The sequence below is a fragment of the Malaya genurostris genome, chromosome 3 (assembly GCF_030247185.1).
Source record: "Malaya genurostris strain Urasoe2022 chromosome 3, Malgen_1.1, whole genome shotgun sequence".
In the NCBI taxonomy this organism is placed as follows: Eukaryota; Metazoa; Arthropoda; class Insecta; order Diptera; family Culicidae; genus Malaya; species Malaya genurostris.
The window spans coordinates 48244513-48380525 of NC_080572.1; the positions used below are offsets into that span (position 1 = coordinate 48244513).

Sequence of the window (136013 nt, forward strand, 5' to 3'; positions counted from 1 at the left end):
GTCAACATTTCAATAGGGCCTAAGAATAATTGCGAGTTTCTCTTTGTTTACTTTCTCTTTCGACTATATCTGCGTTATTATACAAAAGTTCGCTACATATTTGGTACTGTTAGAAACATGGGCATATTGTTTTTCATTCTATTTGAATATTTTGAAGGAGGAGATTAAAAAGATATTAACAGAAGAGAAAGTAAACAAAGAGAAACTCTCATTTGTTAATGTGACCTTATGAAATGTTGACGTCGATATGAGTATTTTCGGAACGGATTGGATGAGTAGATGTCGGAAAATGATGTTTAAGGTTGTTCTGAGTTCCAAGATGGCGACTTCCGGTTTATTGGAATTCCTTAAAAACCTTTACAATTTGGGTATTTTTGGAACGGATAGATGTCGAAAAATGTTTTGAGGTGGCCTGAATTCCAAGATGATGACTTTCGATTCATTGATATTCGAAACGAACTCGAACATCTTTTATTGGTATCCAATCTGTTCTGAAAATACTCTTTTTTAAGAGCTTTCAAGGAATATCGATAAACCGAGGGTATATTTTGGAATTCAAAACGACGTCAAACATCTTTTTGTCTTTCTCATATAGAAAGGTTATGCAATCACTTGAAAAACTGGCTAGTGAAAATTGGCCCGGACGGCCTGGTGTCATATACCATTCGATTCAGTTCATCGAGCTGAGCAATGTCTGTGTGTGTGTGTGTGTATGTATGTGTGTGTGTATGTGTCAAATAATCTCACTAGGTTTTCTCGGAGATGGCTAAACCGATTTTGACAAACTAGGATTCAAATGAAAGGTCTCGTGGTCCCATACGGAATTCCTGAATTTCATCCGGATCCGACTTCCGGTTCCGGAATTATAGGGTAAAGTGTGTTCAATATTGTATACCGTCACTTAAACCGGCGAAACAAAACACGTAAAAATTTTTCTAAACTGGTCTCAGAACTACACAAATCGATAGTCATTATCAGTAGGCAACTAAACAAACCGATTCCGGCTATCCTGGTTCCCGGTATCCGGTTCCGGAAGTACCGGAAATAGTGGTCATATATACCAAAATGGATCTCACACACTTTTCTCAGCGATGGTTTGACCGATTTCCACAAACTTAGATTCAAATGAAAGGTCTTTCGGGCCCATATGGAATTCCTGAATTTCATCCGGATCCGACTTCCGGTTCCGGAATTATAGGGTAAAGTGTGTTCAATATTGTACACCGTCACTTAAACCAGCGAAGCAAAAAACGTGAAAATTTTTCTAAACTGGTCTCAAAACTACACAAATCGATAGTCATCATCAGTTGGCAACTAAACAAACTGATTCCGGCTATCCTGGTTTCCGGTATCCGGTTCCGGAAGTAACAGAAATAGTGGTCATATATACCAAAATGGATCTCACTCACTTTTCTCAGCGATGGTTTGACCGATTTCCACAAACTTAGATTCAAATGAAAGGCCTTCCGGTTCTATACGGAATTCCTGAACTTCATCAGGATCCGACTTCCGGTTCCGGAATTATAGGGTAAAGTGTGTTCAATATTGTACACCGTCACTTAAACCGGCGAAACAAAAAACGTGAAAATTTTTCTAAACTGGTCTCAAAACTACACAAATCGATAGTCATTATCAGTAGGCAACTAAACAAACCGATTCCGACTATCCTGGTTCCCGGTATCCGGTTCCGGAAGTACCAGAAATAGTGATCATATATACCAAAATGGATCTCACTCATTTTTCTCAGCGATGGTTTGACCGATTTCCACAAACTTAGATTCAAATGAAAGGTCTTCCGGTCCCATACGGAATTCCTGAATTTCATCCGGGTCCGACTTCCGAATCCAGAGTTATAGGGTGCGTACTAGAAGAGTTTGTGTGTCATGTTAGTTGGTGGCCGTACGAACCGACTTCGATTATACCGGTTCTCAAGTTCCGGTGCCGGAAGTGCACATAATAGTGAACCCATTTCGTTCTCTTAAGGATGGCTTACGCAATCAAAGCACTGTTTTATTATGTATGTTATGCATAAACAATCACTTGGTTTCTTTCAAAAATCGAAGAGAAAATTTTTGAATAGAATACCACAATGTTATGTACATGAGAAAGGCATCATCACACCACTAGGTGGATTAAAACAGGTTTTTCGACATCTGTTCTTCAAGCCCTTTCCGAAAATAACCATATTGTAAGGGTATTCACGAACTCATCATATCCTATGTTCTATTCATCATATCCGTTCCGTAAAGACCCATACCTGAGGAATATCACTAAACCGGAAGTCGCCATCTTGAATTTTGGAACAACCCTGAACATTGTTTTCCGCACCTATTTATCAAATCCGTTCCGAAAATACCCATATTGTAAAAGCTTTTCAAGGGATATCAATAAACCGGAAGTCGCCATTTTGGATTTTGGAACGACTCCAAACATTGTTTTCCTGCACCTTTTCAGGAAATCTGTTCCAAAAATACCCATGTTTTAAGGGTTTTCAATAATATCAATAAAAAGGAGGTCGCCATCTTGGATTTCGAAACAACCTCAAACATTGTTTATTGGTACCCTACATATCAAATCCATTCTGAAAATATTCATATTGTAATGGTTATCAAGGAATATCAATAAATCGTGAGTCGCCATCTTGGATTTCCAAAATACCTCAGGCAGTCTTTTCCAGAATCCACTATTTAAACCCTTTCCAAGAATATCCATATTGTAGTAGGAATATAGATGAGCCGGACATTGTTTTCATTGTATCCAAATGTATCATCTTTCCACGAAGTAGAACATCTTAAAAAAGTTTACGTTATTTGGGATTTGGTTCGCAAAAAAAAAGAATACGTTATTTGGAATTTGGTTCATAAAAGTTACGTAAAAAGAGGTACATAAAAAGTGTTAGTAAACGGAGGTTTAGGTATATACTAGCTTTTGTCACACAATCCCATGACTGATTCGATTTCTTACGTCCAAATATAAAGTGTACATCTATTATCTGTGATACAACAAACTAGGAGAAGTAAATGTAATTTCGCTCATATATTTGATTATGTATCCCTGTCGATTTGTAGATATCCAGTCAGACAATACCTTTTTCCGTTCCTTTTTCAATCACTGTAATTCCACTTAATTGACCAGAAATGATTACTACTATTATTATGGCTGACCCTCATTAAATTGCATCATCAGTAGGTCGGTGGCATTTGGTAAGCCCGAATCAACCCATCTGTCTTGACCACGGGCCAACGTAAAAACATTCATCAATCGATTCCAGCGCATACGAGCTATACAAACACACCAGGAAAACAAAAATAACCAAAAACCCTACAGTGTCCCGTCCCTTACAATCAGTGCCAGCCGTTGATACATTAATCATGAAATTAAATAATGATTAAATATTCATGTCACCATGAAAACATGAACCAGAATCTGACTGTACGTACATTTCACTCGAAGGGCGAACTCACTCTTCAACACTCAGTTAACAGATGTCCCTTTTTTCCACGCGTTTGATAATTAAAAAGCAAATTTGCCACCGATTCACAGTGTGACACTAAAACATCTTCTAAATCAGGAAATCCGACGAACCACCCCCTGGTAAGGACGACTTCCTAGTCAACGAACATGGAATTGGTATGATCTCTTCTTTCATTTGATTTAAAGCAGAACATTTCGAGCGTACAGTGACCAAAGAGTCTAACTGCAAACGAAAGTCTCCCTTCGAATACCTTCTCTTCCAGATATTAGTCATTATAGATATTTGCTTGAAATTTTCCGTCGACAGCTAGATGCAAAATTATTCTTTGAGTTTGAATTAATTTCGTAGTATAAAATAAATACATTCTAAAGAATATTGTGCGTTCAAACAAATTTCAGACACACTCTAATATTAATATTGAAAACGTAATAATAAACATTTAGGAGCTTTTCTTACCAACGTATCTGGTTTTGCTCAATGTAGGCACCGGGGTTTAAGATATCGCACCCACGTTCAAAGTGCATAAATATGAATACTTGTGAGCAACGCTAAATACGATTTTTTATACTGTTACATGCAATCGTTTCAAAATACCAAAAAGACTGTGTACAGTATCCTTTTTCATGACATTTTGCCTCGGACCGATTTTAGCACGGTTCGTTTTTTGGCTACATAATCGTTCGAATATGACATATATAAACCAGACGTCTCGGGTTGGCGGTTCAATGCACAGGACATTGGTCTTACAAACCAGTTGTGGTATGTTCGAACCCCGACCTGGAAGGATTCGTAGTGTCAGTAGAATCGTAGCACCAGCGATGCAATGGTTCTGTACACACTTAATCGGCTGCGAAGTCTGTTGGAACAGAAGGTCAGATTACACTACAGGAATGTAATACCAAGGCTTTGGCTTGATGAAAACAATTCCATAATTATATTGATTTAAACTACTGACAGTAATAAATGCAGAAAGAACATAACATATACCATTCGAATCAGTTCATCGAGATCAGCAAATGCGTGTGTGGAAAATAATTTCACTCAATTTTCTCGGAGATGACTCAACCATTTTCTACAAACTCAGATTCAGAAATATTTGAAACGAAATTAAAATAATGTAACTAATTTTTCTCGTAGATGGCTGAACCGATCTAAGATTCAAATAAAATCTAAGAACTATCTAAGATTCAAATGAAAGGTCTTAAGATTCTATAAAACATCTTACTTTTCAGTCAGATCCAACTTCCGGTTTCGGGGATACAGAGTGATTAGTACAAAAATGTCCATTTCAAAATAAATTAATCAAGTTTATCGGGTTTGTAGATTTGGATAGTCGATAACCAAATAAACATATTTCAGTTTCAGTGGTATTCAATTTTCGATTCGGAAGGTACCCACAAATTTAATTCGCACTACGATTTCTCAAGCCGATATATAAGATGACAATTCCAAAAAGCCTCAAAGTTGCACTTAAAACTATTGCAATTTCGTCGTATTTATTTTTTGGCCAAACGAACCGTTTTGGGTTATGCTGGTCCCTGAATACCGGCTCTGGAAGTACCGTAAATAACTGTAAACTCTAAACTGGAACTTACTTGGACATCTCATGGAATGTTCAACCGATTGTCACACGTTTTGACTCAAATTCAATCCGGTTTGCAGCTTCGACATTACAGAGTAATGAGTGATTAAAATGAAATGATAAAGAAGTTTCATGTAAGGAAGATCACGATGAGCAAGAATGTCGCGGACTGGGACATTGGATAGTCTACCTTGATTACGCAAGGAATTTATTTATTTACGATACTCCACGCATGTCCAAACGACATGATCAACATTGCGATAACCTTCGCCACAAGTACAATGATTAGTCTCGGATAGCCCAATTCGAAGGAGATGTGCGTCTAACGTGTCACATCCAGTCCCCTGAACCATGCCTTTGTCGATATTTTAGGAATAATTGAGTGCATCCATGGACCCAGATCATCTTCATCCCAAGAAGCTTGCCAGCCGGCAAGTGTTCATTGGCGGGACGCGCTATGGAATTCGTTGAAAGCAGTCGGTCTCTCATAAATTTCACCCTCAATAGCACCACGTTTGGCTAAACTATCGGCTCTTTCATTGCCTGTAATGAAGCAATGAGCCGTGACCCAGACTATAGTGACTTGATAATTATTATTCAAAATGTCGTTCAGGTATGTAGAATAATAACGTTAAGTCAGGAACATTTAGGAGGCTGACACGGATAGGAATATATCTTGAAGGGTTGATTTCCTGTGACATATGGTTAAAATATACTGTCATGAATTTTGTTTGAGATTGAAGATCGACTAGCCTTTCGAAGCTATTAATAACCAGGGGATTCAGTACCTCACATCTTATTAGCAGTCGCAATGAAAGCTCCCAAAAACGATCTTTCAATGGAAGAACTCCCACAAGAATGTCAAGACTCATTGTATGTGTCGAATGCATGCAGCCTAATGCGATTCGCAAACAAGGATACTAAATTCGCTCTAATTTAATGAGAGTTTTTCTTCGGAAGCTAAACTGAGTATCTGACTACAAACCGTTCGACTCGACCCAAGCGTCGAGATGTCGAAGAATAGTTTTTTTGACAACATTGCAATGGGTCTATATGAGTTGTGGTTGGAAGCTGGTTTCCCCGGCTTTTGAATGGCGATAACTTTCACTTGCCTCCAGTCAGGTGGAACAATATTTTGCCCAAGAAACTTGTTGAACAATTCCAACAAACGTCTTTTTGCGAGATCGGGCAGATTCTTCACCAAGTCGAATTTAATTCTGTCCAACCCAGGAGCGTTATTGTTACAAGACAAGAGTGCTATAGAAAATTCCATCATTGAAAAGGGGCTATCAAAGGAACCATTATTTGGGGTAGACTCCCGAAACAAAATCTTGGCAAACTTTCCCAGTAGACAAATATCCATCGGTTCGAGTATTCCTCTCATTTCCTACGTTACGATTCCTCATTCGTCTGGCCGTGTTCCAAAGAGTGCTCCTGGAGATTTCTCTTGACAAACCTTCGACAAAATGTCTCCAATAATTATATTTCTTGGCCCGAAGTATGCTCTTGTACTTGGTTTCTAAGACCAAGGAGCTCCTCCTCCTCGTTTTAAAAACGTCTTGAAAGTATTTTGTTTCGCGTGTTTAGTATCTGAGCACTCTTTGTCCCACCAAGGGTTTGGACGCCTTCTGTTAGACGATGGACCAAGAAATCGTTTGTTTTGTGCTTGTTCAGCGGCCACCAGAATCGATCAAACGAGGAAGTCATATTCTTTAAATGGGGGGAGCTCTTCCATTGAATTTAAGATACTTGCAATATTACTTTGGAATTTAATCCAGTCAATATTTTTTGTCAAATCACATGGAATAATAACTAAATTATCAATGCATTTATTACTGCCAATTCAGATGATGATTGGTAAATGATCGCTACCGTGTAAGTCAGGAAATACTTTCCAGGTGCAATCTAGTCGAATTGATGTCGTGCGAAGAGATAAATCTTATGCATTTGGACGTGCAGGAGGTCTTGGAATCCGTGTCAATTCAATACTGTTATGTTGAAATTGTCGCAAATATTGTATATTAAGGATGATTTGTTATCATTGTAAACGGAACCCTACATAATTCCGTGCGAATTGAAATCTCCCATAACCAATCGTGGAGCAGGAAGGGCTTCGACCATTTCATTAAGCTATCGTTGTCCAAGTTGAGCTCTTGGAGGAATATATACCGAAGCTATACAAATGTCTTTTTCTTTAAAGTTAATTTGACAAGCCACAACTTCTATACTAGAAGTTGAAGTAATGTTTAATCTATAAAAGGAATAACATTTCTTAATTCCTAAAAGCACTCCGCCATACGGAGAGTCTCTATCAAGACGTATAATGTTAAAAGTCATTAAAATTTAAGGCTATGTTTGATGTAAGCCATGTTTCGCATAAAGCTAATTCATCACATTTTTGACTATGCAATAAAAAATTAAATGAATCAAGTTTTGGCATGATGCTTCGGCAATTCCACTGCAGGACAGTGATTGCATCATTTGCGGCGGATGATAAATTATCCATCAAATGATACAAAACCTGAGAGAATTGGCCATTGAGCTGAACAAACCAGGAGGCACAGTTTTTACTTTTAAATTTGGCTTTTTAGATTTGGCACGGAGATCTTTTTTTGAAGGTGTAATTTTAGGTGTCTTTTTGGTAATTTGGAGGAGGACTTCTTCCTCTCAACAGAACCTTGAGGAGTGACCTCACTATTTTCATCAGAGTCAGATTCATCTGGCTCTAGATTTGAGAAACCATTTTCTGCTTCGAGTGGGGGGAGATCAATAATTGTTTTAATTATTTCTGCATATGTGCGCTTAGACCGCGCTGTTAAAGAAAGCCTTTTTTATCTTTACGCAACTTAAATTCAGCGCATACTGAGATATCATTAGGACTCTCCCCACAATAAACACATATTTCAATATCTTCATCGCAAAGATTATCCTTATGGGGCCCGTGACATTTGATACAATAATAATTTACAGGTTACAATATCGTTTGCCTGTTTCAAACAACCGTGAACAATAACTCGAGTTTTATATCTGTTAACTTTAGAGATTTCTACAACTTCAGAGCAATGTGATGTCAAATCCTTTGTAATTCGCATCAAGTTTAATGCCTTTTCTTTGCGTCGAAAATAGACTATCCATGGCCCAGTGGTACCCTCTGGATAATGTTTAGCCCTTGGAGTATTTAAGCTCTGACTAGTATCCAAAATCGGATTTGGATGATTTTCCATGAGATCATCCATTATATTAACTTTTTTTGTAAATTAATAATATCAAAATGAGAACTTATGTATAGTAAAATTTCAGTTATAAGAGAAATAAAAAAAATAAATTAAATAAATCCACCTTGTTGCTTTTTTTTTTTTTTTTATTCAAGAATATAATGTTTAAGGCACACTGCTTAAGCTCTAAGATGCCAAGGGCTTTTACTAATTTTAATTTACGACTAACTTAAAACTAGGGTTGTATCATTGAGTAATGTCATATTTGGGTCGCAATGGTTGACTTTGGCAGATCCAGCCTTCAGCTGGTGATCGGCAGTGGCCGGTGAATTGAATATTTCATGAGAGTCTTCCATATGGCGTTGGTGAATGTTCATGTTGGCCGCATTCTTCGGTCCGTGTGGGTCCGCGGGAAACACCCCCAGGTTACGAATACCCGGCGGGTGGCCCGCATGCTGTTGGTAAGTTTCCGTGGGCGATGATGGTGTTGTTACAGAAGAAAATGAGAAAAAAAAAATAGCGAAGTAAATATTGCGGAAAACGGAGTAAAAAGGGGATATGGGAATGAATTGACTAAAACGACAGAGATCTAATTAGTTGACATCGAGATGGTGAAGAGACGGGGAGGGGGAAAGCGAAAAGGTTAGTGACAGCACAAAGATCTTGTTAGTTCCGATGAAGATGGTGGACAGATGAGGAATCGGGATAATCGGCGGAAGTTAGTGTCGAACCTGCAGGTGAAGATTATTCTTAGCCACAGTTGAAACAACGTCGATAAATAGGAGGAACTTTCTAAGCCAGATGTAACAGATTACACTTGTATATTAATGTGTTTGAGAAACTCGTATATCAGAAGCATATATGAGCTATCCCGACTCGCCAACACATCCCGAACCGGAACTTCAGGCGGTCTACCTCGGGCCCTGAGGGATTCCAGTAGCTTCGACCTGGCGTCGCGATACTCTACGCACGACCACACGACATGCTCGATGTCCTGATAACCGTCGCCACAGGTGCAGAGCCCGTTCTCCACGATCCCGATACGCCGGAGATGTGCGTTGAATGTATAGTGATTTGACATGAGCCGTGACATAACGCGAATGAAATCACGACTCATGTTCATCCCCTTGAACCACGGTTTCGTTGATACCTTAGGAATAATGGAGTGTAGCCATCGTCCCAGTTCGTCATTCGTCCATGAAGTTTGCCAACTTTCGAGAGTTTTCTGACGAGAAATACTGAAAAAATCATTGAAGCAGATTGGTCTTTCATAAATATCACCTTCTAATGCGCCCATCTTAGCCAATGAGTCTGCCTTTTCATTTCCCGGAATGGAACAATGCGAAGGGACCCAGACTAACGATATTGAATAAGACCGTTCAGATAAAGTTCTCAAGTGTTCCCGTATTTTCCCCAGAAAATAAGGGGGGTACTTTCCTGGCTTCATTGCCCGGAGAGCTTCTATTGAGCTTAGACTGTCCGTGACAATGAAGTAATGGTCTTTGGGCGAGGTTTCAATGATCTCGAGGGTGTACTGAATAGCAGCTAATTCTGCGACGTAAACTGAAGCCGGATCACTGAGTTTGTACGAAGCGGTGATGTTTTGATTGAAGATACCGAAGCCTGTGGACTCGTTGATGTTTGATCCGTCAGTGTAAAACACCTTTTCACAGTTGACTGTTCTAAATTTATTATAAAAAATATTTGGGGCCACTTGAGGGCGCACGTGATCCGGAATTCCACGAATCTCTTCTCTCATGGAAGTATCGAAAAACACAGTAGAATCAGAAGTATCCAAGAAATGAGCACGGTTGGAAACAAACGAAGAAGGATTAATATTCTGAGCCATGTAATCAAAATACAAGGACATAAAACGGGTTTGAGAATTGAGCTCAACTAACCTTTCGAAGTTTTCAATCACCAGAGGATTCAAAATGTCGCATCGAATGAGTAAACGATATGAGAGATCCCAGAACCGGTTTTTCAATGGGAGAACGCCCGCCAGCACTTCGAGGCTCATCGTATGAGTCGATTGCATGCAACCCAAGGCAATACGCAAACAACGATACTGAATTCTTTCCAGCTTGACGAAATGAGTGTTCGCCGCGGATCGGAAGCAAAAGCATCCGTATTCCATCACGGACAATATCGTTGTTTGGTACAGCCTGATCAGGTCTCCTGGATGGGCACCCCACCACGATCCGGTTATTGTACGAAGAAAGTTGATTCTTTGTTGGCATTTTCGTTTCATATACCTAATGTGACATCCCCATGTGCCTTTGGAGTCGAACCAGACCCCGAGATATTTAAATGTGAAGACCTGAGCTATGTTTTCACCCCCTAGTTGAAGCTGTAGTTGTGCTGGTTCTCGCTTCCTTGAAAATACAACCAGCTCAGTTTTCTCCGTAGAGAACTCGATACCCATTTGAAGAGCCCATGTGGATAAGTTGGCAAGAGTATCTTGTAACGGCCCTTGCAGATCGCCAGCTTTGGGTCCTATAATAGACACAACGCTGTCATCGGCAAGTTGTCTTAGCGTGCAAGATGTGTTGATACATTTATCGATGTCGTTTACGTAAAAATTGTATAAAAGGGGGCTTAAGCATGAGCCCTGAGGAAGACCCATGTAACTGATTCGTATTGTCGACAAATCACCATGCGCGAAATACATATGTTTCTCAGACAATAGATTATGTAAAAAGTTGTTCAAAACTGGCGAAAGACCATGCTGATGCAGCTTCTCAGATAGGATGTTTATGGAAACTGAGTCAAAAGCCCCCTTGATGTCTAGGAAAACTGACGCCATTTGTTCCTTACGAGCAAATGCCATTTGAATTTCGGTTGAGAGCAACGCCAAACAATCGTTCGTTCCTTTGCCTCTGCGGAAACCAAATTGTGTATCTGAAAGTAAGCCATTAGTTTCGACCCAATTGTCTAGACGGCAGAGAATCATTTTTTCGAACAATTTCCGGATACAGGAAAGCATAGCAATCGGCCGATACGAATTGTGATCGGTGGCTGATTTTCCTGGTTTTTGAATGGCGATCACTTTCACTTGTCTCCAGTCATGTGGAACAATGTTGCCCTCAAGGAACTTATTGAATAAACTCAACAAGCGCCTTTTGGCGGGGTCAGGCAGATTTTTCAACAAGTTGAATTTTATTCTGTCTAATCCCGGGGCTTTATTGTTACATGACAAGAGTGCAAGTGAGAGCTCTACCATCGAAAACGGTGTTTCGTTTGTGTTTGGTGTCGCGGCGCGGGTGATCTTCTGTTCCGGTACAGAGTCTGGGCATACTTTTTTAGCGAAATCGAATATCCAGCGGTTGGAATATTCCTCGCTTTCATTCGTGGTGTTATGATTGCGCATTCGTCGGGCTGTGTTCCAAAGAGTGCTCATAGATGTTTCTTTCGTTAAGCCGTCTATAAACCGACGCCAGTAACCGCGTTTCTTGGCTCTAATCAAGTTCTTAGTTTTAACGTCTAACGCCGCGTAATTCCGGTAATTATCAGGTGTTCCATTTTTTCTGAATATTTTATACGCGGAGGCTCTCTCCGCGTTTAAATTTGTGCACTCTTTGTCCCACCACGGGTTGGGAGGACGGATGTTAGTTTTCGCGCCGGGTACACGTTTCGTCTGAGCTTGAGTCGCGGTGTCGAGAATCAAGCTAGCCAAAAACGTGTACTCTTCCTCCGGAGGAAGTTGTTGAGTTCTTTCAAGTTTCTCAGATATCGAGGTCGCATAGCTATTCCAATCAATATTTCGTGTGAGGTCGTACGAAACATTGATTGTCTTCGATGGTTTTGAGCCGCTGGTGATTGATATTACGATCGGTAGGTGATCGCTACCGTGGGGATCAGGAATTACCTCCCACGTGCAATCCAACCGTAGCGATGTCGAGCAAAGGGATAAATCCAGCGCACTTGGTCTTGCTGGTGGTGCAGGAATCCGTGTCATTTCTCCCGTATTCAATATTGTCATATTGAAGTTATCGCAGATATCATGGATCATAGCTGATCTGTTATCATCGTGAAGACAGCCCCATCCCGTACCGTGTGAGTTAAAGTCTCCCAAAACCAACGTCGGTGCGGGAAGGAGCTCAATGATATCACTGAGTCGCCGATGCCCAACCGAGGCTCTTGGGGGAATGTAGATGGAAGCAATACAAAGGTCCTTACCTTTGATTGTAACATGACATGCGACAACTTCAATACCTGGTATCGAGGGGAGGTTAATTCGATAAAAAGAATAGCACTTTTTGATCCCTAAAAGTACTCCTCCGTAGGGATCATCTCGATCCAGGCGAATAATGTTAAAATCGTGGGAGTTTAAGGGTATTTCAGAAGTTAACCAAGTTTCGCACAATGCAAATGCGTCACATTTCAGATTATTTACTAGAAATTTAAATGAATCTATTTTTGGGATAATACTTCTACAATTCCACTGTAAAACAGTGATTAGATCCGTGACCTCGGTGGATGATTTAGCCATCGAAAGATACAATCGCTGAAAGAAGGGGCCAATTTGCAGTCAACTGCTTCAAATATGTTTTTACTGTAGGCATGAAAGCAATTAAAATGCTTCTAAGAGGGTCTGAAATATTGAAAGTTGTAAAAATCCAGTCCACAACATCAGAAAACTTGATAAGTCCAGCACCTAGTTGGTTCTCTGGTGGATTTTTAGGGACGCTTGGGGATTTTGTAGTCCCTGGAAGTGGTGGGAATTCCATCTCGGAATTGAGTTTTCCGAGACCAGGAGCTTTTTGCTTCGGTGATTTTTCCCGATTCCCGTTAGCTGTAACTTTTCGAAGCCCTTCTGAAGACACCTTCGAACCCTTGCTAGGTAGCTTATGGGAAGATTTATTCATTCTTTTCCTACAGCTATGAGGGACCGCTGAAGATGGACCTTCCAAAGGGTCGTCAGAATCGCTCTCGTCAGTCGACAAGCAGGCATATGGATTCGTTGTCTGTTTAGGAGGGGTGGCACTTTTAAGCATCTCTGCGAAGGAACGCTTGGAGTGCTCCTTTAGGGAACGCTTCATTCGATCACCTCGCAGTTTGTAAGCGGGACAATCAGAGAGGTCATGTGGACCCTCCTTACAGTAGAGACACTTTTCAGCATCCTTACCGCAAGAGCCGTCCGCATGAGCTTCCCCACAGTTAGCACAACGTGGCTTATTGCTGCAATGGGTAGCTGTATGCCCCAGTTGTTTGCAATTAGTACAGTTCATTACTCGGGGTACGAATAGGCGAACAGGCAAACGAACCCGGTCCAAGAGGATGTAGTTGGGCAAAGCAGTGCCGGCGAAGGTCACACGATAAGAGTCTGATTGGGGATAAGACTTTGTTCCATCCCCTGCGATCGATACTGAATGCAATCGCTTGCAATCCAGTATCTTGACATTCTTAAGTGAGGGGTCTTTAAAACAACCCGCCCCGTACTTAAGAATATCCTCGCAAGTCAAACTCGCATCGGTGACCACACCGTCGATTTCTACTTCGCGAGCGGGCACGTAGACGCGGTACTCCTGCGTAAAGGGATCCTTTTGAACAAGCTCATTAGCCTGTTTAGAGCTGGTAAACAGGACCCTGAGCTTGTCTGGCCGTATTCTATCAATACTTTTTATAGTATTATATCGCGAAAACAGGTCTCGCGATATTTTTAAAATATTTAAATTTTTTTCTCTTGATTTGGTCCGGAAATAGACCGCGTAAGGCCCGGCCGGTAGTGCGAGCCCATCAGGATAGCTCTTTATGCGGGACATTTTACAGACAAGGGAAGTCTCCATTTGAACATCGGGAGCGGGGGGGCCAGGACTTAAATTAGACATGTCGCGGAACTACTTCCGCGCAGAAACAAGTAATTCGGGGGGAAATATAATGGTCAAAAACGAATAATCGAAGTAACGGTACTTAACTTAAGATCCAACGGGGGACACCAAGCTGGTCTTCGTCGGTCGGCGTATCGCCGCTTTGATGATGTGCAAAAAACCTCCGAGAGGAAAAAGCACACTTATTTATAATCCTCACACAATGGCCGCTTGTTTATAATCCGCACACTTGGCCTTGATCGCCGAAACAATAAGCGGCTAACGGTACCGTTTCGATCCACCGCTCACAATAAGGCACTGTTCTATTATATAATGCGAAAAAAACCTCTCAGAGGAAAAACCACTATTGTCTATCACACAATATCGTTTCGATCGTCCGACCACTTTATCACACACACACACAACTGGTTTTCAATGCTTTCGCAGTAAATCCAAATCACGTCCGTTCGCTCGGAAGGTTGAAACGGCAATGCACCTTGTTGCTGTTGTCTCTTTTCCTCTGTCGTAAAGAACGACGTGAAGCTCATCCAACGGTTTCCAATGATCAGTCTTTTGGTACCGTTTTCTTCTATTTCCGTTGCTCTGCCGTCGTTGTGGTCACCACTGAACTTGGTGTGCTGCCTGTACCTGACCCCAGGTACAGTGCTATTGCTCTTGGTGGCGATCACTTGTGATGCTTGCAGTGTAGCACCCCGTGATATGCATCGTCTCTTTCGATCCTACGCAGCGTACAAATTGTGGTAACTGGTAGATCAGCTCTGGATAGCCTTAGCACCTCTGTGCCTTCGCACTCCTTCGTCTTCGCACCTTTATGCGATGGCACCTCTGTGACTCGACACTTCTATGCGTTCGCACCTCTGTGTCTCTACACCTCTGTGCGTATGATCGGGATGGCCTTCGTTGGTAGCTTTCCAGTCGGGAAACGCCCCGAATATTGCCTTTGCGATTAGCACTAGCAGTTTAACTACCTGCAACTTAGAGTAGCAGCCATTAACTCACGAGCCAGTATAATCGAAACACAATCTCTTCGCTTGAATGGTTTTTACTGAATGAAAACAGTAGGGCTTGGTATAGGTTAAACATACACACTTCAAAAATCGACATCTAGTTATCAAATCCGTTTCAAAAATACCCATATTGTGAAACGAATAACGTAATACCGGACTTGGAACGGGAATAGCGTGTTGGGTTAGTCGATGCCTTTCACGTAGCCCACCTGGGTTCGATTCCCAACCCCCGCACATAGGGTCTGAAAGTTTTTCTGGCACGAAGAGGCGAATGACCTTAAGTTTGAAACCTCTATAATTGAAAGTCGCCATCTTAAATTTTGAAAAGACATTAATTAAACATCGCTTTCCGACATTCACTTATCAAACCCGTTCCAAAAGTATATCTAGTCGGTTCGTAGAAATGTATACATAATTTACTTCGTAAAAAGAATTACGTAAATGGAGGTAACGTAAAACAAAATTTATGCAAATGGAGGTTTTGATGTAAGGGAAACCGGGGCGAAAATGACCATTTCTCTTGCGCGAAAAATAGTGCGGAAAATAATAGTTTCACTCGGGATGTTATATACTGTTCGAAAGTCGACGTCTTGAATTCTAATAGTAATCTATTTATTTCAACACTAGAGTGGCACCAGCACTTGCTCAAAAGGGCACAAAAAACCTCCTCTGCTTTTTATATTGCAACATTTGAACAAAGACTCGAATTGATAAGTTAATAAAAGTATAAATGAATGGCTGCATGAAATGACGAATGAATAAATGAAATAATTAATGAATGAATAAATAAAAGAAGTGTATGAGTTAGGGAAGTAACGATTGATTTAATGAGTGTATGAATGAGTGAATTAATGAATGGATGAGTGAATGAATGAGTAGATGATGGAGAGAGCCTTTTTTCAACAGCCTATACTGTAAAATCTAACAAAGATACAAAAATTCGTACAAGACATGAAATGTGCGTCTTTTTCTTAGCTTTCAATTAAGTTATTCCATAAAACAACCTTTAAAGGTAATTTAATGAAAAAAGTAAAAATTAATAAACAAAAACAAAAATTCAAACTTGGGCCTAGTTTTAATTAAAAAAAGAAACCTTAGGGGTTTAACTCAATCTTGGCAAAGTTTCAGAGTGGAGCAGTGAATTTTTCAATCACGTGCCGCAGCGCAACTCGCTCGAATACAGGCTTAACTTGTCGACACATGTCGCGCCACTGATCGAATCTCAAATGATTTTTGAATTCATTTTTACACCGCGATCTTAACTGAAACGTTGCTAACAATAAACTGTCAAAGTTAGGATTCGATCAGTGACGCGACATGTGTCGACAAGTTTGACAAGTACGCTCTGCGCGTGCGAGTCGTGATTGAAAAATTCACTGCTCCGAAAGTGTTAATCTTTCCACTCTGAAACTTTGAGATTTGAAGATTGAATTAAACCCCTAAACTTTGAGATTTGAAGATTAAGTTAAACCCTAAGGCTTCTTTTTCAACAATAAAAAGGAAAAAATTAGGCCCAAGTTTGATTTTTTTTAACTTTTTTCATTAAATTAATTTTAAAGGTTGTTTTATAGGATCGCTTATTTGAAAGCTAAGGAAAAGTTTGATTTTTTTTAAATAACTATTTATTGGAATATGAGTTAAAATTAAATAATTAAGATTTAAATTGGGTGTTCAGCCACAAGTGGTGACTTTTCAGTCCTATTATATATATGATTTGGTTATTACCATGAGGACATTATTTGCTTCCGCAATTCTGAGATTTTTGTGTAGGGAAAATTCTAAACCTACTTGTATTGTGTAATGGGGAAAAGGAACTTATATACTAACTTACTAACTAATACAGAGAGCGAATCGATTCAATTGAAGATTGCATCGATTTTTGTCGGAATTTGCTTATAATATTATGTGACATTACATCTAATGGTTCTATTTTTGTGAGTCTGTGTAACTCATTTGTACTAAACCAGGGAGGACGCTTCAAAATCATTTTCAGAATTTTATTCTGAATCCTTTGAAGCGTTTTCTTGCTGGTGGAACAACAACTTGACCAAATTGGTACTGCATAAAGCATGGCTGGTCTGAAAATTTGTTTATAAATTAACAATTTGTTTTTTAGACAGAGCTTAGAATTTCTGTTTATAAGAGGATATAAACATTTAATATATTTATTGCACTTTGCCTGGATTTCTTCAATGTGATCCTTGAAAGTGAGTTTTTTGTCATACGTTAAACCTAAGTATTTAGCTTGATCAGACCATGTCAATTCCAAGCCATTCAATTTGAGAATGTGATTATTGTTTGGTTTAAGAAAAAAAGCTCTTGGCTTATGAGGAAAGATAATTAATTGCGTTTTTGCTGCATTTGGTTTAATTTTCCATTTTGACAGATAATCACTGAAAATATTTAAACTTCTTTGCGACTGCAGATCACTTTTAGATTTCTACCTGTGGCTAACAGACTTGTGTCGTCACAGAATAGCGATTTCTGACAACCAACGGGTAGATTTGGAAGATCAGAAGTGAAAATATTATACAAGATTGGAGCTACGCTCGAACCCTGCGGAACACCGGCTCGTACGGGTAGCAATTCAGATTTACAATTCTGATAGCTAACCTGAAGAGTACGATCAGTTAAATAATTTTGAATCATTTTGATCAAATAAATAGGAAACTGGAAATCAGACATTTTTGCTATTAAACCTTTGTGCCAAACACTATCGAATGCTTTTTCTATGTCTAGAAGAGCAACTCCAGTGGATAACCCAGAAGATTTATTTGCTTTTATGGAAAAGTTTGATTATTTTTTCTGTTTCCCTTCTCTCGATTAAAGTATTTATACATGTGTTGATGCTTTTCTGCGTTCCCATTGATCATCCAATTAAATGTCATCTTTAAAACTTTATTGGACAACGGACTGAAATTTACTAAAAAGATTTCAAACAAGTTTGATTTTTTCTGTTTCCCTTCTCTCGATTAAAATATTTATGTATGCGATAATGTTTTTTTGCATTCCCATCGAGCATCCAATTAAATGTCATCTTTAAAACTTCACTGGATAACGGACTAAAATTTACTAAAAAGGTTTCAACACTTCCGTTTCCATGAAACCAGATCCTAAATGATTCGAAAGCTTCAAAACAGACCGGCCGGTAAATCACTCAAAATACTGTTTAATTCTACCCACCACCAGCAGTGCTATTGTTGTTCTTTCTTTCGACACCTGCGTCTGTTATTTGGGGGTGTACCGTTACAGTGCAAACCTCCCTCGCCCGAACCAACCCGAATGCTGAATATTTCAGCTAGCAAAAAATCTCAAGGGATACCAATTTAGCCTCTGTAATCCTTCTTCTATGGTGTCCGCAAACAATCGCTGACTCGCTGCAGCTTAAAGGACTATTCACACATATCCGGTCCGGTTCAGTGCCGGCACGACACCGTGCACGGATACTGATATTATTTCATTCGTTTTCTATACCCGCATTCACACCTATCCGGCACAGTGCCGTTTCAGTGCAGCTCGCCGTCAGTGTCGCGTCCTACCGGCAAACTCAAATTCGTCGTCACCGATATTTTTCATTTTCACTGAAGTCGGTATGTCATTGCATTGGCTGTGCCGGAACGGAAACAGCACGGAAACGGAATGGAAGGGTACCGATAAAAAAGAACACTGACGGCGCACTGAAGGCACTTTCACTGAACCGTCACGGAACTGAAATGTGTGAATAGTCCTTAAGAACCAAAGGCTGTAGCAACTAAACCTACCGACCAGACAACACACGTGCCCTCGGCTTATGGCGGAAGCTGATAGAAGGACCCATTTACTCTCATTAGCAGCGTCATTGAACATAAGAAGCACACTTTTTGCCATCCCTTCTCTCATTTCACAAATACACTCAATTCTTTTATTTAGCACGAGACATTTTTGCTACACTACCTTTTTTTTTAATGTTTGAGCTCATGAAATCCACATTTGTCGCAAACAAATTTGTGCATAACAGACCCGTGAATATTTCGGATAACCCGAGTACGAAGCATTCGTACTCACTAAAAACGCAGAGTTACTTATGTTAAAGAAGCAGTTGATGTTACAATATTTTGTTTTTCTAAATAAAACGGCTTTTTATAGTGATTCTCAATCGTATTTTCCGTGTAAAAACAGCATTTGGTGTACATCAACGAAAGCATCAGGTTCGGTTCGAACCACAGTCGGAGAACCGTGCGGAATGACAGAAGCTTCTTCACGCCCACCGCAATACTTGATGACACCAGGATTTGGCGGCTGGAAAAATCTCCACCGACAAAAGGTGCTTGCGGGAATAAATATTCTTTCATTAAAACAAAACTGATGAAAAATGACGAGCTGTTTTTCTTTCTGCCCATTGCGGACTGTCGTCCGGTAAGTGTTAGATGGAGAGTCCTATTTCTGTTTTGCTGTATCTGTTGTGCGCTCCGAGGAAATTTACTGAATTAAACGTTTATTCATCCAGGAAATAAGTGAAAATTTTTCGTATTTTGTGCATTATTATTTTATGTGGAACACATCTTTGTTTTCCATTTAAGGGTGTACATTAAACATTCAATGACATACCCAAACCTACACATCAAATTCGCTTCGATAATATAAATATTGTGAGGGTTTTTAAGGAATATAAATAAACCAGAAGTCGCCATCTCGGATTTCGGAGCGACCCAAACAATGTTTTGCGGCGTCTGCTTTTCCAATCCATTCCGAAAATACCCATATCATAAGGATTATTATAAGGCATATCAATAAACCGGATGTCGCCATATTGGATTTCGGAATGACCATTTTTTTTATTTCGATTATATATGTTTGAATCTTAAGGTCATTCGCCTTTTCGGATCAGAAAAGCTTGGGAATCGAACCCAGGTGGGCTGAAAGGCATCGACAAACCCATCTCCCAACCGCAAACATTGTTTTCCGGCGCCTATTCACTTTTTTTACGAAGTAGATTCTAGAAAACATAATTTTTTTTTTCGAGTCAAATCCCAAATAATGTATTTTTGTTTAGGAAACTAATTCCAAACTACATAAAATTTTTTACGAACTACCTCGATTTTACAACACCCGTTTAGTTCTTAAATGGAGGTTTCGGTGTATGCCATACTGAAGATGTATGCAAAATTATTCCAAAATGGGTGACAGTCGAGTCCTGTTTTGTTACCATTTCTGCTGTTATTTTCTGGAATTGCCCTTCGATCGTTATTGACCCCCATAAAACTAGAAGTAATAATTATTGGATCTTATGCAGTAAACTTCAACAAAACAATGAAATACCTGAACGAAGCCCGTGTTTTCCTAATTCATTTGATAACTCATCTTCAGTTATACTATGTTCTATTTTCTAGAATATTCTAGACTCAGTTCATAATTTAAGATTCTTCTTAAACTTAGTTTTTCGTTTAATTATAGGAAATCGCAATAAGTAAACCCGATAAGCAGATCAAAATTTTAATTAAAAAAACACATTTCGCATTTTTCATCAACCACCGTTTTTCCTGAGATTGTGTATTGTACCTAATATTAATAATAATAATAATTATTATTATTATTATTATTTACTTTTTTCGGTTTTTAACGATATCAAACTAACTGGAGATTATAAGAGGAGAAAGAATATGAAATCATAGAGCCATAGTACTCAAGGAAGAGCAAGGATGTGAAGAATAAAGTGCGGAAAAGTGAGACGTGACAAGGGTCATTTAAGTAAGCAGAATGCTTCTCGTATCTAAACTTTTACCTTCTACCAGAGGAGTCGAACTTAGGCATCTTAGCGATACGAGTTATCCGAGTCTCTGATATGTCAGAAAGTAAAGGCAAAGGTCATTTGCCATTTACTGTCCGAACCGGCCTTTGCCTTTACTTTCTGACATATCAGAGACTCGGATAACTCGTATCGCTAAGATGCCTAAGTTCGACTCCTCTGGTAGAAGGTAAAAGTTTAGATACGAGAAGCCTTCTGCTTACTTTAATGACCCTTGTCACGTCTCACTTTTCCGCACTTTATTCTTCACATCCTTGCTCTTCCTTGAGTACTATGGCTCTATGATTTCATATTCTTTCTTCTCTTATAATCTCCAGTTAGTTTGATATCGTTAAAAAACCGAAAAAAGTAAAAAATTACTGGCTGACCAGAAGTCATAAATAAAAAAGTAAAAATTATTATTATTATTATTATTGTTATTATTATTATTATTATTATTATTATTATTATTATTATTATTATTATTATTATTATTATTATTATTATTATTATTATTATTATTATTATTATTATTATTATTATTATTATTATTATTATTATTATTATTATTATGATAATTATTATTATTATTATTATTATTATAAATATTAATAACATTAATAAATGCAAAAATTATATATGTTATTAATATTAATTGTTAACGAATCACCATATAAAAACCAAGCAGATAAGAGACGCGGACGAGTGGAGCCCGCGAGTGAAAATGTGAGTAGAATACAAAAGCTAGCGTGGAGAATGATAAATTGTTCATATTTTTGTACCATCTTCGTAGTCTATCAAACCGAAGCACATTGGAGATGTCCCGGCCGGATGACCCACTTTTATTGATGGTTTTCACCAATCGTATACCTAACAAACAACAAGGAAAACGTAGAAACTGACTCGATTGGGTGTAGTTTTTTATTCTGATATTCAAGCCATTTCAGCTACGAGATAGACCACATTCGAGGATGCGGACGTGCGTGAACGTACTCGCACGTGTCTAGGTTCCAAATGAAAACCATAAACACATTTATTTCATTGGTGTCCTTTATCCATCTACACGGCATATCCGCTAGCCAACTAGATGATGAGAGTAAAGATATCAAAGTATGTCTTATCTATGTCAATTTTTTCTGCAGTTGTCATATTTTTTTGGAGGTTTCTGTATGACTGAAGCAAGGATGACGTAAGTATCGCGTCTTATAGTGTATTTCTTTTCTATAACAATCATTCAATAGCAATTAATCGGGGTTTTAGATACCAGCAAAATTATTACATGATATTTATTTTTAATAAATTTTAAGCTGTCAAAGCAAAAATATTATAAAAAGCTACGTTTCATACTAAATTTTCACAGATTTGTTAAGTTTGCCCACCGACCAAAGGCATCAAATTGTATATCTTGACAAAAGACATCCTTCTTCAACCCCAATAAGGTTTTTTGTGGTAGTAAGAATGGTCCTTGACATACACCTGAGCAGGCTGTTCCACATACACTGGTTGTTTTACATAAACTGGATATGGTTTCTCCACGTGCACAGGGTAAGGCTTCGAAACTTCGACGACTTGTTTATGATAGACCGGCACGTTTACCTTGACGGGATAAGGCACAGGACGATCGACAGCTACATGAACCTTCTTTTCGACATAAACTGGAACATTTTTCTCTACTAAAACAGGTACCTGTCTTTCAACGTGCACCGGAACTGGTACTTTAACAGCAACCGGAACATGCTTCTCAACTTCAACTGGATATGGGACTGGGACGTTCTTCTGGACGGTCACGTGCTTGGTCACATGATGATCGGTCCAACCGTCGTGGTGGCTGTCATACTGGATCGGCTCTTCATAACCAAAGTTGTGCCCGATCTCGATGAGTCCTCGTTTTTCCTTTTTGTCCGATTCTTCTACTGGAGCCCCAGAGGCAAAAGCAATCGCGACAGATAGCAGAATGAAAAACTGACCAAAAACAAAAACAATTTAGAGAGGCTTCGAACCGAAAATCAGATGTGTTACCTTCATTGTTGATACGACTAGATTGGTTAGCTACTAAACGCTCCAACGGCTGCGAACAACTGATGCTTCTTCGTTTGAAAGATGCTACGTTTTATAGGTGCATAGTTCATGAACAATTCAACACCTTGTTACTGAATTTTTATTTTTTCCGCTTGAAAAGGCCAACCTAGTCGAACACTGGGAAATTCAACATCTATTTACGTGACATACAGCGTCATCAATTCCAAGCTATCGGAGTTTCAAGTTATTTTCATTTTCTACCAACTATCCAAGGTCACATTTGTGATTTATCGACTTCCTTGTTTACTAGTGTTATTTTTCAATAAAGTATCCTAGGTCAGCCTTAGACTTATGTCGCACAGTTTACGTTTACAAATGATTCATGGAATAACATTTGTATTTTCTTGTTCTCATAAAGCTTCGTACCGAGAAACTAAAATCCGGGTGGGTGTCCCCAACTTTGTTTTTACAGATAATCTTCAGAGTATTTTGAATATTCCATTCATTTAGGAAGTGATCGTTATTTCATTTTTCGTTAGCCGACGGTTCATTCCTATTTATCATGACAATTTTTATAATTTTGGCATCAGGATACACACTTAGAAAAACCTTTTTCAATCCACCTAGTAATGTAACGATGCCTTTCTCATATTACTTATATTTCCAAAAATATCAATAGAAGATTCTGTCAAGAATTTTTTTGCAATCTTCAATAAAATAAGAAACTTCCTTTGGATATGAACTAACATAACTTTTTCAATTTGTAAACAGTTATGCCAAGTTAGTAAGAGTTTTTCTTTACTTTGCATCGTCGCACTAAATGATTAAACACACTTTACCCTACGAACTAAACTCCTTCGGTATTTTTTTCATCTTTTGACGAGCTTAGAATAGCCGAACTACCGAACATTCTCATTCTACTGATATATTAGCAAATATAAACATTTGTTGAAAGCAATACCTTGAGGTACCGCTGTGATGAAATGTTGATTTTACTGAAAAAATCAGCCAACGAGGATGGAACAGCTGACATCGATAAACCAATTTAAGTGAAAAGACTGTCCCAGAAAGTATAGACGCACTTTGATTTCGCTGTAAATAATTCACCAGTGTTAGATATTCAAATTTTATTCGATATACTGATAATATTAGACTACAACAACAGAATGTTATTCTCAACATTTGCTACTTAGCCATTGTAGACTAGCTGGCGCACTTTCTTGCGAACGTTCCTCATTAAATTCCGTACAGACTTCTTGGCGACAAGTTTTGACACTTTTTTCCAATCTTTTTCGAACTGTTGAATGGTTTCAGCTGCCGAGACATGTTTCCTAAGATGTGCCTTCGTTAATGCCCAACATTCCTCAATTGGTCGAAGTTGTGGGCAATTTGGTGGATTCATGTCTTTTGGGACGAAAGTGACATTTTTGGTAGTATACCATTTCACCGTTGATTTCGAGTAGTGGCAAGAAGCAAGATCTAGCCAGAAGTCAACAGGATCCTTGTGGCTTCGAATCATAGGTAGAAGTCGTTTTTGTAAACATTCCTTGAAGTATATTTCGCTGTTCATTGAAGCAGTGGTGATGAAGGGATTCGAAATCTTTCCGCAGCAACAAATTGCTTACCAGACCATAGCTTTCTTACCAAATTTTTCGACTTCAATCGATGTCTCGGACTGGTCCTTCTCGCACCGTATAATATTGTGGTCCCGGCAAGGATTTGTAATCGAGTTTCACGTTGGTTTCGTCGTCCATGACTATGCAGTTCAAATTTCCAGCAAGAATCGTATTGTACAGCTTTCGAACCCTCGGCCTGATCGATGCTTCTTGTTTCGGACTACGTTTTGGTTCTTTCTGCTTCTTATAAACCTATAAGATTCAAACGTTTTTTAGCACGAAGAACATTTGACTTCGAAGTGCCCACTTTTTTGGCCACATCACGAACTGAAACCTCCTTCTTTTGCTCGAACGCCTTCAGTATACGTTTATTCAACTGAGGGTTAGCAGGACCTTTTATTCGACCCGTTTTCGGTTTATCCTCAAAGGTGTTATTCTCACCGAACTTCCTGATTGCATTTCGCACGGCTTTTTCATTTACTCCTTCCATTTTTGCTATCTTTCTTAGTGACAGTCTGCGTTCTGTGCACCATTTGTACACAGTTTTTCGACGTTGTTCTGCTGATAGTCCACGCATTTCGAGACAAACTAATGAAAACGAATAAACAACAGCACAAGTGGTTAGAGAAGAGTGTAAACAACAGGACGCAGCCATAAAAATTTACGGATTCTGAACCATTGCGAAATGGCAGCGGTTTTTGGTTGCGTCCATACTTTCTAGGACAGTCTTCATGTAGATCTGGAACCTTAAGTCGAACCCGGATGAAATTAAACAGCAACCTATGAGACTATAGGAACTTTTATTTGAGCCTATTTGTGTGGAAATCGATCAAATCATCGGAATCCGAGGACTTGTAGTCCCAAAGTAGTTTCATATATTCACTGATCTGCCAACTAGTTGAATTTAGCAGAAAGTTTTATAAAAATGTGCACCTCGTTTCACCTTTGCTTGTGAAAAAATAATCTTGTAATTGAAAATGTTCATACCGAAATCGGAAGAATTTTAAGACCTTTCATTTGCTTCTTAGTTTGAGAAAATTGGTTAAGAAATTTCCGAGAAAATTGAGTGCGCATTTTTTTCCTGAATTTGCACAAATTTTCTTGTTATTCCGAAACCAGAAGTCGGATCAAAATAAAATTCAGTAAAATTGGATGGAACCATATGACCTTCCATTTGAATCTAAGTTTGTAAAAATCAGCTTAGCCATCTCTGAGAAAATTAAGTGACATTTTTGACACATACACATACATTCACACACATACACACAAACATTTTGTGATCTCGACGCAAAGAGTAGAATGGTATATGACGGTTGTAAAGTCGGTTTTCACAGCGATTGCATAGCCTTTCTATATGAGAAAGGCAAAAATCGTATAAAATTACGTCTTTGTAGGTGCCCATAAAAAAAGTGTCGCAATTCACTTAAATTCACAATTCAAAGCATGATTAGATAAGTCATACCTTAAACTTCACAGTTAATTAAGCATCAACGAAGAAGATGCGGCATATTTTTTCTAAGAGTTAACACATTGCATTTGGCTGTGACAGTGATTGCAACATTGACTCCTTTTTAAAAGTAAAATTATTTGATTTAACAGCTTTTTCTAGGACCGTTCCATAATATGAAACGACCCAATCGCAAAGTTTTCTAGTCACGCTTATAGTAATAATAAATAAAAATCATTTGGTAAAGCTTCCAAGATTCTACGTCAAATCTTCCAAAGGGGAACGAGAAGGAAATCAACCCATTCGGAAATTTCGCCATATCGATAAATATTGTACCAAACTTGATAGCAATCCTTTGGAAAATTTCCAAGTGTTTGAGAATCTAATTTTAGAAAAAAAAAAGTGATTAAAACTGACGTAATAACTATTTCTTCCTATTACCCGCAGCCTGATGAGTAATGTCAAAGTTAAGGGGTATTCGAGTTTGATGAAATTTTTCAATGAAGTAATAATGTTGATTCATAACCATCGATAGCCCCCCTTTGATTTTTGGGAACAGCCGGAAGTCACTCGGAGGCGAATACGGTGGATACGGAATGAATGGTATTGTAGCCAGTCTCTATTGAACAATAATTCTGGCTTCTTCTTCACGAAAATGATGGGTAACGATTAAATAATATTCCTTGTTCACGCTGAAAAAAGAATTCTGAAAATAATCAAATTTGGATTCATGGCAAGCATTTATTTTACTAAAACAAAAGAAATTGTTTACTGACAAAAGAAATTCTGGTTTGATACAGTAAATACTATTGCAAGAAACAACAAAACAAGATACTTGTTCACATTGTCAGTGGAACAGATTTCACCCAGGTGTCAAGTGAAAATGTGATGGTGGTCAGTTGGCAGTCTACCAGTCATTTTTGCCGGAATTCTGCCAGAATTCGCGTCTTGGTTCTATTTTCCATTAAAAATACATACATCGCAGCCTAATGAACGTATGTCTATTCAATGTGTAACATTATTTTTTGGTGATAATGGAAAGATGGCGATTAATGCGCACCCAAGCTTTTTGAAGTATTACAAATAAAATATTACGTTTTTCAAGGTCGTGAACACATCCTACGGAAACTTAAAATTGTTCTTCACAATATCCTTGAATAAATGATTACAATTATTATGTTTCTGACGAACATGAACGCCACATAATGGTCGTGTTTTGTACCTAATAGTGCGCAAGGCTGAAGTAATAGTGGTTCACAATTATGCGCACAATGAGCACTCGAATACTCAAATTTTCCGCAATACTCGGAATACTCGATGATAACTTCGTTTCAGACGAAAAACTGTTTTGCTAAACGTGATTCCATTAGAAATAAATATGAAGCTTATTTTCTAATGACAGATTTCATATTTACGTCTGTCGTATTGATAAAAAAAGGAGAGTTAAATGTAGCCGAATGAAGTTAATAGGGCAAAATCTCAATGTTTATTGCTCGTAAATAGTGGTAAATATTAACAGGAGCTCACAATGAGATGCGCACTAATATTTACAGCGCACTATTATTAACCTTTCGCCGATTTCAAGCTTTTAGATCGTCAAAAGAAAAGCAAGTGCGAATAGTAATTGTGTGCGGTCGCAATGAAAATCCGGGTCTGTCGGAAGAAAACTTTCAAAATAAATTTGGTTTTCCTGCGTGCACTATCCATAACGGTCTTAAATCCGTCGATATACGTTTGACAACAGCCGCAGGAAGGGGGGGAGTGGACCAAAAACGGATCTCAGGAACCACCAGAAGGACGTGAAAGACGGACCGAAGGATGCGGCCAGCATAGATATTTACCAACGCCATCTGGAAGACTCATGCAAAATTCACTTCATCGACCACTGCCGATCGCCAGCTGAGAGCTGGATTTTCGAGAGGCCGAGATGATATAGTCTAATGATACTATTCTAGTTTTAAGTTAGTTGTTAATTAACACGTTGACTGCCAACCTACGAGATTACTCGTATATTCCGTTCGGAAACGAATGGTCGTGGCAGTCAACGTGTTAAGATTAGAAAATACCCTTGGCATCTTAGAGTTTAAGCAGTGTGCCCAAAATTATATTACATTATTGAATAAAAAAAAAAAGGGCGTGAAAGTGAAGCACATATTTCAGAAGAGACCAGATTTTTCGGTACGCACTGTGGCTGAGAAAAATGAAAATGTTTTCAACTGTCGTGCATATTTTTAAGCAACGGTAATGAACCGTAATGATAAACAAAATGTGACGGCTAAAACAAAGGCATGAACTGAGCTCTTGATCTGGATTCCGTTCCTGAATTTTGCTAACATTGCAACTAACTAAAAACAAACGAACTAGTGCTGGAATAAAATGTAACTTTCTAGCTTTGTGTATGTGTGTGTTTATGAGATGAGAGTTTCACTGAGAGCAAATTTTATTGTTTTGAAGTACATTTATGACACATTTGCTGTGGGTTATAGGATTTAACACATTTGAGGTTGAGTGATTTGCATTAAGGAAAATTTCATGGCCGCCATTTTGATGTTCTACCGCAGCATTATTAACGTCAACAAATTTGAAAATCTCGGTTAATTTTTCAAAAGGACGTATAAGCAAGTGACAGTTTCTCTTTGTTTACTTTCTCTTCTATTAATTACCAAGCGGTTTCCACGTTTATCACTCAACTCTTTGCATGAAATGATACCCGAAACTTTCGACTTTCAAACAGAATAGAAAAGTTACAAAGAAAATCTTTTTAATCACATCACAATAATCGAAAGAGAGAGTGATTCAAGAGAAACTGTCTTTTGCTTATACGCCATTTTGAAAAATTAACCAAGATTTTCAAATTTGTTGATGTTAATAATGCTGCGGTAGAACATCAAAATGGTGGCCATGAAATTTTCCTTCATGCAAATCACTCTTAACCTCAAATGTGTTAAATCATATAGCCCACAGCAAATGTGTCATAAATGTACTTCAAAACAATAAAAAACTCTCATCTCATAAACACATACATACACAAAGCTAGAAAGTTACATTTTATTCCAGCACTAGTTCGTTTATTTTTAGTTAGTTGCAATGCAATTGGAAAAACAATTGTTGGACCAAATGCTTGTTAGGTTGTTAGTCCGTTGAAAAGGTTTTATAGAAGTTTCAAATACACTCAGACAAAAAATATCATAAGGATATCCTATGGTTTTTAGCCACAAAAATATCGTATGCGGATCATAAGACCGCCTTATGAAATCACAAAAACTGGAATTCCAATAAAAAGCCTAATGAAATTCATACGAATTTTTTGGGTACATTGTGCGAAATATGTATGACGAACAAAACTTCTCTTATATATTGTCTAATTTATAAGTTGTTCGTATGAAAACTTTAATAGTGATAGATGAGATGTATATTGCAGAGTCATAAAAATTATAATAGAGGTACATTTCTAATAATTTTCTTTTGAAATGGTGATTTTGGTGATTTTTGATGCATAATAAGATTTACCTTATGATTTTCACTACTCATTTTGCCTGAGTGTACTATTACATTACTTCTCAACAGAGGAATTATTTATAGCTGTTATAAAACATGTAGTTATTGCTAAATCAACTATGAAAACCTTTTTTTTATCAAAATCGAAGCATTCGAATTGTTTATATAATTAATGTTTCGTCTTCAACTCGTCAATGCATAACAGTTTATGTTGAAATGTTATGCAGTCCAGTAGTTCAACATAAGACAGTAAGTAAAGTTTCTGCTACATACAGAATACTTTTTCTCTTTTTTCCAAAGTGCAATATCTTACTTTGAACCAGTTTTCAACGATGTGTCTCTTCCTTCGTTTTTCTTTTTTTTTTATTCGACACACGTCAATCCCGCATGTACATACAAAAAACGAATCTTGAGACGAGCTAAATGAGATTGAAATATGGGTATGTTATTAGTGAGAAAGCAATGTTATCAGCGATAACATTTTCCATAATTAGTATATATGAAGGACAATAACTTATTGCTTTTCATATATACTTTTTATTGAATAAATAAAACCAAGACGCGAAAAAAGTAGAACCGATTCAAAACGGTTCTGCCAATCTTATATGGCAAGAATCCGACAGGAACAGAACCGTTAATAACCGCAAGGCGAATTTCTCTGCCGGAAACGGTTGTTGCATTGTTGCCAGCAAACATGGCTGGCAGACGTAGCCAGCCGTCTGGGGGGGGGGGGGAATCTGCACGCCGCGTACAAGTGGGAATACAGACTCTCATAGTAACAGACTAGCGAATACTTCTTAAAGAGCCAAACGAACCGTCAAATTCCATGCAGTAGCATAGGAATTTGACGGTTCGTTTGGCTTCCTAAGAAGTATTCGCTGGTCTGTCACTACAAACTCTCATAGACTTACTATGAGAGTCTGTAGTCTGTTACTGTAAGAGTCTGTAGTCCCTAATACCTCAGAAAGAATTCTGAAGGGAGTGTCACTGTCATTGTACGATTTTCGCCTTCCTTTGCGTTTTTCTTCATCGGTCATTCCTTTATCTTTACCTCAAAGTCTGGCGTTGTTTTGCTAAAATCTCGCAAAAGAAAAAAAGTTTAAAAATTGCCGCAAATGAAGTGAATTTGCTTGTGTTCTTATAACTCCTATGTAAACAAACTATGAATTTGTGAGTTGCTTGCGACAAAAAGCAATTTCTCAGAGAATTAAACCACATACTGTTGTTTCTCTTTAGCTTTATACCACACGAACAAGTGAAGCGGGAGGGAATCTACCTCCAGCAACATCTTCCAGCACAATTGCTTCCACCTGGATTTCAGCAGTCACATTCGCAGCAACAGCCAGGACAAACACAACAGCTCATTCAAAATCCCTTCCATCCACAAGGGATGGTAGTTAACCTTAAAAAAGAATTCGATCCGTACGAGAAAAATACTCCCCCATTAGGGGCCAATGTCGTCGTTCAGCACATTACTCAACAGCTCAATGTTCCTTCACTGTTGTCTTCGGCGGGTGAACCACTGCAACTACAGGAACAGGAATCATCCACTACTCCGGCAACGAATACGGGAAAAAAGAAAAAGAAGACAAAGGCCGCCAAAACAATTGTCTTGCCACCGTTGCCGGAAGGATTCATAGTCAAAATAAAAGAAGAATACAATGAGAACTACGTCCGGACAGTCACCAAAATTCCGGAGGTTTGTTTTTAACCTATTTAGTTTTTGAACTTTGTTAGAATAAGATATGATTTTGGTAGGATCAATTCATAAGGACGATAAAGCCACCTGGGAAAAAAGAACGCAAATACCACGATTATAACGTTATTAGTGAATATCGTTGCGATATGTGTGGCAAGTACTTCAAAGACAAGTATAAACTCAACTATCATGTCCGGATCCACAGCCCGGAACTATCGCACAGGTATTGGATTGACACATTTTCTACGCACTTCCGCGAATATGAGCTGAATGGTACTAAAAGTTTCAAGATTTACTTTCAGGTGTGATGTTTGCGGTAAGGTTTTCGCCCATCAATCTACACTCAGCAATCACAAGCGTATCCATTCTGGTAGAGTACTATGGTTTATTTATCTTTAGAAGCTAACTGCTTTCACGGTTGTCTTGTTTTGCAGGTGAACGTGCATTTAAGTGCGCAACGTGCGGCAAAGCGTTCGTACAAAGCTCTGCTCTGTCAAACCACACAAAAATTCATACCGGAGAGCGACCACACGAGTGTCTGATCTGTGGCATCAGCTTTATCCAAAAGATCAACCTGATTTATCACATCCGAATCCATAGCAACGAACGCCCTTACCGATGCAACATCTGCAATAAGTCATTCATCCAGCAGAGCCATATCAAGAACCACATGAAGGTTCACAAGAAGGATAATCCGTTGGATTGTAGCATTTGTGGTAAGTCAGCAGCACACCTGTAGAGTCATTGAGTTACATTTTCGCTATCCACAGGGAAAAGTTACACGGATCTCAACGAGTTGACCGAGCACTATTCGTCTCACACGGTCGAGTTGCCATTTCGCTGTCAAACTTGCGGCAAGTGCTTCGCCCAAGCGAACCATTTGAAAATCCATAAGAAAAATTTTTGCAATAAAAATTAGAAGTCAACAGTGGCCAGTATTGCGGTGCTGAACGAATCCTGAGATCGGGTTTGGTTGCAATTTACCGTCGTTACTTTACACACTGATGTTAAGTTGAGCAGAAGTGAAAACTATTTTATGTAGCATGTTTTGTATTACATTTAAACTGACAACCTATTATTATTACTATTACTACAGTGTGCTCGGCATACAAAGCAGGTTTTTAATTATTTTTGTGATAGTGGAACTAAAACATGTTTTCATTACCTGTGTAAGACGTAAACTAAATGATGAACAAGAGCTAGTAGAACATTGGTAATCTGGATTCAATAAAAAATATTAGTAAACAAATACGAATGAATTACTGATTGAAGTAAGAAAAGTATCGCACAAGGAAGACAATAGTGATCTTTTAGGCGTTATCAGGAAGCGGGATTCCCCAATGGTTGAAGACAGGTCATGAAATATGTTCGCTCGCGTAAGCAAAGCTCAGTAAGTTTGTGTCTAGCGAGGAAATCAGTTTTGCTTGAATTGAAGTAAAGGTGTTCTCAATTCTAAAATGAAATTAACGTATTGTTTGATGATGCTGCTGACGACGTTTTTGTTGGAATCGCTCGCTGATGATGAATCGAACGAAGACTTGCCGGAAGATGTTTTGGTATACAATTTTTTATCGACTATGGTATAACATTAACATGTCAATAATGGTTTCCAGTAGAGAAGACCAAACATGTTCGTTCCAATGATCTGCTTAGAATTTTATAGTTCTAATAAAGAAACTAGTTCTTCTGAACCGTTCTATAGTTCATCTAAATGTTCACATACACTTACGAAAACGTAATAGAAGCGTGTAATTCATCCCTATTATGTACTTCAATCGAATGTGAAAATTTGTCTTCTGTAATTCGATCGAGTGATGCTTTTGTATGGAAAAACCAACTCGACCGAGATAAAACATGCAAAAATCCGCATTCGATCGAAATATTCCGATTCGAACAAAATTTGGAATCGAGGTGATTGTTTTTTTTTGTGGTAACATATCCAATGATGGTTAATATATTCCCTCTTCCAGTTAAGTAGTTTAAAGACAAATGGGCGAATACATTTTATTCGGAATTAAATGAAGACAAACACGAGAAAAGGCCCTAAGTGCAAATGACAGTTTCTCTTTGTACACTTTCTCTTTCGAGTATTACGGTCCAATCAGCAATCTTTCTATCTAACACTTCACATAGGATTATAGTAAAAACCATCAACTTTCGATATGCACTGTAGAATTTGTTGGAAATTACTGGAATTTACCGTAATAATTGAAAGAGAAAGTAAACCAAGAGAAACTGTCATTTGAACTTGGGACCTTTTCTAATGTTCATCGAGAAATGTGGAATCACTAAGAATTCCGATTCTATTCGGTCCTCCAGTGTACGGATGAAATTTCGCTTCCAACCATGGATTTGAAAATCTATCGGAATTAAGTGAGTTGTCATAGTTCGCCTGAAATTCCCTTTCAAAGTGGTTGACAGTTTGTTGGCTTATTGTATCACAAAAAAAACTCGTAAACTCCTGTTCACTCATTCTTCCAATTGTATCAATCTCTCTGATTGTAATGTTGATCAACCGAAGTGAGACATTTTTTTCTTGATTATAGTTATAGGTGAAAAGCTAGCAGTATTACTGACGTACTTCAAAGTTACTATCAAATGAGAGTGTCTCATTTTTTGCGAGTACAGCCTTTACTTCACGATAAACTCAAATATACTGGAGATCTTTTCTAGTCGAATTTAAGAAATAATGCGTTTTTGATTTCTCATGCAGAAAGGCTATGTTGAAACCCGACTTTTAAGCTTAGGCTCGGAGGGACGTGTGCGACGTACCATTGGAATCAGTTCATCGAGATCGCATGGTGTCTGTGGATGTGTATAATGAGTAACAGTAACCCCATTCACCTCAGATCCAATAGTCATCTCGCATACGAAAACTATTAGTTACAGTGAGATCTGCTGTCTTTGTTCGATAGATTGACTTTCAGGGTAAGATGGAAATAGGTGCATTCGATTCGAGTTTTCGCGTCGCTATAACAGCAGTATTAAACAATTATCGTATTATTTTTTCTGTGGTATTGTTTCTTAGAACCGATTGTGTCCGATTTATTCACAATATCCCTATATAACATTTTTCTACACTCACTTTCCTTGGAAATGACTAAACCGATTTTCACGAATACATCATAGAAAAATCCTAAATTTCATCTGGATGTGACTTCCGGCTACGGAATTACTGGGAAACTGATGTAAAAATTGTTAATTTAATTTATTTTTTTCGGAAGGGACCAGGTATAAAATAGCAATAGCAATTTAAAAATCTTTGTCAGAATCATCTAAGTTTTTAAACTATCCACTCAAAAAAAAATCACATTAGTTTTATAGGATTACTCACGTAAATGCAGTGCTTTATTTATATTTGATATTCTACGTGGTGTCTATGAATAACATCTGGAAACCCAGTACAAGCTATGTGATTTTCACATAATCTTCAAATGGAGAGTCCCATGATCGAAGTTTAAGTGAATTCGATCTTATAATTTCCTGGAGAAAACGAAATGTATATAAATAATTCAAGTTTGAAGTAAGAATTTTTGATTAATTGATTTATATTTTCAGAAATCATAAATAGAAAAACTTCTGTCGGTACCACCGACTCTATTGTTTACAAAGGAATTAACTACAAAATAGGACAGTTTGTCATAAATTTTTTATCGGATCAAGCTGTACTCTATGAAATCATAGAGATTTTATCGTTCGATGAAATATTTAACTTGATTTTGCAATTATGGGTCAAGGTTGCTGATCCTATCAATGAAACATTACTCGTGAACTATTCTTTTCACCGGCGATGCTCTACCCGTACGGCGAGCAGTTTGTATATATTCCGTGTCTGCTTCATTCATTCTTTTCTTCCACTCAGAGAATTAGGTTTTGCACGATGACGACACAAATGAACTGCCGATGAATCAAGTTCATCTTTGACAGTTGCCGTGTACTTGTTTTGTTTTACGACTGCAAGTTAAAAATTGAAAAAATGACAAAAAGGTGCCTGTTAAAAACGTATTCCACAGTGAAAATAACTAAAAAGATTACCCTGTATGTGTTTCCAGCATCTAGGAGCGATATATGTATGAATCTGTAGAGTGTGAGGCTACTTGCAATTTTTACATTCGAACGATGAACTTCTGATGAACTTTTAAACTGTAAACAAGTACACGTCGACTGTCAAAAAAAGTTCATTCTGTTCATTTTTGTGAGGTTATGTCATGTTCGTGCAAAACCTAATTTTTACATTCGAACGATGAACTTCTGATGAACTTTTAAACTGTAAACAAGTACACGTCGACTGTCAAAAAAAGTTCATTCTGTTCATTTTTGTGAGGTTATGTCATGTTCGTGCAAAACCTAATTGTACCGCTTGGCAAAGCAAGCAAGCATCATATATGCACTCTGTTCGCTCGCAGTGAGTTCGTTTCGAAGCGTTTAGGTAGAAAGCTATTCGGTGGAGCTGATGACTCGCGTTGAGTCGAATTTTCTACTCACGGTGATTCGTTCTCTGCGACGTATGGCGGTACAACTGAATGACCGCCCAGGATAAAACTTTATTCCTGTATAAAGCTTATAAGAAAGATGTCGAATCTTTTTGAATTGTCTTCACTGCACATTTCTTTGGTGTTTGCTATACTTCAATCGTGATTTGTAGCGTTAGGGACAACTTTGATACCTGCCAGAATATGTTATTGATTAATCATCAAACTGTAAAGGGTTATTAATGGAGCGTTTTTGTGTGTCGTAAATATTCCGTAGTTCTATAATAAATTCATTTTGTGTTTCGATCGAGTTCGACTTTTCCAAACAAATTATACCTCATTCGAAATGCCAAATTGGTATTTTTCATTCGGTCGAATGGTTGTTTATTATGCCTGAGAAGTAATAGTCCCAAGTTTTTGTCAATTATTATTGTTTCTCATGCAATCTCCCGGCCGAGCGGTGGCGGAAGAAGAATAACGAAGAGGATGTTTCTTTCAGTTCTATACGGAATAACACTCTCCAATTCGGTTTCTCTTTTATGTCATTGTATTGATTCATCCACGTATTTGAGATTAATATCACGAAATTCACCTTTTCTGAGTTTCAACTACTCACAACACTTCATGGTGAACTCATCGGATATATGTCTCCACATTTACTTGTTTACATTAATAAAAGAAGTTATTCTTCAACACATACTTTTGTTGTCGTATATTATCAACACTACCCTAACACGAACAATGGTTGTGTCTAACTATTTTTCTTTTGCATGTGAATATCAAACCTGCACATGAAACTATTAAATCTTCACTCATTACAGCAATCTTTCACTCAATTCTTTAGGTGCCTTCCGAAATCTATTATATCCCATTATAAACAATATTTCTTACTTGATTTTGATGTCACTTGATACTCAAGTCTCACAATGCACACATGTTCCTATAGCTACTGTATTATACTCCGAACTGAACTGAACTAGCTACTAACTTGTCTACGGGCCGACGCCCGAGACCAACGGCTATTTACCGCGCACTCGTTAAAATTGAACTGGACTAACTCGAATACTCGAAGCAAAAACTACTTAATCTGTCTACGGGTCGACTCCCGAGACTCGCGCCTAGCTACCGCACTCTGTGAAACTGAACTGCTCCCTAACTCTTCCCAACTAGGGGTTTTTAAGCTCCTAACATTCTCTTTCGGGTGAAGCCCGAAGATTTTAGTACAAGCCGAGCTTGTGATTTCAAGTAGGAAGTTCATCCGACTTTCTCCCGAAGTTCTACCGAAAGCCGAAACCACTGTCGCTAGGCCAGATTTTATAACAACATTTCTTAAAATTTCTTAAACATCGTGGCGCTGACTAATGCTCAAAAATGTGCACGGCAAATATAACAAAGTTTATACCTGAAGGTTGCAGCTACGCTGATATGAGAGCTTCCTTCACAATTTCCTACTTTTTCTACAATACTAGCAAATTCGAAGGAAAATTTGCTAAGGGCGCTGCATGCCCCCTTACTTACTGAGCTTGATGTTACCTGAAGGGTAGACATCAAGTCGAATGCGTTGGTTTATAACATTGAGGTTGGTAGCTGGATCACAAATTTCCGTATTTACAATTGCCAATTGGTTTATTTTTCGTTGTTGGCTATACGTTAGTTAAATTTCCTAACCTTACGATGGTCCGCGTGTGTGTGTTCTCCTCTGACGCCATCCTGCTCCATGGTATGCTTCTATTGTTGCTTTATCTGTGGGAGTGATCGAGCGGTTGCTAGTCTCGGACTCTGGGTTCCGTGTCGTTCTCGTTCCTAATAGCTCGTTCTTCTGTGTTGGTGATACGTATTAGGGCTTCTCATTGTTTATGTACTCGCTTCATTGGGCATAGTTGAAAATTGATCGTTGACTCCTTTGCATTTTGGACATCATTGGGATTACTGTCAGTAGTAATATTGGTATTCTGTATTGTTGCTTCTCATCATGGCTTCTCGTTTGGTACAATGTGTTGAGGCTCCTAGCAACTTTTATGCATTGCATTTGATTTCGTGGTTATCTTCTTCGTAGTGTATTTTTAAACAACCAACTGTTTAATTTTTTTCACGTATTAATAAGCTTTGATTTTCCAATAATTGTTTATGGTATTCAGCTGAGCTTTGACGATGCTCACTGAATAAATTATAGGGTAGCAGTTTGTAACGCTGTTGCATACCCGCGCAAGTCATCTTTAACTGTGTTGACTGCATTTACTTCCTTCTTGTTTTGTTATCATTTGTACTTGTTGATGTAGCAATTTGTAACGTTGCCATTATTTTGATTTGTTATTACGTCTTCCATGTTAAATTTTTCCGCAATTTTTCGGCCTCGATTTTTCAGCTCTGCTGTTCTTCCTTCTGATGTCTTGGTGATTCCCCGGTTCCCTTTGTCTTCAACTTGCCACCGCACCCGATCACACCCTCTCGTTCTCTTAGGTAGCTTGGCTAAGCTACTGACATCCTTCCTTCTGCGACGACTATTTTCGGGCACACACACAGTTCGGGACTCCAAAAAAAAAACTTTTATTCGTTTTGTATGATTCTGTGCTTTTAGTGTGAACATTTTTCTATTCTATGCTTGTTATTATTTTTATAAACGTCTTACGTGATCTATTGTCTATTCTGTGATTGTTATTATTTGTATATATGTATATATTTTTTCTCTTAATAATCGCATTGTGCATCATATTCTCTTATATTTTTTTCGTTATCATAACTTCGTGCATCGTAAATTTTTCTTTTCATTATCATATTTCTTCTTTCTGTTTACTTATATATATATATATATATATATATATATATATATATATATATATATATATATATATATATATATATATATATATATATATATATATATATATATATATATATATATATATATATATATATATATATATATATATATATATATATATTTCGTTGAGGTACCTTTAACCTGTAGATACAGGTCGACAACCCGTCTGTCGACAATACGTCTGTCTGTGGATATAAAATTGTTATTAAAGTTGCGGCATGCGAATGCTTGTTGCAGGTTATAATGAATCTTTTCTAAACCTTTTTTCTAACTTTTCCCGCAACTAGCTTCTATGCCGTGTTCATTTTAATGGTGTCTTACCATCCTTGCCTCCATAGCTTCAGAAGTCGTCCTTCAGTTCTAATACTGGTCGGTTGTGTAGTGCACATGCCGCAGCTTCTCTCCCCCACTACTTGAGCTGGTTCTTTCGGTACGTGTTCCTGTTTTTTTCCTTTCTAAAATTAAACTCAAATCTGGGTTTTAATATTTTTCCAATAATAACGGTAACCCATAAAGTATTAAAATATTATTAGTTTGTTAGTGGCAGAGTTTTCATATATATGTATTTTTGTAATCCCCCATGAATTCATTGGTATATAATATTTTAATTATTTGTTGTATCTTTCTTTCACTGTGTTTTCGTAACTTTTACATGTCCATATTGTCGTATATGTATTTTATTGACATTTTGATTTGAGTGCGTAATTTGCACTTAAGAAATCCTCAATTCATTCATATAGTACGCATCTCTTATTTTTTTTCATTCCGGGGTCGCGGTCCCCTTGTCCACACACACTTGATCACTCATACTAAGATCATTGCATAAATTCATACATTATATAGAAATCATTTGCTGGCCAGCGTCGTTTTGATAGTCTGTTCGCTTGTGTCTTATCCTTTTCTTGTCGTATCAGTCATATTTCATCACTATTTTATTTATTTTTATTTTCGAAGTATTCTTCTAGTATATTTCCAGTGTTAGTTTTATGCTAATGAATGCTAAACCATTTTATTTCACCATAGAAATTCTCCTTATTTATACCATTGTTTCCGTATTCTATACCATTATGTTTACCTCCCTTGTGTAATGTACTCTTCTTTTTTTTTCTAAACGCATTGTAACTTTTCCCCAGTTCATTTTTAATTTGTAGCATTATAGCTTCCTCCCAAAAACACATTTTGCTCACAGCTATAATCTTCATCTTGAATTTAACATATTTTTTTTCTTCTGACCAGCACGGTATTGCTGTGTATGACATGATTCCCATGTTTATAATATATTTGAATTTTCTTGATTGGTTGACTCATCTAGGATCATTAGAATCCCATATTTTCCCATAGTTTATTTTCACTTTGTATTTCTTCAACTATATGTTTAAGTTTCTTTAAGTATACTCTCTCTTTTTCCTTTTTTATATGTTTTCCCCCCATTATATATCTTCTTTGACAATGTAACCTATTGATTTATTGTCCCTCTGATGTCTCTTTATCATCATCAGTTTATAATCATCAGTTTCACCATATTTTTCTTTCTTCGTTTGGTGTCCATTTGTTTTCATTGTGTTCGTTTCATTGCATAAGTAAAATTTTATTTCTTTTTGACCCTCTCTTATTACCCTCTTAACAGTTTTAATATCCTTCTGCTCGCATTCATGTTTTTTTTCTCGTGTTCGAATTGATTCATTTCGACTTTCATCTTACATAATTCGCTGATATTTTTCCCTTCTTGGTATATTTTTCATGTTTTTATCTTATCCATTGTTTTCCTTACACTGTGATTCTAAGTTTTTCGTTGAATTCTTATGTCAACGTATCATTGTGTGATGTTTGCTGTTAATTTCTTTTATAACTGTATCCTATTTTTCTTTATTTCAATTACTCTCAGGGTTTCAATTTCCCTTATGTTTTAAATATTATTCCTTTGTATTTAGTTTTCCGATGAAATTTTTAATACAATATGTTTATTTTCGTGTATCACTTTGTATACATGTTGAATCTTTTTATTACTTTTCTAATGTTTCTTGGATAATTTCTTAATTATCTCAATATTCTGCGATAAGGTTCAGTTTCTCAACCCGTATACTTTTTCAATCGGTTATTGTGAACCTTTTCTAGTCTATTCCCATTCTTTATAGTTGTTGTTTGCTCACTAGGAAGAGCAACTACTTCATACGGTCCTCTCCAAAGTGATTGCAACTTTTGTCCTGCGCCTGTGGGATTGGCTTTTACTAGCACTAAGTCTCCCCACATTGGCTGCCATTCGTTGGAGTTTCTATCATATAATTCTTTGCGCTTGTGTTTAGATGCAGTTAGATTCTCCCGGGCTTGATGGTGAAGTCGTTTAAATGTAGATCGAATTTCATTGACGTAGTCCTCATAGTAGAGACCATCATTATCGTATTTGTAGACGGAGTTTGGGATGTTCGCCCGTCTTCCGTATAATAATTCAAACGGTGTATAACCCGTTGAGGAATTTACAGTGGTATTATATTCGAAACTGAAGAATGGGAGTAATTGATCCCATGTTTTCGGTTCGTTACCTACGTATTGTCTTAAATAGGTTTTTAGTTCCCTATTCGATCGTTCCACCAAGTTTGCTTGTGGATGATATGTACTCGTAGTAATTTTCTTAATTTTTAAAATTTTACATACGTTTTTCATAAGAGAACTAACAAAGTTGGTTCCGTTATCGGTTACCAATTCGGCGGGTGTTCCATATTTACATATATAATTATGTATTCACGAAAGTTTGCGCGACCGTGGCACTCTCTTGATTTTCCATCGGTGCTACAATTAGATATCTAGTCAGATCGTCTTGCATCACAAGTCCGTATCTGTTCCCCCATTCTGACTCGGGTAGAACCACTATGTCCATATACAATTTCTCGAACGGTTCGGACGATGTCGTGGTAATTCTCATTGGAATTTTGTTCGCTCGACCGATTTTGTTTTTCTGGCACGAGCTACATTGTTTAACATAATTTTCGATATCCTTCCGCATATTAGTCCAATGGAATAGTGGACTCATTCTTTTCAACATTCGTTTGCTTCCAACATGTCCGCCTAGAGGAGCATCGTGGAATTCTCTCAATGTAGTTTCGCGGTCTTTTTCCGGCACCCACATCCTGTCTTTTTCCGGTGCATATAGGGTGAAAATTTTATCAAATTTCTCGGCAATAAATCTTAACACATTTGCCTCAGGAGTTTTCTGCATGTTTCGAAAAGAGATAATTTGCATGTTCTTTGCATTTTTCATGTCTTCAGGGCAGTTAGTGAATGCATCTACTAACCCATCTATTAGAATTCTTGTATCGGTTATTGATCTACTCGAGCCATTTAGAACCAATCCCCATATTTTATGATCTGGAATTGAAAATACTCTTCCATTTAGGTAGTCTTTTAAACCGTGTGGTAAGTGTATCAGCTCGGCTAGTTCTTTATATGCTGATCTACTGTTTACTATTACGAAAGTACCATCAAAATCACTTTCGTTAGTTTTTTGTTTTGAAAATTTCAGCAGGTCAAATTTGATGTCATTGTTATTTATGCATATTTCATATTCTTCGAAATATGAGAGTGCTCCCAAATCTTCCTTTTCGTCCCATCCAAAATCGATGTTTTCTAATCCGTCCATGTGCGGATTCCATTCTGTCTTTTGTTTATTTTTAAATAACGTAAACCTGCCTGATTCGTCTTTCAGTTGTTTTGGGGAAGTTGTTTTATTTTCCGCGTCTTTCCGTTTTGCAAGTTCATTTTTTTCTGCTTGTTGCTGTTGTTGACGCTTTTGCTGTCTAGTGACTATTGAAATAGGGTGTAAGAACTCGGCCTGTTCGGGCAGTCTGGATAAAAAGTCTGCCACAACATTGTCTTTGCCTTGTTTATAGCGAATGTCCATTTCCAACCCTTGAAGTTTCAGACGTGAACGCGTTAGCGTAGGCGAAGTTTCTTTTAAATGCCATATTGAAATTAGCGGTCTATGATCAGTGTATACAATAAATCTCTGATTATAAATAAAATGTTTGAAACGGTTCACTGCCCATACGATGGCTAACAACTCTTTTTCAATCGTATGGTACTTTCTTTCAGCACCTACTAGACCTCTGCTTGCATATGAAATAGGCCTGTCGATCGATTTTTCATTCGAGAGTACTGCTCCAATAGCGTACTCGCTTGCATCTGTCGTGATCACGAACGTATCTTTATAGTTCGGTCTAACTAACAGTGTGTCAGAAGTTAAAAAATTCCGCAATTCCTCAAAAGATTTTTGACACTCTTCTGTCCAAGTAAACTTAACATTCTTTCGCAAGAGATCGTTCAAAGGTTTACGTTTCTCTGCTATGTGCGGTATGAATTTTCCAGAAAAATTTACTGTTCCTAAAAATGACCGAACACCTTTGACTGTTTTTGGTGCCGCCATCTCTTTAATCGTTTTTATATTGTCCTCCATAGGGCGAATTCCTTCTTTGTCAATTACATGTCCTAAATACTTTATTTCATTTTTCAAAATTTGGCATTTACCTGGCTCGACTTTTAGATTATGTCGACGGAGAGCCTCTAAAACTTTGCGTAAGTTTTCATTGTGTTCTTCGATAGTAACACCGAAAACAATTATGTCATCCAGATAGACGATTGCTTTAACCTCTTCTATCTCATGAAGTACCGTATTCATTAATCTTTGGAACGTCGACGGGCTGTTACGCAGGCCCATAGGCATTCTTGTAAATTCAAAGTGGCCTTTTGGAGTTGAAAACGCAGTCTTGGCTGCATCTTTTGAGTTAATTGGTACTTGGTAAAACCCTGATTTTAAATCCAAGATAGAAAAATATTTACTGTTTCCAAGATTATCTAGAATCTCATCAATTAGTGGAATTGGGTATACAAATGGCTTCGTAACTAAATTTAAAGCCCTGAAGTCAACCACGATTCTGTATTTCTTGTTACCAAATTCATCGTCCTTCTTGGGAACACATAGGACTGGTGCATTCCACGGACTTTTGCTAGGCCTTATGATACCTTGTCTACGCATTTCTTCAATTTCTTCATTAATGTGCTTCTTTGTAGCTTCTGGAAATCTGTATTGCCGTTTGTTGATAGGCACGTTTGAGGTGGTCTCAATTTCGTGCACTGCCGCATCAGTGATAGTTAATTTATCCCCCTTCAGATAGAATACATCGCTATATGATGCCATAATCTTCTCTATATCTCTAAAATTTTCTATTTTTAGATGATTCATATTTAGTGATTCTAATACTTTTTCCGTTCGGTCTCGACCAGTTATTTGACCGTATCTTTTATTTTCCGTAAGAATTACGTCTTGATTTGTATCTAAATCAAGGAAACATTTGTCTTCCTCGTCATACTCTCTGTCAATAAAATCCTTCTCTTCTTCATGAGTAATATTAGTCCCACAACCGGGGAGCATACTATCTGCACGATCGTTGTTTTTGTATAACTCATAATTGCTCTGATACGATGCATTATTGTTATCATTTTTATTCACGTGCTTTTTATTCACTTCATATTTATTATGCTTTGATAAACTACCCTCTAAGACTTCAGCATTTACGATAATTACTTCATTTTTGCCACTCTTTGCATTAGTTTCAGTATGTTTTTCGGCTGTCCTATTTCTACTTGGAGATTTTTCTATTTCGTCTAATATTTTTCCCATATTTTGCTTGTCTAGCCGTATCTCTATTTGTTTATTAGTGTCCATTGGCGTTTGTCTGTGTACCTTCTCCTGCGTTGGCTCTTTATCCTGTACTAAATATAATGATCCTCTTGGACAAGGTCTCACTTTCGTGCTGAATTCTATAGGTTCTTCTTGCATGTATATTATCCCATTTTTGTTATCCAAGCTCGTGACGTATCTATTTATGAATTCCATTCCGAGGATTCCATCGAACCCCAATTCTTCGACTACGTCAAATTTCACTTTTAGATTTAAGTCTTGGATTATAAATTCTGTCTCGGTTGTACCTAGACTTACCCGCGGGATGTTTACCACCCCCGTATAACGTATTCGCTCTTGTCCGTTTATCTTACCAGAGCCTATTTCTTCTGCACATTTTCTACTGATTAGGTTGGAACTGGCCCCCGTATCGATTAGAAATTTCTTTCTTATATATGGGTTAGCTGTGGACCTCAATTCAATTTCATATGCATTGAACCAATTTCTAGTCATTACTTGACTTGTGGTTCCTGACTTCCTTTCTTCTCGGATGCGTTTTTGATTTACTGACCCGAGATTCGTTTTGGTTGCATCTTGCTGTCTCATTTCTAGCATCATATTCGTTATTTGCCCGACTTGATTTCTCAACTGTGAAATAGATCTTTGAAGTACACATATATTCTTTCGTAAGTCTTGCTTTTGAATAATATCATGGGGTGTTCGGTCCTCTATCCACTCGAATGACCCCTTGTTTAGTTTTTTCTAAAGTTGTTGTAGTTGTTACAGTTGCTATCTCGATTGTTTTGGCGTTCTTGCCGGTACGAGCGCTCCGCTGTTTCATAATTGTTCCAATCGTTCCTGCCTCTGCTTTGTGTATGAGTATTTTGTGGTTGGTGCCCATACATTCGAGCACTTGGTCGTTGTTGATCTTCTCTCTCATAATTTCTTCTTGTTAGTTGGTTACACGGTTCTTGTCGGAATGCCTGGTGTGATTCGCCATAATGTCTCTGGTTGGAGCCACCGCTTCCCGCATTATATCGCCGCGGTGTGCTCGGTCCCTGGCTGTGTCTCGTGGTTTCCCTATGGGGGGCCGGACCTTCATCACGTGTGATTCTGAAATCGTCTCCCTGGTGGTATGTATAATTTTGCCTTGCGCCGCGATTCGTTCTTGTTTGCGCGATGTTATAATTACTATTTTGATTATAGTTTCGTGCCTGCCTATTACCATTCCCGTGTCCGACATACGCCTCTTGGTTCCTTGGTCCACTCCTATTTTCCTGTTGGTATGTTCGGTTGCCATTTCCATTCCGTGAGATTCGACAGGCTTGGAGTCTCTGCTCTATTTCTTCTAGGTGATCGCAGTCTGCATGTTCCTCTTGAAGAAACTGAACAAGATCCCTGAACGTGATGTTTCTTTGACTTCTTGCCACTTGCTTCAAACTCTTGTTTCTCAATCCTCCAATGAAGTGGCTTCTCAAACATTTTTCTGCATACGAGATCTCAGTTTGATTGTCCCCCTGCATCTCCTCGATACACTCATAAATGTGTAGTGCTCTGTTGGCGTATGCTGTAAAAGACTCTGTCTGCCGCTGCTCAAGTGTTTCCACTTTCTGTTGGATATCCCCACTCGAACTTTTTCTGCTGAATTCTCGTTTCAGGTTGTGAAACATAGCCTCCCATGTGTTTGCCCGTATTTTATTGATAGATCCGGATGCTTTCCCCTTCAACTTCATTAATACGATATTGAGTAGTGGTCTTTCGCTTTCTCCTTCCGGTATATCATCCGCAAAATATTGTATCTGGACCAAAAACGGCTCTAGTTCGTCAGCGTTACCCTGGTACTCAGGAATACACTGAATCGCCTCCTGCATAGGAAATTTATATTCTCTGTTTACACCCTGCATTTTGTCTTCTTTATCTTTGTTATTTTCGCTTCGCTACTACTGTTTCCTTGCTCGCGTTGCAATTTCTCACTCCCACCACCTGATTGAGTTCTTCGTCGTTCTATTAGCGTCTCTTTTCTGATAATTTCCCCAGATATGCTTCCTCTGCGCGTTGCTGGACGGTCTGGATTTGGGTCTATTACGATTGAACCGCCCAATATCTTTATCAAGGAGATATACTTCTCCTTTATAATACTATATCGATCTGTTAAATTGTTCCAATCATCAATTGTTAAGCGAAATTCGCAACGCTCTACTAGATTGGTATATTCCTCGAAAGCTTCTTTCAGCGCTTGAGTTTTTCCTAACACGCCTTGTAATGATCTTGGTCGTGTTTTGTTTTTATATACATTATCGTGTTCTCTTTTTATGTACTCTTCGATTTCACTCAGTCTGTCCATTTGCGGGGACACCTTAAAATTTCTCACAAGTACTTGCTATAGCCCCACATTTTTTTAATCAAAATTCCCAAACAGAAAAAAAAACAAAACACCCACACACCTGGCGGAGAGTGTAGTGGTCCTGAAACAAATAGCTTTCTTGATAACTTCAATAATAATTAAATTCATTGACGGCATATGCTGCAACGGAACGTCATACCATACTCGTGGTTGACCGTTATTGTTTACCGTACGCGTCTCAAAGTCAATGTCGGCTTGTTATTATTATTGTCTCCTACCGCCTCTTTTCCCCGCGCTATGTTCTCGTCTCGGTTGCACGGCTTTTAGCCGTAAATATGGCCGCGATTGTTTTTGGTGTGTTACCTAGCAACGCATTTTGCTATAGGCTCCGCCCATACGGGTTGGTTTTTCACCAAATTTGAATATCTACTTCGTGGCATGCACTCTTGGTGCCTTGCTCGCTGACTTGTTTTGTTATGTCAGACGGCTACCTTTGCTTATTTGCAAAATGATGCGTCAGATTGCCGATTCTTTCGCTCATACGCGTTGGTTTCGGATGGTCACCTTGACCTTATAATCATTACACCAGTGCTAACTGTTCAGCTGGTCGTGATATTCGTGCTTTCTCAACGAAGGCAAAAAAAACTTCTTAGGCCTTCATGCTAGTATGGCCACTTTTGTAAGTAATATCGCGGTTGTTTTTTTTTCTTCAACACATGCGCTCATATTGACCGTGGTCAAAACGTAAACAAATCAACTGTGAGCGTAATCTATACGTCCGCAGTTTTCAAGGAAACTTGAACAAATTTATTGCTTGCCAAATGACTCAACAACGGAATGTATATAACTGTTCTAGAAACCCGCTGTAGGCATGAGAAAAAGTTCTGATATCGTTTACCAGTTGATGGATTGTGAGTAATGTAGTTAGAAAAATAATATTGGTCCTTGCGAGCGCGAGCTAAACAAATCAGAAAAATTTTCGCGCTAATGCCATCTTTATTTTTTTTATGATTTAGCGCTCACAATAAGTGGCAACATTACGTAATCAAAACAACGAGAGAAAAAAAATAAATAAATAAAATAATGGAGACTCACCATACTAATACTACTTCGCCCAACATCCTCAATTCCGTAATTTTTTCCCGTAGTCCTGGCGTGTCCTTGCTACTATAGCACGTATCGCTGTCACCACTTGCAATCTCCCGGCCGAGCGGTGGCGGAAGAAGAATAACGAAGAGGATGTTTCTTTCAGTTCTATACGAAATAACACTCTCCAATTCGGTTTCTCTTTTATGTCATTGTATTGATTCATCCACGTATTTGAGATTAATATCACGAAATTCACCTTTTCTGAGTTTCAACTACTCACAACACTTCATGGTGAACTCATCGGATATATGTCTCCACATTTACTTGTTTACATTAATAAAAGAAGTTATTCTTCCACACATACTTTTGTTGTCGTATATTATCAACACTACCCTAACACGAACAATGGTTGTGTCTAACTATTTTTCTTTTGCATGTGAATATCAAACCTGCACATGAAACTATTAAATCTTCACTCATTACAGCAATCTTTCACTCAATTCTTTAGGTGCCTTCCGAAATCTATTATATCCCATTATAAACAATATTTCTTACTTGATTTTGATGTCACTTGATACTCAAGTCTCACAATGCACACATGTTCCTATAGCTACTGTATTATACTCCGAACTGAACTGAACTAGCTACTAACTTGTCTACGGGCCGACGCCCGAGACTAACGGATATTTTCCGCGCACTCTGAGACTGAACTGACTGCTAATTTGTCTACGGGCCGACGCCCGAGACCAACGGCTATTTACCGCGCACTCGTTAAAATTGAACTGGACTAACTCGAATACTCGAAGCAAAAACTACTTAATCTGTCTACGGGTCGACTCCCGAGACTCGCGCCTAGCTACCGCACTCTGTGAAACTGAACTGCTCCCTAACTCTTCCCAACTAGGGGTTTTTAAGCTCCTAACATTCTCTTTCGGGTGAAGCCCGAAGATTTTAGTACAAGCCGAGCTTGTGATTTCAAGTAGGAAGTTCATCCGACTTTCTCCCGAAGTTCTACCGAAAGCCGAAACCACTGTCGCTAGGCCAGAGGCAGTGTCCGTAAAAAAATATAACTTTGTTTTTACAACATTGCCGCGCTGACTAATGCCCGGAACTGTCTATGGTTTTTTAACAATAGCTTTTTTTTGTTTTACAACATTGCTACGCTTATTAATGCCCGGAACTGTCTATGATTTTATAACAAAATTTCTTAAACATCGTGGCGCTGACTAATGCTCAAAAATGTGCATGCTTCTATAACAAAGTTTATACCTGAAGGTTGCAGCTACGCTGATATGAGAGCTTCCTTCACAATTTCCTACTTTTTCTACAATACTAGCAAATTCGAAGGAAAATTTGCTAAGGGCGCTGCACTCATAATCGTGAAACTATTTATATACCGATTACGAAGCCATTCGACGATCGTTTACTTAATAATTATAAACATATGTGATGACACTAATAATTGCTTTTAATTTCATGTTAATCATTCATAATAAACTAATAGTATTTGTATTGACTTCGAGACAAGTTGTGTCGAACCAAGTCAACTACCAAAAAGATTGAGACCAATTTTGATGATACACACTATTAGTTCTTACAAATACAAGAAGAACCATAAACACCAAATAATTCCGTCACATTCAATATACAGGGCGTTAGAGCTACAATATAATAGAAACTAAAACCGAAATAGAACTTCTATAATTTTGTATAAGGCACTAATTTGGAGGCCAACATAAGATTTTACTGAAGAATGATATTTCTATTATTATCAAAAACAAACAAACTCTCTACAGTTACTTGTTGGAAACTGTGCCATGGATAATCGTGCAATGAAGACCTTCCGCAGTTTCCAATAACGAAATAAATATCTAAAAATCAAGTATCATACAATCAAACACAACAAAATTATCTGTCTCGTGACATTAGTGACGTTAAATAAAGTGGAATTAAATGCATATTTTTTTTCTTGATCCTATATTCCCCTAGTATCTCCTGATTATATGATAACAGAATTATATTTCATTTGGACTCTTTGTATGTGATCCTTTAAGTATTCACGTAAAAATTTTGTTGCTCAACATAGTTTTAAGGTAAATAATGCAATGAGTAGTTTCAAAACTGAATGTGTGATATGAGTAACAAAAATTCTAAATCGCACTACCTGACAAATCGATAAACCACGCGGATTGTGTTATTTTTCAAATTGAAATCGTTTCCTCTGTAATATGAACATTGTAAAATGTTATGAAATTGAATTTACAATTTCTTTTGGCGGAGGTTCTTTTAAAAAAAAAAAGCTAAACCGATCACTTCGGGAGTCAATTGTAGAACATTTTATTTTCAATACATTTTTGACAGCAATATCAGATTGTAATCTTAATTTGATTTCAGCTCATCAATTTCTCAACTGATATCACATTACGTTATTATTTTGCTGTTTGCTTTTGGAAAAAAAACTTACGAGGCAATAGTTTTGTGAAACTCCAAAAATGATAATATTAAATGCAAAAATTTAATGAATGCATTAAAATAGGACTAAGTTAATAAGGCGATACAAAAATGCAAAAGTAAATTTCAATGGAACATCTATTCCTCCATTTTTATGTTACGTTGTACAAAATGCTTTGACATTCTGTGGCAGTTGGCCGGAACCACAACCGTGATTCTCAATTTAAAAGTCTTAATTTCCTGATCGTAGTACAGTTATTCTAATCGATAATTTGCGTAGATGTATGGTAAAAGATGCTGAATGAGTATTTAGTTAGTAATGACTATTTCTTTGTTAGCCATTCTTCTTAATTGCTTTGATTTTTGCAGAGCAAGCAGTTACATGGCGTCTCAGTAGGTTCAAACGTTGTGGAAAACCCTGCACTCCTATTACTTCTACAAATCAAATCTATGCGAAGAAGCGTTAAATTGTGTTTAATATAATAAAAACATGAGAAAATAAATCATCCCTGGAATTAAAAGATTAGACTTGCCTCTATAATCAATATTCAGAATATATTTTTGTCACTCTATTTGCATTGCATATTGATATTGCGTATTGGACTTGATCATTCATAATCATATGTGATTTTAAAAAATATCACTGTAGATATTTCAGTCCATTTTCAAAATCATAAATAAAATAAATATCAAACCAACCCGAAAGAGAATATAAACTGCAAAATTTTCACTTTACAAAAGTGATTGTCCTCAGGTGATTCAACTCCAGCTATTTTAAAATCTATCTGCCATTACTTGCCGCAAAATTTCAACAGCACGGAGTACGAACGTGAGAATAGTATTCGGTGAAATCTGAATAAACTGTTTCATTAGTTTTATTGCAGTAGGAAGTACATTATATGTACATTAGTATACGATTTTAAACGACGTTTTGAAGCGGACTATCAGTTTTATTTATCAGTTTAATTTTTATCCAACCCAATCGTTTCGCCATCTTCCAATGATAAGTAATGATATTACGTTTAAAGTTTTCTAAACTAATTTGTGATGTTCAACGCATACTTTTTATCAGGGCAATATCTACGAGACAATTAAACTAAGCAAAATAAAAAATTGCTTCCATCGCATCGCTAATTTTTGTCTTCAATTTTTTTCGTACACTTGCATTCATGATTGCTGGCATTTTGACTCGCAGTAAGCCAAAAATTGACTCAATGTAAGCGCTATTCGTGCCTGATGATACCTGCTCTTGAAATGGTAGAGAATGGCTCACGGCGGAATAGCAACCAGCATGAAAAAGCAAGATCTCTTCTCTCTTGCGAGTCGCTCAGGCAGTCACATATTAAGCATAGCTTTTGCCTCGTCCGGCATTACATGCTTTGCTGTCTCCGTTCTTGAATCGTTCGCAGGCGGTGAGCGTTAATGAGTTGCGTGAGGCGAATTTCAGCAACCCTGATTATGGGTAGTCATTGGTCGAAATGAGCACTATGTCGCGTTTGAAACATCAGGTTCATTATTACTGGTTGGCATTATTGGTATTGACTATTTTAATCGACCACCAACAATAGTTTATAAAGTAGATAATCAGTTTATATTTAGAGTTAAGTATAAGTTTAATTTCATTGAGTTACTATTCGTTAAGGCTGATAATGTAACCATTAATATGTAAATAGATGTAAAATAACAAGCGATCCATTAGAAACGCATTCTGCAAATAAATGCCTTTTTAATGTTAGTTTTAACTGAGTTTTATATACTATACAATCATGTACCATTTCATGTAATTATTATGTGATTTTCCTATGCTCAATGTTCAAGTCATGTAACTATTACGTGAAGTTTAGTTAAAACATATGAAAATCACGTTGTATCTAACGGACAAGTGATATATTATTTACCTATTGAATAAGATGCATGATATATGAACAAATTCATCTATCTACCCAATAGAATTTATGTGAAAAGTTGGGTAGATGAGATTCATGTATGTTTTCAAGTAGAAGTAACGTGATTTCTTTTTTGAGTGTCTAAATCAAAAACCCGCCTGCTTTATTCAATTCTTACTAATGTCATTTTTCGCTTGAGAAAACTGAAACTGATCCTGGGTAGTTTCATCAAACAAACACTTTCCACGAAACTGTGTTGATTTCGCACTTAGCAACGGGGATTTGACCAAATACAAGTTATTACACACATACACATACAGAACTTTCGCGTACCTGACGAACTGAGTCGAATGGCATATTACACTTAGAAGTTGCCTAAGACAAATCATTTCCTTTTAACCGCACTTTTGGTTGCCTAGGTATATTCCAGGAGTGCCGAAAATTGGGTTCAAAAGCTCCAAAACGGAACTCACATCGTTCTCCCAGAGACAACTGAACAGATTTTCGTAATGTTAGATTCAAATGAAAGGTCTCATAGTCCCATAACTTTCTATTCAAATTTATCTGTATTCGACTTCCGGTGGGTTCGGAATTGCAGTATGATCAAACCGTCATTTGAAGCGACAATGCAAAGATCGTCTCGAAACTATTTCAATTCGTAGATTATGTAAGTTGATAGCCAGGCCAGTCTACTTCAGCTATACCGATTCCCGGATATCGGTTCTGAAAGTAGCGCGGAAATTCAGCTTAAAAACTCGAAACTGCATTTCACATATGTTTTATCAGAAATGGCTAGACCGATTTTCACAATCGTTGGATTAAAAATGGGTCTCCTAGTTGCACAAATCACACGATACTTTGATCCGACTATCGTTTCTAGAATCACAGAACCAACCAAAAGTTCAACAATTACTAAAAAAATATGCTTAAGGAGCAAAAGTGCAAGTGTATGAGTAAAGCCAACAATGTGTGCGTAAAAACAAATTCCGGCGCTTCTTTTCCTGATTTTACTCAATAAATTTTCCATATGGTTGAAAAATAAACCAATCGGTTTATACTACTTCAAATTGCAATTCAAGAAAAGCGAAAATCTTAGTCTAAAACTCTTCCGTTTTCCTTAAAACTGCTGGAGAAAAATTATTCCAGTTTCAGCTAACTTCCACTGACACATTTGATTAGCAACAAACACATTCCTATATGAATTTCCTCTTGCAGAAATTATTCCGATATAAAGATTTACGTACCTTCTATTAGTAATCCGGCAAAAAAGGAACCTTGAATTTATCACGCGAAAGGCAATGGATATGGAATGTTGTCGTAAAACTATTTATTTTTCCGGAAAACTGCTTTTGTAACAGAAAATATTTAGTTTTGTTTATTTTGTGTAGCGCAATCGAATACAAATGGCAGCGTTGCTAACTTTTTTATTAGGGAATTAAAATCTACATTCATAAAATTTAAGCAATTTCCCATCAAACGTTGATGAAAAATTGATCAAAACTGATATTTCATCCAAGATGTCAGGCTTAACATTCATTTGAGAATAAATTATTGTGAAAAAAGATTGTTTGAATATCAATCGTGCAATCCACTGTGATAAACTCGGTGCAATATGAATACACAGATCTATGGCATACGTACCAAATAAAATGTACGTAATACACAAATTACCAACACAAGTTAACTTGGTTTACTCTTGATCCTTAAATGTACACGCGGAACTTTTAGAACTGGAAAGTACAGAACAAGTTCCACATGAATTTTCTCGCTGCTTAAGAAAACATGTGGCTATTTTTGACAGCTGAGAAGTACAGAACAAGTTCCGCTGAATTTTCTCGCTGCATAGAAACTGAACAATGTGTTCAAGAAGGTGCTTGGAAGTTCGATCGGTTGCGTCCGCGAACTTTCAACAATGGAAAGTTACTTGAAAACGAGCTGCTTAGGTTAAGAACGTGATCAATTTTCAATTTTCAAAAAAAAATCTAAATTCAGATCTTTAGTAAATATTATTTCTGTTTAATTTCTTCTAATTAATTAATAATTTTATGAAAAGAAAATACTCCAACGAAAAGTTTTAATGAATCGTAAAACAAAGTAAGTTTTTCTCACGTTCTCTGTGTTGCACCACTTGTTATCAACAAAAAACCCAAATAACTTTCCATTCGTCAAACTTTGCATTGGGCCGTATTTTCAGTTAAAACTAATCGATAAAAAATAACTATCGAAATGTTAAAATCATTCGCGAAATGATTCACAACCTGCGAATGTTATTCATGAAATTCGTTAGTTGCTTAAGACAAATCAGTTCCTTTTATTTGAACTCTTGGTTAGTTGAGAAGGCTATAGAACACAATAATTTGTCTGAGAACATGAATAATATGACTACGGCATCACTACAACACTAGGTGGATTAAAAAAGTTTTTTTTTTTTCAATTCTAGGAGGTTTTTCAACGTTTAGTTTTGTCGTGTGGATTTACAATCATAACTTAGCATTACAAAAATCTTAGTAAAGATAAGTATTGCTTATGCTCATTTCCAAAGTTATGCGGTACTCTACTTACCTTACCTATCCTAATCATGTGGTGTTCTTTATCTTCTTAGCAAATGTCTTCTGTGTCCGGTCAACGGTCGCTCTTCTCCAGCCACTCAAGACAGGCAGTAAGCCGCTCTTCTCTTATAATAGATCTATTTTGTTCGATATGCTCCTCTTATTATTGTGTCTTGTATCGTACAACTGTTGCAATTCGTGGTGCATGCGTCATCTCCACGTTACATCTTTCATCGGTACACTGCCATAGAAGGTTTGCCGCACCTTTGATTGCAAAACACTGAAGGCGCGTTGATTCTATGCCAACATAGTCCTAGTCTCATAGTCATAGAGGTTTAGCGTACTATCCTCGAAAGAAGAGATTTTCTAAATCCGACGTGTGCACGATTTTCTGTTTCAAAACGCCTTCTTATATCTCTGCTTGTATTGTTGTCAGCGGTCACAAAAGAGCCTAAACACACGAGCTCGTAAACCACCTCCACATTATCACCGTCTATCAACAACCGAGGTGAGGAGCATGTGTTTCGTTTTCGATTCGTGCAGTTCGATTCGCGTAGCTTCGGCCTTTAGTCCGTTGTATGTTTCCATCATCTTCACAAAGTTACTTGTCACAATATCTAAGTCGTCAACGAAACCAAAAAGCTGTATAGACTTTCGCACTTCCGGTGAAACTTTCAACGGGTGAGCACGTTGTATCGTGTTAGTCCCGAGAACATTCTAGTATTTCGCAAGAAATAAATGATTTTTATCCGTATTTTGACGACTCGGCGCAGCCACACAGCGAGAGTTTCGCTTGTAGTCCAGTGAAAAAAAGTTCATTGGACTATAAACGAAAATTAACTGGCAATATAGCCTAAGTTGCTGTGCCATCAAATCGGCGTCATCTCAAGTGAGGTGACGCCAACCAGAACCAGAAGAAGAAGAAAAAGAAGTAGAAGAAGTATAGACTTTCGGAAAATTGTACAACTCGTGTTAATCCTCGAATTACATCTTCGTAAATAATATAAAATGCATAGAAAATGACCAATGTATGTTCTACTTTCCTTCAGGCATGTCCCGGTGGCTACTGCGTTAAGATATATTTATGCGTGAACAACACAATTGTTAAAGAAGGCGAAAACATCATAGAAACAAGGTAAGTGAATTAAAACATACGTATTTTGTGAACTGATTGAAACTTTATATCAATGTTTCAAGATTGTTATCCGACGAAGATCCAGATGATCTTATCATGGTCAAGTAAGTTTTATAATTAGACAAAGTGAGCTCCCCGTTCAGTTTATCTTTACATCTGCAGCCACCAAGTTGATAGTGACGATGACGGCTGCGAGGAATTCCTAATGAAATGCTGCTCACTATCATCGCGCAAGGAAAGCTCAAGAACCCTACCTGCTGCGCCGGATGCGACCGAGATAGATGTTCCTCTACCAACCTGTGGAATGGGGAATCCACGAGGATATGTCTATCACGTAGAAGATTCTTCAGTGGCTCAATTTGCTGAGTTTCCCTGGATGGCTGCACTTCTAAAAAACACAGAGTTGCTAAACGAGAAGAAGCAGATATATTTCTGTGGCGGTTCATTGATACATTCACAGGTAGTGTTAACGGCAGCGCACTGTTTACAAAATTTCAATTCACCTGATGGTTTGATAGTACGTCTTGGTGAGTGGGATACAATTACCGTAAATGAACCAGTGAAGCATGAGGTAAGTTCTTTATATCTGTGTAAATAATATCATAATGTTATTGATATTCAAGAGTTACGGTGTTCAAAAAATCATTATCCATGAAGCATACCACAAACAAAAATACCACAACGATTTGGGTCTGCTAATTTTGGAAACTCCCGCTAAACTGAACGTACACATTCGACCGATATGCCTGCCAGAAGCAGGTGAGATCTTCGACGACGCAAACTGCGTAACTTCTGGATGGGGTAAGAAGGAGTTCAACGAGCTAGGAAAATATGCCGAAGTGCTGAAGAAGGTACAGCTACCCATCGTCGAGCACAGGCAGTGCAACAGAATGCTGAAAAACACCAGACTTGGACCGTTCTTCCGTCTACACTCGAGTTTTCTCTGTGCTGGTGGCGAACCAGGTGTTGATGTGTGCAAAGGTGATGGAGGATCTCCGCTCGCATGTGCTAAAGCAGACGGTAAATTCGTACAGGCCGGTATAGTTGCATGGGGATTGGGCTGTGGAGATGATGGTGTTCCAGGGGTGTACGTTAACGTGTCAGGATTTGTTGATTGGATTATACATAATTTATCGGAAGAAGGCATTGACATGGCACCCATGGCACAGACAAGTCCATAGGCAAATTAGTGAAAAGCGTAGTTTCTGTCAAAGTGTGTAATAAAAAAAAAATGTGAAAGTAATAATATAATTTGATTAAGAAACAGGAATGATAAATTTGAAACAATTTAAGTTTTTTAAATAAATAAACCCATAGGTTACTAACTTATGTTTATAGAGTTTTTTTCATCATTGAATCTTTGAACGATTTCTTTCTGCTCAGGTACATTAACGGTTGACCGGGATGGTTCTTCTGCATGTGTGCTACGTACATGTTCCGGTGCACATAGGCCATACTGCATACACTGCACTGATACGGTGTCTCACCGCTGTGCGTTCGCATGTGAATATTCCACACGGATTTACAATAGAAGGCTCTCGAACATAACGGACACTTGAAATCCCGCGTCTGATTGTGAATTTTCATGTGTCTGCTCAAGGCGTATCTAGATGAGAAACGTTCTTTTATTAACTGATCTGAATATCGCAGTAGAAGTTGATTCAAATATCTTACCTAGTGAAGAATTTCAGTGGACATAGCGTGCACTGATGTTTTCGCTCGGAGTGAACATATTTCTCATGTGAGTGTAATGCTATCTTACTAACAAACAGCTTCCCGCAAACGTTACACTTCACTTCTTCGCCCTGTACGTGATTCCTTCGCCAATGGATCCGCAGGTTCAGCTTACAATTGAACTTATCTCCGCAGGTTTCACATTCATACGGTTGCAACCCAAGGTGTCTGTTTCTGTGCCCATCCATTCGATTGATGTTCACACTTCTTCCGCATAGCTCACATATCACAATTGTTTGTTTATGGTTGGTGTTCTGTGCCACATACTGTCGATATTCCTCTGATGACAATTCCGCTGCTTCCTTAAATTTCCGACGCCATGGACGTGGTATGACTACCCGTGGTCCCTCAACGACAGATTTTGGCTTCTGTTTGTGTGCTTTCTTTGGTCCTTTTCGCTTTGTTTGCGGTGTAAACTCTGGTTCGTCCAGTGAAAGCCAAGGCTTCCTCACAGGGGAATCTTCTTTCTGAGAAAGCGCATTAATATCGTTGGATATTGGTTCTACGTTCGTGAAATTTTGATCATCTTCTCTTTTCGACTTTTTCATTTCCGACTTTTTCTTTTTCGACTTAATCGCATCTACAATCACGGTAGCTATTTCAAGTTTAGGTTTCGGTTCAGTGAGTTCCCTAGATTTCATGATGAATCCGTTTTCGAAATCAAGTTGAATTGAACGACAGGAACGTTTGAAAGTGTAAAATTGATCAACCAAATCATCGCAAATTTTACAAACACTATTCGGTTTGGTTTTATCATTTATTTCCACCTGAAAGAGATGTAAATAATTTCACTCAAAACATATTTCGATTGTAGAATCTCAATCCCTAACTCAACGTTGAATATCAATCCCTAACTAACGTTGAATCTCAATCCAATTTCCTAACGGCCATTCAGGCGAATATCACGTTTACAAAAATCAATTCATTTCAATCTCCACAACGATAGAGTTCAATAAGATTTTTTAATGACTTTTGAAATACAAATACTCGTCACATTAAAAAAAAAAAAGGTAAATGAACTGAAGAGAAAAAAAAATCTACGCGTTCGCAAGCGCAATTACACGTTCCAATATTTCCAACGACGATTCAAACATACTAACCCACATGCAAATAACGTCGGTGATCTTTTCGCGAAACGATCTATCGGTTAATCGCTCATTGTAGGAACAACTTTTTGTACACAGCCGACAGATATCCATCGTACTTTTTATGGTCAAACGGCACGATTTTCAATCAACACTTGGATTTGCGGTTCAGGCGAATAGATGCAAAAAATAACAGTTATTTTGATAACCGTAATTCAATCCCAGTTAAACGAAGAGATGCCAGATTCGCATGCATGCATGTTTCACAAGCTGGAATAGTTTTCTTCAGACATGTTAGATGAAAACCAACATTCTCACTTTCCTGAATTGATTGAAAATTCATCTAAATTGGATAGTTCAATTTGTTACAAAATGAATTAGTTAATGAATACAATTCTACATTCGATATGTTCCCTCATGACAATTTCGTTTTGTTTATTTTGACAAAAATATCTGACACCCCTGCCTTTACTATAAGCACAGTTAGATAGTAAAAATATTTATCAATGATCCAATAAATAGCAAAAAAAATCATTCTTGCAATTTGACAGTTATTTATCTGTGGAGCAATTCTGAAGGGCACACTTCAAATGAAAGGTAATCAGGTAATCTGTTAACCAGAGGTGCCATTTAAACAGATTTATCTGCATTACTCAGATTTTTAAACGATAATACGATTTTTAAACGATCCGATACTGAAAACAAATTTTGAGAGCACAATGCAGATTCGTACAGAACTGCTGTTACTAATTCCCAGAGTGCGCCGAAATACTCAAAATTTTAATTCAAAAGTGAAAGGTTGCTTAAAGGTTGTTCTAAAAAAATTACGCAAGGTTTAAGGTGTCGTTCAATAATAAAATCAACTTTTTAAGCCCAAGCGATCCACATCAATTATATTCTTATTCTGACAACTTAGTGAATTGGAATAATTTTAGAAACTCAATTGAATTAACAAAATTTCATATTATGGAATACAGATAAATACACATATAGTGCAATACAGACTTTTAATACAATCATCTGGCACATCTGCTGTTAGCCGACTATACCGGAGTCTCTGCAGACATGTTTTGGTTACATGTTTTTGACAGACATTGTTCAAAATTTACAGATTTTCAAAATAGTTGCGGTCATTTTTTTGCTCGGTAAGTGCAATTTCGTGCTCCATTCTTTATAGCGAAGCCAGCAGACATTTTCGAGTTTACAAACTTTTTCAAGACTGCTTGAGAGAATTTGAATTTTTTCCCTGGCAGCTCTGCTGGATATTTTTTCGTCAAGTTTCAATTGTTTCAATAATTTTGGTCTCATTTATTGGGAGTTCCTATAAACAAGTGTTTCGCACTCATAATTCTTTCCTGAGATCGATTTTTGTGATGGCTCGTCGGTTGTTCAATCTTAATCCGTACGAACTACACAAGCATCTTATCAACGAGTACATGCTAACGAAACCGGGAGCGACTAAACAGCTACAACGTGACACTTCGCGGGACAAAACCGATCACGATGTAATCCGCGAGAACCATCGGTTCTTGTGGGATGGTGAGGAAGTGGACTCGTGGGAAAAACAGCTGGCAAAGAAGTATTACGATAAACTATTCAAGGAGTATTGCATAGCTGATCTGAGTCGATACAAAGAAAATATGGTGCGCGATTGAGCTTCGTAGTAAATTCATCAAATCAATAACAGAATATTTATTAAACAGGTAGCAATGCGGTGGAGGATAGAAAAAGAAGTAGTTGTCGGAAAAGGGCAGTTTATTTGCGGAAGCCGAGTTTGTGAGGAACGAGAAACTCTGCGTAGTTGGGAGGTAAATTTTGCTTACATGGAACAAGGAGCTAAAAAAAATGCCTTGGTGAAGTTGCGTGAGTAGTCGAAATGTTCAATACCAACCGATACACTTTGACCGGTTTTACTTCAAGGATTGTGCCCTAAGTGCTCGGATAAATTGAACTATCGTTCGAAAAAACGCGAGATTAAACGCTTGAGAAAGCGTCAACGCCAAAACGGAACTGGCAGAATTTCTGACGAAGAAGAGGGTTCACATAACACACGGGAGGAACAAACAAATGACAACAAAAACGAAGGTATTGAGCTTTCGCAAGTGGTCGACAATCAATCGGAAGAATATGAAGCACCAAGCTCGTCTACAAACGCAGACAATTGTTGGTTAAAAGGTTTGTACATTGGGAATAAATTTGTTACTTAAGTTTGTAACAAATATTTGTTATTTTAGGAACAGACCTCGAAGAGAAATCCAGAGAAGAAGAATTCGACGAATATTTGGAGGATTTACTGTTATAATACAAAATCCGTCTTAAACCTTAAACTGTCAATAGATTATATCACTTCGTAAGTCGCCTATTCGTAGGTAATCTCGTTTTATTATGATATTGTTTATTGGTAGTGAAGAATGTCACTCGAAAATTAGAAAAAAAGTATTGAATGTGGGCCATTTATTTGAACATATCCTCTTCCAGTAAATGCGATCGCTCATGTAGCAACAAAGATCGTCTGTTCGAAAATATCTTTTTACAATTAGGACAACTAAAATTTGCCTCTCCACTGTGCAGTTTTTGGTGATCCCACAGGTAATAGATTCGGCCGAAGTCCTTCCCACAGGTAAAACATCGAAAACGTTCCGCCTGTGGATCGTGCACCATAGTATGAGCTCGCAAGTCCCGTCTATCAGAAAAACATTTTCCGCACATGTCGCATTCAAATTGACGACCATTTTTATGTCTTTGGATATGAGAACTATAGCTTGATTTAGATTTCAAATACACTCCACAGTATTCGCACTTTAATCTCCGGTGGGAATGAATTTTCCGGTGTCGTATCAACTTTTTTTGATCCTCGAAATGTTTAGAACACACCTCACAAACGAAAAGTTCTTTTCCGGGTTCAATAGGAGTAGGCTCTGTTGTGGCAGTATCGAAAAGATCACCGAAATAAACCACTTCCGGACTGGTGTGCTGAAAAAGATATTTATTGAGTTGCAATCTGTTTAGAATCATAGACATAGGTTTTGTAAGCCCAATAAAAATGTTCGCCAAATCGTTAATTTTTTGTCTCGAACAATTTATTGCACATTGAACCGCAACGATCCAACTTTTGTATCATTACAGTTAAACATTCAATAAACAACTCATCACGGACGGATTTTGTTATCTGGGTGCGTTCAAGTTTGTTCAAAATCTAACGCCTATGATTCAAGGAAATCGTTTCGTAATTCATTTCTTCTCATTGGATCGAATCAAACTATTATCTGGTCTTGTATTTATTAAAAAAGTCATCCCGTAGACCATTAGATTAAAATGGGAATTAAATAAACAATAGACAAACGTGAGTTACTCTCATAACTATTTAACAGTGCCACTAACTTTCGTTCTTGCATAACTTCAGTAAAGACACGGTATTTCGATCTTTTAAAAAGCCATTAACTTTACGACTGCAACTTAGTCAGGTGATTCAAAAAGTCATTAACTTTACGTCTGCAAAACTGTTGGGTAGCGTTAGCAGAACATCATGAACTGCTGATGCACTGATGACTAGAAGGCGAAACAGTGTGATTAGATTAATTACCATTTTTTTATCCAGCTGTGAATCGAAGGATTGATCTTCTTCAGAACCTGTAGCATTATCAGTGATTATTGAATCACGTGCATCTAAATTTATCATACTAGTGGTCATTGTTACTAACCCACAAGTATTATTGCTTAAATTTGAATTAAACTGTGTTCTTCACTATTTTTACTGATAAAATATGATTTAATGTTATTGTTTTCCTCTTAAGCCCATCGATAGTGATGTATTTTTTTATTCGATTAATCAAAATAATCGATTAAAAGGCTAGAGTATTAGGCTTTCTGACAGCTCACTTACAACCACAAATCTCGGTTGATTTTTCATTAGGGCGTATAAGCAAGTGACAGTTTCTCTTTAATCACTCTCTCTTTCGATTATGGTGATGTGATTAAAAAGATTTTCTTTGATATCACTATTCTGTTTGAAAGTCAAAAGTTTCGGGTATCATTTCATGCAAAGAGTTGAGTGATAAACGTGGAAACTGCTTAGTAATTAATAGAAGAGAAAGTAAACAAAGAGAAATTGTCACTTGCTTATACGCCCTTTTGAAAAATTAATCGAGAAATGCAAACGAGATTGGTTTGTTATCATCAGGAAACGCATGCCTTAAACACGATTTAGTCGATCATTCAACTTCGGTCGACGTAAAGATTATTTTATTAATTTTATTAAGCCGAATATTGCACACGTATCCATCATTAATATGTTCCGTGAACTTGACGTAGTGTCCCTCCATATGAATTGCTTACAATTAATGTTGGTGTTCCGTGACCGTTCCATGCCGGTGATAGTCGCCTGATACTACGTGTGAATCACTTTTACATATTGTTTTGTTTTACTCAGGAAACCTCCCTGCATCAGGCCGCCCATTTTTCACTAAGGCCGCCGTTCATTTTTCATCGGGCGTAGAAACACAGATTAACAGACAGGACACTCAAATTAGATTCTTCAGTCATTTTAACGGTCATTTCGAATATTCCTTTAGTTGGGACAGTACACGCTTATGTCATGATGTCGCCACGTTACCCTATCCAAAACATCCTGTCTGTCATCTAGACTGTGTTTATTTTTTTCATTTACCAACAGAATTGCCATTCATACAGAATTACCTGTAATGTATTGATTTGTATACGTCCATGCGAATTTCATGCACGATACAGATTTAAAACATATTGTCAAAACTATATACATAATTGTGCCTACTTCTCATCCTCCAACGCAATACAAAATCGAACCCGTTTTGTTACAATATTTACTTGCTTCTGGTCTGCCGCCACTTAATTTCGGGTGAAAATTACCAACGCAATAAAAAATAGTCTAAATGAGCAACGTTGAGAAAAATAAGTGGTAACCTTCCAACATGACTAAAAAAGTTAAATATATTATCAACGTAATCCAATAATTTATTGTGATAATTCATTTTCATATATTATTATGAAATCAGGTATCCCTGTAAGCAGCTGATCGGTGTTGACAAACGAGGGGAAACCAACTAGTAAAAAAACTTTCACATAACACAAGGGGTGTACCGATAGTAAATAATTCGCGCAGTACAATATAGGTGGAACTAGCGCATCACGAAAAATTATTTGTATAAGAATTTACTCATTCTGTCATGTCTGTTAGTCTGTGGTAGAAACCTCAATTCGAGTATTTGTAATCGATTAACGGCAGTGCTAGTAATCGAGCTAATCGATTAATAGCAATCAATTAATCGAGATCTATAGCAATTTGTAGGTATCATTTAGTCTAAGGCTAATGCCCCGTTTACACTTCTGCTGGTTGCCAGCATGCTGGTGTCAGTGTACTGCCCTCTTAGGAAAAAACGTTCAACTGTGGTCCAATGATCCAAAGTATTAGACCAACGAAGGACCACCGTTGAACGTTTTTTTCCTAAGAGGGCAGTACACTGACACCAGCATGCTGGCAACCAGCAGAAGTGTAAACGGGGCATAAGGGTGAAGACAGAGGGAAAGCGACACGCGACGCGAAGCGAAACATGACAGATCGCACGAAGTCGCGTGGCAGAGCTCCGTCCACCGTCCGTTCAAGTTCAGCAGAAAAATGACATGTATGTCAGAGTGAGTGCGATGCGATCGGTCAGTAGTCGCTACTAGAGGTGTGCGAAACAGCTCATATTGGTGAGCAGCTCCGAACCGATCAGCTCACCAAAATGAATCGATTCGATGTATCAGCTCATCAGCTCATTTATATTGAACTGATGGTTAATTTTGTGACCCGTTCTTGCTTCGTGAGAGGTAAGATTTCTTACTGGTAATGTCTCATTCAATCCGTTAAAGAAGGATAGATGCAGGCATGATAGAAATAGCGAAACTTGGTGCAAACATTTTTTCTCGTTTAGAGCTCGCTCTTCAAGAGCCGAAGATCTGTTCAGCTCGTAGCTTATTCCCCTCTTCACAATGCGGCGAACTGGGTAGCAAATGAGTGAGCTGGTGAGCTGCGGTTCTTTTAAAAAGAGCTGTGAGCTGTCAGCTCACTTTTATGATTCGATTCATTGGAACAGCTCAGGAGCGAATTGCCCATCTCTAGTCGCTACGCAACGCATCGAGTCGGTCACCAGAATGTCTGTCAGCCACATTTTTACAGCTGGCAGCGTTTAGTCAGCCATCTGGCAGCCATGCGTATGCGGGTAAGCTCCACGACATAAAATACACTGGTGGCGTGATAAGACAGTTCGATGACAACTTTTCATAAGGGCACATAAACCAAATGTAAACAAATTCAATTAATGCATACATTTTTTTTATCACTAAACAATCTATTGATTCACTTAAAATGACATTATGTTTGTTTGAAAAATTCCTCTGAAATCGCAATCTTCAAAATGTCATATCAACAAAATAATTTTAATGATCAAATTTTGTTTGTGTTACCTTTTATATTCATATGATAAACATGGGAGCATATGCATCCAAAATCAAAACAAGCCTATTCGTGCATGTGCCGTGCATGGCAAGTTTTTTCAAATGTTTGCTCATAATTCATGTAATAACGCTGGTTGTAACGAATGTTGAATCCTTCAAAACAAACAAGAAAATTTCGAAGGTAAATTTATGGAAATACATATTAATTTAATTATTTTCAAGTCGGCTACAAATTGGAATGGTACTATAAACTTTTTAGTGTGTAAAAGGTTGTATGTTCTTCGATTAAAAAAGGGCTTTTAAACATTTTCTCGTTTTCTAGTGTGCTTGCGATTTAGACCATTTTGTTTTAATCGTTGAAAAACAAATAAAATTGATCGAATCGTTGAACCAGTACAAGCATAATACTGACGAACCTTTCACGTCTACATCATGGGAGGATTCTCTTCCGGGGATGTTTACCACGGCCCCAAGAAACGATCATCACTCGCCGGACCAGCCTGTTAGACAAACAGAAGCTCTACGATGAAGGATAAGACAGCCGGAATCCGAAACACCAGCAATGCCATCGCGGGCCATCCGCCAGAGATCTCTCCCCTGGGGATGCTTCCCGCGGCCCCAGCACAAGAACTAACGCAAGAAAGATAGCACAGACCAATCTGCCAGTGTGGTGTCGTGTGGAATCTTCCTCGGGGATGTTTCCTGTGGCCCAGAATATACGAAACGTGCCATCTTCAACCGACCATCCATCAAAATAAATGGAAGACAATACGGAATCTAACTTGTAATTATTGATTTCGTAATCCCTCTTTTTTCATAATTTATAATAATAAACAGTTTTATTTGTACACTTATTTATAACATTTATTTTTATGTTCGTCCAGGTCGGATTGTTCAAGGTGCATGACATCGTTCAATATATTTTCATATTTATTTGGTTCTTATTAAAGGTACAGTATATCATTAAATTTTGCAAAAATTGTTAGACCTGCTGCTAGATTATATGCACATCAAGCTACGTTTTTCTATTGCAAACACATTTTTTCGAAGAGAAATCGTATAGCTGTATCTCTTAGACGATATTTTTCAGCATAGATTCCTAAAAACTAACGGTTTAACACTTTTATCGAGATTCATCATTCACGTTTCCTGTCGAACATATTTCCACTATAACTACTGATTTGCACTAAGGTTTGATTAGAATCGCTGGTGGTACACCTGCAACCGGCTGGTTGATAAAGCTTTGATTTTGAGTTCGATAAACTGTACCATTTCCATACACATTCCGATGTCTTGATGCAATTACCTGCAATACTATGAATTACTATACAAAATTCACTTAGCAATTACACATACCTTTTGTCTAAATATATTGCACAACTTTAAAATACATTTCCGAATGATTATTGATTATTGTTGTCTAAACAGATAAACGAATTACTCAATTATTCAACTCACCTAACCCATATTGAAAAAGGATCTAAAAACAAGTCACAAAATGAAATGGGTTTAAAGACAAACGTCACAAGTTGGTTTTGATTAAAAGAAAAGGCCTAATAGAAGGGTGTATGAACAATATTTTGCCGAAAAGGTGTTTCAATGAATGGCATAAAAACAACGTTGCCTTTTGATAGGGACCAAAACATTTTCTGGTAAATTTTATTGTTAAATAATATACAAAAATTAAAACCACGATTTGTTTGATTACTTTGTAAATTATTACAACATATTCTAATGCAAGACACAAATTATGAGTTCAAATAGTTAAATAGGAATTTAAAATGGTAACTCATTTTTCAAAGTTGATTATCCTAAATGTATCTGTTTGTTCTTAGCACCTTATGAAATGTTGTCATCGAGTTTTGGTTGTGTTGGTAATTTTCTCACGAAATTAAGTATGGCGCGCCGGGATTCAAGCATGTAAACATAAACAAACGACCATTTCAGATTGGGATTTCACTTCTAAGTTACTTCAGGTGTCGTGCAGCCTGGCGAATCTTTGGCACTAATTCAAAATCGGGACATTTTTTTTCGAGGGCTTGCAAGGTAAGGTCGAAATATAGAAAATTTTACACACATCCGATTCTGTTCATTTCGTTGGAGGAAGGATTTGGCGGATCGCACTGTGATATCTATTACAGTTATCATGGATAATGGAGTGATTGTGCTGTGGGTGGTATTTCAAATGCAGGTGATGAAAACGAAACATCCCGGAACAAAACACCGCATTTCACTGTCAATATTTTCACAAACTGAACCAACTCTAAATATTTTCATAAAAGCAACTCCCGGAACGTCATTTGTTTATGTTTTTTCTTCTTCACGTCTCTCGGTTATTCCAAAATAAAATGACAACCGCACTAACACATAGAAAAACGTGATCACCAGGGTATTCTACATCGTGGGTGAGCTCTACCTATTAGGCTCTCTGACAGCTCACTTACAACCACAAATGTAAATGAGATTGGTTTGTTTTCATCAGGAAACGCATGCATTAAACACGATTCAGACAATCAATCAACTTCCGTCGACGTTCAGATTATTTTTATAAATTTTTTTAGCCGAATATTGCTCACGTATCCGACGTTAACATGTTCCGTGAACTTGACGTAGTGTCCTCTCATATGAATTGCTCACAATTAATGTTGTTGTTCCGTAATCGTTCCATGCAGGTGAAAGTCGTTTGATGCTGCGTGTGAATCGCTTTTACATATTGTTTTGTTTTCATCAGGAAACGTGTTGGCCACCCATTTTTCAGTAGGGCCGCCCATCATTTTTCACCGGGCATAGAAACCTCAATACAATGTCATGTCGAGCTGTCGTAGTCTTAGGGCATATTCAGCAGTGTTCTAGTTCTAGATGCATAATTTATGTCAGTTTTAAAATTTAAATCATTAAAGCAAATTCAGCAGCTGCAAGATTCATATGAGTGGTCTATAATGTAAATGAAACTGAAGCAAACATATCCCCAGCAATCCGTTTTAGTTTTATTTATTCGACCAGTTCTACTGTCAAATTTAAAACTGGTATACACTGCCGTTCTATTTTTTCTATATTTGAAACACAGATAAAACGCTGCTGGGGCTCCCAGATTATTTTGTTATAATTTCTAGATTTAAATTTTAAAACTGACATAAATTATGCATCTAGAACTAGAACACTCCTGAATATGCCCTTATAACAAAATAAACTGGCAGTCCCAGCAGCGTTTTATCTGTGTTTCAAATATAGAAAAAATAGAACGGCAATGTATACCAGTTTTAAATATGACAGTAGAACTGGTCGAATAAATAAAACTAAAACGGATTGCTGGAGATAATTTTGTTTCAGTTTCATTTACATTATAGACCACCCATATGAATCTTGCAGCTGCTGAATGTGCTCTTAGGGCATATTCAGGAGTGTTCTAGTTCTAGATGCATAATTTATGTCAGTTTTGAAATTTAAATCTAGAAATTATAACAAAATAAACTGGCAGCCCCAGCAGCGTTTTATCTGTGTTTCAAATATAGAAAAAATAGAACGGCAATGTATACCAGTTCTAAATTTGACAGTAGAATTGGTCGAATAAATAAAACTAAAACGGATTGCTGGGGATACGTTTGTTTCAGTTTCATTTACATTATAGACCACCCTTATGAATCTTGCAGCTGCTGAATTTGCTCTAATGTAAATGAAACTGAAACAAACGTATCCCCAGCAATCCGTTTTAGTTTTATTTATTCGACCAGTTCTACTGTCAAATTTAAAACTGGTATACATTGCCGTTCTATTTTTTTTCTATATTTGAAACACAGATAAAACGCTGTTGGGGCTGCCAGTTTATTTTGTTATAATTTCTAGATTTAAATTTTAAAACTGACATAAATTATGCATCTAGAACTAGAACACTCCTGAATATGCCCTTAGGGCATATTCAGGATTGTTTTAGTTCTAGATGCATAATTTATGTCAGTTACAAAATTTAAATCTGGATTTTATAACAAAAAAAACTGGCAGCCCCAGCAGTGTTTTACTCGTGTTTCAAATATACAAAAAAATAGAACGGCATCGTAGACCAGTTTTAAATTTGACAGAAGAACTGGTCGAATAAATAAAACTAGAACGGCTTGCTGGGGATACGTTTGTTTCAGTTTCATTTAAATTATAGACCACCCATATGAATCTCGCAGCTGCTGAATTTGCTCTTAGGTCGTAAGAAATCAAATTAAGGTGGCAGTTCAATTTCACGTAAAAACATTTTGTCATGTGAGGCCTTTGACCGGCAAGCGGCAAATTCACGTCAGTGGTTCAAATAAAACAAATGGACTTTTTTTTAGGAAAAAACAATAGTCTTTCCATAGCATAGTTGAACAATTTTGCTGTTTAAAAAGCAGTTAAGTCTAACTTTTCTGAAATGAAAACTCATTTTGTTCCCCGAGTGAATCAGGTAATGATGCATTATTAACAGCTGTACGTCTTATCAGAAAACTTTTTTGCAGCTTGATTCTATTCAGCTAGACAACGAAATCATAAATATTTTAAAGGTACAAATTCATAATGTGTTGCAAAATTTACCGGTATGTGTGTGATTTGACATATTTAGTTTATCATAAGTAATATTCGAGATTTACACCTTTCTCTACAGCCTGGTTATTTCAGTAGTTTACAACCAGAAATCAATCTTCTGATAAACTCTGTTTTATGGAACTACTCGATACGTAAGGCTCATGCAACTTTCGGACAACAGATGCTGTCAATCACCTATAGAAAAGACCAGCTTCATTCGACTAAACTGAAATCGCACTATGTTCTAACTGTTGCTCTGGGTTACCTAAAGGAAGCAGCCCAATTTCGACTCACCGGGTGTACATTTCTACAACGAATAATTTCTCTAGTAGAAAACACGTTAACTTGTTTGAACTTGCTCAACTTCTTTCACTTCCTACGATCTGGTCGAAAACCGTCTCTGATTGATTATATACTGAAACTTGACCATTGTTCTGTTGATGGGGCCAAACGAAGAACAATCGGTTATTCGTACATGACCAGAGAACTCATTTGGGCAGGCTTTTTGGAACTGCTAGGTTTTACGATTCCCATCATCAACTACCATGCCTTAAAACGAAGAATAAGAAATCTTCTGAAGATAGAAAGTGGCCTTCAAAGCAAAAAAATGATCAAGTTGGGCGTTGATAGTAAATGTGTTTACTGCAATGAACGTGTAACGCTACCACATCATATGGGTTGTGGGCACGTGTACTGCTATTACTGCTTGAAGGTTTTTATATTCACGTGTGCCGTTTTCTGGAAATCGCTCCTTAAGGACTAGAAATTATAGATGATTGAATGTATCATAGTTTAGTATAAATTGGAATAACTCAGAAAACGGCCATATGTATGTAATATCAATCTGATACGATTTTTATCCATTTCAGGGAAACTTGTTGGCGGATACTGGATTTCAATGTAATGTGTGCGACTATGGAAGTGGAGTTTTTGAAAGGGTGATTGTCACTGGATAAAATGTGTATTTGTTAGATTGTATCTATTAGCTTCAAAGGAGTGTGATCAATTTACTATGGAAATAAGCTAGGTATACATCCCGATTCTGTATTTCTGTATATACTGATTGTTGTGAAAACTAACTGTCAAACAGTTATTAAAATTATCAGTGAGTATCTTTATTAACCAAACGAAAGATTTTTGAAGGGTTCGTCGAATGGATTGAGGTACAGGTATACATTTTTAAAACATTAGAACCAACCTTTTGTTTACTTATAGGCAAGAGAAAATTTCCTATCACTTGTCCACATGCTGCCAATATATCGTTCGAGGATAATTTCTAGTGGACTCGACGGATTGTGCGGTGTTCTGGAATGAGCGCGATCCGGTCAACCGGGACATTTTTTCTTCAACACTTATTTTTTCGTGGATGTACAGTAATTGTCATTTATCAGCCCACAACTTGACAGACAGTGTCCCCCCATCTACTTGAGTGAGGTTCACTGCAAGCTGGTTGTGAGCCTACTGAATCCTGACCGTTGATATGCACTAGACCGTATAACACACCGGCTTCTCAACCAGTCCCACTGGTTTTAGATACATTAGGTTAGGGATAGTGGAGATAAATAGGGAAATATAGCATTTAGAAGTTTACTAACTACTGTGTTTATAGCTGAAAATAAAACGGTAAACAAAATTTTCAATTTTGTTTAATGCAGCTCCATGTGAATATTCTCACTAGACCGTGTCGTACCCGTGTCTGTATCGACACACGTCCGAAGCACGGTCAAAGCATGCGTTGACTCAAAGACACTATTGGCAGGTGCTTGAATTTTCACATGCTTTCCATCCAACACGCTCTTTGAACATAACTCATGGTTTGAGTTGCGATTACTCAAATTAATAAACTGGAACGATATGTCAAAATTTGAGTATGGATTTGAGTAAAATAAACTCATTGCCATGAGTTCTCTCGCATTTATTAATACATTAGAGTAAGCGTTGAGCGTTTAAACATTTGAGTGAAAAAAATACTTCTTGCAGTTCAGAGCGTTTTCATTCTCGGAATATTCTTATCGAAACAAAGAATGCGAGAATACGTCGTTTTCCATTGCCGATTCTAGATCCTGTTTTGAAAACATGAATCAACGTCAATCATAGATGTTTTGTGGTTTCAATTGTGCTTAGTGAAGAATATTTAAATAATACAATTTTGACTCCAAACCGTTCAAAAGGAAACGGTTTTGAATCACTTTTTTGCGCATTCAAAAGAAAGAAGATTAATTTTGTATATGAAAAAATTAACGAAGAAAAATTTCTTCATTTTGAGAGCAAGGAACTCAAATTTTGAGTTGAACTTGCTCAAATTTTAAACAAAATATTTTTCTCTTATTTTGAGTAAAAATTACTCAAGTTTTGACAATTTCGTCCCTTAACTAAAAAAATAGTAGATATGGTGTAACTCAAGTTTAGAGTACGTACACTTTTTATGAATTTGAGTGATGTGTCACTCAATTTTGAGTTATGTTCAATGAGGGTGAAGGCTCCAAGACACAGAGGGAAATTCCACAAAATTTTTTAGCAATCTTCTTTCATATATTTTCTGTTGGTTTCGGCATTGCATCGTCGAATATTTTATCGGTAATTACAGGACATATCTCGTGAACAATCTGGTAGACAGCCCCAAGTTTGTAACTAAATGCTATGGTTTTTTGCGTGTCTCCTGTTGCTAAATATCTGAAATCATCAGACGAACACAAACTATAAACCATCTCAATGCTCGTTTTACAATTTTTGGCTGGTTTTCTTGACATTTACAAAGAAATCTTGTTAACAAATCAATGAAAATATCTTAAACAAACTGCCTGCCTCTCTCGGGGAGTCACTGCTAATCGGAATGTAGTGTCATGCATTTTAAGACGGATGAATTTTACTCAACAGCGAGTTGAAACAGGCTTCTGACATTCGGAAATATTTCTTGATCTCGTCATTCCCAAGCTGCTTATATAATGTGGTGAATTCACCCTCAACTGCTCTTTTTCGCCAAAGTTCGTGCACCCAAATCCTCTTTCTTTTTTTTTTAAACTGCTGATTATCTTCATCAATCAGAGCAATTGCAATTACGCCCAATTCTTCGTTGGAAAAATGTGCCATTTTCGTGAGGAACAGAAAACATCAAATGCAACGATTGTGTATGTTACTAATAGCAACGGCAGTGACACGGAAAGTTTACAGTATGATGAGAATATTTTACAAATAAATCCTGGTACGTTGCGGTCCCGTTCCGGATACGCCACGGCCTAGTATGAATAGCGCTTTATTCTGTTAGAAATAAAGTCATCTTTTGACATCGGGTAGGCATGAGGTCGGGGCTTGTGACGACCAGAGCTAAGTCAATCAAATTGCCGATACGAAACAGAATGATATGATATTTGTCACTCCTTCCAGGATATCGTGCACCTTTAGCCCCCCGTTTTTTGTGTAAGTTTGAAACTGACGATTAAGGTCTGAGGACACAGGGCCACGTGTTGAGTTTTAAATCGACCACGTGGCTCGCTCAATTCCCTTTGCGCATCGTATTTCTCTTGTACTCTCTCGTATATGAGCAAACTGTACCGGGTTGCCAGCATACATTTTATTTTTTTGATGAGAAGTTTTATCACATTAATCTATCGTATGGGTTGGACATTACATGATTCCAATGAACAATGAAAAAATATTCAACTTTCACAAAGATTGAATGTCTGTGTGTTTGGCAGCCTTGTCGACCCAATTTTATTTCTCTCTTTTTTTTCAGAATGTTATCAGGAAACCAAAGCGAAAAAAATGGTGGATGCATTGAAGCTGACTTTGTTTCACAGAAAAATACAAGACTTTATTTTTATCGCGATAACATGTATGTTTTTATGTACTAATCGCATCTAAACTAAATTATCTAGACTTTGTCACGGTAGATTTATGATACAAGCCTTCAAAGCCGAGATATTCGATTAACAAGTAGAGGTATGCATATCCGAGCGTTCCAATTTTCAGCAGTTCTTCAGTCTGAAAAAAATACAACTCGACCGCTCAACTCAATGAATCATTCTGAAAATTTCACAGAATACTCTCAACTAAATTTTGAAGACATTGTCAGGTGAGTTTTTCTATATTCTGCACCGTTTCCAAGAAAATTTAATTTGAAACGGGGAAAAAGCAAAAAACCTACCACTTTACGGTAGTGTTCTCAGCCCTTAAGGGCTGAGGCCAGTGTGTTTTAGGGCGCTTTAAAGGGTTATTTTCACGCTGCAAATCTGACTTTCTCAGAAACGGTGACGAATATCAAAAAACCCAACTGACAATCTCTTAGAAAATTAGTTTAGATTATTCTGTGAAAATTTCAGAATGATTGTTTGACTTTAGCGGCCGGGAAAGTCTTTTTTCTGAAGGAAGAATTGTATAGCTGAAAACGGTAACTTTCAACATGTTCATTGAATATCTCGTCTTCAAAAGCATGGATCAAAAATCTATCCTGACAATGTCTAGATAATTTAATTTAGATGCGATTAGTGCATAAAAACATATATGTTGTCGCGATAAAAGTGAAGGGAAAGTTATTTTTGTAAAGGTAAGTCGATTTCTTTGGCGGCGCCATTTTAGTTCCCTGGTAACGTAACGAAACATGAAAGAGAAATAAAATCGGCTCAAAATGCTGCCAAATAAGCGGCAGCTTTCTTGGATTTTATGTGATGTAGTCAAAATTGTAACCGAAAATATCAAAACTTTCTTGGCCCGGCCACATCGAGAGTCATTTTACACATTTGCGAGAGAGCATGGAGAGAAATGGAATACGCACAACGAGCCACGTGGTTTCACGCGACCTAGTGGCCTCAGCTCTTAAAGGATGTCAATCCTCTACCGCATGCGTGACAGATCCCTTTATTATTTCGTGAATATACAGTGCAATAAAAAGAATTTTCTTCATTCATTTCTGTGAAATAAAAGTCCAAATCAGAAAAACCTAATCGTAAGTTGGAAATTTTGTGTGTGTAACTCACAATCTTATGAGGGATGCCAGGTCAAATATAAAAAATTGTAGATCGGGATTATTTTGTTGAGCAAAAAAAAAAGATTTCGCCACTCATTTCTCTTAGCAAATAAAATGTCTTGCCATTTCTAAACGCTCTGTTTTCCTCAGCAATTTGAAGGCTTTAGGAAGCTCACTGACAGTATGTAACCGACTCAAGAAATTTGTCAAAATCTGTGTCATTTTTTAAATCTGTGATACACATAATAATCTGTTTCTTATCGCATGCCTCTCCGTATGTCTACGATGACATTCGATCAATAGAACGGTGTCGACTGGGTGCTATCGTCTACTGCACTAGTAGCAGAAGGAGATGATGCGAATGGGTTTGTATGTAATTACTCATTGAAATACGAAAATTTTTATAAATCCTTTGATAGACCTACACCATAAATCAAATAAACATAGATTTCCCAGTGTAATAGTAATGTAGTTGAGAAACCCGTGACACCAAAAGCACCGTCTGGTGGAGAATGGGTGCGTAAATGCTCCTAAACCACAGTAGCTAATGGAAAAAAGTACACCCGTTTGTCACTAGAGGTGCTGTTAGTGTCACCGTGCTGTGAGAAATCTATGTTTATTTGATTTATGCCTACACCCTCATTCAACATAACCACTCAAATTCATAAAAAGTGCACGTACTCTAAACTTGAGTTATAACCTATTTACTCATTTTTGAGTTAAGAGCAGAGATGCCATATATACAGATTTATCTGTATTATACAGATTTTTACTAGAGTGACTATAATCAGAGTGGCGACAGCTGTTCGTTTGGAATGACAGCTCCCAGTTTCAAACGAGCAAACGACCTGTCAATTCAATGTAAAGCTAATGGAATGTTTTGAATTGTTGCCAAAATTACGGATGAGATGTCGTCACTCTGGTTATAGGCACTCTAATTTTTACATGCTCATACAGATTTAATACGGAGTACAGATTTTATACAGATTACCTCAATTTAATACAGATCTCACAAAAAGTAAGAAAAAAAATCAACTTTTCTGTCTGAGTTAGAGCAAATTCAGCAGCTGCAAGATTCATATGGGTGGTCTATAATATAACTGAAACTGAAACAAACGTATACCCAGCAAGCCGTTTTAGTTTTATTTATTCGAACAGTTCTACTGTCAAATTTAAAACTGGTATACGCTGCCGTTCTATTATTTCTATATTTGAAACACAGATAAAACGCTGCTGGGACTGCCAGTTTATTTTGTTATAAATTCTAGATTTAAATTTTAAAACTGGCATAAATTATGCATCTAGAACTAGAACACTCCTGAACATGCCCTTATGTTTAAGTACATGATTCCAGTGATGAGATAAAAGTCTTTCAATCAACGGACAAATCACAAATTAATATGGAAATCAGTTGTGAAATCCATATGTATTATCGATGACCTGTCTGAGAATCAAAGGTTAGCTCGCTGCTGTGGGAATTCTCTCTGAAACCAAAAAAACGGTAGCTTATTCTCGTCTCGTGATCCGATTCGGTATGGGCATTGGATAATTGCGATAGAATCATTTTACTATTGCCGCTTATTCTAACTATGTGCATTTAATCTTTGTATAAGTTGTGTTTATGAAAATGTATGCGAATGCTTCACACAAAGTTTTTGAAATATTGCAACATAGTATAAGAATCATCATCATTCGATTTTCTGCAATAATTGTCAACTTGCGATTATCTCTTGGTAAATTCCAGCCAGCAACGATAATTATCAGACTATAATTTTTTTAAGGGTCTTGAAACACTGAGTATGAAATGGAGCAAAGAAATGTAGAAAAATTCTCTTGCGGTTCATGCATTGAGAGACACGAGTTCTTGTAGCATCTTCTAACGGATTGAAAATGTTGTATACATTATAGAAAAATATCGAGCAGCTTCTGTCAAATTTTCGGCAATCACCAACACTGTTTGAAACCAATTTGAACTGATATTCAAGGAAGTAATGGCATCATGAAATTTTACTGTCAAACTGAGAGTTGTATGACCCGACTTGACGTTGAAATTCCATGTCAAATTATGAATTCAACAATTTCAAACTAGATGAATATATGGAATTACAATTCAACTGTCGTGGATAAAAAAATAAAAAAAATAATGATATTTCGTTGTTGAATATTCTTGTGAGCGCAGCAATAATCGATTGAATCTATCATCCTACAACCACAATCTATTGGAATAACATCTTTTGGCATCATTTTGTTGTAAGAATTTCATTTTATTAGTGAATACAGATTAATACAGATTTTTTATACATAGCAATACAAATTTTCTATGAAAATATCTGGCATTTCTGGTCTGATGGCCATGTCTCTCCAGGTCAGAGATGCCAGATATTTTCAGAGAAAATCTGTATTACCCTGTATAAAAAATCTGTATTTATCTGTATTCACTAATAAAATGAAATTTCTTTAATGAAATGATGTTGAACCAAATACAAATAATAATTTAAATTATTATTAATTGTATTTATTATTAAATAATAAATAATTTGTATTTGGTTGAACGCTACTTCAACAGATTATAGTTAAAGGATAAGATTTTCAATGAGCATTTATTTTTCATATCTTCGTAGTTCACAAAAATATACAAAAACAAAATTTAATATGAATGTATTTTCAACCATAATTAAATATCAGACCAGCAGAAGGGTATCCTTATCTCTTTTGGTCTGCTAATGTCAGCAAGCCAAAGGGCCCTGCTAATTCAGCTAGCCAAAGGGGCCCTGTTAGAGTGCAAGCGATAAATCTGCTCAGCTTTCCATTTGACAAGGTCCTTTTAATTGACTGTAAGTGCATTACTCGCTTTGGTTAGTACCAAGTTTGGCTCTGCTTTCTCGTGCTCACTCTGTCTAAATGTTTTTTTTGTGTTGATCATCAAATATCTGCACAAAAATTTTTACTTTAATTTATGATTTGTCCGTTGATTAATAAACTTTCATCTCATCACTGCAATCAAATACTAAAAGATAGCTCAGACGAAATCAGTTTAAAAATATTTACTATTTTTGGCCTAGGTGATGAGAACTTTTTTTTGCTCACTGAAAATGAAGCCCGGTCAAATTTTACTTGTATATAGTTAGACCCAGACAAATCCAGATAAATTTTTGAGTCAGAGACCGATTTTTGAAGAAATAACATGGCAACTCTGTTCGTGACTGACAATCAATTTACGGGTCGGCCATTTTACCCGATGACGTTGCGTTGTTTCTGCTTCGCGTTCATTCGACGTGGAATCAATTTGACACTAGTCTGCTTTACTTTCACCCAGTGGCAGCGAGTAGATTCATTCTGTATATCACTCGTTGTAGATCGTGCTTCGTTGTTTGTTGGTGCCTAAAAAATTGGAATTTTCGCTTGAGATCGCTTATTTTGTGTGTTCTTATTTGTTCTAAATTAACGATAAGGTAAGTGACAAATTTCTTATGTAGATTAGGAGATTGAAGGTCAGACTAAATTTTCATCGGACTAAATTTTAAGTTAAGTTCTAGATTTATATACCTATTTTCAAATCAGACTTCTCAGACGTATTCGCGAATATGTAGAATATTCTCTATCAGATTCGCGGTATGCCTGAAATATTCTCTATCGGATATGGATTGCCACGTCTTAAATTTTCGCACTGAAGAAAAATTCAAGCTGTTTCATCGATCGAAATTTGTATTACAAATATTGATAAAAATACGAGAATATGTTAGTGGTAGCTTCCAAATCATTATCTCTTCATTGATTTTTTAATATTTTTTAATTCAACGCGTTACTGCTAACTAAGTATTGCTTAATGTTCGGTAATGATATGAACTCGTTTTACTTTCAGCTAATTCATCTAGACATGGATCAAATCGTCAGGATCTACGAGCCAGGTCGTTCGTTTGCCAAGGACTCCATAAGGTTGATTAAACGCTGTACAAAACCCGACCGTCGAGAGTTCCAAAAGATTGCCATAGCCACGGCAATTGGTTTCTGCATTATGGGATTTATCGGTTTTTTCGTTAAACTGATACACATCCCAATCAACAACATAATTGTGGGATCGTAAGAGCCTATGCTTTCTTTTGAATAGTTTTGCACGAAGTAAGAAAATTATTATACAACATGAAAAAGGATAAATACGCTGTTGATCCCCAATAAGATGGAGATTCATTATTCATTGCAACTGTCCTTACCACCTTTATTAAGTAATTCAAATCTAGCGTTTAACATTTGTTTTGTGAATGTTAGGATAAGGAAATGGAAGTAAAATTATTTAAGTAACGATTTGAGAAATACTACTGTTTGTTTCTTTATAACTACATATATCTGTTAGTTTACTTACAGTTTTGAGAAATCCCTGCGTTATTAATTGCAACAGAATTTTTACGAGTGCAAGAACAACTCGGCGGAACAAAGCCGCAGAGGTGAATTAATGATTATTCAATAGCGAGAGGACTCGAGCGGCAACGGAAACTGACGAGATGTGGTTTACTTTACGAGTTCTTTTATTTTCATACCCGCAGACAGACGACTTCGAAGTTGGTTAATATGCAAGCGTAGCATTCTGCGATCTGCAATCCACACTATACATAACATCTCCGATTTTCTCAACGAATGTTTCTGAAGCCCACTTCCAGTGGCGTATCTTGGGTGTGGAGAAGGGGGCATTTGTCCCGGGTGCAACAACTTCAAGGGGGCGACAAAGTAATCCTTGGGACCTGTTTTTTTGCTCGCCAAAGTCAGCTTTCCGGAGATGGAGTTCAGCTTTGTTTTAGTTTTGTTCACTAAACCAACGATGGGGTCGGCAAATCTCTTATTTTGCCCCGGGCGCCAAGTTTTCTCGGTACGCCACGCTTCCATCCGTTACGACTGTGTAGCGTGGCATAAACTGAGTCGTTACGATTGAAACATCTAGGTTGTCTAGGATTTTCAAATGTTGACACTGGTGGATGTAGCGGCGGAGGACGCAGGAGCTCGAGACACGTGCGAATCCTTCGACCTAACATTGCCTCGGATGGCAAAATATTGCCTGGTAAGGCTCGGTTGGGCGTGCTTCGGTACGGTAGCAAGAAAATATCCAATGCATGTTGTATCGATCCTCTCTCCTCTCGAATTTTCTTCACGACTCTTTTAGATGTGTCCACAAATTGTTCCGTTTGGCCGTTTGATTGTGGATGATACGGTGCTATTGTAATATGATCAATTCCGTTGGAGATACAGAAATCGAATTTGGCGCTTGTAAATTGAGAACCGTTGTCGCTAACTATTGTAACTAGCATATCGAATATAGCAAACAAACTACGAAGAATGGTGATGGTTGCCACTGACGATATACGGTTCGTTTGAATGATCTCAGGCAACTTGGTGAAAGCATCGACCACAATCAAATAATGCTCACCTTCGATTGATTTTGCGTAGTCGATATGAACCCGCTGCCACGGGGCGATTGGCTTGGACCACGATACTGGTGGAGCATGCGGAGGTGATCTGGCTACGGAAGCACACTGGTGGCATGCTTTGACAAAATTGACGATATCCGAATTCACACCGGACCAGCACACATAGCTGCGAGTTAGAGCTTTTTTACGTAGCATTTCGGGGTGACCCAGGTGGTAGAACAACTATACATCGTTTACGGTGCTGCGACGGAATGACGAGTCGCTCTGCAACCATGATACAACCATCTACCACGGAAAGTGATTCCTGTATGGCGTGGAATCGTAGAATGTCTGACCCTGACAATTTGCAATAGTGCCAACTTTTTTTTAATGTAATGATAGAGTTTTCGAAGAACTGGATTTGCTTGTGTGCTTTGTGCGATTGTTCTAAAATTTAGAGGTAACACTTTGACCGCATTTGATACGACTGACCTGAGATCCTCTTTTAGGTCGAGGCTCGCGATTACATAATCCTCTTTAGACTTGACGTACTGTGATTGATCAAACGGGACAACATATCTACATTACCGAACTTGTGAGTGGAGACATATTCAATGTCGAAATCGTAAAGAAGAAGGTTCAACGCGAAACGTTGAAGACGGTTGGCGGTGTAGATCGGAATTTCCTTCTTAGATCCGAAGATGCGAAGCAACGGTTGATAATCGGCTTGCAACCGAAAATACCTTTTGAAAAGCATTTTATGAAATTTCGTAACGGCGAATATGAAGGAAGCATGTTGAACGTCCTTAATTGTGCCATGAGGAAACCTGTGAAAAATTGTAGCGCCTAGACCAACGGCAAAAGCGTCGGCCGATACGATTAACGCTTAGGATCATAATGCGTAAGAAGTAGATCCGAGGAGAGCAACGTAACTCTCTCATGTTGGGCACGAACTTCCAATAATAGTTGATAGCCCCGAGAAAAGATCGCACACCGGATACATCACCGGGCATCTTGGATATCGCCTCAATCTTGGCTGGATTCGGACGTAAACTACGACTATCGATAACATGATCCACATACTGTACTTTCTGCTTACGGAATGCACACTTATCAACTCGTATGGTGATTGGTGAAACCGAAATCTTGGATTCGCTTCAAGACTGCATGTTTCTCTATATTTAACCACCAACGATGACGTCATCAAGATAGCCACAAGTGCATTCTAGATCAGCTAGCATTATGTCTATGATTTATTGGAACGCACCAGGTGCAACTTTTACACCAGGCGGTAGGCGGTTGTAGGAAAAGAGGCAACAATGTGTATTGATAGTGAGCAATTTACGGTACTGCTTATCGACCTGTGAGAAAGCGTCGAACATATCAGTCTGGCTGAATACTTGACAATTAACTAGCTTGGCGAAAATATCATCCGACAGTGGAAGTGGATACTGATTCGGTTGAGAGCTGCATTCAAACCAGTGGAATAATCTCCACAAACGGGACGAACATTTTTATTTAGTTCCAGCTTGATTTTTGTTTTACAGCATAAACCCAATTGATCGTTGAAAACCTTAGGAAACATGGTTTTGAGTGTCCTAGTTGATGTTGGAGAGCTAAACATATGACAACAAAAAGAGTCCATGGACACGGACGAAAGGTTGAAACTGTCGACCATGTCAGTGCCAAGTAAACAAAATAAGTTTTTCAGTAATACGGATTAGTTCACGCCGAGTACACTTTCCAGTAGTGACGTCGGTTTCGAATTCCCCGTCGAACTTTAGGATGCTACCAGATGCTGTTCTTGCTTTCACTGTTGCAGGAGATAAGCAAACGAACTTTTGCTTCGTCGTCTAATCTAGCAGGATCCTTCTCGAAAAGATCATCGTATCTGGAGTACCACACCACACTGGTAGGAGATAAGGCAGGGCTGCCAAGTTTCTTCCAAATGTCCCTGCTGATGACTGTGATGTCGGAAGCGGTGTCGAGTTGCAGTTAAACGTCTACTCCGGACACACCAAAGGAAACCAATCTGCGTCGTTGCTGCACACTACAAACATCAATTACTACTACCCACATTATCGAAATGACGGAATGAGCAATGAATTCTTACTCGACTGCATGATTTTTTAGTGCTCGATCGGTTCAGTGCTAGAATTTTCGCCTGAGTTGGCTGCTCGATCAACCTGATTGACAGTGACATTATGAATGTCATTGAATATTCGCTCATTATATGAATGTGTTAATGTGAAATTTAAGCGACTTAAGCCATTTCACTACACTCCAGCTAGAGGAATGGATGATGCTGACTAAGGTAGGCCGTTTTGTTAATTTCCAGCGAATTTCAATAGTTTATGTTGGGATTCTAAGAAGAACTGGTTATTTACTAGTTCTGTATATCCGAAAAACATGAAGATTTAAATTTGTATATTCAGTTATATAATGTTTTCGTTTAAAAATAAACTGAAAATCAGCACGAAAACATGCAAAATCAGGAAAGAAGAAGAAGAAGACGAATTGACAATTCAGTCCGCATCTTCTCACTCAATTCCGAATGATTTCCGAATCAACCGGTTGTAGGCGAACCGGTTTCTTACGCCTGCTTCTACACTCAGGCAAATTGAATAGTGAGAATCATAAGGCAAATCCTATGATGCATCAAAAATCACCGAAATCACCATTTCATAACATTAATATGAAAAATATACCTTATGAATTTCACAATATATGAGAGAATTTATGTTCGTCATATAAATTTCGTGCAATGTTCCTAAAAAATTCGTATAAGTTTTAAAAGCTTTTTTATTGGAATTCCAATTTTCGTGATTTCATAAGGCGGCCTTATGATTCGCATTCGATATTCTTGTGGCTAAAAACCATACGAAATCATTATGAAATTCCATATATTTTTTGCCTGAGTGTAGGTATCCTGGATTTGGCACTATAGCAGTACCCTTCACGATGTCCAAAAGAACCACAATCGGAACATTTGTGATTTTTATAACTGCAATTTCGACTGTAGTGTAACGAACTAAAGCCAACATGGCTAGCTAGGCATCTTGACGGCATCAGTAGAATAACGTTTTGATTGCTCTCGTCACGCTTGCCGAACCGCTTTCCACCGAATTTTCTAATTGATTGTACCTGAGTCTGCGATTCAATCATGGCGCTGTCATGTTTAAGATTGAATATTCGCTGACACTCTTTGGACAGCTGCTCCAAGGTAACATTATTTTCGATTTTGGTTTGGAGACGAGTACGTATCTCGACATCACTCTTGGATTTCAGTTCGCACACATACACCAAGCATTTGAGCTGCTCCTCGGTGAGCCTTTCCAGCTCAAACTCCACACAAGCTTAGTTTACACGGCAGGCAAATGATACGTGATCCTCAATAGGATTCTTCGTTATTTGCAGACATCGGTAACGACGACTAATAACCGATTTTTTCACTCAAAACAGACTCTTAAGCTTGTTCACTGTCTGGACGAAACTGAAATCTTTCGGTAGTTTGTTTAAAATGTAATTCACGTGCCTCTCATGCTCTGCTAAACCCAACTTTCGCATAAGTAAACGAACTTTTGCTTCGTCGTCTAATCTAGCAGCATCCTTCTCGAAAAGATCAGCGGTGTACCAGCTGAGCCATTAACTGCTGGTGTTGGAGCTGACTTTGTGTCGTCTGCTGCATCATCTGCATTATTTTCATCATCATATTTCCACTAACATGTGAATTTCTATTTATTTGTAGATGAAATTCGAATAATTAAAGACTTTTCTGTTGTAATTAGGGAAAAAACATTGATTTTTTTCAATTAGAATTTCAACCAATATTTTTAATATTCCGCTTGAGAATAAATCTAAGTTTTTTGCTTTCAGAATGACCTACAGATTGATAATATTGACTTTACTTATTGGCACCGCTCGGAAATAATTGGTCTAGCCGTTTATTCCACCATTCCATTTGTTTAAACCTTTAATTTCGATTACGAAAATTGATGACATAACCTCACTTAGCATCGATTTCTAAATAAAGTTTAGTCACAGACTAACAGACATGACAGTATGAGTAAATTCTTATAAAAATAATTTTTCGTGATGCACTAGTTCCACCTATATTGTACTGTGCGAACTATTCACTATCTGTACACCCCTTCTGTTATGTAAAAGTTTTTTTACTAGTTGGTTTCCCCTCGCTTGCCAACCCCGATCAGCTGCTTGCAGGGATGCCTGATTTCATCAAAATATTTGAAAATGAATCGTCACAATAAATTATTGGATTACGTTGATAATATATTTAACTTTTCCGCGATGTTTGAAGGTAACCATTTATTTGACTCAACGTTGTTCATCTAGACTATTTTTCATTGTGTTGGTAGTTTTCACCCGAAATTAAGTGGCGGCAGACCAGAGCAAGTAAATATTGTAACAAAACGGGTTCGATTTTGTATTGCGTTGGAGGATGAGAAGTAGGCACAATTATGTATATAGTTTTGGCAATATGTATTAAATCTGTATCCTGCATGAAATTCGCATGGACGTATACAAATCAATACATTACAGCAAAGACATTATATTAACAAGATATCCAGCTCTCACATTTCCCGAACAAATCATTGGCAACATCCTTTTTTGCTAGCATGGCGCCCTCAGGAGAGTCCGCATTGAATCTCGTGCATAGAAGTAGGGGAAAGAAAGGTCAAATTCGTGCGCGCCAAAATAGCAGCCCTGCGCACTCATACAATTGACATGATATGATGAATGTGATGCCGTGCGATGGCCTTGCTGAACTGAAGATTGATTTCGCTCCAAGCTGACAGGGTTTGATTACAGGTAATTCTGTATGAATGGCAACTCTGTTGGTAAATGAAAAAAATAAACACAGTCTAGAAGAGATTAAAGGTTTACTTTTAATGCAAAAGTTGAATGAATGCAAAAATTTTACCAATTCCGTAGGTTTGTTTAAGGAAAAATTACTATGTTAGAAACTATTTCCGCATTTAATACTCCATTCCTATATTGCTCTGTATGATAATTTGCTAACATCATCGTTTTCTTGGTCCATAAAGTGAAAAATAGAAGGCGCGAAGCTGATTTGAGTTTTGCGTTTGAAAGCCAATACAGTCAAGTGAGAGCTTAGCGGGTGCCCACATTATTGAAATGACGGAATGAGCAATGAATTCTTATTTGACTGCATGATTTTTCAGTGCTCGATCGGTTCAGTGCTAGAATTTTCACCTAAGTTGGCTGCTCGATCAACCCCATTGACAGTGACATTATAAATGTCATTGAATATTCGCTCATTTTATGAATGTGTTAGTGTGAAATTTAGGCGACTTAAGCCCGCTTGTGAGGATTTCTGGCAACCGTCAGAAGGCTGGCTGCATTCCGGCTGCTGTCAAAATTGTCCAGCCGAAATTGCGTCATTATCTTGCCGTACGTGTCTTGTTTATTTCCCTCCTCTTTCTTTTTTTTTATTCGACTTCATTTGATATTCGTCAATCCCGCATGTACGGCCAAAAATGAATCTTGTGACGAGGTAAATGAGATTGAAATGTGGGCATGTTTAGTAGTGAGTAAGTTATGTTATTGGCAATAACAATTTCCATTATTAGTATATATGAAGGGCAATAACTTATTGCCTTTCATATGTATATTTTATTGAAAAAATAAAACCAAGACGCTTAAAATGTAGAACCGATTAAAAACGGTTCTGCCAATCTTGCATGGCAAGAATCCGACAGAAAAGAACCGTTAATAACCGCTAGGCGAAATTCTCTACCGGAAACGGTTGTTGCATTGTTGCCAGACTTTTGCCGGAATTCTGGCAGAATTCCCGCAAAATGGCTGGCATACATAGCCAGCCGTCTGGGGGGAAATCTGCCCGCCGCGTACAAGTGGGTATTGGCAATAACATTTTCCATGATTAATATATATATATTAAGGGCAATAACTTATTGCCTTTCATATGTATCTTTTATTGAAAAAATAAAACTAAGGCGCTTAAAAAATAGAACCGATTCAAAACGGTACTGCCAATCTTGTATGACAAGAATCCGACAGAAAAGAACCGTTAATAACCGCTAGGCGAAATTCCCCACATTATCCAAATGACGGAATGCGTAATGAATTCTTACTCGACTGCATGATTTTTCAGTACTCGATCGGTTCAGTGCTAGAATTTTCGCCTGAGTTGACTGCTCGATCAACCTGATTGACAGTGACATTATAAATGTCATTGAATATTCGCTCATTTTATGAATGTGTTAGTGTAAAATTTAGGCGACTTGAGCCATTTCATTACACTCCAGCTAGAGGAATGGATGATGCTGACTAAGGTAGGCTGTTTTGTTAATTTCCAGCGAATTTCAACAGTTTATGTTGGAATTCTAAGAAGAACTGGTTATTTACTAGTTCTGTATATCCGAAAAACATGAAGATTTCAATGTGTATAATCAGTTATGTAATGTTTTCATTTAAAAATAAACTGAAAGTCAGCACGAAAACGTGCAAAATCGGGAAAGAAGAAGAAGAAGACAAATTGACAATTCAGTCCGCATCTTATTACTCAATTCCGACTGATTTCCGAATCAACCGGTTGTAGGCGAAATTCATTCGGAATCGGTTGTTGCACTGGAGTTGGAATTGATTCGGAATTCATTATCCGAATGAAAATTTCTCGCCGATTCGGAATTGATTCGGAATCCATTCGGATCTGATAATGTGGGTCTCTGCCGGAAACGATTGTTGCATTGTTGCCAGACTTTTGTCGGAAAATAATATCATTTTAATGAACGTGTATGGTGCAGTAATGACGAGTTTTCTATGCAAATTTGAAATATCATTACTTAGTCATCATTAAAAATGACAAAAATAATGTTCGTGTAAGGGCTGCTAAAGTCTATCGAAGCCCCCCTAATTGATGGCGTCACTGCAGTTAGAATCGAATTTGATTTCTCGGTATTTATACCGATTTTTGGACTCGATACAGGAATACAGATATGCTCTCTCAAAATACCGATATTTCAATTTTCATACAGATAAATACCGATTTTCAGTTTTTGTGTTTGATTCCATAGGGGTAAACCAGGTCGAGCGACCTTTTTTTTTTTTTTGGTCGCAAAATCAGTTTTCGCACTAAATTGATGTTTGATTTTTCGAGAAAGATATTGTACAGATAGTTTTTTTCGCCAAATACAGATTTTTGGAAAAAACAGTTGACAGCACTGCCAAGTCGACTTTCCCAACGGCTGTCAAAGCTTTGCCGAATTGCCAAATTGTCAAAACAAATTTAACCAAGATGTCGGATATAAAGTAAGTTTGTGCCACTTTTGTAACGAACATTATTTCAGTAAATTTCGTGGTTTTATTGTTCCAATTTTGGTCAAATATTGTTTCAAACAAACTGCAAATACCGATTTTGCTATTCAACGAAAAATGACCTCTTCGGAATCAAAGCAAAAGCATAACCAGCGCATCTAGTTCGGCTTCTACATGTGTTTTTCTACTTTTTCCAATTATTGTTCGGCTTTTTCTGCGAATGACAATTTCTTACGCTATCATTCAGTCGTTCCCATTTTACAAGTGCAACTTGTAACAGTGATGCTGTTATCGATTATTACGATTCTCGTCCTGGGCCGTTTATACCGTGGATATTTTGACTGTGAATTTACTAAAAGTTAAACTTCTTTTCATTTTTTTGCTGTCCTGTGCTAAACCATTATGTACCAACAACAACAACAATTGCTGCGAATGACTACTAGTGACGACTTGCTCAACTACGAGCTAGGAGATGTCGAGGATCCGGCCCTACTGAACGAAGACGATCTGCTGCTCTCGGACGATGGTGAGTAGTTTTTCCTTTTCTCATGAATATATCTGAATGGGCTTCTCAAATTGATATATTGTTGTTGATCAAGATTGATGATGGAGTGCAATAGCAAAAATGTTATCGGTGGGATATTGCAACTTAACAGTTTAACTTGAACCGCTAAGCAAACGAACATAGTTACCATTTACACACATTCAATTGTCTCAAACGAAATTGGTTTACTAGCGGGATTAGGATTAGTCCCACCATTTTATGGGAATTTATTGCAGTGTTTGATTCAGTAGAACAAATCAAAGAAAGGCTTATAGTGGGCGACTAGGTCAAAATTGTCTTCAAAAATGTCACCCTATTTACAAATGGTATTGAAACCTGGCATACAAATCTCGTATGTACTTTTCGCTATGGTTACATTCAGTTATGTTATGCTAAACTTGTGGAACTAAAGTAATTTTTGAATAATGCATATATCCTACTTTCAGAGAGCGGTCTAAGATTGGATCAGCATGAGGAAGAATTCCTGCTGGGAGAATCGGAGGATTGGGTTGCAAAACAACTTGCGGCCAAAGAGAAAGAGAAAGAAAATGCACTACAACCACAGCAGCAGCAACAAGAATCAGAAAAATCAGTCAGCAACAAAAAACAAATAGCATCTGTATCGACCGGTGTGGTGCTTCCTTCGTCTGTCTCAAGCCGGGAGGTTTCGGTCCTAAAAAGACCAACAACGCGTCGTAGTGGAACGCCCAAAAGCTGCGAGGAGTCTCTGGCTCCTATTCTTGCTGTAGAAACTAAAAAAGAAGTACCAGCACCTCGTTACACACAGGTGACGGAATTAGTGCTTCCCAAGACAGAAGCTTACAATCCGCCTGCATTTGTCAAAGAAGAGCCTCCCTCCAGCGAGGAATCTTTCATTCCTGCCTCTACAGAAACCGAATCTATAACCACGGATACCATCACTGAAATATCATCCATTTCCGGTTCAACACTGGCAACCGAAACAGCATCCGCAACGTCTCTAGTAACCGATTCATCGGTTTCGCAAACAGACTCGGAGGTTTTTTGTTCAAAACAAAATTATCAAACGGAGGATGAAATCAATGCGGCAATTTCGCAACGGGATGTGCCGAAAATTATTCTTCCTGGAAGCGAAATCAAAATATCACAAGCCAATACAGATAAATCTACCAGTCAGCTTTGTGATACTACCTCATCGGAAGATGTTCTGGATTTGTACGTTACGAACCAGGATCGAGAGCCTGAATTTTCATATGATACAGACGAATCCACCGAGAAACGGGACTGGAAAAACGAAGCTAAGCACATGGACGGAGGTAATAAGGCCGCATCGATGCTGCGAGAACAACAGCATCCACAACAGCATCGTCATCTCTCCAATAGACCAAACAATTTCAAACATTCCGGTGATTCCGGATCATCTGGCAACGAACAGCAACATTTCGCTCCCCTTGGGATGCCTCCTCATCCTGGCGGTCCAAACTTCGGACCCGGTCCATTTCGCGGTGGTATGCGACCAAGGTTTCCGCCTCGTCCAGGCTTCCCTGGAGACATGAATAACTTCCGCAATAACCGAATGAATTTCCCAATGGGAGGTCGACCTCCCTATCCTCCTCGGGGACCTCCTTTCGATCACATGATGCGACCGGGCATGATTCGTCCTGGTGATCGTCCACCATTCGATCCGATGCGAGGGGGACCTAGAATGAATCCTGGTGGACCTATGTTCCGCCCGAATGGTCCCGGTGGGCCACCAGCACCAGGAGGACCGCCTTACGGGGGTGTTCCTATCGGTGGCCAAGCAGGTGGACCGTCAATACCTTCCGCTGGACCACCTGGTCCATTGGGCTCCATGCCACCACTTCAGCAGACGCCGCTTCTGAATTTTGACACTGCACCGTTGGCAGCAGCAACAGTACCGGCGATACCGGCGGCTCCTGTGTTACCGAGAAAGGTGCTAATAAATCCAAATTTCAAAGGAGGTGTCGAGGCGGCGACCAGTGAGTTTCCACTTTCAATTCAATTGATAATGAGTACTTCATAAGTTTTCTCCCGGTTTAGGTCAAATGATGCGCGATGCACTCAGCAGCCAGCAGTTTCTGGCGAGCATCAACAATCGTCAAGTGAGCGACGAGGAACTTTTACGCCAACAGGAAGAATTCATCAATAAAAATCGGATCGAAGTGGAAAAACGACGTTTCGAACGGTCTCCCTCGCGGGAACGGGACCGTGAACGCGATCGTGATCGGGACCGGGAACGGGAACGGGAACGGGAACGGGAACGCGAGCGCGAGCGTGAACGTGAACGTGAACGGGAACGAGAAAGGGAGCGTGAACGGGAACGCGATCGCGATCGGGAACGAGAACGTGGTCGCTCACGGGAGCGGGACCGGGAACGTGATCGCGAGAGAGACCGCGACAGGGAACATCGAGAGCGATCGAGAGAACGGTCGCGTTCCCCTCGGCGGCATCGTGCCCTTAGTCGCGATAGGGACATGAATCGGGGAACGAGACGAAATTTCCCCTCCAGGCGTCACGGAAGCCGTGATCGGGATGATGACAGTCGGTATCCGAAAAGGCGAAAGAGCAGTGACTACGGGGAGAATCGAAATAATAATGACGTAGGCTTATTACGAGCATGTGGGAAGGTTAAACGAACCTAACTATTGTTTGTTTTGTTGTTTTTTTGTTCCCAGAAAAAAGACGATGACGATGATCCCGAGATTAAGGCGTATCGGTTGGAGATCGAAAAACAAAAGGCGATCCGTGAGAAAATTCTCAAAGACAAAGAGATGCGACGCAAACAAGCAGCCGAAGAAAACAAAAAGAATAAATCTTCGGTGCGTAGAATTTGTTTCTGAACTTATTCACTTAGAATTGATTTCCACGGGGGCTAACCTTATTTTTATTACAGGACAGCAGATCCGAAGAACCAACTCCGAAGTTTACACCCATTGTGGTAACTGAGAAGAAAATTATTTCCCTGAAAAAGAAGTCCGATTCGTCATTGAGCTCAGATAAAACTTCGGAAAGGCATTCTTCGTCCAACCACGAATCATCATCCAGGAAGCCGTCACTGCCAACCGAACACAGCAAGAAGACACTGTCGTTGTCGTCGACGTCATCGTTATCTACCCAGATCGAAAATGATTCACGTAAGCCGTCGTCATTTGCTCCGGCACCAACACCGGTGGCTTCGCGTACTCCAAGTCCTCCCAAGCGCAAGATTATCGATAATCGTGATGAGCTGGATCTGTTCCCAGACGAGTATGAGGAAGAGTTACTCCGGGAACCGACTCCGTCTCCGCCTAGAGAGAAACCTTATACCAACACTAGCAGCAACACTGGAAGTAGCAGCACTAATCGGGGGGATAGTGGATTCAGCTCCAGCAACCGTCGAATCGTGTTGAAACCGGTATCCGGGTCCGATTCACGCCACAGCGACAGGGACAAGCCACATACTAAAAAACTGAGAGTATTTGATAGACTAGATAAGCGGATAGGTGTCAATGATGCGGACAAACGCAAACTTCAAAGGTTAGTCAAGGATAATTGAGACAGCTGAGAATGGGATTTAGTTTGCTCGACACAAATTATTATCTAAGTGCACGCGTGTTGACCCTCGTTTAACAATTTATATTAATTTTTTTTGTGTTGACTCCAGGACATTCTTTAGTGTAATTTATTGTACAGACAAGAGTCAAAGTTTATGTCAAGCTGTGTAGGTATAAGTAACATTTATTACGTTTAGCATTAGGATTTTACTGTCACAAACTAGTAGCGTTTTAATTTGCTAAATAATTATAGCCTGTTCTCGCCGAGACGAGCTTGTTTCGAGAGTGAACGAAACAATATTATCACTGAAATAGGCTTAAGTTATACAGTTGTAAACAACTAGGTCTGCTAACAAATTAAAGGGCAACATTTTCTTTCGTCTGCCGTATTATCCCGTAACTACCATCTGTCTCGAGATAAATTAGAGGTCTCGGTCAGAAATCCTATCACAGTTTTAAGTAAGTTTCGTGAACACGCTTAACTTCCCGTCTACTTTGTAAGTTTACTGTAATGAAACAAAACAAACAGAAACTGTGAGAGTTAGTCGTTAGGCATTAATTAACAAAATTTTCAACTAAGAATAATCATGCCGAAAAATTTAGAAGGAAGATAAATTGCATACGAACATACAAACACAAATCAAAAACTAAAACTGTCCTATCAATAGGCGGTCAAAGAGTGAACAAGTTCTACCGCAGGAAAAAGAAAAGTTGGCATGCCTACCTTCTCTCCTGTATTTTTCCCGTTATTTGTTTTGTTTTTTTTCCAACAGGATCTCGCCATTAATTGTAGTTTCCCGCTTCAGCTTGGACTGTAACAATAACGTCAGCCGCGCGGTACAAGGCGATTTCCGTAGTACACATACTCGGGAGGAAAAAGCAACTAAAATCAGTAACGCTATTGTAGCGAAACAAGAACAGTTTCCAGCCATCGTGCGCCGTCCATCGAAACAGCATACGACGAACGGTCAAGATGATCATCATCGGCCCACTGGCACCGGACAAATAAGTCCAAAAAAGAAAAAAAAACTAAACGACACCCCATACCAGAACGGGAGAAATACCGGAGTAGAAAGGCAAAGAGACTGAATGAAATTGTCTGATTGTAGCATACTGAAGTTTTTTCGTATCTTATTTTTTGTATTATATTATAGCGATTAAAAGTGTTATTGTAAATATATTTTTTGTGTTGGTTGTGACAAAATTATATTCAGTAGTTCTTAGCGATCAATTAATGTTAACTTGATTTATTAGCTAGTACTTGATCTTAGTGTACTCCGTTCCGTCGCGATTGTACTTTTGAACTTTATTATCTTCAAAATGATCAAAAATTTAAATCGTGTCACTAATTTTAAAGCATGTCGAATAGAAATAAAAATTGTTTCTGAGATTTATGTTTCATTTCTCTAAAATGCTATTACAAGGGACGCCGTTCTTCGCATAATTTATTTATTTTGAGAAATATTCGATATATGTCGTTTTTCATTGATTCCACTCTCTCGGTTCCAGTGTTTTGTCCTGAACGTCGATCAATGAAACGTTTTGGTAATGTTTGGTTTGCACACTTGCTGCTTGGAAAAGAAAACGGGTGCGAATCACGACCCAACAGAAGAAGAGAAAGTATGAAAGTGTATGAAACAGCGAAAAATTAAAATTTTGAAAAAACTTTCGCCCTGACGAAGGTTTCGAACCTCCACCCTTCTTCTTACCGGGGAGATGCTCTACCAACTAAGCTACTCTGGAACATGTTTACACGCAGAAAAATACAATGTAAATTAAAAAAAAATAGCGTATTTTTAACAACACTATTTCTGCTTGTTCAAGAGCTTGTGGCGATTTATAGCTGAAATAATGGATTTAACATGCTGGCTCTTATTACCGGAATCACTACACGGTGAAAACCAAGTGAAGTGATTGTGACCCTTATTATCGGTATCACTTTACGGTGGAAATCAAATGGAGTAAATGTATGTTCTTATTAAGGAAGTTGTTTCAGAAAAAAAGTAATTACGTGACTGAGCTTGTCATTATTATTAACATCACGTCACTAACATTTTGTTTGAAAAAATATCTTTTTCACTACAGTGAACGCTACATTGTGCGTAATACTGGTAATAAGTAAAATCAAGTGAAGTGATATGCAAGTGAAGTGAATGTGAAAGTGGAAGTGAGAACGGTAATAAGGGCCGCTAACTAAATACTATAATAATGTTGAATTCAATGTTGACAGTTTATTAAATAAACAGCGATATTTAATCATTCTACATTTTGTTTCCGTTGAAATAAATATTGATCTTTTTGTCTCAACACAAAATACTTACTCACCTTGCTTTACCTATCACCCTAGTCCAGTGGAGTTCTCTTCTGTATCTAGCAAACATTTCTATGAAGCTCGATCCATGCCCGCTTTTTGCCAGCCGCTTAAGGTACGAATACTTCGTAAATCACCCTCCATCCATCGAGCCACCTTGCCCACAGTGCTCCTATTTTTTGTGCCTATCGGATCAGATTTAAGAACCATTCTCACTGGACTGTCGTCCGGCATCCTGATGACATGTCCAGCCCATCGCAGTCGTCTGAAATGGGCTGAGCATGTCATCTTCAAGCAACTGTTGCAATTTGTTTATCGAATTTTCACACTATCGGCGACCATACCACTGGAAATACATTTCGTTGATCCACACAGGACACTGGACAATAACTTTCTTTAATACTTATGATATACCGTAGAGTACAATTTATACAGTATAGCTAATAACATGTTATTATCATACAATTATCATTCTTCACATTGGTTTTCAATAAAAATAATGAAACCATTCAGAATAGTGTAGAGTCGTAGGGAAGGGTTTTTGTAACGTGATTTAAAAAAAATTCAGAAAATAGTTTCGAAGATTTCTGTTGCATTGATACACTACATTTGAATTTAAGTTAGTGAAAATCTATTCAATCATATGTGAGAAAGTGAAGTGAGTTCCATTTTACCATATTTGATTATTATTGCCGGTATTTCCGGAACCAAAAGCTGGATATCGGCATAGTGACATTCGGTTCATTCAACCATACACTAATACGAACTACAAATTTATTTACGGTTCTCTATGACGATTTGAGTTTTGGAAAAAAGTGCTTGGATAAAATTCAGCAAATCATTTATGGGACTATCAATGGTTTATTTCAGGGGTTCCCAAACTATTTTGAGTCATGGACCACTTTACTAATATTAACTTAGGCCTCAGACCCCCATCAACAAATTCTTTTGAAAATTCAATTTCTTGCTTTTTTTAATATTGATGTAAAATACTCACCAATTTCTGCGGATGGTCAAATAAACACAAGTTTTTTAGCGTAAATATTTCAAATAACAACATATATCAAATAATAGGGGGTCGATTTCTAGACCTCGTCGACCCCCATAGTCAGTTTTCGTCTACGTCGACCCCCGCAAAAAGGATATCGACCCCAAGGGGTCTATATTGACCACTGTGGGAACCCCTGGTTTATTTGGTTACAGAGTCTCATGGTTTGCCATCTAGAGAAAATCACTAGCCAATATAAAGAGGTAGCTTATGAACAAAGTATTCTTGAAATTGACGTTTTCATACTGAGCACCCTATCTCCGGAACGAGGGGTTTGGTTCGAATGAAAATTTAGATATTCTCATGGCATCTTAAGAACTTTTATCTCCGAGAAAAGTGAGTGACATTATTTTCCCATTTTTGGTGCATTATTTTCACATTTTTATGCATATTCACCCTGTAATTCCGGAACCGGAAGTTGGATCCAAAAAAATTCCGGAACTTTGTATGGGACAATATGCCCTTTTATATAAATCTAAGTTTGTGAAAATCGGTTAAGCCATCTCCGAGAAAAAGGGAGTGACATTATATTCACATTTTCAATGCACTATTTCCATATTTTTTGTGCATATCACCCTATCAAGTTGGATCATATGAAATTCAGAAACTTTGTATGGGACCGTAAGACCTTTCATTTGAATTTAAGTTTGTGAAAATCGGTTCAGCAATCTCTGAGAAAAGTGAGTGACATTATTTTCACATTGTTGGTGCATATCACGCTGTAATTCGGGAACCGGAAGCCGGATCGAGATGAAATTCAGGAACTTTCTATAGGATCATGAGACCTTTCATTTGAATTTAAGTTTGTGAAAATCGGTTCAGCCATCTCCGAGAATAGTGAGTGACAATATTTGTCACACACAGACATTTGCTCAGCTCGTCGAGCTGAGTCGAATGCACTATGGTCCGAAACGGGAAATTAGCGTGACAAAAATATTTTCACTATTGAATATTAAATATTGAATATTGAATAAGTTTTTTGTAGTTGGTGTCACAAAAGTTGTTTGTAATCATTTTACTCATTTTAACAAACTTTGGGTTTTTGGGTTTCATTAAGTGCTTTGACTTACAACAAATCTATTTTCGGCTGTAGTTTTTGTGTGTCTCATTTCTCGGAAGGACAATGTATGGAATGAGTTTTTGGAAGGTATTTTTAAAACTAATTTAAATAAGTTAAAAAAATAACACCCATCCAATTTTCTCTTAAACTTTTACTTAGGGGCTGTTCACAAAAGACGTCACGCTTTTTTTGGACATTTTTGACTTCCCACCGCCCCTTTGTCACAAATTGTCACAGCAACAAAGACCCCCCATCCCCCCTATGTCACATGTCACGAATTCAAAATAAATAAAATTCATCTCAATACATACTCAATATGTATGACAAACCATACAAATATGAGGGAAAAATCGATTTATTACATGCTGGCATAAGATTAAAAAGTACCACTAAAACTACAAAGCCATCGAAATTATTGTATTAGTATTAATATATAATTTGATAAAAGTATTTGATTGGAATTGATGAAACATTTAAATCATCTGTTTTAATCCTTCTAGGGGTACACAGATATATTATTTCTTTAGCTAAGGAATAATATTTCCTTAGTGTAGCATACAGGGCTGAGAAAATAAAGATCAAAACCTCATCAAATCGAGATCACTGCCAAAGAAGATCATTTGTGATCTTACTTAATAAAGATCACTTCTGATCTGATCTTTCCAAGATCAGTTGACCAGTGATCTTTAAATCACATCGATCAAAATCGGTACTCATCTTCCGTCACACAAAATCGGTAGTGATTTTGAGCTAAAATGATTCTTGATTCATGTAAGTTCAATCATTGAATGATTCGATCATCTTTGATCTTGGTGGAGGAAAACCACATCTGCTTACTACCTATCATTAGATATCCGAAAGTTAAAAAATTCATAAATCCAAGCGATTAGTGCACCCAAACTCATATGTACTGACTAAAATTGTCAGTGCAAAACTTAAGTTAAACCGTTTGAAGGCATCTTTTTTTTACTCATATTAAGCAAATTTATTAATTTTGCTAATTTACTCGCCCCTCCGTGTACTTTTGTTAATCACAACAGAAATGATTTCCTGCATTATTCATTTCCGAATTTACAAGAAGAAGCTTTTACATCAACAAATACACTTTTTCCTATAGAATGTAAACGTTTATTGTGAAGATTTTTTCAGGAAATAGGGCAAAGCAGTATTACCACTAGGCATTCCAAAAATGCTATCATTGAAAATATTGGACGTCACATTCCAACAACCCTCCCCCCTCCCCCCTGTCACAAAAGGTCACGTTTTGTGAAACACCCCCCTCCCCCTTGCGGCGTGACGTCTTTTATGGACAGCCCCTTATATTATGACCTTTCAGGAGCCGCATAGGATACATTTTTATCGATCTGGCATCTAATGAATATTGATATTTGAAGTTTGAATAGTTTTTGATTAAAAAATAATCATAACTTTTTACTGGTAGCTATGAAAAAGCTTGGTTGAACAAAAAAAAAAGCTTGGTTGAACAAAAATGCACAACAACTATTCTGAAGACAACTTTTCCGTAGAACGTTTCACAAAAAAAATGAATTTTCAGGAGCCACCCTACTTTTATTCGGTAAAATTGATGTAACTCGATCAAATGAAAAGCTAGAGAGGTGCTTTTTTTCAGCAAAGTTGCTCAAAATAAAATTTCCTACAACTTTATTGTACAACAAAATCATTTTTGAATTCAATTAAGAAAGTTAGATTTCAGATTTCAATATAAATGAGGACCATCCTAGAAACATTTTTCATCAAAAGGAGCGCCATTTGATTACAAACAACTTTTGTGAAGACACCAACTACAAAAAACTAATATGCAATAGTGAAAATATTTTTGTCACGCTAATTTCCCGTTTCGGACCACTGTGGAATGGTCTATGACAATCGGCCCTCCAGGTCTCGGTTCAAAAGAAGTCGGTTTTTGCAGTGATTGTATAGCCTTTCTATATGAGAAAGGCAAAAATGGAAAAAGTAAGAAAGGTTTTCATTTGCTGATACAACTTTTTGAAAAAGTTATCGAGACGTACGTTATTATGAGCGATTAATGCGGTGAATCGAAACGATCAACTAACATACACTTATACCACTCGAGACAAGCGTCACGTACACAGCGGCAAACGATCAAGTGAAAACGTTTCACTGTTTCAACTGAGCAACAAATTATAAGCGTGATGCGGAATGAAAGAGCGTACCTGCACGCGTACTTTGCACAAAATAGCAACATTCAGAGAGTCCAGAGACTGGTTGTTAATGTGGAGAAGTTCCAGCAAACTTTAAACCTACTCCAACCTCCACCAGACGACGTGCGCAAAGAGCGCGAGCGGATTCGAAAACAAGAATGAATAACAGATATGATAGTAGCAACCGTCGCGGTTTCTGCTGTAGCCCAGTTGGATCTGAGACATCAGGTCCGTGAGTCTCGTTCCTACGTTGCAAACGGCTAGGGGAAGGAACGTGTTTTTGTGATTTACGGTGGCGCGTAGCTTTTGCGTGTGGATTTTGGAATTTGGCAGCTTTGTTTCCGTGTGCCTAAACAAAATTGCGAAGTGTGACATGATTAATCAGTGAACGTGGATGCGTGTTTTTTCTTTTTCTGAAGCGGTTCCACGGAAACTCCAATCGCGAGACGTGTTGATTATTTATTAATGATCATTACTGCTTAGCTATCCAGAGGCCAACTTTGCTGGATGCGATTAGGATTAATTCCCACCGGGAAATGTTGGACCGTTCCTAAGATTTCCAGCTGAACAGCAGTGAAGGGTAGTGAATAAATCGAGGTTAATTGTTTGCCATGATCACGGTATTCTACGATATACGGTTGCTAATTACGGTGACAATCGAAGTGTCGTTCAGAAATCAAAGCATAGGTGGTGCAAATCAAGTCCTCTTCGTTGGAGTTTAATTGGAGCAACGAAACGCATGTTGCTGTTCATCGTAAACAGCAAATGGAAGCGAAGCTTTTAATTCCGTGTCACCTCCCGTTATCTGTGTCACGCTTACCAATGAAGAGAGAGTGGTTTTTTGTTATTCACCTGACGGCTTGCTTTTTATAGTAGAAGTGAAGTGGAGGTGTAGTAGCCAGTGCATTGTTTGAATGAAAAATTAGCCTGATTGCATTTGACTCTTTCTCCAACTAATTGAGTGGCTCAATGATAAGAAATGAAAGTGTATTCACAGTGGTAGAAATTTAGTGAAAAAATTGCGCAAAAGTTAAACGAATCAAGTCAATCGAAACAGATGACCATGCGTTTGCCTCCAAGTGATGCTTAGAGTTAAACAAAGGTTAATTGGCCAATTGATACAACCGTTGAAGCTACGGAGCACCTACGGGTGGACGACTGTTTGAAAAACAAGTGAAATTGATGACAAGGAAATCTAGCTCAAATTTCACGCGACGAAAAGTAGAGAAGCCGGATGAATTTTGAAAGAAGAATCGCAGCCTGAATCAGATGAATCACGCAACACGCACACTAATCTCATGAAGAGAGAAGAACACATGAGATTTACGTCGCGTCAACTTCCAGGCGTCACTATTGACTACTATCGTAAGCAGCTGAAAAAACCGTGAAACTGTATTCCACACAACGTAGAAAATCTGCCGCTATGGCACAGTTCAAAGATAACTCATGGGTAAGTACCTATACCAGTTTTTGTATTAGGGTTAATTATAATTAGATACGCCGACTTAGTGCGATAAGATCTTGGTAGAACTTGGTTCGACAGCTTAGTGAGTAGATGCACCGTGTGCAATATATTTTTTATAATACAATCAACAAACGCATTCTACCTGTATGCTATCTATGATGTAGGAGCTTGCAGATAATAGAAGGGGCTTAGCTTGTTAACACTTTGGATGTTGATTTTTTGGTAATATTAGTGAGCTTGGGGATCACAAAGAAAAACTATCCAATTGTTGCGAAAACCGACTTCCGAACCGAAGGCCGAGTGTCATACTAGTTGACTCAGTACGTCGAGATCAGAAAATGTCTGTGTGTACGTAACAAAACTATGCACTCGATTTCCTCGGAGATTTTCTTAACCGATTTTTACCTCCGGCTCAGTAACGAGGTTGAATTTTTTAGAACCTAAATTCAAATGAAAGGCTATATAGTTCCAAAGAACACTATTCCAACTATTGGTATAATTCTTCAGTTGGATCGGTCTAGTTAGTTGATGTGCTAAGACATTGACTTCGTGTACACCGGATCTCAGTTGCTAGTTCCGGAAGTACCGAAAACAGTGGTCGGTTACTCCATAGCGGAAATCACTCCAATTTCTGAAGGACGGCTAGACCGTTTTCACAAACCTAGCTTTAGATGAAAGGTGTTATGGTCCCGTAATTTGCTGTAGAATTTTATTCGGTCCCGGTTCGGGAATTACAGGGTGAAGTGTGATGAAAATTTTGATTTTTTGTTTAGAGTGACAAGGCAAAAAGGTTTAGAGCGACATCGAATTGACGTCGACTGTACCAGTTCCCGGTTCCCAGTTCTAGAAGTACCGGAATTAGTAATTCAAAGCTTCAAAACGAAATTTACTTCATTTTCTCAGAGACGACTAGAACGATTTTCATAAACTTAGGCTCAAGTCAAAGGTTTTATGGTCCCATAGGATGTTATTTAATTTCATCTGATTTCCGGTTTCGGAACTGTAAGGTGGAAAATCTAAATTTGACTCATAATTGTTCACAAATTGAAACGGTTAATTTAGTTTATTCCCAAATAAACTCAAGCTTCTATTCAAGTTTCAAATAATTTTTTTTTAAAGAATCCTCTAGTGATATTTGTGAAAATATGAGAAAGGTGAATTGAAACCGTTTTTTTACATTAGAATAAGTCAATCGATTTGCTATATTTTTGATCTCGTTTGCTCAGTCTTTTTGAACGTTAACGTCTAATAACGTGAATATTTAACATTATTTCCATCGCGATGTTGTGTATACCTTTTTCGACCAAAAGATGTCTTTTGACAACTTTGCGTTTGAGTGCAAATAATAGCCCAAACTGCTGGGATTTCTAATTATCAGTTGAGTATAGATATTTCGAGCGGCAGTGGGTCATATGACCGAAAGCCATTTCGCCGAAAGTAGTTTCGCCGAATGCCATTTCGCCGAAAGTCGTTTCGCCGAATAGGTCATTTCGCCGAAAGGGTCATTTTGTCGAAAGGGTCATTTCGCCGAAAGGGTCATATCTCCTGCATGTTATGTCTCCTGTATAACTGATGTGCACAGCCACATAACCGACGCCAGCTGAATCGGCCGCCGAACCGCCGTCGGAGGCGGCGGCCTCTTGCATACAAAGCTGTAACCGCCTCGTTTGCCCAGTCTACTCAAAGCTAGCTTTCTTTGCTTTAGTTAGGTCCGAACGAACGGTAGCGAGGTCGGACAGCACATGGATCAAAACGATGTGGCGTAGCCGCATTAGATATTTTTTTCATTTTCACTTAATAAACGGAAAATACCGCCTACATTTGACTAGCAGATACACCTATGCAATTGCTTTGATTCTTAGTAGCTAATAGTCAACAAGTTTTCTTGGGAACTACTTTCTAAGGTTTATGAATCAATCTTTATTCAAGAAGTACAATTGTAGGTCAACAAAACGGGTGTTAACGCTATCATCTTTCATCTTTCTTTATTTTAAATCAATTCTAATTACGATTTTAGGACGATTTCAGGATTCGGCGAAATGACCCTTTTGGCGAAATGGCTTCCGGCGAAAAGGCATTCGGCAAAATGGCATTCGGTGAAAAGACCCTGATCCATTTTGAGCAGTATAACGAGAACACAATTAAAAAATATTACTTTACTCATTTTTATTAGAAAAGTTATCGAACATTGTAATATGATATCATCCTATTATTTCAGATTCATACAATGTAACAAAACAAAACGTGATTTTAAAAATAGCATTGTAGTAAAATTTTGCCTAATTCAAAACCACAACTTTTACAAATCTACGGTTACTCTGAAGCTTGAGTCATTTATTATGTGAACGCATTAACATACTGTTTAATATAGAAACCATGTTAATGGAATAAAAAGGTTAAGTATTCAAATAAAAAGCAAAAAACATATGCCGATTTGATTTTGATGAAATCTTGGAATTTTCCTTTCAATATCGCTCATCATATTTTAGACACTTTTTTTTTTGCTAATCTGTTAAACCGTTTTGTTCCATTATATTATAAACTGTGTCGCATCCGGAATTACCTTCTTGAACTCATGTTTTAACTAATCCAATATTTTTCAAATAGGCAGAATTGAGGGTAGTTGTAAGGATTTGACGTCCTTTTCGAAGAAATGCATCCCGTTGTTTCAATACCACTGTAGCACTTTTCCGCTAAGTTTTGCTTATTTGAAATTGGAACAAACTTTTGCTCATATGGTGGCGCTCTTGGTGGACGGATTTGGAAGTTCTTGGCGCCCACGTGTCGGGAATTTTGTCAGCTTCACGTATGATTTTTGACATTCCGCAAAACGACTGTACTTTGTAAACAATCAACATGGAAGCCGAAATAAGGGAAAAAATTGTGCACAGTTAATTGGAAAATCCATTGTGGTCTGCATCTAGGCTAGCTAAACAGCTGAAATTGCCCAGAAATACCGTATGGCGCGTTATCAAACGGTATAAGGAAACATTGACGACGATTCGGAAGCCTCAAGTCAATCGTCGGAGTGGAACTGTTGACCGGAAACTGCGTGGTAAGATTTTGAAGACGATTAAGTTGAATCCTAATCTGTCGGACCGTGATTTGGCCAGCAAATTCGGTGCTGCCCATAGTACCGTGAGGCGAACTCGACTCCGGGAAGGAATCAAGTCGTATCGAGCTAGCAAACAGCCAAATCGGACCATAAAACAGAATAGTGTGGTCAAAATTCGTACTCGGAAACTATATGACCAGGTGCTGACCAAGTTCGACGGGTGTCTTCTGATGGACGATGAAACCTATGTCAAGACTGAATTCGGGCAAATCCCAGGTCAAAAATTTTACTTGGCAACGGCTCGGGGGGATGTTCCAGCCAAATTTATATTGGTTTTTGCCAATAAATTTGCAAGAAAATTTATGATTTGGCAGGGCATTTTCAGCTGTGACAAAAAAAAAACGAAAGTTTTCGTTACACATAAGACAATGACATCGGAACTATACCTTATGATAAAAAAAGAACCGGAATTTTAATTTTAAAATTCCCGCGCTTGTCCAATCGGTACACTTTTATTCTCTCTACACATTCTGTCAAATTTTGACGCATATCGTACGATTAGTTTTTGTTTGGCGTCTATACAAAGAAGTTGAAAAATTTTCGTGTGGCGATTTTTATAATGGATGAAAATTTAGAACAACGTGCGTGCATCAAATTTTTTGTTGCAAATGGATTTAAGTGTTCCGAAACGTTGAAAATGTTAGAAAAGGCCTTTGGTGAATCGTGTCTAGGAAAAACACAGGCATACGAGTGGTATAAACGCTTCAAAGGTGGTCGTAAAGGCTTGGATCATGATGAGATCCCTGGCCGCCCAACAACATCTGTTACTGAAGAAAACATTGAATCGGCGAAGCAAATCGTGTTGCAAAATCGTTCTGTACCGATTAGAGAGATTGCTGTGTTGTTGGGCATCTCTTATGAAACAGCCGAACACATTTTAACTGATGTTTTGGGTTTGAAACGCGTCGCTTCCCGACTGGTGCCAAAAAAGCTGAATTTCATTCAAAAACAGCGTCGTGTGTGCGTTGGTTGTGTCGCAGTTTTTGGCCAAAAACTCAACCAATATCATCAACCAAGCACCGTACTCTCCAGATATGGCCCCGTGTGACTTTTTCCTCTTCCCCAGACTCAAATTGCCATTGCGCGGAACGCGTTTTGAGACCATAGAGACCATAAAAGAGAATTCGCTGCTTGACTTAAAGGCCATACTTTCGCGGCCTATAAAACTTGTATGGAAAATTAGATCAAGCGTTGGTATGCATGTATTGCCGCAGGAGGAGAGTACTTTGAAGGCGATAATAAAGAAATTTATTAAAAATTGAAATTTTGCGTTTTTAATAAAATTCTGGTTCTTTTTTGATCATAAGGTACCAAAAAGAGCGTCTCCATAAATGAGTTTTGCCGTTCATTCGATCCCACGACCATCCCGTAATGTTTTGGCCAAATTTGGCAAGCTGTCATTGCAGCTTTACAGTTTGTTCCGAAAAACCTTAACCCACCCAACTGCTCCCAGTTCCGCCCTATTGAGAAATACTGGGCAATCATGAAGAGGAGACTCAAGGCAAAGGAAAAGGATGTCAAAGACATCAATCAGATGACGACCTGGTGGAATAAGATAGCTAAAACGATGGACGAAGAAGGTGTGCGCCGCCTAATGAGCCATGTTACAGGAAAAATTCGAGAATTCCTTCGAAACCGCGACGAATAATTTTATCCGTATTTTTTCTTAAAAGTATGAAGAAAACGCTACATTTGTATGAAAAAAGATCTTGAATTCAATAATAAATAACTGAAATACAGGCAATTGTTTTTGTTCCAATTCTATCTGAAGCAAGCTTTATTGTGACAGCTTCCCAAATCAGGCCATAACTTGACTGGCTCATTGTGAATTTCAATGTGCGAAATAATACACTCTTTCAGATTCTTCTACTTGTACATCCGAATAAAGTTCATCAGTTTATGGTCCCTTCAGTTCTTGTTCATCACGAGAACCCGCCACTGCAAATACAAATAGAGCAAAAGTATTTTTGTGTGAATTTGAACGCTTCACGCGATAGATTTAGCTAATTTCAGCGACCTTGCGGTTTTTGAACTTGACCTCGTCAGAATTTCGAAGTGAGTATCTAAGTTTACAGTTCTCGGCTTAAATTACGTACAACTTCTTTGAAACAAAATTAATCCTGTCGAAATGTTCAACACTGAAAGAGGAAACATTTCCTAAGTTGCTCTGTTATCTAAACAATACTTTATTGAGCACCTTTTGCATACGTTCCGGGTTGGCAGTTCAATGCATAGAGAAGCACCGGCCTTACAAACCAGCTGCCGTATGTTCGAGCCCCGACCTGGAGGGATTCGTAGTGTCAGTAGAATCGTAGCACCAGCCATGCAATGGTTCTGTACACTCTGAGTCGGCTGCGAAGTCTGTTGAAACAGAAGGTTAAATTCCACTACAGGAATGTAATACCAAGGTTTTGCTTTGACTGATCAACGATTTAGACTTTTTTTTTTAATATTTTGTGGTAAGTTCATCTCCTGAGTTAAAAAACTACAAGGATCAGCCCCATGGGGTTGTTCGAGCTCAGTTCAATCAATCGTCACACTTTTAAATCCGCAATTGCACGAGAGTCTGCTTAGATTGATCTTGATTAGGAACCAACATCGAACATGGTTTGTTTTATAGCCGACGAAATCTTTGTACATACTTGCGATACGGATTTCAATATTTAAGCTTCTTTTCGCCAAGCTTGTGTTCAAGTTTTGTATGCAAGCAGTTATTTGTATAGCATTAAGTTTCTCTACCATTCTGCGATTTCAGTTGAAGCGATAAACTTTTTTTCATTATCAATCGAGTTCATCTTATATAAATTAGAAATTAATCTTAGGCACTCAAAATTTACTCTGGGTAGTTGTCAATTTCACAGGCGAAACGACATAACATGGAATTTCATCCGAGCTTGCATGACACAAGATTAGAGCATACCAATTAAAGCTTCAAATCGTTTGATGGCACTTTTTGTCTTGCTGTCTAGCAACAACCTACCTCTAGCATGCTACGCGGAGGACTGAAACGTTAGCTATAATTTCGCTTGTATTTTTAGATTCGCGTACTTCCAACAGCTTCGCTTTTGCGTCGATTGACCAATCAGAACGATGCTTTCCCTTTGATATATCGCTTACTCCTTCAAAACCGTCGTCTATGGCAGGGAAATCCGGTATGCCGGAGATTTTTAGAAGACAAAATAAGACACTGCTCGCTACTAATCAAAACTTCAATCATTTATAATTGAAAATACGTGGCTTGATACATTCAAATCGAATCTTAGAAATGTTTTCGATCAAATAATGAAATAATATTAATAATTGATACAAAATATACTGAGCTGTAAGTGTTTAAAACCTGACCACATTTCTACGTGTATTTTTCCTTGAGTTTTTGATTTGCACCCCTATATAGAAAATAAAGATAATCAAAATCTCACGAGAAATATTTTCACCTGTTGTTTCTTTGCACAGAACCCACATAAAATACATGCATCCGCCGTCTATAGTATTTACATTTCACTCTGTACTTTCTTCCCATTTGGTCGGTCATATCGACCCTAAATACTGTGATGTTATGAAATTTGATGGAAAAACATATGTCTTCAACTTAGCACAAGCAGTGTTGGTGATTGCCGATAATTTGACAGAAGCTGTTCGATATTTATCTATATTGTATACAACATTTTCAATCCGGTAGAAGATGCTACAAGAACTCGTGTCTCTCAATGCATGAACCGTGAGAGAATATTTCTACATATCTTCGCTCCACTTCATACTCTGAGTATTTCACGGCCCCAAAAAAAAATACAGTCTGATAATGTTTGGTGCTTTGTGGAATTTACCAAGAGAGAATCGCAAGTTCACAATTATCGCAGAAAATTGAGTCGATGATTCGACTTGATAATTCTCATACTAGGTTGCAATATTTTAAAACCCTTGTGTGGAGCATTCACATACATTTCCATAGACACAACTTATACAAAGTTTATATGCACATAGTTAGCACAAGTTGCAATAGTAAAATGATTCTATCGCAATTATCAACTGCCCATGTAGAATCGGATCGCGAAACGAGATTAAGCGACCGTTTGTTGCTTCAGAGAGAATCCTCACAGCAGTGTGCTAACCTTTGATTCTCAGACAGGTCATCGAGAGAAATTCGCTCTCGCACTGGTGTTCATTCTATGTTAAATGAACCATGCCGGTTTTTTGTTCCTGCGATGGTATCCCCCTCTCTTTGATGGCACAGATTGAATCATGTGAAGAGTTGCTAGTGAGTGTTCTTTGATACCATAAAAACCATCCTTGAGCACAAGTACGTTTTTGTACACTGAAATCCTTAGGGTGTCAAAAGATAAGTGACAATTATTCCCATCCGTATTCAGCAGTATTTGCCCAGGTCGGCAGTTCAGAGTATAAGGCGTTTAAAAGCCAGATGTCGCATGTTCTAGTCCTGGCTTGGAAGGATTGTTAGTGTCCGTAGGATCGTAACACTGGCCATGGAATAGTCGTTTACACTTATGAGTCGGCTGCAAAGTGTGTTGCTCTCATTACCTCCGCCGGTAACCGGTGTCATTTTTGTTTCGTATTCATGTCATCTCGTTCTGTCTCTGACAGTACCCACCCGCCTTGGTGTGATGCGACAACCAAGAATTGTGCATGAAAGTGTCTCTCCGACTGAGCAGACTGGATGCTTCATTCGGTTTTGCATCTGGCGCAAACTTCTACAGCGTCAGCTTTTGGAATTCTTCTTCTTCTCCCTTCTGGTTGTCGCCATCTCACTTGAGGTGACTTCGATGGATGGCACAGCAACTTAGGCTATATTGCCAGTTAGTTTTCGTTTATAGTCCAATGATCTTTCTTTTCACTGGATTACCAGCGAAAACCTCGTTGCGTTTCATCATCGAGTCACCAAAGTACGGATCATTTTTTTTATTTCTCGCAGAGTACTTGAATTTTGCCAGCGCAGTTCACTCGTTGAGAGTTTCACCGAAAGTCCTTGGAATTTTTACCGACCTCGTTTCGTTTGTACACGTGGTGATAATACTATAGGTTCAGGAAACATCCAGAAAGGCCGTTACATTCATTGCTAGTATTTTAAAGGTAACTGAAAGCGATTGCCTATAACCGAATAACCTAGAAATCAATATTATATAAAGGCAAGCAATGCATTACTGCACTATAAACTACTACAAGCGAAAGTTTCAATTTAAGCTGTTGATTTCCCATGCGCAGAATACAAACCGATCTTCAAAGCGTTATGCTATCCGCTACACGTGATACTTTCTTATTTGGTAAAATACCCCACAATTATGTACCAAACTGCAAACTTCCAATGCAAAAAATGGAATTAAGGAAAGTGGCCACACGAGAGCTCTTCCCAACAGATAATAATAGCGACCAGATGCTCGATCGTATCTCACCACCATCGGATTTCAGTTTCATTTAAGCGCTACTGAATGGAACCCAAATCCAAAATGTGATTCCGTGGCCGCCGAAAATGACCGACAATGGCGATGAACAATGCCGATGTACCTACATACTATTCCAGTCACGCCTACCCGAAAAAGCTGTGAGATTGATCGCCAACCAGCCAGCAGAAAAAGTAAAACGGATTGATCGGACCGGTGAGAGCTGCATGTAAATGTCATCCAATGATCGCTCCTTCCTGCCGCATAGCCAGATCCCGCCCTCGTTTCCAGGCTATATGACCGACGATCGCGATCAGTTTTTGGGACGAAGAAGCCCCACTAGTCATCGTCAAGGTGGACCACTTTCAGTTTCGTGTACTGAAGTATATTAACAAGCATAATTCAGCGGGTTATTATTTTGACCGCATGTACCGCACTGTAATCTTGCGATTGCCCACAGGCTAACGACAATATTAGCTCACGTCACAGTCGACGACGACGTTGTTACCATACAAATTATGGTACTTTAGCATAATTTTACGGCCGGCATTTGTTGTGGCGGTCGCTTTTCCCGTTACGGGTGAAAGATTTTCGTGGATATTTTGAACCGCCAAAGGTCACGAAGTGTCCCTCGCTGAATCAGTATTACGCCAACTATCTCGAAGGTTTGATGGATGTTATAGTTTTGAGATTAACAGAAAAATCGGATTTGATATGGCATGGGCCATAAATTTATACATCGGATACGTAGAAGTGAAATCGGCCATGCCGAACCATAATCACGTGGTGGTTTGTTTCTAATTGAGATGTCTGCAGAAATCAGTCATCCGAGCTTTTGTTTTAGATTCAGTAAGGCCAGGTTCCTCCAAACAATTTTCAAAAAATCGATGAAATAATTTTCCGTAAATTTCTAGAAAAAACTCTTAGAAATGATACAGAAATAAGTCCCGAAGGTACGCGCGACTGAAGTTGAAGTTGGTAGAAAAATGGGGAACGGTGCGCGCCCAGGCACGATTAGTCACGACTACAAACTTTGATCGGCTTATTCTCAAAATCAATTTTTTTCAACTGGGTGTTACTCGTATTCTGAAACTATTGCACGTATCAACATGAGCCAAACGGCATTCTACTCGTTAGATGTCTCTCAAAGGTCGGAACAACAACCAGAAATATGAGCTGTTGTTTAAAAAAGGTTTTACCAAATAAAAGTGCAAAATGGCCGTCGGTGGAAATTTTTCATCCTAGTTCCGACCATAACCAATTCGTATTCTGAATATGAAACTGTTTTACTTTTTGCTTCCGATGATTGGTTTCCAAGAAATGATGACACCCTCCAAAAAAAACGAACGAGTTTTAGTAGTTATTTTTAGAGCGTTCATTTTGAGAAATTAAGGGTTAAATATTTACTTTCGTGTGTAAAAAGTATAATTTTGAAATATTGTTGAAACAATAAGTCAAATTAAAATAACTTACGTTTGCCTTTAAGGTCGGGCAAATGTGTAAATTCAGGAAACTGCAAGAAAAAGAAAACAGAAGCGTTGATTGAGAAATTACCAGCGCAGTAGTCTCATATAGTCAAGCATTTGTTCTTGGTTCGTAATAATGTCAAATCAAAATTGTGCTGAATAATTTTAAAATCTTTGTTCTATGACTCGTATCATCTGTTTGGATTTTGAAAACCAAATGTTGAAATGACTAATTCCCTTTATTTTCCGGGCTTCATCAAAACATAAACTGTTACTCCTAAGAATGCTTATTTTATTAACCACCCTCATTCTTGTTTACGTCCGTATCCGCAATACGACGAACGGGTACTTTCGAACGAATACGAATAAGCCATTCTTGTTTTCACTCGAATGAATTCGAACGCGACTCGTTTGCCACAAAATATTCAAATATCAGTAAACTTTTTAAAATAAATGCTAAGCCTTGATGTAATCAGTCCAATTCATGTGATTAACCATATGCGAAACGCTAGAATGTATGCCATTTTAGTTTCAAACGAAACGTGTATTCGAACATCATTCGTACGAACGAAATGTCCCATTCCCGTTTACGGACGAATAGACGAAATGCCGTGGTTTCGATTCGTCAGTTTAATGTTGCGAATCAACCGTTCGAACACATTGAAAAAAGTTTAACCGATCTCTAACAAAATTATTTTCGAATCTAAAGGTGATTTTTAATCAAATCATAAATTTGTGTTTTGCATAAATCATTTAGAAAGCAAAGCAGTATAGTAAAATGTTGTTTTTTTTTCTGGGGAGCCTTTGAATATATGCGAGGTTCAAAGTTTTTACGCATCAATTTTGCATCTATTAAGTACTTTATGGAAAATACGCCATGGGTAAACATGCTTTATTTTATATTAAATGCATGATTTTACCAATGAAATAAATATGTAGGCTATCGAAAACATGACAAAATTGCAAGGAAAATTCAACATATTTTTCGCAGATACTACTGATCGGACTGCTATTTCAAATGCTTTTTTTTACTTTGCACGAAGTTTAATTTGAAAATTTTATTTGCCGACTTGAATAAAATTGGTCCTGAGTACGATATTTATTTATTATGTAGCATTCGTCACTTCCTTGATGCTTGCAATCTTCCTTAAAAAACTACCTGCGCTACCGATCCTTCTTTTGCACAGGAATCGCGTACGTACACGTTCGAGTGAAAACAAGAATGGCTTGTTCGCATTCGTTCGAAAGCATGTTTTCGTCGTATGGTCGATACGGACGTAAGCAAACATGATGATACAAAATCAGTGAAAAAAAACAAGTCAAATAACAAATGATATCAAAGATTTTTATTTACAACTCAAATCTGTACCAGAACTGATAGTTTAAAGTTGGATGGGCGTTGTTTTTATGCATGTACGATGTTTAAAAGTGTGATTGATTCGAACGTAAACGGGAATACGAATTTGCTATACTTTCAAACGTATCGCATACGGCCGTAAACAAGAATGAGGGTGAATATTCCCTGCAAAATTCAAAGCTTGATTTGTTTTCATCGAAGTGTATATTTTTCATTTGGTTCTAAGCCAACACAGTATGTTTGCTTTTTAACATTGGGTGCATAACCATTTTAAGTGTTCGTTACGCACATAAATAATTTCTACGAATGTCGGTAAAATTTTACTGACTTTAAAAAAGTTGAACATTTAGTAATCAGGTCAGTAAAAGTTTGATTTGATGAACAATCGATAGAGTGCTCTGAAAATCTTCCTGTCATAATTATACTGACTTGTCCATCATTCATTATCGACGTTCTGTAAAATTTGACAAGAAAAAAAATGAGTTTTGCATCGAACTACTACTGGCGATGAAAAATGGATTTATTTTAAAAATCCTAAACTTGGGTTGATCCCGGACAACCATCAACATCGACTGCAAAATAAGAAACTATTAATACTGATCGCTGCAGACGACAAATGGTTGATTTGAATCATGACCTGATCTATAAACGACCAGAATGTATCAGAAGACGTGGTAACCTAATGCACCTGCAAAACGGTTCAGGATACAATCAAAGCACTAGGCTAAGAACTGGTACCCCACCCACCGTATTCACCAGACTTAGCCCCTTCGAACTACCATTTGTTTTCATCGATGAGTCACGCATTTACTGAGCAGCACTTCGATTCTTACGGAAAAATCGGAAATTGGCTGTCTGATTGGTTTCCGTCAAAAGTCGAACATTCATAAATGGTCCGAGGGGTGGCCACGATGTGTAGAAAGCAATGGTCATTACCTTAAATAACATTTTTTATTTTTTAAATCAAAATCTTGAAATCAAAGTCTTAACAAAAAAAAATTCTCTTCATACCAGTATACCTGGTATATGAACGCCGTGAACAGAATACATCAATTAAACAAAATACCTTCGTCTTACAAGTGCACTGAATACTTACTACTCATTAAAGAATTAGACTAATTTACTAAATTTAATTCAAATCATTGGTCGCCATCGGCGGTCCGAATCCAGTAAAATAAGTGAACACCTGCCAATTTGTTTGAGAAATGAAATATAAACACTATGTCGCATTAATGGCGACAGTTGAGAGTTGGTGAACGAAGCGGGTTTAGTTCCGGCATGTAGATCTAACTAGTGGTCGAAAAAGATGGTGGAAGACGGAGTAAAAAATACGGCGAGCAAACGTGGTTAGAACCGACATATAGATCTAATTAGTGTCCGAAAAAATGAAAGAGATGAAGAGAGAAGAAGAGGAGATACAAAAAGATTAGTTAGACGGAGACGGAGAGACGAAGGAGTGGTTGAGCGAAAAATGTAATGTTTATGATTTGCAAATGGTTTCATTTGTTACGTACATTATGAAATGCATTTTAAAAGACCGTACAGATGCGCAAACCTAATCCAATATGCGATACTAACTATTAAAAGAAATAGCTTTTTATCGCCTTCTAATTTATTCCTCTAACGTTCAAAATAACAGCCGAGCCGAAACAAATTTCGAATCTCAATATTGGTCAACATTTCATATTATAAAATCAAAAATGATTACTTGAAACAAAAAATAGAATTTCTTACATTTTCTAATAAATAGTTCCTATAAGAGATCTCAAAATTCTACAAAGTAATTGAAATTATGCGACTTCCCCATAAGGAGTGTATCGAAAATAAGCTATCCACAAATTTTTCTTTCAAATTATGATAAAAAACGATATTTTGGTGCAATTTGGTGTATTGATATTTTTCTCAACGAAATTTATAGCCTTTTCCGCAAGCCAATTGAGAGATGTTTTGGCATAGTAAGCCGACGCTAAATCCGGCCAAAACAGTGGAGGTGTACTATGCTTCTAATATAAAGGCAGAAATCTCTTCTGGAGACACTAAGATCGATAGATTTCTGAATTCATAGTTCCGGTAGTGTAAAAAATGGTTGATTTCAAACCACAGGAACATATTGCTTGCCATACCAGTACCTTTCGACCGAATCTCTCCACTTGAATCGATCTGTCCGTATCGCTCACATCCTCCCTAATGACTACAGTAAAGTATTGTGGACCTGGAAGAGTTTTTGAGTGCTCTTTTCGAGATTTTCTGCTTTTTGTAGGTCTTCAGGTGGATTCGCCTTTTGATACGCTGAATCATTCTGACACTCGTTCCTGCTTTTTTGTCCAAATCACGTATTGACATTGATTTGCTCTTCATGATTAGAGATACCACTTTCTAGTCCAGTTTCGGGTTGGAAGAACCGAATTTTCTGCCTCTTCCGAGTAGCTCATTTAAAGAATAGTGTTCCCCAAACTTAATAATGATGGTTTTAACACTGGCATGATGAATTCCAAACCGCTTCGCCAATTTTCGCGTAGTAATACCCTTCTTACTTAGCCATGTGTCCAGAACCTTAATTTTCACTTCCTTTTCAATACGCGACATTGTGAAAACGCAGAATTCAACCGCACAAACAATTAAACAAACGAAAGCTGACTTCCAAACGCACAGCATGCTGTGATCTGAGCATTAAAAAACCATCACAAATACATGTGTTCAAGACAAATGTATGTGGATAGCTTATTTTCGATGCACTCCTTGGCAGCCCGTGTAAAATTCAATCGTCATCTTAAGAAAGGTTCAGATAATGACACTTAGATGGCGGGTCAGGTAAAATTAGTTCAGCGTTAGATCATAAATTAAGTAAACCTAGTTTTCTCACTGTACGGTGACACTGACAGCGCTTCAAGTGAGAAACGGTTGTACTTTTTTCCATTAGCTACTGTCATAAATCAAATGAACATAGATTCCCCAGTGTAATAGTAATGTAGTTGAGCAACCCGTGACACCAAAAGCGCCGTCTGGTGGAGAATGGGTGTGTAAATGCTCCTAAAATGCATGTATAAAGTTGCCTGCGCATTTAACACAACCACAGTAGCATAAATCAAATAAACATAGATTTCTCACTGTACGGTGACACTAACAGCACCTCTAGTGACAAACGGGTGTACTTTTTTCCATTAGCTACTGTGGTTGTGTTAAATGCGCAGGCAACTTTTTGCATGCATTTTAGGAGCATTTACGCACCCATTCTCCACCAGACGGTGCTTTTGGTGTCACGGGTTGCTCAACTACATTACTATTACACTGGGAAATCTATGTTTATTTGATTTATGACAGTAGCTAATGGAGAAAAGTACACCCATTTCTCACTAGAAGCGCTGTTAGTGTCTCCGTACAATGGGAAATCTATGGTTATTTGATTTATTTATGTGTTTGGTTTGGTGTTTTCCGTAATACTCGAATACTCGAATTATCCTCGAAATAGTGATAAACATTCACAGGAGCTCACAATGAGGCACTAATAAGTACCGCGCACGCAGAATGTGAACATTTAGGGGTTTTGTTTGTTTGTGCAAAAAGCACATATTTTGTTTTCATTTCTTCGCGTTTCGCCTTCGGCTCATCAGTGCTTAAAGCAGTTCAAATTGAACTGTCATCTCGTGCCTAGCAGTTCAACGCGAAGAAATGAAAACAAAATATGTGCTTTTTGCACAAACAAACAAAACCCCTAAATGTTCACATTCTGCGTCGGCCAGTAATAAGCCGTCATTCGTTTACGCCCGAGACATCAGAAATAATATAACACCTGTGTTATATTATTTAAGGGTTGCATAAATAGTGCAAACTTTGCGTCTGCTTAGCGGTTTAAGTTGAACTGCTAGGCACGAGATGGCAGTTCAATTTGAACTGCTTTAAGCACTGATGAGCCGAAGGCGAAATGCGAAGAAATGTGAAATAACGTGCTTTTCCCAAGCATGTTGTTTCAGAAGAAAAAGATATTTTGCAAGCTTAATTGGTCCTGATCAATAATGGTATAACATAGCAACTCACTAAAATTCGCTGCTGCTTATTTTGATTCTTCTGAGCTGCATCTATATTTAGGGTAAAAATGCGTAAAACGGGTAAACCAAGACTGAACTTAACCGAATGAATGAAACCGGCATTTCTCGCAGTTTTCACTACTTTTGCACTGATCCTAATTTAGCCCAGAGATTAAATTCAGAAATATGACCATAGTTCCAATACAACCAAAAGGTAATTCACATCGTTGCTTACAAGAAGCCACTACTTTCGGTGGCGTTCATCAAATTCAAAAAAGTATGCTTTTGAGACTACGAAGTATTTGGGAACAGCTCTCAGTTCGTGCTCGCAACTCACCCGACGCAGTCGAAAATCGTTTACGGTCGAAACAACAGAAACAAAGACAATACGCCAGTGAACAATAGAGTGTACGGAATGGTCAAATACGATTTAACAAAGCCTGAAACTTGGCCTGCAAGACCGATATCAATTTGTATAGATTTCAAGCGTTGCAAAGTTAGACCAGCAGCAAGTGAAATTGAAATCTTACTTAAAGAACGAATGCATCTAGACGCTAATAATGTAAGTGAGATTCAATTCAATAAGGCGTCTAACTGTGTGTACATTATGTTTAAACGTGAAAGCGATGCACTTGCATTCGCTTCTGTTAACAACGAGGTGCACAGTGTTGAGTGTGACAATATTAAATACAAAATCCCTGTGCACATGGTGGACAATGCCATAGAAGTACGCGTGCATGACCTCCCCCCGCAGGCCACCGATCAGTACGTTCGGGAGAATATGTCGCGGTACGGTGAAATCCTTTCCATCGAAAGGGAAGTATGGCGGAATTTTTTCCCCGGTATCCGGAATGGCGTGCGAGTGGTACGTATGCATCTAGGTAAGGCAATTCCTTCTTACATCATTTGTGATCAAGGTGGGACACGTCCGTGTAAAACGTTGATTACCTATGAAAATCAGCTGTTTACACGCCAGTTTTGTGAACAACCTGCACACTACGGTAAACCTTGCACTGAAACTGCGAAAAAGACATCTTCAACCAAAGACAAGCTCAACCGTTCAACAACGAAAACTAGTGAGCGCAGTACTCCTGTTTCACCATAAAACCAACCAGCAACTGCAACCAATGTACAACAAGGCACATCTAAAGCAACTAGCAACGAGCTCAAGACTACGAACAACAAGGAAAACGAAACGAAGACGGACACCAACAACAATACAACCGATGAGGCAATGGATGACGAGACGAGCCACGAACAAAGTTCCCCTCAACCCTCGCAGGAGGTAAATAGAAGCTCTTCTCCTCCTAGAAAAAGAGTGACAACGGGATCCACTTCAAAAAATTTATTATTTAAAAAATCGGCTGATTCGGTCACGTGAAGCTTGTACGCAAATAGGCCTGAATAAAAATATCTTAAATAAAAAAATAGTATTTGGGAAAATGATTTTAGAAAAAAGTGTATGGATATAGAGGTACCAATTTGAATTTGTGAAGCTGAGATAAAACTGCGTCTCTTATCATTGGTATCAATGAGACTATGGTTTACTTTCATTTTCATAATATTATTTGCAAACATTGTATCCCGCCATAGTTCCATGTGGATGTGGATAAATCGTTAAACTTTCCCTCATAAAATGATCACTTTAACGTCAATACGATCGCTAGTTAACGCTAGTTTCTTGATATGAGCACTGATGCCAAATAACATCTCTGTTCGAATCGATTGAACCAGTTTCACCAGATTCGGAATGTAGGTGAAAATGCTATTCATGTGCGAAACATTTTCACACTGCTCGTGATTGTTTTCACTTCATTCGTGTGTTTGCTGCTCCGCATACTGAACACGTCTTGCCTTTTTTTCTATACTTTATTATCGGTCAATCAGCACTGCTATCATTATGTTATTGTATATCAGCCGACATTTTTATGATGCTTTAATCTGTGTCATCAGCGGCACTCCGAAAACAATCGATCCAACCAGTTTGGCATTAATTTTACCTATTGGCCAAGAGGTCATTGACAGGAGCTTTTAATGGCAAACGAATGAGTTTAATTGTGCTTTTTTTCTCTCGTGGAGATTCTTCGCATTGAATCGATGGTAAATTGAAATTGTGAACCACTCGCGATCGAATGATTGGCCAAAAAGCAGGTCACCAGCATTCACCCCAAAAGAAGATGGATGTAATATTGAGTCAAATAAGACATTAGTAGTTTGGAAGAAACACAAACTTCAACCTAATACGACTGTACCGAATAGTAAAGAGAAGCATTATAAAAGTTATTTGCAAATAATTTTCATTAATTAATTTTACCTACAATCGATCAACAAAGCTTGATCATGACTTGAGCTGCAGATGAAATGCCAACAAATGCGTAAGCAGTCAAAGGTCAAATCCAGTAGCAATTAATTTAACGACATAATAGCTACCAACCACCGGTGAATGGATGTCAATTTGCTCAAGCTATTGGCGTACAGGTTCAATTTGTCCTTTCGGTTTCTCTTTCTTTTAAAGTTGATCTAGCGATTGATAAGATCTTATGTGAAACGATGAAAGTACACGGAAAGTGAGGGTTTCCGAACGGTGAACTTGCGTGCACCGCAATACTCATGTCGCCTCCAATGATAAGCTAGCAGTTATTACATACCATTTCTTAAAAAAAAAACAGATTTGGAGAATTGCTGGTGATGCTTCGCATAAATCATTGAACTAATTTACGTCTCCGTACAACGAAAAAGACCCCCGAAGGAAAGTAATTTGACACGCTTCGCGTCTGAACACTGCATCCAGACATCAATCAATCTGATCCGCAGTCTTTGTGACTCTGTGACTCGGAAACCATTGACTGATGTACAATGAAGAGATGGTGATTGCCAAGAGTGATAATGGATATTATACCGATCTACGATTACGATGGAAAACTTTCAAACATGTGCGGATCATGACAGGTAGCAATACTGGTAACAGTCATAAGAAAGAAGGTGATTTAGGTATAGTTAGTTCACCATACAGAGTGACCATCACGGCAGCAATGCATAACGAAATGACCTGAAGATTGTTAATTGATTAGTGAAACCATAAACTGCGAATTGATACTACCACTACGTTCAGCAATTGACGGCTAGCAGATACTCTGTACTGTATGAATAATTTAGTTAAGTTTGATATATCCACTGTTCCATCGACTAGCCCAGCCATTTCAGATTAGCCATAGCATATAAACCAGCTCGCATTCACTCATTTGGCTACTAACGCAAAAAGTGATTGCTCCCGGTCGACTCCGTTCTATTTACCAGATGTCATCATAGTCTCACCCGGAGACATGGGATAGGAACTTGTTAATACTGAGTTATCTCATCTTTTGACAACCTTTTAACGAGTGATGACTTTATTTGACTAGTGCAAAATCTTAACACCAAACGGACAGTTTATAGCCCTGGACTCCTGAAGTCGGTTGAGAACACTTCCGAAAACAACTATAAAAATGAGATATTTCAGGAGAATAATATTTCCAAAACAAGGAAAAATAAATCTGGAAGGGGGAGGGGGGTCCGGTCTAGCCCCCGTCTCCCCTAATAATTTCTTGAATTTCGAGGGCGAGTTCGAACCCCTGTATATGCGCCTGCACACGGCATTCGAGAAATTTGGCTTCGTCTGTCTATCGATTAAGCAGAAAAAAAGAGTCGTCACGAATTTTCAAATAAGCACAAATCGTTTTTTCGCCATATACTCGCCCCTCTCCTCCAACAACGTTTATGACAGCTACTCATCTAACCTGTTCCGAAAATATCCTGTAATTGTAAGGGTTGTCATCGAGTGTCGATAAACCGAAAGTCGCCATCTTGGATTTTGGATCGAACATTGTCATAGCACATATTTTCATATTATGTAAAAATCTCATTTTACGATGTATGTTCGTAAAAGAGTTCACGTTATTTGGAATTTACGTAAAGTTACGTAAACCGAATACTTCATAAAAACCAGATTTCGTGACTAGAAGTTTAGGTGCAATAATGTATGATAATGGCTCAGTGAGCGGTGGAAGAACAAATTATGGTGGAAGGACGACCCAATGCGAACGACAGCAGTCTTGCTACAATAGGTGGTAGATACACATCATACATACATCATCATACAATAATGTCTGATAAAAAAATAAAATAAAAAGAGTACTTCTCATACGCGGTTTATGGTTACAATCAGTGCGGTAAAATTTCATTTTCAATCGAATAATATAAGATGAAAATGAAATTTATGGCCGCTGACCGTCAGCGTATCCCTACTAATTCATTTGACTTTTTCTGCCATTTTCAAGTGAAGCTCCCAGAATTCATCTTCAGTTGAATACTCGTACCTAGTCATTTGAAGTTTTGCCTGCTCAGTTTCAAGTGCCAAGTAGTATAGCTGCTTCAGTGTCTTCTCTCTTGGTAGTAAGCAGATTCGAACGAATAGAATTATAAAAGGAGTAAAGTATTAAAAATGAAAACTGAAGGAGGAAACAATTAATTTATGTGTATTCTGTGATTGACATTTCAGCTATCTGATTAGTCTTCCATCTTTTATCTTGAACCAATTCGAATGTTTACATGAACCTCATTTGAAGGCAGCTCTCACACCATTGAAAGAGATATTTTGTTACTTCAAGAGATCAACTGACGGTGGTTAAACTGAGCCTCGATTGAAGAGAAACGAGTGATGAACTGAATGCTGCCCGTTCGAGCCGTCAGCAAACATTGTGTATGTCAGAGAGTGAAGTTTACTGCAGTGGAGAGATCGTCAAATTGTTCCACATTCAGTTTCAATTGAATTGAATGAAGTTTTACTGCACTGGTTACAATGCACCAATTTGCGAAAACAAGCAAAATTATTAGTGAAGTGACCATAATTATAAGCATTGTTTATTACCAAACGTTCATAAGTAAGCCTATGGCGAACATCGATACAATGAGTGATTACGGTAAGATAATGAGTAAAAATTGAGATACAGCAATTACACTATGATCAACGTTGAACTATAAAAATTGATGTTCGGAACTGTCCGAGAGATGGTCATGTTTTTAGTGACATTTAAATGTTTAAAAAATTGATTAGTTTTCTATTTCTGTCATACAATCTCTAATTATAATCATCTTATACATAGCTTGGCTCCTAGATGCTACACTGAAATGAAAATCTTACTTATATTCATTAGATTTATCATATGAATCGTATGCAGAATATAATCTATAGAGGTTATATGAAAACTTATAATCTTTATTTAAAGTGTACGTTAAATCTAAATAGACGTTACCATAATGAAAGTTATAAGAATATCCCATATAATGTATATTGAAATCCTATGAAACCTAACTCGTTACATAATTTATATTCATTGGCTGTGTCTTATGAATCGTACGCAGATGGTATTTCACAAAAGACTTATGACCTTCAATGGAACTCTACATAAAATCTAAATGATGAAACTCTTTATATACGAAAAATATAACAGTAAGTTTTTGATAAGACAATTATTTTTATTGTTGTTTTTGATTCCCTTAAGCACTGTAATCCCAGTTTTTTTTTAATTTGAATCTACATATATCACTTATTCAATCAAATAGCAATCATTTGATCTATATATAACTGCTATATAGAACTGTGATGACCTATGTATATTAATTCGAAGTGAATATAATATGCGCTTCATAAATTGTTTCAATGTATGTTGTGTGGATATCTAGTAATGGTTAAATTAAAATTAATGAAATTAATTAAAATTTCATTCAGACTGGAAATTTCATTCGTTATATGAAAATCTTGTAAAAATAACGTTACGAAGAGTTTTATTTTTCATAAGATTATCTTATGTTTTTGACATGATGTTCAATACACTTTGTAGCTATCATTGGAAATGCTAATAGTGAAAAATCATTAAAGTATGATATAATGTGAGAATGAAAATTTAGCTCAGTGTAGTGCATTTGAATATTGTTGTGCCCGAAAAGTTTGCTCAGTATTTTTATTTCACTGAACTATTGATTGCAACTTGGTATGACGCGTTAACGTTGGCGAAGAGAACAAAAATACTTGATTCCCTTGACCAATACGTCACTTCCATAACGAACATTGCTTTTGACAAAGGATTAGTAAATCAGGATAAGTAAATTCGATTGAATGTATTCTAGAACTTTGTACTGTTACAACAAATGTTGAGTGGATTATCTAGTTTTTATATATGGTAGATGCTTATCGAATCCAAAGGTCCATTTCCGTATCGATATGTAACACCAAGACTATGATCGATAACTTTTGTAAATAAGTTTAAAAGTTGAAGCCACCGAGCTATATTTAAAACCCATACCAGATCCATGTCTGTGGTGTGAAGCTTTCAAACTCTATGGTTCGATGATTCGTGATGAATAAATGAGGTTCGTCATTCAATTTCACGACCACCCAAAGGCGTCAAATACCTTCATAATCAGTATATTACATAGCCATACACTGTCCATTTACCGTTCATGTAATTTATTCTTCATAGTCGGCCGCCTCGCAAATACAAACGAAGAGTGGCTCTTTCTGCTCAACATAACGACGACAGCTGATCGATCTGTCATTTTCGTTGGCTGCACGTGACATAATAATTTTACAAGTCTTATTGTCCCCACGCTCAGATCTCATCAATTTCGCCAAAATTGCTTAATACGATTTGCTTCGCTCTGCTGGAATAAAGTAACGGTTGCTTACGTAATCAACCAATATTTTTATATCTGTGATAATACTGAATTTGCTGACGAGAAGAAAATCAAAATATGTATCGTCTCTGTCGATCCCAAAAACACTTCAACGCGGGAGTTTAAAAATACCTACGCCGGTCGTTTGATGCCATTGACTTATCCAAGTGGTGATAGCGCGCAGTTGTTCCACAACAACTTGAAATCAGTGGTTGTGGGGAGGGGGAGAATAAAGCGAAATCGAACGTTCGATTGGAAAGCCGGCTTTTTTCAAGGTTGGCCGTTGTTCATTTCGGATTTCAAAGGTGAGATCGTCCGATATGTGGGCTGCTGGTTGGCAGACGCGACATCAACCGTGCGATTGGCAGAGATATTCTGGTGATTGTCTCTCCATATGGGTCCAGCTTGGCATGCGTAAGCCTACGGATAACAACCGGCGACATTTATGGTACGTATCGACATTCGATGTTGTTTACCAGTCAGGTTGCACGATCGAAGAACATCGAAAAAATGAAGGAAGTTTGCTTGGGTGTCATTTTCAGAGCTGCGCGTAGGTAGCGATCACTTGATCGTTAAGAGGCGCCATATTTAGCTGTGAACAGCAATTCAATATTAGCGGACTTGATGAACTTGCATGGACCGGTGCTAAGAATGAATATGTGCTGATTTCAACTATGAGAAGCCAGGAATATGCGGATTTGTATGTTTGCGAACTTAATAGCCATTTGTGTTTTTATGCCGTCAAAATATTAAATTCGTTATCATGGTAGTAGCCCTAAAAATTCTGTTTCTGATTTTAATGTACAATATTTATCAGAAAAGAACGTGATTTTTAGTAGTGTACGAGATATTTTTCTTATTCTTTCTCACGTCTCGTATCGAAGGAGGTTGCTTAAGAACGGATGGACGGATTTACGCGATTTATCGTTTGCTTAATAATTCTCTACACCCGCCGAATTCGTACATCTAACAAAGGCGGGTGGGTAATGTCAGACAGATAACCGGATTGACCTGAATACGAATATCTGACATCACTTGCATAGCCTGAAGTCTCCAAAACGCATTCAAACCAATACACACAATGCGTTGCTCTTGTTTAAAGCGAAACTCATACTGCGAATGGTGTACAAAACAAATCCTTCCCGCAGTAGAACTTCTCACAGTGCAGATTGATTCAATACAAAAGCAATCTTTGTGAAAGATTTTCTATTTACGTGATTTCGTTTGTAGCTCATTGGAAAATTGACGGTTCTAACGGATAGAAAAACATAAAGACTTTTGATGTTGTCTACTTAATTTCGGATTCGCTTATTTCAACTCAAGAAACTATCATAACGATGCACGGATGTCATTTCTAGCTTCCAGAAATTATTGGTTTTATTTACATTCGTTTGGAGCGAAGTTCGCTCTACAAATGGTTCACTAAACTGATTATTTTCACTTCCAAATTGCATATTTCAACAGTTGAATAATTCTTGTGAACATTTATAGCCCTTAGAGATTGATTTATAGAACTTGTGAACATTTATAGCCCTTAGGGATTGATTTATAGAATCACATCACAGGAGTGAGACTGAATATGAGGGCCATTGCTTATATTTCGGGACTAGCGAATAAGAACAAACATATTTAAGTGAAAATGGCTTTATTGTTTTTCAAAGTATTCTCCATGATAATCGATACACTTTTGCATACGTTCGAACCAATCAGAAAAAGCATTTTTGTCACTGTGAAGATGGAACCTCAAAAATATGGATGCTTCAACAGCATCTTCTATCGTTGAAAATCGTTGACCACGCAATTATTTCTTGATATGCGGGAATAAAAAGAAATCAATGAGTGCCATGTCAGGGCTATACGGTAGATGACTCATCAATTCGACGTTTTGGCCGGTCAAAAAGGCGCTGGTTTGAGCTGATATGTGAGAGCTCGCACTGTCATGATGGAGAATGATTCGTCTTCTCTTGTTCTTTTTGCGAATTTCTCCAAAGACTTCAGGCAAGCAAAAGGTTGTGTACCATTCAGAATTGACCGTTTTACGTTGCTCCAGCAGCACAGTTGCCACATGACCCGACCTTCCGAAAAAAACTACAAGGATCAGCCCCATGAGGTTGTTTGAGCCATTGATGTGGAACAAGGCAACCAAAATTACTAATGATCTACAATCAAACAGTTCAATCAATCGTTACACTTTTGAATCCGCAATTGCACGAGAGTCTGCTTAGATTGATCTTGATTAGGAACCAACACCGAACATCGTTTGTCTTGATTTGTATTTGTTTTATAGCCGACGAAATTACATCAATATCCCAAATATATGCAATTGTGTCTTTGTACATACTTGCGATTTCGATATTTAATCTTCTCTTCACCAAGCTTGTGTACAAGTTTTGTATGCAAGCTGTTATTTTTATAACGTTAAGTTTCTCTTCCATTCTGCGATTTCGATTGAAGCGATAAACTTTTTCTCATTATCAATCGAGTTGATCTTATAAAAATAAGAAATTAATCTTAAGCACTCAAAATATACCCTGGGCAGTTGTCAATTTCTCAGGCGAAACGACATAACATGGAATTTCATCCGAGCTTGCATGACATAAGATCAGAGCATACCAATTAAAGCTTCAAATCGTTTTATGGCACTTTTTGTCTTGCTGTCTTTCAACAACCTACCTCTAGCATGCTACACATAGGACTGAAACGTTAGCTATAATTTTGCTTCTATTTATAGATTCGCGTGCTTCCAATAGCTTCGTATTTGCATCGATTGACCAATCAGAGCGATGCTTTCTTTTTGATATATTGTTTACTCCTCCAAAACCGTCGTCTATGGCAGGGAAATCCGATATGCCGGAGATTTTTAGCGAACTAAATAGGACACTGCTCGCAACTGATCAAAATTTCAATCATTTATAATTGAAAATACGTGGCTTGATACATTTAAATCGAATCTTAGAAATATTTCCGATCAAATGATGAAATAATATTAATAATTGATACAAAATATACTGAGCTGTACGTGTTTAAAACCTGACCACATTTCTACGTGTATTTTTCCTTAAGTTTCTGATTTGCACCCCTATATAAAAAAGATGTGCTCCACATCAAAATGTGCGAATAGAACTAGGGGTCACCGGAGCTCCAATCAAAAGTCGTGTTTTTCTCAGCAATTATATGACATTTCCATAGGGAAAGGCAGAAAATTGTCATACCATCTTTATTTCTAGGAATACTAAAAAAACAATAGTGTTTATTTACACATCGCGTATACTCGTGTACTTTTTGTGGACACATGCCCAGAGAACACCGACACGTCTTCAAGCTCATTTTTTCTAGAGTGCCAATAAATTTTCGAACCTCATTCAAAATAGGAGGAAAATCAGACAATCACTTTTCGAGTTACTTTAAAGATCATCCCGTTTAAAGACGGCTTAAAAATATAAAGGGATCCCGAACAAGACATCTCGAAGACACGCAGGATTTTTGTTGAAGGCGCGTCCGGATTATTTGCTGTACCCTTTAGACATTGTTTTATTCTCCGGCTAAATGTTTCTGTTCGCATTTTGCTCACTGCTTAGCATACACGCTGCCGAAATATAAAAGGTCAATTTACAATCTTAGAAAAACAGTCCTTCTTGTAAAACGCAAAAGAACGCAAATCGACTGTCGTTGATCTGAAATTCGAAAAAGAAGTATCAGTCTATTTAATGCATTTTGCTAAATAAACTGATATTTGTTTCTCAAAGGCTTATCTAGCTTTTGAGTTTTTCTACACTGACTGTATTCCAGAGATTGTAAAGTAGGATCTTAAGTACTTTTCGCATAGGAGGTTAATTTTTCGTAAAATCTGGTTTACTTATTTTTTAATAAAGCATCAATATCTCTCATTGAAGGGAGTCCTGGAGTCCACTAGGAGATTGATAGTACCTATTATCTTTCTCCGGCTGGAATCCGGCTTCCACGTCGTAAAAGGCGACATTTCAAGGGTTTTTTCCCCTTCAGTTATCAGATTTTTTCAACGTTTCATATCTGACGCACGTGGAATCTGTTAACCGTTGTTTGGTGATTTAACATGATTTTGTATAATTTATAGAATATGTTACTACAATGAATCAACTATTTTGTCTAAATCCTATTCACTCGTTTATTTTGTAGCAGGAAATTCCGTTTAGAAAACCTTTTTTAATCCACCTAGTAGTGCAATGATGCCTTTCTCATATTACTTATATTTTCAAAACTATCTTTAGAAGATTCTACACGGAACCACCCGCGATCCCATTTCAACCAAAATATTAGTTGATTTTCTGAATTCGATTGGTTAAAATTTGGTACAACTAATCGATTGTTGTTTTAACTAAACTGTCATTTTTGTTTTTCGATTAGCAGAATCGATGGTTGAAACAACTAATTTAACTGTTTGAAAAAAAAATGCTGTCAATTAGTGAGGACACATACCTTTCAATTTCAACAAATATTTTAGTTGAAATAACTGGTGTTGTTATTGAAACAAAATTCTGTTAGTTGAAAAATAAATCGGTTTATTTGTTTTAGACATTGCAAATAGTTGAATCAACTCGAACAATGTTATTGATTTGCGAAAATTTTAGTCAATTTATATGAGTTTGGGTGCATCAACCGCTGGGAATTGGAATTTTGCGACGGCAATTCAAACGCGCCATTCAATCGCAGCGCGTTCTGTGTGTTTGAAACCCTTCGCTTCTGTTACTTTTCTAAATTAAATTCATGTCAAAAAGCGTTTTATTGCTAATGCATGAACATCATCATCGGTATCAAACAGCTGGAAGTGAAACAGTCTGCTGAAAGTATCAATGATCGAATTTGAAGCATAAAATTTTTGCGCATACCTGAAAGATTACGAGATGATCATTCATTAACATTTTATAATGATCGAATTTGAAGCATAAAATTTTTGCGCATACCTGAAAGATTACGAGATGATCATTCATTAACATTTTATAATTTGTCATCAAAACTTTTTCATCTTAAACAAGGTTAACTTTATCACAACACCGCTGTTAGATAAACACTTGTTATCATAATTTTCTCAAATCGAATGAACACGATTTCACCAAACGCTTTAACCATCGATGTTGTTTTTATTGACATTTTGAAGCGACGCGAACAGATTTCAACTAGAAAAGTTGTTGATTTTGCATTTCAATTGTTGTTTTGCTTTCAACTGTCTCCGGCATTTGACAGCATTCAAAACAACATATTTTTCAACTACTTGAATATATGCAAATCAAAAACCATATTGGTTGAATCAGAAAGAAATTAGTTAAACCAACTATCGCAAAACTCAAAAACTGTGATATCGCAATTTTATGATCGAAGGGTTCTTCGTGTATAAAGTTTTTTTTTTAAACTTGAATAAAATCAAAAACTTTCTTCGGTACACAACAACCATCACCTTTTTAATTTGTAAACAGTTATGTCAAGTTAATAAAAATTGAACATAGCACGCTGTGTGCTGAGCGGGTGCGTTTTCTTCTTCTTCCCTATCAACACGTACCGATGCGCACATATTTTGCATACTCATTGTCCTATAATTTCGGAACCGAAAGTCGAATCTAGATGGAATTGCACAGTATCTTTCAAGACAATGAGAGCTTCAATTTGAATTGTGATTTGAGAAAATCGGTTTAACCGTTGCTAAGAAATCGAAGTGAGTTCCGTTTTTAGAGCTTCTCTTCACTATTGCCGGTGCGTTCGGAAGCGGAAACCGGGCACTAATAGTCACCAACTGACAAGGTCTGTCAACTAGATGAATTTACCAGTGAGTTTTATAAAAATATGCACCTCGTTTCGCCATCGCTTGTAAAAAAACCTCATGAAATTGAAATTTTTTACTAATCTCACTGTAATACTGGAGCCGGAAGTCGGATTTGGATCAACTTTTCGATGACTTTCATTTGCATTTCAGTTTGTAAAAATAGGTTGAGAAATTTCCGAGAAAATTGAATGCGCATTTTCTCGTAGATTTGCACATATTACCTTGTAATTCCGGAACCGGAAGTCGGATAAAGATAAAATTCAATAGCGATCTTTCGTTTGAATCTAAGTTTGTGAAAATCGGACTGGCCATCTCTTAGACAAGTGAGTGACTTTTATTTTCATTTTTTTGGTGCATATCACCATGTAATTTCGGAACCGAAGGTCGGATCGGAATAAAATTCAATAGCGATCTATGGGACCATAAGACCTTTCATTTGAATCTGAGTTTGTGAAAATCGGTTCTGCCATCTCTGAGAAAATGACAAAACATTAATTGTCACATACACACACAGACATTTTCTCAGTTCGTAGAGCTGAGTTGAATGGTATATGACATTCGGCTCTCCGGGTTTCTTCAACAGTGGTGTTCAAAAGTCGGTTTTCACAGTGATTGGAAAATTCGTTACACGATAGTATTAAAAATTTTCCTTCAGTTCCACGAATAAGAACTGTGAAACAAGACTTTCCGAGACTCCGAGTATCGGATATTGTTGAAACGTTTACTCGGAAAGTCTGTGGTTTAGTGGTGCATCCGAGCATCTTGAAACCGGAACACACACCCGAATACTACCATTACTGAAATTTACACTAATAAATATCCTCCTCCCGTGACTTTTGTGGAGTGCGTAGTAGTATCTAGTATAAACAAGTGTTGGACGATCCACATTCGGGCCTGGCCGGCGCCGGTACTGATCAATGAATTCTGGGGTTATCAGAAGATGTACATTGAGTCGAATATACGAAACATACCCTTCCATGCGGAATGCGCTATCTTCTCGAATTCCATTCAATATTTGTCCCCGCCATGTGTTGATGTTTTTAAAGAAATAGATTCTATCATGAGTTCCACTGTGAATTTACTAATCTGCTAACCTTTATGATATGTCAGGTAACTTTTCCACTTGTCGAGCAACTAGCGTGGCGGGACTTTTGCAAACTGAAATGGGTAGAGGTTGAGGTTGTGGTTTTAAAAATTGATCCAGTTTCACGCAACCCACAAACTGGAGTCTCTCACCCTGAATGTGTAATGTCTGCTCGTCATTGTTCTGTGTGGTATACATTTGCATATTGATATAGGAAATGACATGGCAGTTACATTGGCCGTTGCGGTTCGAGAGATTTTTCGTACAAATATTTTATACCAACTAAGTACTCGAAATTCATTCTTGTTACATAGGAATAAGTTAGTTAGTTAGTTATTTCCTATTTTTCTTAATTAGCAATGTTTTTTTTTTCATAAATACGTTTATTTCATAGGCAATATACATAAGTTTTTCTTCGCCGTGGCATCCACAATACATAGTACTTTAAACCGAATTCAGTATCTACTACTTCTAACATATGTTTCTTAAGTTTAACACCGTAAGTTAAGTAGACATCAATAAATGACCTTGAACTCGTTTCAAATCCGATAACAACGGCTTATACAGTCTTCAAAACAAGTAGTGTGACATCGACAGAAATAAATTAACCCCGTTAAACCTGCGTATTGGTATGCCCACATCGAATATCGTACGGATTCAAGTGTGTTCCGTGCGGTAATTATTCACGCTATGCCAACTCATAATGTATATATGTACTAAAACTTGACAGAGTGTAGCTGTCGATCAGCCGATGTAGCGAGATGCACTTTGTTTGTTATTAAAACACGCGAATTGGATATGTGTTGTCTACCAAGACACCTAATGCAGGTGCTGATATACACAAGCGACATTTTTTCCGTATGTGGTTTATATTTTATCATGGGCTGTAAAATTGAATCGAACTTGCAGTTGGTGTGGTTTTACTCACAAGACGTCACAGTCACAGAGTCAGGGCAAAATATCAGACGACGGATGACCTTCATTTCCTCGAAGGCAATTCATCTTGTCCGCAGTGTCTCTTATTCGGAATGCTATCCGTTTCTACTCGGTGTTTGGAGGGATCATAGGTTGTCATATGTTCATGTTCTCCTGTTAGATGTGCCAAACGGCAAACGGGTCCACAATCCCGTTTGTCGATTTCATTTTTACGGTATCGCTTAGAACGATACGCTCCGATGATTCTAGACAACTTATTACTTTTCCAGCAAAGCCAAACGATCATATCGCATTTAATACATAAAATAAAAATACCTAAAAATTTCCACGGACGCATCTACGACGACGCGGCTGACCGCTGAATGTTGCGAACATGTGTTACATATGACTCGACAATGCCGCCCGTTAACGGTGATTCCGTGGGCCAGTAGCTTTAATTTATAATGCTAACTGATTTAATTACTGCTCCTTTGGTTCCAACGAGAGAACAGCCGCCATGGGTGGAAAGTAAATGGCGTATATTCAGCTATACTTGTGTTGTTTGATAATCGTGATACGAACAAAAGAAGGAAGTCCAACGCCTGCGGCTGTGGCCGGTCTGTGGTAATGATCCATATTCGCTTTATCTGTCTCGCCAGTTAACACAAAAACTGTAAGCGAACAGTGTATTCTTTTTGTGGGTGGGATTCGCCGGTATCACCTATTAAGATGATCAGGGTTGAAACAGTCTCTGAACCATCAAAACAGAGGTGGTTTGGGGGTGATTGGAATATCTTGAAAAGAGGGGAAGACTTGGCAAAACGTTACGTCACGGAAGTTCTATTTTGACTGTTAAAGTATATTTTTTATTTTCAAATTTTCGGCTTTTATACCTGACATAGTTTTCGAAAATGGTGCTTACGTGTGAAAACGAACTATCGAGAAAAACTGTGAGCTCAAGGAACGCTTACGCTACCATTTATAACATGAAAGTCATAGCGAAAACTATCGAGAACTTTGAAATTTAACCATATCGTTGAGTTCGATGCGTAGAATGTTTTATACACAATATATTGGATTTAAAGCCAGCTACAACTTCTAGTTTCCTAATCCACAAGGTAGTCATCTCGGACCACAGATATTTCTACGGTATTTCAACGACGTGAACTTTTCACGGAAAGGTCCACAATTATCTTTGGCTGATGACCTAAAGTTATTCTAAATTATCAATACTTTTCTTCTTCAGATTGAAATTGAAATTTTCTCGGAGTGGTGTGAAATTAAGAGAATGACGTTGAATATCAGTGTTTCAATTCTTGTCTTGGAGGATCAGTGATTGATAGAGTCAATTGTGTCAAGGATCTTGGTGTTCTTCTTGAGGAACAACTGAAATACAAACACCATATTTTAACTAACTTACCTTCAAATGAATGGTAGTATAAGCACACTTAGAAAATTTTTGAGAACTCGGTATTTTTTTTACATATTTTCAACAGTTGAAGTTCGATAATTGAATTGATTACTGATCACTCACAGTAATAAAAAAGCTATTGAACTGTCAATCAACTACCGAACAGTTCTGTAAACCAAATGGAAACGTCTAACGGCAATGGTTCGGTAATTTTTTCATAAATATTACTAAGTGATTCCTCTAAAAGCTTGTATTTGAATCATGAATAACAACAAAAAAGTTTGTTTTGGCATACACTAGTATAATCTTTCCATTTTATAAAACGTGCTTAACCCACCAAGCAGTAAGGCGATACCTTTTTGATCAATCCGCATGTGTTCGAATATTACATATGGTGTAGAAAAATGGCAGTATTTTCGAATTCAAAATAATTCCATATTTATATTGATTTAAACTGCCCACAGCACAGTGCTTTGAATCGACAAAAACGTGAACCTAATTCTCTAGTTGCTAAACCGTTGATCCGATATACATAGTTTCTTTGGAGAACTCATTCACAAAAATTGATCTCGTGATTTGAACACAATAAAAAATGTGCAAAGCCTACTACGATAAAAGTTTATTTCAATAACTTTTTCCCTTAAGAGATAGAAAAACGATGTCTTCGACAAAGTTTTAGAACTTCCAACGAGAAAAACTTTGCCAAAGAAGCTATAGGTCTAACGCATAAAGTCTCGGATATATGAAGCATTTTCGTTTGAAACCACTTAAAATCAATTTTTTGTACATAACTTTTTTCGCAATTATTTTCAGTGTCTACTATGTTCGAGACAATTACTAAAATCGTAAAAGTACACATTTTTGTTGAAGACTGTGCATGCTTTGGCCTTTTCCCTAAAAAGTTATTTAACATTTCAACTTTTATATACACTAACTTTAACTACTAATAGGAAGCAGGGTCGCAGACCAAAAGGCACATACATATACTTTTTGGAAAGCCTAAATCAAGTAATTTAAATTTACGAAGTGAGTAACGTGGCCCTTTTAAATTGTGTAAATAAGACAACGAAATATCGAGTGCTTTTTTGACCATTTTATTATCAAAAACGTTTACTAAAACGACTATTTTTGGTTTATTAAAAAGAGCTTTGTGTGAAATGTCCGAAAATTGGAATCGGTCGTTAGTGTAGCTTTGGTGCAATGGTGTAATGATTGAATATAATTTCATGATGCATTCTTGTATGCAATTGATCAAACTAAAGAAGCATGTTAACGTGCTCATTAAATTTAGACAAGTTTTACTTATTCTTTTAATAGAATATTCCTTGTCCGTTCTTCTAATTCCAATTCATTTCATGGATGATATCTTACACCATTACCAGTACGCCTAAAAACATCGTTTAAATTTAAGTCTTCTGAGATTAATTTTTATGTGTTGAAATGTGTAAGTGTACACACTTAAAAATTTTTACATCTCTTATTAGATGCACATAAATGGAGCGTCGCAATTCACGCAAATTTACGTGGAAGAACATTCAATATTTTCTTTGCGTACCCAAGGTAGGCTATCCAATGTCCCAGTTCGAGACATTCTTGCTTGTCGTGACCTTCCATACATGAAACTTATTTATCATTTCATAAAGAAAATTGGAGTTTCAATTTAATAAAGGCCCCTTTTAAGACGTAGTTCTGATTCCAGCTGCGTCCATGAGTTCAACCAATAGCTAAATTAGAATAGAAATTATGTAATGATACAAACAAACTCGAAACAGTTTATGAAATTATCAACAAAATATCTGAAAATAACAGCTTATTTTATAATTTATAGCAGTTAATCGTTTGGTTCAAATAATATTTCCGAGTAGATTTCATAATTAATGACGAGTTACCTAAGATGATATTTAAGTAATAAGAGGAATATGTTTTAATAAATTCAAATCGTTGTGACTATGTTAGAATTAAATTAGGATAGGAATTTTATGTAAAAGTGATGCTACGGCGAAGAAAAACTTATGTAAACTACCTTAAGAAATAAACGTATTTATGAAAAAAAATTTAATATTGTGTCTAAAACTCCATGACATGAAATTCATTGAAATAAAAAAAAGAATTTTTTTTAGCAACCCACCGCGACTTGAACCGAGAATCATTGGATCGCAAGTTCGTCTGATAATCGACTGAACCACAGAAGCATACATCTGCTTGGCCGGTAAAAGGTGCATTTAAATTCATATAGTCGCACCTGCTAGCAGAACGCAAGTTACAGTCGAAACCAGTAAAATTCAAGCTAATTTAACATTAAGTCATTACAAATAAAATTTTCCGTCATTTGTCAAATTAGGTCTTTATGAATTACATCGTATGAGGGATTAAGTCACCTGTAAAATTCAAATTTTTTAAGAGTGTAGCCTGCTTGAAAGGCTGAATCCTTCTTGTAAAATCATGTCATTCTACGAAATACATTCTTATAAACTGAAATAAATAATTCTCACGATTTCTAAATAAATAGTACTATGAAATGGACATCAGTTGAATAAAAAAATTATTTCAATTTAGTTTTACATTGAGGATGGTTTTGAACATCAATTTCAATGAATATGACCGTTTATCTATATTGACGATAAGTTTTACTTTTAAAGTATATTGGAAAATAAAGAACAGTGAAGTTATATTAAATTTCCGGCTACAAATATGCACTGTTGGTGTTGGTAAGAGCAGCGCTGCATATTATTTTTAAGAAAAAGAGTTTTTTTTTTTATTCAATAATATAATGTTTAAGGCACACTGCTTAAGCTCTAAGATGCCAAGGGCTTTTACTAATTTCAATTAACGACTAACTTAAAACTAGGGTTGTATCATTGGGTAATGTCATATTTGGGTCGCAGTGGCCGATGAATTGAATATTGCAGTTTTCCATACGGCGTTGGTGAATATCCATGTTGGCCGCATTCTTCGGTCCGTGTGGGTAACACAAAAGAGTTGGTTGATAATACAAATGCTGGAGCATTTGGTCGATAATAATATTACAATAAAATGCGTGAGTGGTTCAACTTTACATACAGGCGTACACGTAAAGTATTAAATCGAATTATGTAAATTATGAGTCTGGACATTTTTTAAAGAGAAATGCCTGAACTTGAGTATAAAAATGTGCACACACTAAGAATAAAGAATAATAACCAACAAAAACAACTTTGTTTGGTTTTACGGAATTTGTAACTAATCTGTTGCCTTACTGCAATTCTATTACATTTTCTACTGAAGTCGGTAATATCTCGTGATTTTTTTTGTGATAACGGTCAATAAGACACCTATCAACATTCACTTTGAAGAGGAATTCCGAAAGACTTGGTACTCGCTGAGAGTAAGTCATAGTAGTAAGCTATAGTGAAAAGTCTTCTCTTTCGTCTGGTGTTAAAACTAATGTTCTATTTTTTATACCTCGACTGCAATTTCTTGCAAAAGTTGTTGCCTAAAGGTAACTTATCAGTCGGCATCACAAAAATCGCGTGATATGAAGGTAAACAATTTTATTAATGTACGTTTTTCCTAAGGAAATGGTAAGTCTCATTCACACTATTTAAAAAGGCCACGCTACACACTTCGTAACTATATATTACTTGATTTAAGCTTTCCAAAAAGTATGTGCCTTTAGTCTGCGACCCTGCTTCCTATTAGTAGTTAAAGTTAGTATATATAAGTTGAAATGTTAAATAACTTTTTAGGGAAAAGGCCAAACCGTGCACAGTCTTCAACAAAAATGTGTAATTTTACGATTTTAGTAATTGTCTCGAACGTAGTAGACACTGAAAATAATTGCGAAAAAAGTTATGCACAAAAAATTGATTTTAAGTGGTTTCAAACGAAAATGCTTCATATATCCGAGACTTTATGCGTTAGACCTATAGCTTCTTTGGCAAAGTTTTTCTCGTTGGAAGTTGTAAAACATTGTCGAAGACATCGTTTTTCTATCTCTTAAGGGAAAAAAGTTGTTGAAATGAACAGTTTATCGTAGTAGGCTTTGCACATCTTTTATTGGTATATTTTTGTGAATGAGTTCTCCAAAGAAACTATGTATATCGGATCAACGGTTTAGCAACTAGAGAATTCAGTTCCGTTTTCTACGAACGTAGATTCATATGAAAAGTCTTATGCTCCCATACAAGGTTTCTGAATTTTATTCGGATTTGATTTCTTATTCCGGAGCTACAAGATGAAATGTGAAACGAAATCAAAATAATGTCACTCACTTTTGTCGTAGATGGCTGAACCGATTTTCTCCATCTAAGATTCAAAAGTTTGATCGAATGCTATACCTGTTATTTTTTATTATAAATATTATAAAGTTTTGGGTCAAGTTTATAAGAATTCCTCGTTTTTTTTAGTTTATGCTCTACATGACGGTATAAATTTTCAACAAACTTAATCTTGTATTTCCGGAACCGGAAGTCGGATCAAGACAAAGGTCTACACTTAATATATTCAGTTCAAAAGTCAAATGAATATTCTACGAAGAATCCCATAGAAATACAAATATATTTGAAAGGCATAATTACATCAACGGTTTCAAAATGTATGATTAATAGTGACAAGGGAGGTTGCAGTTTTAAGTTAATTGAAACTTGGCGTGACATATTTTGTGCATGACGTCTAATTGTTGTTTTAGTCGTACTTCAGAATTATTTAAGAAATAATTCAATCCTTTTTCACCTTTCAGCAAGAGCGGTTTATTCACACATCATTTGAAAAAAGAAAAACAGTAACGTAAGTGCTCATTTTGGCTCCATTCGCCAATCTTCGGTGGTGATTATATTACCTCCTATTTAGCTAATCACACCCGTAGAAATTGGTTTGTAACTTCCAATGCGCACGGAAAAAATACCTATAGGGGAAATCGGACCGGACCCAGGATCTAGCGCCGTCAAAGAGCAAGCAAACCGGCCCATCGACTTCTTGTGTGCTACTTCCCCTGTTGGCACTCACCACCAATGCAGTGCAGTTTCTGCGGTAAGATTTTTTCCACCTATGTGCAGCCATCGCAATGAAACCATCATGAAGAACGTGATGTTCCGGTTCGAACCTCAATGGCCCACATTTGAACCATCAACCGGTGGTCAACTCACAGAAACTAGCCGGCAGATCTGTACGTGCCAGAGCGTTTGAATGTAAAGCACGATCGGATAAATCATAAACCGTGGCTTGATGTGGGGAAAACAAAAAATGCCTTCGGCTTCCAACTACAAATGGTAGTCAGTGAACTAATTTGAAAACGGTGTAAACAGACACTAAAAAGTAAACGTTATACGATAATGGGTTTACATAATTTCCGTCACTTAGCAGTGTGGCCCTTAGGCCCTGTGTACATATTCTACGGAACAATCTGACCCCCAATCAGGAATTCACTAGCTAATGGAACTTAAAACCATTGCCTTTTTTGTCCAACCAAAATCGAGAAGCCACAAAACCAATGCTTCCGATTTGAAGTGACCGCTTGTGAACCCTAGACTTACCGA

General features: G+C 37.6%; 10 protein-coding genes across 17 annotated transcripts; 6 read left to right on the forward strand and 4 right to left on the reverse strand.

Annotated features, from left to right (window-relative positions):
- Positions 1 to 22130: 22130 nt before the first annotated feature.
- LOC131438250 (uncharacterized) lies at positions 22131 to 23069 on the reverse strand. Its single transcript, XM_058608123.1, has 2 exons — positions 22894 to 23069; positions 22131 to 22836 (listed from the first exon to the last, which is right to left on the reverse strand). The coding sequence occupies exons 1-2, from the start codon at positions 22897 to 22899 to the stop codon at positions 22300 to 22302; spliced, it is 543 nt and encodes a 180-aa protein (XP_058464106.1). The 5' UTR covers positions 22900 to 23069; the 3' UTR covers positions 22131 to 22299.
- Positions 23070 to 30460: 7391 nt separating this feature from the next.
- LOC131436247 (zinc finger protein OZF-like) lies at positions 30461 to 32402 on the forward strand. Of its 2 annotated transcripts, none has more exons than XM_058604871.1 (6): positions 30461 to 30624; positions 30691 to 31153; positions 31213 to 31376; positions 31444 to 31523; positions 31588 to 31869; positions 31924 to 32402. In XM_058604871.1, exons 1-6 carry the CDS (start codon positions 30617 to 30619, stop codon positions 32070 to 32072), a joined length of 1146 nt encoding a protein of 381 aa, XP_058460854.1. In that variant the 5' UTR covers positions 30461 to 30616; the 3' UTR covers positions 32073 to 32402. The 2 variants fall into 2 exon arrangements, with proteins under 2 accessions (XP_058460854.1, XP_058460855.1); XM_058604872.1 differs by having other exon boundaries at positions 30462 to 30624; positions 31456 to 31523.
- A 29-nt stretch (positions 32403 to 32431) lies between these two features.
- LOC131436246 (inactive CLIP domain-containing serine protease A28-like) lies at positions 32432 to 56891 on the forward strand. Its single transcript, XM_058604870.1, has 5 exons — positions 32432 to 32709; positions 55486 to 55571; positions 55634 to 55675; positions 55734 to 56142; positions 56195 to 56891. The coding sequence occupies exons 1-5, from the start codon at positions 32611 to 32613 to the stop codon at positions 56750 to 56752; spliced, it is 1194 nt and encodes a 397-aa protein (XP_058460853.1). The 5' UTR covers positions 32432 to 32610; the 3' UTR covers positions 56753 to 56891.
- Positions 56844 to 58283, reverse strand: LOC131436248 (zinc finger protein 510-like). The gene is made up of 3 exons (XM_058604873.1): positions 58136 to 58283; positions 57246 to 58072; positions 56844 to 57177 (listed from the first exon to the last, which is right to left on the reverse strand). Exons 2-3 carry the CDS (start codon positions 57944 to 57946, stop codon positions 56904 to 56906), a joined length of 975 nt encoding a protein of 324 aa, XP_058460856.1. The 5' UTR covers positions 57947 to 58072; positions 58136 to 58283; the 3' UTR covers positions 56844 to 56903.
- Positions 58284 to 59648: 1365 nt separating this feature from the next.
- On the forward strand, positions 59649 to 60744 carry LOC131437916 (protein FRA10AC1 homolog). The gene is made up of 4 exons (XM_058607587.1): positions 59649 to 60033; positions 60094 to 60253; positions 60311 to 60565; positions 60625 to 60744. Exons 1-4 carry the CDS (start codon positions 59764 to 59766, stop codon positions 60690 to 60692), a joined length of 753 nt encoding a protein of 250 aa, XP_058463570.1. The 5' UTR covers positions 59649 to 59763; the 3' UTR covers positions 60693 to 60744.
- An 83-nt stretch (positions 60745 to 60827) lies between these two features.
- LOC131437917 (gastrula zinc finger protein XlCGF67.1-like) lies at positions 60828 to 62192 on the reverse strand. The gene is made up of 2 exons (XM_058607588.1): positions 61974 to 62192; positions 60828 to 61363 (listed from the first exon to the last, which is right to left on the reverse strand). Exons 1-2 carry the CDS (start codon positions 62079 to 62081, stop codon positions 60845 to 60847), a joined length of 627 nt encoding a protein of 208 aa, XP_058463571.1. The 5' UTR covers positions 62082 to 62192; the 3' UTR covers positions 60828 to 60844.
- A 6840-nt stretch (positions 62193 to 69032) lies between these two features.
- Positions 69033 to 71042, forward strand: LOC131437795 (peroxisome biogenesis factor 2). 7 transcript variants are annotated; one of them, XR_009230831.1, is made up of 6 exons: positions 69033 to 69290; positions 69343 to 69420; positions 69489 to 70121; positions 70279 to 70436; positions 70500 to 70572; positions 70625 to 71042. XR_009230831.1 is itself a non-coding variant. In XM_058607377.1 (4 exons), exons 1-4 carry the CDS (start codon positions 69258 to 69260, stop codon positions 70363 to 70365), a joined length of 831 nt encoding a protein of 276 aa, XP_058463360.1. In that variant the 5' UTR covers positions 69034 to 69257; the 3' UTR covers positions 70366 to 71042. The 7 variants fall into 7 exon arrangements, 1 of the variants encoding a protein (XP_058463360.1); XR_009230832.1 differs by having other exon boundaries at positions 70500 to 70514; XR_009230830.1 differs by having other exon boundaries at positions 70500 to 71042.
- A 6577-nt stretch (positions 71043 to 77619) lies between these two features.
- On the forward strand, positions 77620 to 78711 carry LOC131438446 (protein transport protein Sec61 gamma-2 subunit). Its single transcript, XM_058608470.1, has 2 exons — positions 77620 to 77824; positions 78235 to 78711. Exon 2 carries the CDS (start codon positions 78250 to 78252, stop codon positions 78454 to 78456), a length of 207 nt encoding a protein of 68 aa, XP_058464453.1. The 5' UTR covers positions 77620 to 77824; positions 78235 to 78249; the 3' UTR covers positions 78457 to 78711.
- Positions 78712 to 79203: 492 nt separating this feature from the next.
- Positions 79204 to 79984, reverse strand: LOC131433788 (uncharacterized protein K02A2.6-like). Its single transcript, XM_058600385.1, has 2 exons — positions 79400 to 79984; positions 79204 to 79332 (listed from the first exon to the last, which is right to left on the reverse strand). Exons 1-2 carry the CDS (start codon positions 79982 to 79984, stop codon positions 79204 to 79206), a joined length of 714 nt encoding a protein of 237 aa, XP_058456368.1.
- A 7052-nt stretch (positions 79985 to 87036) lies between these two features.
- On the forward strand, positions 87037 to 91815 carry LOC131436235 (uncharacterized). The gene is made up of 6 exons (XM_058604855.1): positions 87037 to 87079; positions 87529 to 87611; positions 88076 to 89608; positions 89670 to 90229; positions 90305 to 90448; positions 90523 to 91815. The coding sequence occupies exons 1-6, from the start codon at positions 87066 to 87068 to the stop codon at positions 91162 to 91164; spliced, it is 2976 nt and encodes a 991-aa protein (XP_058460838.1). The 5' UTR covers positions 87037 to 87065; the 3' UTR covers positions 91165 to 91815.
- Positions 91816 to 136013: the final 44198 nt, after the last annotated feature.

Bases quoted from the DNA above. Each gene is read 5' to 3' on its own strand.
- LOC131436247 (XM_058604871.1), top strand. The intron at 31,154-31,212 runs GTTTGTTTTTAA...TGATTTTGGTAG, and splicing joins CAGTCACCAAAATTCCGGAG to GATCAATTCATAAGGACGAT. The intron at 31,524-31,587 runs GTAGAGTACTAT...CTTGTTTTGCAG, and splicing joins TCACAAGCGTATCCATTCTG to GTGAACGTGCATTTAAGTGC.
- LOC131436246 (XM_058604870.1), top strand. From the start codon at position 32,611: ATGAAATTAACGTATTGTTTGATGATGCTGCTGACGACGTTTTTGTTG. The intron at 55,572-55,633 runs GTAAGTGAATTA...CAATGTTTCAAG, and splicing joins GAAAACATCATAGAAACAAG to ATTGTTATCCGACGAAGATC. The intron at 55,676-55,733 runs GTAAGTTTTATA...TTACATCTGCAG, and splicing joins GATGATCTTATCATGGTCAA to CCACCAAGTTGATAGTGACG.
- LOC131436248 (XM_058604873.1), bottom strand. From the start codon at position 57,946: ATGAAATCTAGGGAACTCACTGAACCGAAACCTAAACTTGAAATAGCT. The intron at 57,178-57,245 runs GTAAGATATTTG...TTTCTCATCTAG, and splicing joins CCACTGAAATTCTTCACTAG to ATACGCCTTGAGCAGACACA.
- LOC131437916 (XM_058607587.1), top strand. From the start codon at position 59,764: ATGGCTCGTCGGTTGTTCAATCTTAATCCGTACGAACTACACAAGCAT. The intron at 60,254-60,310 runs GTGAGTAGTCGA...TTTTACTTCAAG, and splicing joins AAATGCCTTGGTGAAGTTGC to GATTGTGCCCTAAGTGCTCG. The intron at 60,566-60,624 runs GTTTGTACATTG...TTGTTATTTTAG, and splicing joins AGACAATTGTTGGTTAAAAG to GAACAGACCTCGAAGAGAAA.
- LOC131437917 (XM_058607588.1), bottom strand. From the start codon at position 62,081: ATGACCACTAGTATGATAAATTTAGATGCACGTGATTCAATAATCACT. The intron at 61,364-61,973 runs GTAATTAATCTA...TATCTTTTTCAG, and splicing joins CACAGCTGGATAAAAAAATG to CACACCAGTCCGGAAGTGGT.
- LOC131437795 (XM_058607377.1), top strand. From the start codon at position 69,258: ATGAAAACTCATTTTGTTCCCCGAGTGAATCAG. The intron at 69,421-69,488 runs GTATGTGTGTGA...CTTTCTCTACAG, and splicing joins ATGTGTTGCAAAATTTACCG to CCTGGTTATTTCAGTAGTTT. The intron at 70,122-70,278 runs GTTTTTATATTC...TATCCATTTCAG, and splicing joins ACTGCTATTACTGCTTGAAG to GGAAACTTGTTGGCGGATAC.
- LOC131438446 (XM_058608470.1), top strand. From the start codon at position 78,250: ATGGATCAAATCGTCAGGATCTACGAGCCAGGTCGTTCGTTTGCCAAG.
- LOC131433788 (XM_058600385.1), bottom strand. From the start codon at position 79,984: ATGCTACGTAAAAAAGCTCTAACTCGCAGCTATGTGTGCTGGTCCGGT. The intron at 79,333-79,399 runs GCAATGTTAGGT...TACATCCACCAG, and splicing joins GCAATATTTTGCCATCCGAG to TGTCAACATTTGAAAATCCT.
- LOC131436235 (XM_058604855.1), top strand. The intron at 89,609-89,669 runs GTGAGTTTCCAC...CTCCCGGTTTAG, and splicing joins AGGTGTCGAGGCGGCGACCA to GTCAAATGATGCGCGATGCA. The intron at 90,230-90,304 runs GTAGGCTTATTA...TTTTGTTCCCAG, and splicing joins AGAATCGAAATAATAATGAC to AAAAAAGACGATGACGATGA.